The 144,179-nt window shown below is 40.6% G+C and overlaps 3 protein-coding genes and 1 long non-coding RNA gene across 5 annotated transcripts in view; 3 read left to right on the top strand and 1 right to left on the bottom strand.

The window, feature by feature from the left end:
• LOC114560511 (E3 ubiquitin-protein ligase TRIM21-like) overlaps positions 1 to 1,077 on the top strand; it is a 5,078-nt gene extending 4,001 nt beyond the window's left edge. For both annotated transcript variants that reach the window (XM_028585941.1, XM_028585940.1), the window contains exon 2: positions 1 to 1,077. This exon is cut by the window's left edge. In XM_028585941.1, coding sequence (XP_028441742.1) covers positions 1 to 980 — 980 coding nt within the window. In that variant the 3' untranslated portion in view covers positions 981 to 1,077.
• A 51,019-nt stretch (positions 1,078 to 52,096) lies between these two features.
• LOC114560711 (uncharacterized) lies at positions 52,097 to 54,312 on the top strand. Its single transcript, XR_003693220.1, has 5 exons — positions 52,097 to 52,367; positions 53,299 to 53,363; positions 53,471 to 53,649; positions 53,733 to 53,920; positions 54,032 to 54,312. It is a non-coding gene; the product is annotated as an uncharacterized LOC114560711 (long non-coding RNA).
• A 10,970-nt stretch (positions 54,313 to 65,282) lies between these two features.
• On the bottom strand, positions 65,283 to 124,334 carry LOC114560869 (protein FAM19A5). The gene is made up of 4 exons (XM_028586526.1): positions 123,590 to 124,334; positions 97,608 to 97,757; positions 76,540 to 76,667; positions 65,283 to 66,134 (listed from the first exon to the last, which is right to left on the bottom strand). Exons 1-4 carry the CDS (start codon positions 123,678 to 123,680, stop codon positions 66,126 to 66,128), a joined length of 378 nt encoding a protein of 125 aa, XP_028442327.1. The 5' UTR covers positions 123,681 to 124,334; the 3' UTR covers positions 65,283 to 66,125.
• LOC114560867 (E3 ubiquitin-protein ligase TRIM21) lies at positions 106,068 to 109,662 on the top strand. Its single transcript, XM_028586525.1, has 2 exons — positions 106,068 to 106,164; positions 107,888 to 109,662. The coding sequence occupies exon 2, from the start codon at positions 107,897 to 107,899 to the stop codon at positions 109,544 to 109,546; it is 1,650 nt and encodes a 549-aa protein (XP_028442326.1). The 5' UTR covers positions 106,068 to 106,164; positions 107,888 to 107,896; the 3' UTR covers positions 109,547 to 109,662.
• Positions 124,335 to 144,179: the final 19,845 nt, after the last annotated feature.

Raw genomic sequence — 144,179 nt, 5'->3', positions numbered from 1 at the left:
AACACTCAGTGGAGCTCAGTGAGGAAGATGCAGACAGAGAGATAGCAGATGGTGTTCAGGTCTTCACCGCTCTGAAGGAGTCTGTTGAGAGAAGCCAGGCCGAGCTCATCGACACGATCAAAGAGAAGCAGAGAAAGATGGAGAAACAGGCTGAAGGCTTCATCAAGGAGCTGGAACAGGAAATCTCTGAGCTGAAGAAGAGAAGCGCTGAGGTGGAGCAGCTCTCACAGTCTGAAGACCACTTCCACGTCCTCCAGAGCTTCACGTCCCTGAACGCTGCTCCACCTACTAAGGACTGGACACAAGTCAGCGTCCGTCCACCTTCATATGAGGGGACTGTGCTAAGAGCAGTTAATCCTCTGGAGAAGAAGCTCAGTAAACAGATGAAGAAGCTGATGGATGTTGAGCTGAAGAGGGTCCAGCAGTATGCAGTGGATGTGACTCTTGATTCTGATACAGCACATCCAAAACTCATCCTGTCCGATGACAGAAAACAAGTTAAACATGGTGATGTAAAGAAGAATCTTCCAAACAATCCAGAGAGATTTGATACTTGTCCTTGTGTCATAGCAAAGCAGAGATTCTATTCAGGAAGATTTTACTATGAGGTTCAAGTTAAAGGGAAGACCAAGTGGGATTTAGGAGTGGCCAGAGAGTCGATCAGTAGGAAGGGGAAAGTCACACTGACTCCTCAGAATGGTTACTGGACGATATGTTTGATGAATGAAAATGAGTTTGAAGCTTGTGCTGAAACTCTAGTTGATCTCTCTCTGAAGTCTCGTCCTGAGAAGGTGGGGGTGTTTGTGGATTATGAGGAGGGTCTGGTCTCCTTTTATGACATTAATGCTGCAGCTCTCATCTACTCCTTTACTGGCTGCTCCTTCACAGAGAAACTCTACCCATACTTCAGTCCCTGTACAAACAATGGTGGTAAAAACTCTGCCCCTCTGATCATTTCTTCTATTAATCACACCAAGTAGAACAACCATCTGATTTTCTACAGAAAAATTCACTTTCATTTAATGTAAAAAAAAACTAACACATGGTGATATACATGGTTGATTTTTCAGATTCTGATCAATGTGTTTTTTTTCAGTTTTTCTGATGCATCAAGTTACAATACACAGATTTTATGACACAGATTGATTTGAAGGGTTTTAAGGTTTTACATTTCAGATTAAAAAACACATTAAGGGATCTTTGTCTGGCATCTTTTCAGGGTTAAATAATTATTAATTCATATTGGTATACAATTGTTGGAACATCAACAAAATTTTATCCTAAAACCTTCAGCTGCAATGGTTTCAAACATCAGTTCATAATATGATCCATTGTTTAGCTTCAGCTACCAAAATTATGAAGCAGTTAAAATTTTACGCTCCAATGTGAGCAACCATATAAAGAACCGCTTACATATTATTACATCAATAACAATTATACTTGCATATTAATACATCAATAACATTTTAATCAGGACAGACTTCGTTTGCAGATATGCAAAATATTTATTGTACAACTGTTTAATGAAATGTACAAAGTGCAGGAGAAAGAGACCAGAGAACAGACCGAAGAGTCAACGGAGCAGTCAGCCGGGAGAAACACGATGACCATAGGCGGCAGGGGAGGAGGAGGGTTGAGTGCATTTCCTGAAACGACAGCTGACAGCACAGGGAGAGAACAGATTTAAAGCAGAGTTGCAGTGCTGTGATTGGCCCTTGAATTTCGTGGCCAAGTCTGATTGGTTTTCCTTAAAGTATTGCTTCTAAACAGCTGATTTAGTGCACATCTCAATAACTAGTCTTGCATTGCCAGACCTTCCTCCATAGCGCTGTGGAGGAGGATAATGGGAGAAAAACGTGCTCTGGTTTCTTGGCATTTCTTTAAACCAATCACAATCATCATGTGTGGCGCCAAGCTCCACAAGGTACCGCTGCAAAATAGTCTCAGGAAGGAACTTGTTTTTGGTGGAATGTGTAAAAGTTGTTTTAGTCGTGCAACAGAAAACTCTAGCTAGACTAGCTGTCTGGATTTACCCTGCAGAGATCTGAGGATCAGTTAACCATAGTAGAGGATGGATACCCGAACAGAGCCCGTCGGGACCCGACGGTACCCGACGGTACCCGACAGGCCGAGCCGGGTTCGGACAGATATTTAGAAATGATGTTTGGTGTTTGGGTCGGGCTCAGTCAAATCAGCGCGATAAGGCATTGAACATTTTAAATTAAACAGCTTTGAAATTTCCGAATGCCTTCCTACAGTTGCTTAATAAATACGGGCTTTCCACACAAACAAACGTACATGTGTCATTAGTATGAGAAAAAAAATGAGTCGGGCTCTCGTGTTGATTTTTTTTATTCAAAAGCAGTGAGTCCATACATCAAAATAGTATCATCTACAGAGAAATAAGAGTCTGCAGAACGCATTGATGTGGTTTGGTGTGCTTATGGTGTCAAATTTGCGCGACACAGAGCAGGTTATAAAAAGGGAACCGTAAGCCTCCTTCAAGAGGTTTCTTGTCCTTGTTTCTATTGGTGCCTATACGGCAGTTGGTATGCACAGAGCCAAAAGTTTAATTCTAGTGGATTCCATAATAACATGTGACCGGTACAAATTTCCCTACATTTTGACCTAAGATGAAAATTGTAGGGAACATAGCAATTTGTTTAGAAACATTTCAGAGGAATGTAAAGCTCCTCCCCACTCTCCCTTCTCAGTCTATGGGAAATTAAGGGTGTTTTTTTTGCAACTTTCATAAAACCTGCTAGGTGAATCTCTAAGAAAAGAATTAGCACACCATTTCCCATCATTTCGCACGTTTTATTTTTTGTGCATGTGTTGGCAATGCTGCGTGACTAGTAGCAAGACAAAAATGAGGCAGAAGATGAAGAATATTATTCAGTGTGCCATTGTGCTGCCATAGCAGTGTGCATCATCACAATGACTATTATTGGTCATACTTAATAATGTGAAGCAGCTATAAAAAGCTTAAAGCCAAGTGATGAGCAGAGCAGGAAATGATCTGAAGACAAAGACAGTTAACAGATAATATTATCACTTTACCTTAGAGTGGACAAGAACGTCAAGACAGAAATATGAAAAGGACAAGGGACACAATGAGTTAACATGCTGTTTAATGGAAGCTGTCTTGTCCTGACTCATCTCTGAACCAGAGAACCAAAACTGTTCTGGTCTGTCAAACTTCTGAGTGACTCCTGAACTTTTCTTCAGGGAAAAAAACAGTCAATATCAATTCAATTTTATTCAAACAAGAGTTATCTCAGGACACTTTACAGATAGAGTAGGTCTAGACCACACTCTATAATTTACAAAGACCCAACAATTTCAGTAATTCCCCAAAAAGGAAGCGTTTTTCCTCGACACTGTCGCACTGAAGTGTAAAAACTCCTTTTAGGAAGAAACCTGGAACAGACCCAGGCTCTTGATAGGCGGTGTCTGACAGTGCTGGTTGGGGGTGTGATGAACAATAATAAGAGCAATAAAAGTCACAATAAAGATACTGGAACTATGACCAGAAATTAAGCTCAGCGCAAACTCCTTCAGGAAGACTTCTATGACTGCAATCACCACTATTTCTCCATAATTCTATTCAGCTGTTAAGAGGCATGCACTCTTCAGTAATCAGAATTGGCCACGAAATCATGATCCAATCACAGAATGACATGTTGCTTTAAATGTCCCTCTCTTGCTATCAACTGTCTTCTCAGGCAAAAGTGCAACCCTCCTCCTCCCCTTCCACCTCCGGGCTTTGTCAACCTTTGCACCCCGAGTCCCTTCCTGGCAGACGGGTCCTCCTTTCGACCTCCTGGTTCCCTCTCCGCCATCACCAGTGTCTAGGCTCCATCGGGGGGGAATATGCCTGTTTCTCTGCCCCTTTAAATATTTACTATGACGAAAAAAAACGTAAGGACTCCGGGGAATAAGCTCCCCAGAGCTAAGTTAGTAACAAGCATTTCTGGGACATGAATGCACACAGATGGAAAGAGCGAGCCGAGATAAGCTCAGTGTGTCAAAGGAAGTCCCCCGGCAGTCTAAAACTATAAAGTTGGGGTTCTCAGCTCAGACGGCCTCATCCTGCCTTTAAAGTGCGGATAAATCACTCGTTCAAACTTTTGATGCCCAATCCATCTTTCTCCGGCCAGTGGACGCTAGAGTCAATAGGTGCTTATATTGCCGAATCACAGAATGTCTTATTAAGCACAGGCAGTGATGGAAACAGCTGCGGAGACATCAATACATGGATAAGACAGCAGAGAGAGAGAAAGTTGGACAGAGTTACAGGCTTCTCTTTAATACAAGATGTTCTGTGTCAAGCACAGTTCTTATGGTGGCACAAAAGAAGGACTCCCAGAAACTCCTGAATAACCACTTGATCCATTTTGTTGTTTGCCAACTGTCATTAAAGACGCAGAAAATATCTCAGTTTTCTGCTTTGTCTCAATGTTAACAGAACTTGTAGGATAAGATCTGAACATGCCAACGTGTGGAATTTTGGAGGCAGCCCGTCTCGAGAGTATTAAGAAGACAAATACGGAAGCCTGTTTGTGCCAAACCATGGAGAGAGTTTGTCAGAAGTGTTTAAGTGCACAGGTGGTTGGCGGGTTTAAAGACCTGTCAATCAATCAGTCAAAACAACAGGATCCAATCACGATTCAGTCCCTCTTGTACACCTGTAGGCCAGTTTGTGTTAAAGCCAAAGTCATCCATTTACAGAGCTGTCAATCGCACACGCAGCGTGGAGTCAAATGACTTATTGATTGGCTGATTCATAAACACAGCAGGAAAATATTCAGCTGTTCCACATTTGCATGATGAAATGAACATTGAATATCTGTCAGCCTCCACATCGACTCATTAGCATATTTCACACCTTCCATTAGCTCTGACACTTGGCTACTGAGCTTGCAAAAAATTAAATCTTTGTACAAGGTTACTGTGTGTGTGTGTGTGTGTGTGTGTGTGTGTGTGTGTGTGTGTGTGTGTGTGTGTGTGTGTGTGTGTGTGTGTGTGTGTATTTGTGTGTTTACAAACTGCAGTCTAAGCAAATAAGATGCAAAGCAGCTGATAAATGACAAACTGAGTCAAACTGAGCAGTTAAGCTGTATTTCTTTGATCATTTTAAACTCTAATTCAATAAACTTTCATGATATTACTGGAAATGGGAGGACGACACGATACAAGGTAGTTTGTAGCGATGTCATAGTAATGACAAGATGTCTAAGAACTTTCCCAAATCTTCATTAAGGGAATTCTGTCCAAAGCCAACAAATAAATCTACTCCCATCCAAATGTTAACTACAACCAACATACAACAACACCTACAGTAGCTGCATATCTACCTTCTGCTTGACGTACAGCTGTGGTGTAATTTAAGGGCCGAAGCAGGAGAAAAAAAAAGAACACACACACACACACACACACACACACAAACACACGCACATGGTCTGATAATATGTCTTGACACCTATGGGTGACATATGTCTGCGAGGCTATAAGCATGATAGCATCTCCGCCTCGCTGACCCAGCTTCGAGGCGAGGAACTTCACACACACACACACACACACACACACACACAAAACAGCACAAAACTGTCTCTGGAACTTAAAGACTGATGCAGTGTTAACCAAATGCAAGCTTAAAGCGTAATAAAGAGTAATGCCCAATCATCTTTTGCCTCATGCAACAAGGTCACTCACTGGCTTTGCCTTCCTAACAGTAACTCTGACCAGAGTACAGACTTACGAGGACCTTTACTGACAAAATATCAACCCTAACATGGCTTAATGAGAAAATGCTATATTCAGAAAAAGGCCTTGTTCGGAATATCCAAAATGTTTACATGACCTGTATCAAATTCAGTACATTGTCATACTGGAAAATAGTGGAATATTAGTGTGCAAGGCAATGTCTGGAGGTTTTTGAATTTCTTTTCCGTTTATGAATTAAACATGATACAGCGCAAGTTTTATAAATGCTTGACCAGCAGATGTAATATCACACATATTTGGTGTAGACTTCAATATTCTTAAAATGTAGGATTTGTGATTGTTTCTCAATCAAAATGTCCCACTTCACTTTCTCTCTGAAAGCATTTGGAGAGAAAAAAAAACAACCCCGTCCTCCTCCCGACCTCGAGTTCAGACCACAATCTTCCAGCAAGAACGCCGCCTGTCACTGAATAGAGCGGCGGCCGCTGTCATCTTTTCGATATTCAATCGGTGACCGGCTCACTTTATCTGCTTTCATTTCTTTCCTCCTCTGTAATGAAATGAAGAGCAAACGGGCCGCCTGTCCTGCGCGCATCAATAAGGGTGCTGACGAGAGGATAATGAAATTGTTCATTTTCAATTTTTCATTTCTTTCATTATTTAAAAAAGCGCTGTCAGCGTCTCGGCCTCAGGCTGACCTTCACCGATTATTATTTGTGCAACACTTTCTCTGTCAATTCTCCATCTCTTTCCTCCTCCTCCTCCTCCTCCTCCTCCTTTCAGCCGCCTGTCAAACCTTCATCTGGCCTCTTTACGCTGAAGAGTAAATAGCCACCATGCCATAAATCTGTTCATTAATTTACATTACATATCGTAATATAAGTTGGCATCTCAGTTCTCAGTAAGATTCATATTGTGTTTCTTTTTTTTTTTCAGTCACTGCAGCCACGCTGGCTGAAATAAACGACATGTGAACTTTGATTAAAAGTTGTTTTGTGGCTAAAGGTTTGATGAAACGAAACGTCAACACAATTGAAAGAGCACATTTAAAAACCCCAAAATGTCTGATAAGTATCGCTGGGAGATATATTGTTTGAATTCAATTCATTAAAATTATTAGAGTTATTTCATTGTTAGTCTCGCATTGCCAGACCTTCCTTCCCTCTGGCTAGTCCACACAGCATTCTGGGATGGGAGAAAAACGTGCTCTGGTTTATTGGCATTTCTTTAAACCAATCACAATCAACTTGGGCGGCGCTAAGGGCCAAGCGGACCCACGGTGCTGCTGCTGCAAAATAGCCTCGGAAAGGAAATTGTTTTGGTGGAACACGTGTACGTCCAAACGTTGTTTTAGTCGTGCTACAGGAAACTCAGATTGGACAGATAGTCTAGCTAGCTGTCTGGATTTACCCTGCAGAGATCTGAGGAGCAGTTAACCATAATCTTTTAAATAATCTGTTTAAAATTACAACACAAAGAAAGCGGAAAGGTAACGGGACATCTGACAACAGACATCCGAAAAAAGTGACATCCGGCAGAATTTCCGGCAGAATTTCCGGCAGAACGAGAGCAATCCCGGAAGTGAAACAATGTGGATTTAGACTATTTCAACATGCACAGAAAGTTTATTTTCAGATAAACGGTAACGCAGATGGTTGTTGGCTTTATTAGCGCCTCAAGTCATGGCAATCCCATAAACTCAGTGGTAAATAGTTAAACCTAAATGTGCAACTGCTGCAGTTTAAATGACCGTTGTGATTCCAGGGGCCTCATGTACTGTGCAGCTTTCATACTAAAAGATGGCATATGCAGAAAATCTGGAAAAGTACTTACAAATAGAAATTATCAGATTTTTAAAACTGGGCCTATGCCAAGTCCTGCGCACATTTCCTTTATACATCACAATCAACATGAAATTGAGCGCACGTTAACGAGCCACTGACCACGCCTTGCCTCCTCCCATAAATTACTATACAAACGACTATAAATACTCCACTGATGTCAAATTTGTCCAATCACAAGGCTAATCCTACTGCAAAACAAGCAACAACAAAAAAAACTTCATCGAGTTGGAGAAAATGTTGTGTTTGGAGAAAATATGCAGAGTGTGCAGATTTTCTGTTGTAGGTTGGTGTGTGCACCGGGAACCATGGCAGAAATAAAAAGGTCAGATATCGAAGTGGAAATCAATAGAAGAGTGGTGGCGCCACACCAGTTACAAAAACACCGTGCATGTCAATCCAAATTATGCACAATCAGCAGTTTGAAACCAATAACTAATGGCATTTATTTTCTGAGTGTATTGTGGAAACTAAGTCCAGCGCAATGGAGACCCAAACCAACCCGAACCGGGAGGAGAGGGGGGAGCCAGTGTGTCATTTAAAGAACTGGTTAAAAACGTAAATGTCAAGTCTCCTGCCACTTTCTCATATTGTGTTTGGGACATGCAAACGGTGCTGTAAAGCTGCTGCATTCGGCCCAGTGTTTGGTGGTCTAGGTCGGATTCATTTTCTACACCTTGTTCACTTACTGACACATCATCCACGGGATCAATTACGCATCACACGAGTTTGCCTACCGGACATTACATTTCTTCTTGGGGAGATGGATCTGTGACTCTCGCTTCCTGTGCGTCATAGACGTCTGTGAGACAATTGCATTGTCCCGTGTCAATCTTGTTGTTGCACAGTAAGTAAGATATTTCCATCTGTAATAAGCTGGGGTGCCCACAATGTAGCTACGTATATACAGAGGGTGGCTGAAAGTATTTTCCAAGTGGATTTTTCATACATTTGACACAGTCATGTTGAGATAAAAATGATAGGCAAAGAAAAAAATGAAAAGATCCAATAGCCGTGTCAAAGCTACATGTTTTAATGATACGAGTGAGGAGAAAGATCTAAAGCTTGATAACCAATTTCATCCTAATGGGGTTAATTACAAGATTGGCTTCTGAAATCAAGCTTACAGCCTTGCTTTGTATTAGTAATCTTTCCAGTGATGAAGTGGGTGTCATTGCCCTTTATTTTGCACTCATCCTGCCTGACGTCTGACGTTCTGTCCATCTGCTGTCAGTGATGTTTCGAGGGGAATCGTCCACGTCTTATTTCAGATGATAGAGCAACATGACAGTCGGTGTCTGCAGCCCCAAACCCTGACTGACAGATAAATGCTTTTATAACCTCCAACCCCTCCGCACCTCCACGGGCTGGTGGTGATTGAGCGGGGTGGCTGCAGAGGTCAGAGGTCAGGTGCTGGAGGAATTAAGTCCATCAGCTCCAATGGTCTGAGCAGAGAGGATTAAACCAGACATCACAGTCAAACTCCCAATGGAGACAAATCTATTAGAGGGAGAAGGATGGAAGAAGAGGAGGAGATAGTTCTACTCTCCGTCATTGTGGAAGCAGAGAAAGACCGTAATCTAAAAATGTAACCTGTACTGAAGAAATGTATTGCATTGAAATATTGTTCTTCCATACGTCTGCATTTATGTGGTTTGGATTCTATTGAAAACTTCCACAAGGTAATTTCATGTTGTGTAATAAAAAACAAACGAGACAAACTGATGGAGTATAAATTGCAACAAAAATAGTTCTCCAATATACAACAAAAGAAATTCTGAAAAATGTGTTCTTTGCTATTTTTCAGGTCAACAAATTAAAGTCAAATAAATAAATAAAATGTATATCCCAATAATCAATTATTCAATGAAACCAACAGATATCTGTCCAACAATCAAACGCACCCTGAATACTAAACCTACCCAAAGAACCAAACACACACAAACAACCAAACGCTCTACAATACCCAAACACAACCAAAAGCTCTACAAAACGACCAATTGACCCAAAAGTACGGTGGCTCTGAAGTGCAAGTCACAACAGCAAATAAAAAAAAGGCAACAGCAAATCATAAAACCTAACGGCAAATAGGAAAACAAAATGGCAAATCATAAAACACAACTGCATTATCTTCTACCGGAAAAGGTAGGGCCTATCTAGCAGAGGACGGACCCTCCTGATTGGGCAGATGGACTGTCTGTCTTTTAACAGGAAGGAGAGGTGAAAAACAAGGAAAAGCTTAACTGTCTGTCTTAACTGTAGAAGTTAATGCCGTTGTGCTTTATGATTTGCTGTCGTGTTTTCCTATTTGCCGTTGTGTTTTATGATTTGCTGTTGCGTTTTTCTATTTGCTGTTGGGATTTGCACTTAAGGGCTACCATACAACGCTCTACAAACAACCAAACGCTCCCCAAACAACCAAATGCTCCTCAAACAACCAAATGCTCCTCAAACAACCAAATGTACCACAGTTTGACTGCAGGACTTTTACTTGTTAACAGACCCTTGTTAACTGAGCCAGTTATCAGGATCAGTGAAGCAAGCCGACCGAAAGAGAGACAGAACTCCCAGAGGCCTGTACTACAAAGCAGGATCAACATGCCCTGGACTGATTTCAGTTACCCGGCTTCACCTAATCTAACAACCGCGGTCCCACAAAAACTGTGTCACGACTGTGGTTAACAACTGGTTCAATCAACCCAGGGTTTACCAATCCAGCGGCGCGCACCTTCACATAAAAGAGGCGGTGTTTGCACATCCCGACCAATCGCAAACATCTACCAGAGCCGCATATTTTACATAAGAAGAGCAAACTATAATTCTACATAAATATGAAGAACACAGACTCGATTTTACAGGCAAAACACAATACAGTCGCGGCTTCCTAAAACAGGAAGGAAAGCTGGCAAAAAAATAGCAGACGCTGTAGATGCGTAAAGCACGCGTATCAATATCACTTCCCCATCAGTCAAGGCACAATATCTGACCATAATTACACTTGTCCTTTCCATAAACTGTCGTTGCTTTAGCCTATTATTTCAGTTGCAACCCTGGCAGTGGGAAGTGATCGTGAGAGCAAATCTGCGCATTGGCAACTGTTAAGAAATGTCTAAAAGATGTGTTCATTTGATTTCTGAGGAGAAAGGAGAGGCTGGGGTCGAATTGAAAGATTAAGCGAAAGGTTTAATGAACAACACGATGAAAACGACATGACAAAAACAAATGATACACTGCAGCTGACAGACTACAAAACATGCTTCCCCTTGCGGGGGTCACAGTTTGCAGTCCTGGGATCATCTCAGGATCCGAATTATATTCCTGTCTCTCAGGATAAGGACACACCTCTGATTTCAGGTTTGCTCCGGTTCACAGACAAAGGTCATTTCTCACGGTATTGCCGATTCTATTCAAGTTTACAGAGATACACATTTTCTTTGTTCTAAACAAGTCTGGCCTAGCAGGGAGTGGCTCCCCAAAAAGAGACAACAGTTACCTTTCCTGTGGGGACAATGAGTCTCCTGCAGTATGCTAAATGACAGATATGAGCTAATTAATTCTTTAGAAACTAGGTTTGTGGTGAGGCAGTAAAATGATGATTAGGCTTAATCAGTATTTGATTAGATTTAGCTGCAGGCTAAATAAGACCAAAAGTATTGTTTTCAATATATAAGCATGGTTTTAACTTTTAACAACCTAACACAACACAAGGCTCAAGAAGCCGACAAATATATGTAAATCCCTCCGCTGAAAATCTATCTTTCATAAAAATACCCATCAAGGAATGTTACGGGGTTATCGGTCTCTAAATGTTTAAACTATAAACTTCTCTGAGCGCACCTCTCTCTCTCTCTCCGCGTACCGAGCTCCGCCTGATCTTCTATAAGAACGGTGACGCCGTTATCAATCAAGTATTGATTGGTCAGTAGGCGGGGCTTTTACACCGGTTGCTCTCTAATCTCCTACATAACCTTCTCCCGAGCAGGTTAGGCGTTCAGCATGAGTTACCACGGCGATTTAACCCTGTAACAAGTGATCCACCGTCGTGATACACGAAACCCTGGTTTGAACCTGAACTTACATCGACTTCCGGTCCGGTTTGCGTGTTGCATGTGGAGTTGTGTATATGTTGGAGGTTTTTTTTCAATTAAAAAACATAACAAAGAACAATTTTTAAGACAAAAAAGTACACTGAAGGATAATTTTGTATCCAGCTTGGTTAACGTGTCAAGGAAACATCAAATATAACCAACAATGAGTGAGAAAGGTGGAAAGACGCTGAGGAGCAACGCTGACAGAAACACGGAAGCAAGCGAGAATCAGGCTATCACACAAGAGTTACGAAAATTGAGTGAGCGTATTGCAGGAATGAATGATAACTTGGAGAAGATGCTTGATGAAAAAATCTGAAATCTACATGTATCAATAGTAAATTTGACAGTTTCCGTGACTCGATAATAAAGATTGTAAAAGACAATCAAAATGCCCTAAAAGAAGAAATTGAAAACAAAGCTAGAGAAGTGCAGAATAGCCTGGATATGGAGATTGGACTCATGGCAGCTCGCATGGAACAGATTGAGCAAAATATCAAGAAAACAGCTGCAACAGATTTCAATCCAGAAACTGGAATAATGGTTTTTGGCCTGCCATTCGAGGAGGGTGAACAGGTGACGCAGACAGTGTCCAGGCTAATGTTGGAGGGGCTGCGGTGTGATTCTGTGCCTAGCTTGGTGGCAGTGGAAAGGCTGACGCCTAGAGGTCGTGGACCGGGCCCGGTCAGGATCCAGTTGGCTTCAGTCGGGGACAAAGTTGCGCTTCTGAGAAGGAAATACACGCTAAGGGATGATGATCGATACAAGAAGGTATATATTCGATCGGCAAAATCACACACGGAGAGGCTTTTGGATTTGAACTTGCGTACCATTTTGAAGGAGATCCCATCGGGGAATGATTTTTTTGTAACTGGGAATAGACGCATTGTGAAACGTGATGAGGAGCAACAGCGACGCACGCCAGATACTGGAAGATGAACTGTTTCTCGGACCCACCATGCTCAAGATTCCATTTCTTTAGTACATTGGAACGTTAACGGATGGACTGTAGGTAACTGCAAATTAAGAATTTTTATTTTGAATACTTTAAACCCGGATATTATTTCGCTGAATGAGACGCATTTATCTGATGACAAAGTAATCGACATGGAAGGTTATATATGGTTTGGTTATGATAGAACAAAACATGTTAAAGCACCTAAAGGCTCCGGTGGGGTTGGGTTTTTTGTTAAAAATAACTTGGTGGAATTGTACAAAATTGATGTTGTAGACAAACAGGTGGATGGTATTCTAGGTTTAAGATTTGTGCATTTGAAATCAGGTTATAGTTTTGTTGTTTTTACTTGTTACCTGCCACCTGAAACGTCAGTATGGGGAAAGGATGCCTCTTTTTTCTTTAATCATGTTATGAGTCAGATTTATCTATGCTCAGAAGTTGAAGCACTTCTAGTGTGTGGAGATTTCAATAGTAGGATAGGTGCTTTTGATGACTATCTAAAAGAAATGGATGCGATGCCACCTAGAGCTTTCTTGGATGGTTCTGTAAATAAACATGGAGAATCATTGATTGAATTCTTAAAGGAATCTAAGTTATGTATTGTTAATGGGAGGATATGTCCTCTAAGTGATAACTTCACATCGGTATCTATCAAGGGTAAAGCAGTGGTTGATTATATACTTGTACCATATGACTGCTTACAAATATGTGACTCTTTTGAAGTTTTAGTTTCAAATCAATTAATTAAAATGGCAAATTGTATGGATTTGATTGGAGAAAGAAGCAGAGTCCCAGATCATGGGAGCAGCAGGACTTTACCAGTTAACTTCTTATCTTCGAGTTTACAACAATCAATCCTGTCGAAAATGAAGAATGACATACAATTATGTTTTAGAGAACAAGAAAAATTAGATAATTGGTATGTCAGCCTTTGTAAATTGATTAAAGAAGATACAGAGTTTGATTTTAAAGATGGAGACAACTATAAGGTTACAAAAAAGCCATTCAATACGAAACCTTATTGGAACAAAGAGTTGAATGAATTGTGGCAATCTATGTGTAAAATAGAAAAAAATGTTTCTGAAGTGTTTAAATAATAATATAGAAAGGAAGAAACTATTAGAAACATTTAAGAAAAGTCCGAATAGGTTTGATAAAAGATACAGATCCTATAAAAGACGTTATCAAAGAAGATTGGTATTAAACCTGAAGAGAATCCAAACGTCTGACCCTAAGAGATTTTGGTCAGAAATTGATAAACTAGGGCCAAGGCGTAGTTGTAAAATACCCATGGAAGTACTGGGGTATGACGGTAGTTTAGTGACTGGGCTGTCTGATGTAATTAATAGGTGGGAGAAAGATTTTAAAGATCTTTTCTCTTGTGAGATGTTTGATTTTGATGGAGGGTATTACGAGGATTTATGTCAGAGGAAAAATGTAATAGAGAGCTACATTTTAAAAGGGGAATATTGGATAAATAAGGATCTTAATAACAGTATTACAAAAGGAGAAGTTCAAATGGCTATTAATAAGGCTAAATTGGGAAAAGCGACAGGGGTCAAAAATATCCCAAACGAAATACTGAAATCACCCAAACTATTTGATATTTTGTGTGATTTATTTAAAGGATGTTTTGAATGTGGCAAAATACCATCTATGTGGCTTAAATCAATTATTAATCCGATACCAAAATCCCAAAATGAAAATCCAAGGGTGCCCTTAAATTATAGAGGGATTAGTCTAATGAGCACAGTTTATAAACTGTATTCTACAATACTTAATGAGAGGCTCATGTTGTATTTAGAGAAAGAAGAGCTTCTTGTGGAAGAACAAAATGGATTCCGTAAATCAAGATCATGTTTAGATCACATTTTTGTATTGTCTACAATTATAACTAATAGAATAAGTGAAAATGAGCCAACATATTTGTGCTTTATCGATTTTCACAAAGCTTTTGATATGATCAATAGGGATCTATTGGCATATAAGCTTATAGAGTATGGGGTAAATGGAAATTTTTATATGGCACTGAAGTCTGTTTATCACAAGCCCATAGCATGTGTAAGATTGAATGAACTCAATACCAACTGGTTTCCAACATCATCAGGGGTAAAACAGGGCGATGCTTTGTCTCCCACATTATTTGCAATTTATATAAATGATTTGGCAAAGGAAATTACAGCATTGAATTGTGGGATAAGATGTGGAAATGAAATGATAAGTATTCTTTTGTACGCGGATGATATAGTACTACTGTCTCCATCTGAAGATAATCTGCAGCGCATGCTCTCTTATATTGATGATTGGTGTAATAAATGGAGATTGTTCATCAATAGAAAGAAAACGGAAATAATTCACTTTAGAGAACCTTTAACTACTCGCAGCACTTATGAGTTTAAAATTGGGTCACACAAGCTGAACTTTGTAGACTCATATAAATATCTAGGTTTTTATATTGATGAACATATGAATTTTAGAAATGGTGTTAAGGTTCTTGCTGATTCAGCACGTAGAGCTTTGGGAGGAATTATTGGTAAAAGCAGGAATCTGAAAGACATAAGTTTTCAAACGTATTCTAAATTGTTTCAAGCCTGTGTGTGCCCTATACTTGATTATATTGTGGGTGTTAGAGAAATTGTGAATTAGTGCAAAATAGTGCTATAAGATATTTTCTGGGTGTGCATAAGTATAGCCCTACATTGGCGATAGTGGGAGACATGGGATGGGAATCATGTGAGGCTCGCTGGAAGATATGTATGGCCCAGTTATGGAATCGTCTATTAGATATGGACGCATATAGGTTGACAAGGAAAATATTTCTCTGGGATAAACACATTCTTGGTCTTTGGTCTAACGACATATGCAAATTGTTTTGTAATTATGGTTTTGGGGATTTGTTTCTTAATAATGAAAAGCTGAATATCGGTTTGTTTAAAGAATCTGTGTTTGCTAAAGACAAAAAGCAGTGGGCTGATGATATATGGGCTAAGCCAAAATTGCGTATTTTTGTAATGATAAAACCAGAATATGGCACTGAGAATTATGTTGTATATAATTTGTCAAAAAGGCAAAGATCCTTATGTGCTCAAGTGAGATCTGGTGTTTTGCCTTTGACTATTGAAACAGGATGATATGTTAATGTAGAAGAGGAAAAACGTATTTGTCCTATGTGCTGTTTGAATGATGTAGAAAATGAGTTCCATTTTGTTTTCTATTGTCCTTTTTATCGTGAGCAGCGTGATTTTTTGTTTTGTAGGATAAAAGGAGAGATTGATTTGGTAAATATGGATGATGCTCAAAGATTGAGATGGCTGTTCACATATGAAACATATAAATTGGCTAATTATTTAGATAAAGCCTGGGAGAAGAGGAAAAAAGCTCTTTATCGAGTGTCGATGAGAACTAGTTGTTTGTGTGTGGTATGTGTGTACGTGTATATATATGTATGTATGTGTATGTCTATATATTTGTATTCATGTATTTGTATATGCAACGGGAAGATGTTTGTTGAATAAGTGAATTTGTGGTGTCTTGTAATCCCATGTGGGATGGGCCAAGATGTTTGGCATGACACAGAAATAAAATATAACTAACTAACTACATCGATATCCCGAAATCTTGCTTCGTAGTACAGGCCTCTGGTGTTTTCATTACCTCCTCCCATCCAGTTTTAAATTCTCCTCCATGTTTTCCCCTCTGCTGCCCTAATAATTCACCGCAGTTATAAATATATGAATCAGAAGCTTATGAATTATTATCCAGCAGGCTTGTCTGAAACAGTTTGTGGCATAATTCATCTTCTGAGCTCATGATCGGGTTATGTAAGTAAATATGGGAGCAATCCATAACCGGAGACCTTGTTAGTCGCCCCCGAGGTCACCGCTAATTGGTGGTGGGAACGAGCGAGTAAGCGAGTGCCGTCCGACTGCAGGCGTCAATAAAACGATTTCCTGCTACCACACAGTGCAGCGCATACCAAACCAAAGTTCAGAGGTCAAAGGTTAAAACAAATGAAATAGATTGTTTTCTTCTCTTGCTCTCTAGCAATTTTTATTTCAGTTGCATTTGTTTCATTTTTCACCAGTTAAGGTAATAATAGTTTTACTGTGGAACTAAACATTCAGAATTAATTTAAAATAAAGACGTGTATTTGTGTCATATTGTCAAAAAGTGTATTTGTGTCATATTTTGAAATGCAGTGACACAGAAGTGCACACACACACACACACACACACACACACACACACACACACACACACACACACACACACACACACACACACACACACACACACACACACCTTATGACAACCTATTAAACACTAAATTAACAGCGTTGTTTGTTCCCCCAGAGGACGTTTTTTCTCAGAATGTTCCCCATTTCCATTCTGAGAAGCTGTTTGTTCACCTTTTCTTCCTGCCGTCAGAGCGCCGAAGAGCTCTGCGGCGCCACTTCAGAGATAAATGACCCGTCAGCACGGATGTACACGGTGCGACTCGGACAACCCAGAATGTGTTGCGTTGTCGGTGTGTGAAGAGGCCGACGGATTGGCTGTGAAAAACGAAATGTCACTTGACTGTAACTGAGTGTTTGCTGGTGATGGCATCATGCTCCGGCTGTCAGCGGCGGTCGCTTCCATGCAACTACATGACAGAGTGAAAGTTACTGCTCTGAATATTGATATATATATGAACATTACAACACAGAGACTTTAAAATAACTCCCTGATCAGTCATTGGTGCAAACAAACCTGCCGTTCATGTGATCAATAACCTTTAATTTAACTTTAACACCACTGTTGATTATTAAACTTCAGTTTTGTTTGTCTCTTTAAGCTACTCCCATACTTGAACACTATACGAACTGGACTGCACATGAGTACTTAGTCAGTATAGTGTTTTTAGTAAAAGTGGGGACATTTTTGGACAACTGGGCTATTTTTGTTAAGTGGGGACATTTTCCAAAATTGAAGAAATTAAGGGGAAGTGTGAAAGCTTGAGGATTTTTTCGCAAGCTCAAAACATTTTTGTCAACTGGGGACAATTTTGTAAGGTGGCGACATTTTCCAAAAATTGAAGAGAAGAGAGCATTTTTATTTTTATAAGCTCAAACATGTCTGCAAAGTTTTGATTAGTGAGGACATTTAGATAAAGCAAAGGTTAGTGTCTAAATGCATGATGTCATGATGAGTGTCCTCACAAGTACAGTGTACAACTGTGTGTGTTTGTTAGTTTAGTGTCCGTCCTCAGCAGGCGTCTCTTTGCTCTTCCTTATTAATCAGATTACAGACCTTTAACTCCGGTCAGGGACATTGTTTCTGGACTGTCCTGGACGCAGGAGGGCGGGGTGGGTGAGGGGGGAACTGCTTGTCAGTGTACCTGGACAGACTACCAACCAATGTCCACCATGACCCCGTCCCCCTCTCCACCCCCTGGTTGGCTGCGCACCGTGACACCAACATCCATCACCTCTGGATGCAGGTCTACATCCATCAGCAGTGGAGCTTCGGCTTCGTAACGAAAGGCCGGCCCCGCCGGGGTGTGTGTGTGTGTGTGTGTGTGTGTGTGACATATTGACCTGTCATCTGAATATCTAATGAGGACCCTGAAAGTGTGTTTCATTACAGATTCTGTTGCACTTTGACATTAAAACTGGACAGAAAATGTGACCAACGTTTTAAAAAGAGTGGAACATTTTTACAAAGTAAGGGTGCATGGAAAGTGAGGACATTTGGGGACATTTGAGGGTAAAGACATTTTGTTAAAGTGGGGACATTTTTGGAAAGTGGGGAAATATTGGAGAAACTAGTACGTTTTATTTATAAATAATATGGATATTAAGGAAAAGAGGGGAGATCCTCCTCCAGGGCAAACAGACATTTCTGAAAAATTGAAGGAAGCAAACAAAGCAAGCAACCAAAGCAAAATATAAAGCAGGTTATTACAAACAAAGTAGCCTGTCTTTCCGAATTTAAATGAGGCTTAGTTAAAGTTCAAATCAGGAAGACCGTCTGGCTTCTGCTCTGTGGGCGTTCACTCTAAGTTCCTTCTTCTAGAGGCTATTTAGCAGAGGCACCGTTATCGCTTAGCCCCACCCAAGACGATTGTGATTGGTTTAAAGAAATGCCAATAAACCATAGCACGTTTTTCTTCCATCCCAGAATGCTGTGTGGACTAGCCAGACCCTCTTCCACAGCACTGTGAAAGAAGGTCTGGCAATGCGAGACTAGTAAAGATAGAATAGATGTTTCATTTTGGACAATTAATACGACTCTTCACTTTTCCCAAGACGAGAAAGCAGCGTTTCCCCGGACACAGTTCTCTTGCTGAGCTGCACAGTGAACAAGTTAATATATTAAAATATCAAAATGTTATATTAAATATCTTTCAGGACTTTGTACCTCAACTTTGACATCATCTTAGCAGGGATGTGTCATCCTGTGGCTGTGCAGTTTTTGTTTATAGGCTCATGGGGAGCAGCGGCAGGCAGTTATTGCCGTTTGTGTGTGACTAATCTGAATGGCTTAAACATATATGGTTAAAAAACAAACCGAAACCTACTTTGGTTGGGCTGAGAGTGTGAAGGACGAATCGGATCATTAAATTAAAGCTCTATTTTTAAACGGAAAGCAATTTTTCGTCATAATTCAGAACTTTAAAAATGAAAAGTGCCACAATTTGTTTTTATTAACCAAAAAAAAAAAAAAAAAAAAAAAAAAAAATGGTACTAAGGAGTCCTTGGCTGACATTGTTGCACTGGACCTCCATTTTTTAGAAAGCTCAGACAGCCTCCCTCCCTCCCTCCCTCTGCTCCAGAACAAGTTTCCAGTGTTAAATCAAAGTGGAAAATTAATGACAGCGAACAAGCGTACCTGAGCTCCCCGTCCGCTACCTGCTGGATGTTATAAAAAAGAAGAAAAAAATAAAAAAGGAAAACTTTATTTAGGTCAGAGCGTCCCCTCTGGTAACATAGAATCTTCTGGCTGCTGTTTCTGTAACAGATTGTGTGGGGATTTCAACGGGGATGCCTCCATGGCAATAGAGATTAGGCAATTAACCTCGATGTCACTGTAATTATTAAGACACTTTAGCAAAGAATGATTTAATTTCCCAAAAGGTGCCAGAAGAAAAGGATGTACTGCCGCTCGGCCACAGAGAAACAGAGAGTGATACCATGTGGACGGGTAATAAGAGGAAATGAAGAGTGAAAGATAAAAACTGAGGGAAACCGTTACAGCGACTTCATGCAGCTCGCCATGTTCAAAAGATAAATCCTCTGAGGCCGAGCGCAGCCGGGCTGCGTTCAAAATCCGGTAACATATCACTTTCATGTTGGCAAAGGTTGACAACCTAATCCAGGATTCGGATTCGGGCTTTTTGACAGGGTTGGGTTTCTGCCAAACCGTAGAATTTTTTTCCACCGAACCGAACCCTACGCTTGCAATATGCGCGCTACGCTGGCCGACGTAAAAAATGTACAGACGGTAAATTGAACTCTGGATTCACCACAGTGTCTCTCCGCTGAAACTCACCGTTTCACACAAAATCCTCTTATCTGCTTCACATACTAGAATTGAATTGCATTTTTTTTGTGTGTGTGCATGTTCTTACTGTTTCTACCTTCACTGGACATGACAACATTTGCAGCTCCCGTTATCGCAAATAAAAAAAAAACTCCTCACCAATCACAATCGTCTTGGGCGGTGCTAAGCGCCGGACGGACGGAGCCACAGTGCCTCTGCAAAATAGCCTCGGGAAGGAACTTGTTTTGGTGGAACATGTGTACATTAAAAAGGTTAGTTGTGCAACAGAAAACTCAGATTGGACAGATAGTCTAGCTAGCTGTCTGGATTTACCCTGCAGAGATCTGAGGAGCAGTTAACCATAGTCCTCACAAATCCACCGGAGGTTAGAACGCCAACACAAAGAAAGAGGAAGGTGACGGACATCAGGCCGAAAAGAGGGACATCCGGCGGAATTTCTGGCAGCACCGGAGCAATCCCGGAAATTTAACGTCATGGATATAAACTAGAAGGAGCCATAGATTTTCATGGCAAGGACTGCTTCTCTGAATTGTGCATACAAAAATATATTTCTGGTTTTGGAAAGGCTATAAAACAAAAAAAGACACCATCCTCCAAACCCCTTTCTACTACAGCTCAATGCACAATGACGCTAGCCTGGCTCCGCCTTCCTACGTACTTCCGTACACTGTCTGGGTTTGCGGTATATTCGTGGGTTTTCTCCGGCCCAATCTTTACCAGTCCGCGAACAGAGGGAGTGGCTGAGAAAGTATAGAATAGTTTTAAACTTCTACAGAGTACACGCCTTCAAGGAAGTTAACACTGGTCAATGGAGAGAGGCCAGACTCTCTGTACAAATGAAATGTACCAGAGTCTGGTAGGACCAGGCTAATGTACCAGAGTCTGGTAGGACCAGGCTAGTGTACCAGAGTCTGGTAGGACCAGGCTAATGGACCAGAGTCTGGTAGGATCAGGCTAATGGACCAGAGTCTGGTAGGACCAGGCTAGTGGACCAGAGTCTGGTAGGACCAGGATAGTGTACCAGAGTCTGGTAGGACCAGGCTATTGGACCAGAGTCTGGTAGGGCCAGGCTAGTGGACCAGAGTCTGGTAGGACCAGGCTAATGGACCAGAGTCTGGTAGGACCAGGCTAGTGTACCAGAGTCTGGTAGGACCAGGCTAATGGACCAGAGTCTGGTAGGACCAGGCTAGTGGACCAGAGTCTGGTAGGACCAGGCTAATGGACCAGAGTCTGGTAGGACCAGGCTAGTGGACCAGAGTCTGGTAGGACCAGGCTAATGTACCAGAGTCTGGTAGGACCAGGCTAGTGTAGCAGAGTCTGGTAGGACCAGGCTAATGTACCAGAGTCTGGTAGGACCAGGCTAGTGTAACAGAGTCTGGTAGGACCAGGCTACACTGACGCTCCGAGGTCAGTCAAACTTTGGGAATATCTAATAAACAATAAATCATCCAGCTTTCTCTTCCACGGGAGTCCAAACCTGTCAGCTTCTCCACCACATTCTACCTCTTCTCGGCATGTTTTAACGTGAAATATACTGACCGATTTCGGTAAACTTTTTTTTTTACCTGCTGTTTAACCCAGTTCTCTCTTTTTTTTATTCCCCTCTCAGTATGAACACCGTTAAACATCACTGCTCTGTCATGAAACCGCGACTCTTTTTTAAATATATATTACATGAAATCACTTTCACCTCTTCTGTCATAAAACGGAACGGTGGTTAAACTCACGCATAATTAAAGTTCACGTCATGAAAAAAAAAGCTCACATTCTGTTGACAGTTCATCAGAGAGTCGGCGGATGTTTTTATTATTAACATCCCGCGCTGCTGCTCTCTCCCCGTTTGATGGACACATCTGAACATGTGGGAGGACGGAGGAGCAGCCGCCCACATCGTCGCCACTTCAGCGATTAATATTCACCTCCTGCTGCTCCGACCGGCTCGTTAGTTACATCCGAGTGCACCGAGGATTAATGAAATCAGTGTCATCACGGCAGCACCGAGGGGTCAGAGGTCAGAGGGAGACCAGAGGGAGCCGTGTTAGTGAGTGGGAGTTTGTGTGAAGATCTGTATGCTGTGGGATAGGATGGCATCTTAATTAGTATGCTAATGTCTTGCAGTGTGAATGCTTTTCAGCTCACAGGGTTTATATGAATGCTGATGAGTTAAATATGAAGGTAATGAGATGACAAAGTGTTGAAGTGAATGTTGACTTGAAGGGTTTGAACATTTTAATCTCCTTTACTGACAATTGATTTGTTAGATTTGAGATGTAAAAACATCTTTATCTAATAACAATTTACTTTTGTATTTAAAGTAGAAATCCGGCGCAAAATGAACCTAGGTGTTAATAACACAAGTGTACCGAGTCGACCGTTCTCTGGGATTTGTTTTCATGCTAATCGAATGTGACCAGTTTTAGCGCAAACCGCTAATTAGCTTAAAACGGTAGTCGTCGGGGCACGGGGAAAGTAAAAAGAAATCTCTATTTCTACACCACTAACAAGGTTCAAAATAGCACCACACTTCCCCGGTAGCATAATGAGGGTTCCTACATGTAAACCGAAGCATTGAGAACTTTGTAAGTGTACAGACAGTTTATTAAAAAGATAGTTTAGAAAGACTGTACTGTTCAATATACAGGCAGGCGCCATCTTTGGAAAATGACCAGTCAAATGACGTGCTTGAGCTATGTTACTAATGTTATCTATCTATCTATCTATCTTGTATGTTTAGTTAAAATGTTGCAGCATTTTTTTTTACACCAACAAAAGAAATCCTTTAACCCTTGTGTTGTCCTCCTTTTAACCATTTTCTGACGTTTTTCGCGCATTTTTCCTTATGCTTTCGGCGCGGTCTGTCAGTTTTTTTTAATTCATGGTCAATAAACCTACTTTATATGACATTATACTTTGATTTTTTAGTATTAAAAAAACTGAAATTATGAATTATTTTGACTAAGAGGATTTTGAGGGAATCACAGATGGGTATCTGTCAGGACACCGTTTTGAAACCATTTACATTTTTTTTTCAAATACTATAAAATGTAATAAGACAGCCAAAATTCAATTAAAGTAATCATTAACTTTACCTGCGAAGAACGTTGTGGTTCCGTACAACGTACATCCATGCATCCGTGTTATTTTCGTGCAAGAAATATTTTTTTGAAAAAAAAAAGGGTCAAATTTGACCCAAGGACAACACCAAGGTTAAGATAGTTTGTTTGCACAATTACAATAACCAAGTAAAATGGATATGTGCAGAAGATGAAAGACAAGGGGCTTATATGAAGTCTCCCTGATACACATTAATTCAATTAAACAAGATTATATGAAAAACATCTGAAACAAAACATCAAGAAAACATTATAAAGAGAAGTTGCAATCAAGACCAAAGAAATAAATTAAGTAAAGAAATGAGAAAGCAGTGAATCACTGTATTAGGTTTATCTGTCAGGCTGTAAACTGTCAAAATCAGCACAGATGAAACATGTTTGTTTTCCAGCAGGTAGTGATTTTTCCTCCTCTCTTTTTTTATATATCTCGGTGATTAGAGCTCTGTGATGGTGCTGCTCATTAAATGCGGCTATGCTAATAAGGACGGGTCTGCATTTGTCTTAACAAACACTAATTACAGCTACTCGTTAAGCTCTCAGCTCTCATGAGATTAAAATTCACAGACCTTTCGAAGCTCAGATCCTACCGGGGAGACGCTGTCGTCTTCACCCAGAGACGGTCGGGAGGACATCGGAAATCTGTACAAACAACTTTGCAAATTTGATCAGAGTCACCTCTGAAATGCAATTAGCAATATGTCCTTTGTAACAGGTGTGATCTTGCGTTGTGTTCCCAGTTGGGTTTTTATTCTAGTAATAGACAACAGGGCGCCTACTGGACTGTTCTTGAACATACATCCACGGCAATGATGATACGCTTACAAGTTATTTTTTTAAGATTATGTTTTGGGCATTTTATGCCTTTATTTTTATATAGGACAGCTGAAGACATGAATGGGGAGAGAGAGGGGGAAAGACATGCAGCAAAGGGCCGAAGGTCGTCGAGGAGTAAACCTCTATATATCGGCGCGCGCTCTGCCAGGTGAGCTACCCAGGCGCCAACGGATTACAAGTTAAACTGAGTGGATACAACTCAAACAAAATTGATGACAGCATAAATGTGTACCTAGTAATCAGAAGTGGAAGAAGTATTCAGATCCTTTACTTAAGAAAAAGTACTAGTGTATTGGGAATTATTTCCAAAATAAGGCCCTAAAGCCACTCTAATCTGACTCCAGTTAATTAATTCCCGCGTCTTTTTCAATTGGATCTACAAGGATCAATCTGAGACGAAGAGTTCAGTCAAGCAAAGTTCACTGAGTCCAGCATAAGAGTTACAACACAGCTGTGGGTTCACAAACAGAGACTAAGTTTCCCTAGCGACAGACATAAAGTCAGAGCCCGGTCCACCAAGTTGGTAGTTCTCTCTCTCTCTCTCGTCTCATTATGCTACCGTTGAAGTTTGGTAATATTTTTAACCTTTTTAGTGGTACAAAATAGCAATTTATTTTTACTTTCCCTGTGTCGCGAATACTTGCGTTGTAAGCTAATCAGTGGTCCGCGCTAGCTTCTTTCAAGCTACAAACACATTCGATTAGCATGAAAACATGTCCCAGAGAACGACAGTGGGTACACATCTGTTATTAACCCCTAGGTTCGTTTTGCGCTGGAATGTCCTTTAAAAACAACCGCGCACATATTAAAAAAAAAAAAAAAAAAAAAAAAAAAAGGGGGGCAGAACACTAAACCAAATTACACAAATATACACTTCCTGTAAATGGCAAGTGAAAGCATTAATAACCATGTTACACAAGCAACATGGCCTCAAAACCAAGCTGTCCTTGCAAACATGTCTTTACAACCAATCTGTCTTCACAAGCATCATCACAGCCAAAATGATGACACCACCAACTTGTTTTCGCAAGCAAAATGTTGTCCTGAATACAAAAAATGTCCTTAATATTTTTTTTTTAACCTGCTGAGACTGAAGGGTTAGGTTTGGGTTACACTTCAAAACGACCTACAGTTGTTGCCGATTGCTTACACACTGAAATGAAAAGTATTACACAATTATCAAAACCTTACACTCGAGGAAAACATAGGCCCAGATGTGCACCCCTATAAGCACAATGTCAGCTTCACACTTTTTGCAAAACAATACACAGTGATTTGCAAAACTCTAAACACACTTGTATACATTAGACACAAATGTATATCATGATGTCAATTCCTTGCAATTCCAAAGCACAGCCAATCTGTGAAACACAGCCATCAGGTGCGTAAACACATGATTGCTTAATTATAGACACACTAATCAGGTTAAAGCACTATAAAAATGCAGCAGGTAATTCTAGTATTTTCTGTACTGTATTTTTTTTTTTTTTTTTTTTTTTTTTTTTACTGTAATTGTAACCTGTACTGGATACAGTATTTTATGTTTGTCTGTTGTTTGCTGAGCTAAGTAGCTAAGTAGTAGAATGAAAACTGGGACATGTTTTGTTGTGATTCTCCATGTCTAAATGTTGACTGATTTGGATATATGGAGATAAATAAATTATATTTTACTCAGTCTGCAGCATTGGTCTGGTGTAGTGTTTGGTGAACTTTCTCTCTTTCTCTCTGTGTACTTAATTTATGATGCATTATAATTTATATTATGCATTATTATGCAAATTGAGTGTGGTATTTGGATAATTGTGATTATATTTTGAAAAAAATAACCCGCTTTTCAAAATTGCGTTTAAACAATTGAAAAAAACTGTAAGTCATATGTAACGTGTTTCACGAAAAGTATTTTTTTATATAAATAAGTGTATCTTTTTTTGCAAAAGGTCCTTGCACTTTTCAAAATAGTGCTTAAGCAACAACAACAACAACAAAAAAACTAAGGTTTGTTAACCTGTGAGATGATGTTCACACATTTCACAGTTTCTGGTCGACATTTAGACAGTCTTCCTCACATGTATAGATTCATGCACCTGCTTATGTTCTCTTTGGCTTTAGTTCCCATCTAAAAATGGCCTTAGTTTCACTTTGTCCTTCCCCCTCCCTTACAAACACAAAAGACATTTTCCATAGAATATACGTAAACAGATCTTTTAACACCCTATAAGCATGAATGTGGTCTTTGATTCTGGCAGCTGTGAGAAAAAAAATCCCTGACGGAGTAAAAACTGCCTCCATTAGTCTCGTCATTACCTCTTAAGTAACACTGAGAATCCATTTAATTTTGCATGATAACTGACAGAGCAGCACAGCGGGTGTGAGTGAGTGCCAAAAGAACTTTTACTTTATAAAAATACAACACAAAAAGACTCCAGTACAAGTTAAGGTCCTGCATTCAAACTCTGACTCAGCTATTTTCTTGCATTTAATGTGGAGGACTTGTGCATTTTGCCTCTTTGACTTTGCGGCCCAAATTTACTGCAGATGTGCATCAAAACACAACTTTTATGAGTCTCGCCAGTAACGTCATCCACATCTCACTGAGCATAGCCAACATGTCAGAACTGATATTCTGTTAAACTCATAGATTGTTGTATCTTTTATTTAAATATCTGCAGTCACACAGCCGCAAGAGTTTCATCCATTGTTTGATTTGAGAGAGGGGCTGTCCACTTTTTGTGCATGGATGGTGGAGCAGCTGTAAATTATTGAGTATTGAAATGTCCTGATACGGCCGCAAATTTGTTCAGGATGTAACCATAAATTGTTTCTACACAAACAGATAAGCAGTGACACATACTGCATCCCGAGTTCAACAATTAAAATCATTTAGAGTCAGGATAATACCCGAGCTCCATTAAAGTCCATTAAAGCTGTCGAGACATTTTTATTATACGTCCAAACTTTATTGTCTCTAGAGAATCCTATTATTTTTGTTACTGCAAGTTTAACGTATTGCCTCCTGCAATCGCGTCTCAAAATACTTTCACTAGTGACTAAATTCTATAATTGAGTTATACAATCTCTACTTGCTTAAGCAAACAAGCTACAACTGGTTGGTGCTGTTGGTCCCCTCAAAATTTCTAAAATGTGTTGCCAGGTTTATGTGTCTTGTGTGTCTTAAAATGAACATATTCAAGTACCAATGGACTTGAGGTCTGTGGCTGCCAGCAAGCTTCCTGCAGAAACACTTGACCTTCTTTTTATTTATAAAGTCGTTTTGTTTTGTGTTCTTTCTCGCTGTCTGGCGGTGAACAGATTCATATTTTCCCGTCAGGACAAATCTTTACTTCATCATTTGTTCCCGTTAGCAGACTCACAGCTCTGCTTCCAGCCACTCATTTACACTCTCATTTGTCTTTTCTTTCTTTTGTGAATTATTGGCAGCGATGGCTACATTTATTATAACGGGGAGTTATGTTTCCTGGAAGCCATTTCCAGGGGAGTGGTTAGTTCCTGTTGATGAATGTTAGCTAATCGCAGGTGTCAGACGCAACGTTCGCGATCATTTATCATATCTTTAAAGGACGTCCCTCCGGGAATATTAACCAGCTTGCTGCCCGCCGCTCCGCTCTTTAAGAAAGTCTTTAGTAATATTACAGCAGCTCTGGGCTGACTTCATATCAGGTGATGGAAGGAGAGGACGAGACAAAGTTCATCAAATTATTTGGTTTAGGTACTGAGTATTTGTGAGACTAACATAAGTTCAAATTTATAAGTCAAAACCAGTCAAACATGTGACGCTGCTGTTGAGGTTTGTCAGACTACAAAGACTAAAAAGGTCTAACTAGTTTGTATGACATGATGTCCACACCATTTGTACAGCTACAAAAATTGATGCACTGCGGTTCGTATGTATTCCATGTATTTATTGCTGTATGCCCCCCATCGACTGCCGCTGTATGAGAGCGCGGAGATCCCTTTAGGGAAGGAGGAGGTTGGGGTGGATGTGTGGGTCCTAAAACACAAGACTTTCACCCAGGAAAAGAGTGTTTGTCCCATCAGTACTTCTTCTGTAGTAGTCTATACACTTCCGGGATTGTTCTGGTGCTGCCGGAAATTCCGCCGGATGTCCCTCACCTTTGTGTTGGCCTTCTAAACTCTGGTGGATTTGTGAGGACTATGGTTAACTGCTCCTCAGATCTCTGCAGGGTAAATCCAGACAGCTAGCGAGGCTATCTGTCCAATCTGAGTTTTCTGTTGCACGACTAAAACAACCTTTGAACCTACACATTCCACCAAAACAAGTTCCTTCCAGAAGCTATTTTGCAGAGGCACCGTCATTGTGTTCAGGGCTTAGCACTGCCCAAGACGATTGTGATTGGTTTAAAGAAATGCCAATAAACCAGAGCATATTTTTCTCCCATCCCGGAATGCTGTGTGGACTAGCCAGACCCTCCTCCGCAGCGCTGTGGAGGAAGGTCTGGCAATGCGAGACTACTTGTGTAGCGTCGCAAAACACAAACTTTCTTCCAATCTGAAATAGTAGTTTTGGTGTCTATACTTAACTGCCGTCGACGCATAACGACTGGATGGCTAAACTCTGTGACATGAGCGGTTGGCGGAAATTTTGTAAGATATCGTACAATTGTTGTGCATAAGTTGTCATACAATGTCATACAAACCCGGTCATGAGAATGCATTAAATAGGGATATTCTACTCTATTATTTAGATGGGTAAGACAGAGGTAAGACATTTGGGTCATTTTCAGTAAGACCTGTTCTCAGGCTGTTTTGATGTTGCAGAAGTCTTGGAAATCAATGGGGCTGCTTGGTTGAAGAAAAGGCACATTGAAACTGAAAGTGTTTATTCATCTGGCAATAAGAAGTCTCAATATTCTGACCGATTTGGGTGTTTCCTGGATTAAACTCCAGCAAGTTAAAGCAACAGTATGTAACTTTTAGCCCTATAGGTTGTCTCATTGGAACTACAACTTGCGTCGGGTAGCGCGAGTTGTAGTTCCAATGAGACAACCTGTAGGGCTAAAAGTTACATACTGTTGCTTTAAATAGTATGATGAATATAAGGGCCATTTTGCAAGATAGAGACATACTTTCACAAGAAATAAAGTAAATATTTCAAGAATAAAGTTGTATTGTGCAGAGGAAAGATGATTCCTTAGTATTCAACAGGTGAGAGCCATCTGTCAGATGAACTGAGGTCAATAAGCACCACATCAAATATTTTAGAATATTTAAATAAACTTAAACCAGTTACATGTTTGAATCCAATTTGACGTGTTTTTAAGCTATTGAAACACCCAATCTGTTCTAGAATAACTCAGACATACTGAACTTTGCAGCAGCAGCTTCATCAAGGCAAATTTATTTAAGGACACCTTCTCATACACAGAGGTCATTTAAAGTGCTTTACAGGCAAAAAACAAAACAATATACAATGAGATACATGAAAAGACACATTTTACACATTTTACACACATTTTATAAAAAAGGTACAACAAAGTTTAAAACACAAATAAAAGTAATTAAAAGTACCATCAAAAGAGACTAATTAAAAGTTCTGGAAATGAGAACAGTCTCATTCACAGCCCATTTCCAAAGGGCTGTCACCAACGGACGCCGTTCAAATGCCTGTGGCCGCAATTGTATAGTCCTTCAACCAATCAGAGCGATGAAGAATACGACGCTTCAACATCACTATTACTACTACGTTGCACTATTGTCATTGTGTAAATCCCGCCTCAACGGTTGTGATTGGTGCCTCGATTTGGAAAAATTGGAAATGGGTTTGAATGGGCTCTTGGCCAGACTGACTTGCACAGCAAATCTCAAATTTGCCGGAAGTTCGTCAGGGTTTTCCCAGGCTAGTTGGTGCTTGCCTTAGATCTAGCGGAAGCTGATTCCAGCAGTGGGCAACATAACGACTAAAGGCCATTTCACCACTCACTCAAAACTCTGGGCACCACCAACCGACCAGTACCTGCTAGACCTACCAGGCTCATACTCAATAAACATATCCGAAATATATTTAGGGCCCAGACCATTGAAAGATTTATAGGCAATAAGAAACGGCTTGAAATCATTTCTATATTTAACCAGAAGCAAGTGCAGGGATTTCAGAATTGGAGTAATGTGCTCTCTCCTCTTGGTGGTAGTCAGAATTCTAGCAGCAGCATTTTGAATGCGTTGCAATGGTTTTATGGTCTTCTTTGGAACACTAGTAAGAAGCACATTACAGTAGTCTACCCTACAAGAAATAAAAGCGTAAATGAGCTTTTCTAGATCTTGTTTGGACACCAAGTTTCTGATTCTCGCTATGTTTTTGAGATGCCAGGAAGATCACTTGGTTACAGCTTTAATGCGATGACTAACATTTTGATCTTCCTCAATGATTACGCCAAGATACGCCACTGTGATCTCCGTGGAGAAAACTCTGTTTTTTGGATCTCTTTGTTCTCCAGCTGTCTCACCGAAGACTGACCATCCCCTGCTACATCTGCACAACATCAAACTCACGCTGCTTTTTAAACTTCTTGTTATCAAAAGTATTTTTATTGTCCATTCATTTCAGTTTTCGTTGCATGGTGAAGACACAAGCAACGTTTGAATTTTCCACTTTGCTTGTCGGAAAGTGACTTTTTTTTATACCTTCACTACATGTGTTATACCAGACGAAAGGGAAATAAAATGATTTGGGTAATAAAGTGAAGCTTTCTTATTTAAACAAACTGCTATTAGCAAGCTGCTGAGGTTGTTCAGAAGACAGATTCCTCAACAGACTTCCTTTTTTCAGGATTAGACAGAGCAGAAGAATCCTCTTTAAAACCTGTGCGCTCCCTGTCCTTTCCCGGCTCGGCTTGGCTTGGCTCTCCTTGTCAGCTCATGATTTGTGGGTCTCACAGGAGAGGAACAGAAGGAACTCCTCTAGGTTAAAATCTGCAAACAATGAGTCTTCTGTGGGTGTGATGGATGGTGAACATCCCGGTCCATTTGTCTGTGCTTTGCACTCGCCGGTATCAATTGTTAAAGAAACTTTGCTTAACATGCAGTCCTGAATGTTGGCTGGTCACAGCAGAGCAGAGAGGAAGAAGAAGGAGGAGACAAAGAAAGAACGTAGATAAGATTGATGTTCGTTCGGATCGGGGAGATATTAGGAACGCTGGTTTCTAGTCTTTGTAGTAGTTTTAATTTAAATTCTGTTTAGAAAACTGTTCTGATACTGATCAGAGTAGCTCAGTCACAAAGGGTGTCACAGTGCAAGATAACAATGGCCTATATGGCAACCAATATCTTCCTAAGTTTTTTCTTAAATTTTAAAAGAAAAGTCTGTCTGATTCATGACGTGTTCTTAAACAGCAGAATTGTTCGCAGGTGTGTTCTTAGAATGATGAATGTCTTTGTAAATTGAAAGCTTGTGCCCGTTGCTCCTATTTAGCATAAGTAAACACCCTGTTAATTCCCATAAAAAGGGCATAAGATGTTGGGGCCGTGTGCACACTTAGAGAAATGTTGAAAAGACGTGTTAAAGATGGTGGAGGCCTCGACTCCAAAAGAAAGTAAAACTTTAGTAATTCTGAAGTGGAGGTACTACTGCAAGAAGTTAGCGAAAAATGAGACATTTAGTAGTGTCAGCAATGGATACAAAGCAGCAAATAAACAGACAGATGCATGAAATGCAATTACTCATGCAGTGAATGCTGTATCCAGAAAAGGGCGCAGAACTGATGAAGAAAAAAAAGAAATATTTGATCTGAAATCTGAGGCAAAAAAATAATATTTAAAAACATAGAAGACAGATGTTGACCACTGGAGGGGGGAAGGCTGGCCCAGAGGTATCTGAGCTGAACCAGCGCATCGGGGCCTTGATTGGCCAATGATTTAGATACAGACCTGGGCCCAGTGTCTCTTCGGTTTCATCTCCTAGGCCATCTCCTATCTCAGAATTGGAAGGTACACAATAGCAATTCAAAGTGCTTTACAAATGAGCAATTCTTCTTGATCTCGTGAGAATCCAGCTGTCGTGGAGTAAACATTAGCAGCTATAGAGACAGATATTTTCCTCAGAATTTGGTAGGGACCAAAAACAGAGCTGAAAGAGAAAGAATATTGGACCAATTAACCAGGTGGCCAGAAAAAAAACACGACTCCAGATGAATCATCATGTTGCTCCCCAACTGTTCAACATATCTACTTAACAGCTGATAATGATCAATGATCAGTTCCACTTTTTCTGCTCATACATTGTTTTTGTACTTGGCATGACAGAAGAAGGAAATTAATAAATACATACAGTAGATAAAATAAAAAATATGTGACATGTGACCAATTTGTGTTGTGTAATTTCCCCTCTAATGGTCATTGGGGGTACAAAAACCCCTCCAACACATTAAAGAGCAATATTACAACAGGCTGGACAGCGGTGCTTCACTGCCCTCTCTGGTTGAATGTTTCAAGTCTGTTTCACCGGCTAACAGTGATGTCACAGTGTACTGAGTACACTTCTACATCACTGCAGCAAGATGACAAGTTAAATCACTAGAGGTCAGCAAAACCAAGATTTTCAGCTGTTGTTAGGTACTCTCTTCTTCATGGATGTAGCTAGGTATGGAAGACGATCTCTATTCGATTGTCGGGCGGACGTAGAGAGAATCATTTAAGCTTTACATAAACAATGAAAATGCCCTGTATTTCACATTGTACGCCATACAGTATATTGCCTTTTATTAAAAATGTTTGTGTGAATGGTTATTATTTTTTTTTTTTTACTTGCGTTTTCATTTCTTCTTGTTAACTTTCCGTTAGCTTACATGCCCAATATGAGGTTGTATTACATGACCATACTGAAGCATATTGGAAATAATCTGCCGTTTGTTGTTTGGCCGTCTGTCTGAAATGACAGAACTGCTTTCAGTCATTTGCTTAAACAACAGACGCTGTGTTGTTTTTAGCATGTTAATCCACTTTTTTGTCCCTTAAAAAGAATTGTCGCATCCGTTTGCCAGCGTCATAACAATTAAAAGTTTACCAAGAGAAAACTAAAACTTTTGCACTTGATTTAACCATACAGTTGGCTCTGAATTTGCATGTGCAATATAAAGCAGTGTAATTTTAGCATCTTTTGTACCCAGTTCAGACAGCCAATCCATCGGCTCCTTGCTGAACTTGCAATTTGCTTCATGTCCAGCCACCGTCGGGCTAATTGGACCTCTAGAGGAATAATTAGTTGACTCGATGAAAGCGATGGGGCTGTTTGGCTTCACCAACAAACGTCACTTCATTCCCTTTTGTACCTCGGATCATGGCGCTTTGCCGTCGCCGCAGGAGGAGGAACCTCCTACACAGGGAACGGCTAACAAAACTCCTGTTTGGTGAAACCAAATTGCTCAAATCTTTTAGTTTTTAAACTTTTTTTCCAAACAAAGTTAAGGCAGAACGTGTTGCAAATGGAGGCCACAACAGTTAAGCAGTCTTTGTCAGTTTGCTTCTCTGAGCTTTGGACCATAAAACAATCTTGACATAATGCACTTCATACTTCCCATTCACCGAACTGCTGCTACACACATAGGCGCGGGAAGTAGGGGTGCTGGGGTAGCTGCAGCACCCCCTGTTGGTGGCAGCACCCCTTGTTGGTGGCAGCACCCCTTGTTGGCAAACTGCGATCAAGCCCGTATTACCCAATGGGCATTAATCGTTATGGTGATAATTATCCAATCAGAGGCATAGGTAAAGTCGTTCTGCGCACCCCCCATCCCCCCCTCCCCGACAGCACCCCGCACCCCCTGCTGAAAATGACTTCCCGCGCCTCTGGCTACACAACATTTTGAAAACTGGATATCAGTTTCATCTCCAGCTGGATATCAGTTCCAGCTTAGCACAAGCACCGGAAGTCCATAAGAAAAAAATTAAACTTTATTCTGTTTAGCTGCTAAAAAAAGCAGTTTGGCAGTCAACTCAGGTTTGCTGTGCAACATCTTAGCATGATTTCAGATTAGCAGAGGAAACAGTTAGCTAACCCTAAACCAAAAAGGTTTTGGCAGATCAGTCAACTAATGTTTAGCAATTCAGTTTGGTATAGCTAGCATAGTTGCTCAAAGTGCGGCCCAATGGGCCCTCAGAAACATCTTGTGCCGCATTTGTTCGTGACATGAAATGCATTCATTTTAAATCAACTGCAGTCAATTTCACTTTCAATAGCACACATTGAATACACTACTACTGCGTGAAATTGCACCCACAAACAAGCGTCTGTGTCAGGTTATGGATGACAACTTGTAGAAGCTATAGACGCGAGTGTTGCATGAATTACGCTCCATCATCAATGCTAGTGCGGTTAGCTAAAGTTAGCGTTTTCAGGGGACAACTCAACATTTTAATGTGGAAATGAGATGGAAAAGCCAACCAGGAAAAATGGATCAACTCGTGGGGAACCCTTAGGGGAAAAAAGCAAACAGGTTAACAGGTGAATTCAGTGCAAAAAGAAGTTAAAGGTGCCCTGCCATACAAAACCGTTTTTACTTGCATTTTTTGAAATATGTTAGGTCCATATGTGTTAGTGTTATGTGGTGAATGTGAAAATGAACTGCTACCTCATCTGTCAGCTCTAGCCACTGAAAAGAAATAAGCAGAGAAATCAGGCCAATAACAAAAGCTGGTCAGTCTGACATCATATTGCCTGAGCTCATTACTATTCATTAGCTCGCCCAGTTGGTCTGGGTAAAGGATTCTGACAGCCAGGCTATCATTGGCCAGCTGTTAGCCAATCAGATTCAAACAGCTTAGCTTGTTGAATATTAATGAGAACTGGCAGAAATCGAGCCAAGTCTTTCTGCCGGCTTTCTATACCACGCTAGAATGGCTTGAAACAAAGTAACCAAGGCATTTTTTCCACAAAAAAATGTTACAGAGTCCATGGTAGAACTTCAGACATCACCACAAAGTAATGAAATATGTGTGGCAGGGCACCTTTAATGTAAAAGGCGACATATCGTCAAAAACGCAACTGTTCAGAAAAATTCAACGAGCCATTCACATTTGGCTCCCCTTCCTACGTCATGTACAGGCTCTTTACCGCCCCTAATCTCGGTATCTACATCCACAGCTTGATAACTACTATTGCAAAGGTACGCTAAATTTTTATCATCAGCCAATCAGAGGAGAGTTGGCATTTTGGGAGGGGGCCTTGAAGAGACCCGTGAAAATACAGATATATTCAAAAAGACTATGAGAAAAAGAACGTTTTTTTAAACATCCAAGTGTGTAAACTAGTAGAAACCTAAAATACAAGCATGAGCCTGAAAATGAGTCAGTTTCCTTTCATTGCCATTATCAAACCAATCAACAATCCTACGAAGTCGTGTTTGAAGAGCACAAACCTAAGCAGTTTCAAAAGTCTTATTTGCCCAACTGTCAAGTCAGTTATGCAGTCTTCACAAATCTTGTCTAACACAGGGAAGCCATGTGGTATCTGACAAAATTGCTAAGCGCTGTTAGCCGTTCAATGAATCTGTGCGGCCCTCAATAATATCCGTGTTCCCTAAATGTGCACACAGTCATCAGAACTCCCGGTTTACAGTTCAGTTTAGCAATACACTTTGTTGAGGTTAAGTAACATACTAAATGTATGTTTAACACAATTTATTAAGAAAACAACCCCTTGAATAGGTTCACAAAGAAATAATTGTAATGTCCATAAGTTTAGTCCAAGTCAAAAAAGTCTTCCTTGAAGAGCACAGGTAGTCCAAAAGAAATGTCCATAAACAAAAACTTCCTCCATTCAAAATGCAAAAATATAACTCAATGAACTGCAATGCATTGTAAAAAAAAAAAAAAAACTCAAAATGAATCAAACTCACCAGATGTAGTACTGGGAACAGGTAGTCCTGCCTAGAGTGGATCTCCGGTTCTCGTTATGGTCTCAAATCTCACAAACCTCACACCTTTTTTCTTCACATGGACGAGGTATCAGCATTACAAACTGCTCAATCCCTTTTTCCCTCTCCACTGTAGGCAGCCAGGATCTGTTGGACCTCTTCTGTCTACCTCTAAATGTTTCTTTCCTCCTCCTGAACAATTCTCGTCCCTTTGTTCTCCAGGCCACGCCCCCTCACACCTGTGATCCTGATCTGTGTCAGCTACAGGAAACTATACATGGCATGGCAACTATAAATACATAATAGTATAACAGGGGACATGTTTATACTTTTAATACTTTAAGTACATTTTTCTGATTATACGTACATACTGTAACATTTTCAATACAGGACTTTAACAGAGCTGTAACAGAGGATTTTTACAGTGTGGTATTAATACTTTTACTTCAGGATGTAAATTCTTCCTCCACCTCTGGTTTATGCTCTCATTTTATTTCACTTAATGTCAGACACCTGGACTGTTTGAATCTGTCTCCACAGTTTGTTAACTTGTTTGCAGATGTGTGTGTCCAGGAAAGCACATTTATACCATGCTGTAGATACAACTCCCTGTGTATATATATATATATATATATATATATATATATATATATATATATATATATATATAGACAGTATATATCTATGTATGTGTGTGTGTGTGTGTGTGTGTGTGTGTGTGTGTTTGTGTCGGCCCCCTCTGATGATCTACTAATGACAAATGGATGGAACGAGCCTGAGGAGCCCTCGATGGGGAGCCAGCCGTGTGAAGTCAAGTGCAAAATTGATATTTGAGGACAGCTGATGCATTGTGGGAGCCAGGTCTGCTTGGTGTCATTGGCTCAGTGTCACCGTGATGCTACACTGACTCTGTTTCTATCACAGCTTCATCCAGAGAGGGTTTCTTTCCCATCGCCCTGCCTCCTCACCGTGAGAGGAAGGTGTCTTTAGAAAATACTCTCTCAGCCGCAGGGAGGATGTTCTCAGCATGGTCAAGAGTTTAGACTTGTGTAAAAATGACTCTAAATTACTGAAGCGACTCAAATTAATGTTAATGTTAGCATATAGATGACTTGGAAAAAAAGAAGACTGTAAAACTGAGGAAAGCAGGACTTTGGTTAAAAATAGACACTTTCCACCCAAGAAGAATAGAAACATATTCCTCACTCTTCTTGTTTTTTCAACGTTTAAATATTATTTTCAGGACAATTTGACTGTTTTTGTGTTTTTTTCCAAGCTGCACGATTTCAATCAGATGGTAATGTTCTCGATCTCTGCTGCATAATTTTACACACACACATTTACCCCAACATTTAGAACAGGCATCGAGATTGGTCACCTGGTATACGCCTGGCTGTATCATATAACTCAATCACCATACATCAATCGTTTTCATTTTGGCCACAGACACAATGTCACTGAGCACTTTGTGCTATGAGTTCTTCAGGACAAGTGATCAAGTTCAAGAATGGAAACATTTCCATTTTATATTTTAAGTAAATAATATGATCTAATTTGATCCTATAGTGTGTGCCTCTCCACTTGCTTTTTGATTATTACAAATAATAAAGCAAAAATGATCATCTTAAAGTAGAAGATATACTGTACTGTCTCTAACTTCACATGAATTATAAAGAGGTGAGTAAACGCTCTTAAAGAGGATTCTTTTTTTTTCTGTCTCTGAATCGACTGAATTGACGTGTATTTATGTCCGTATGGGAATGTGCTCCCGTCTGTGTATACATCTTTGCATGAATAAATAAAAATCAGTAATAGCGAGTTTTTTTCCTCTGACGTGATCGATGGCACTAAATTGAACCTGGGCTTTAGAATAAGAAGGTTTTGACCGTGTTCTTGCGTCACTGAGCGATGAAACACAAAACGTTTTATTTATCGCAGGAGCTGCCGTCCTTCTGCTCCGTGTGGATTTAAAACAGGAACCTGCAGCGCCGGAAGCTTTCCTCTCGGGACCAAAACGGCAAACTTGACGCCTCCCTCGGGCGGCCGTGATGGATGTTGTAGGAGAGGAAGGGGAAAACGTTTTCCCAGGATGCCGAGTGTCTCCCTGCAGGTTAAACAGCGCTCAATACAGAGCTGCTTCACAGACATCGTTTCTGACAGTCTAGAGCAATGTCTGAAACTGTTTGCACAATATGAATAACACAGCAACAAATGCTAAAACATATTTAAAAAAAAAGAAGAAATTAAGAAGCATAAAGTGTTATAATGATGAAATGAATGAATGAAAAACACGCCAGGTCGTTATATAGTCACGTTATTGTAATCTATTAAGTCGTGGACAGGTTACGTAAATGCCGTTTTTTTTCGTGTATATGCAACGACTTTTGAACGTGTACAGGTCACGCTTTTCGAACCTGCTGCTCTGGGGGACGCGACAACGGGGAAATGAGGCGCCACACGCCGGCCAAAACAACGGAACGGGCCGCCACTCGCGACCCGCGCGGGGGCACACAACAACGGGGAAATGAAACACCAAAACGGGGAAATGAAACGCCACAATAACAAGACGGTTGGGGTTAGGAAAAAAAAAGAACGGGGAAAGGAACCGTCACACACGGGACACGCCGACAAAGGAACTGCCACCGAGGGGCGCAATCCCCGGTCTCCGGGGGGAAAGTCCTGTGTTTTGTGACCCATCCACCACCCAGACCAACCTCCCTTCGCGGACTTTCGCCTTATCAACTACTCGCTACTCGCTTTCGTTCTGGGATCACAAAATATGCTTCCCATTAAAATGCATTGCTTTCAATTTCGTAATGGCCACGCGAAAAAAACGGCATTTACGTAACCTGTCCACGACTTAATAGATTACAATAACGTGACTATATAACGACGTGGCATGAGACTGGGCTGGAAAAACACCCTTTAATACATACAATACAATACATTAATACATATTTTCCGGAATCTCTTCATTCTTTCATTGTATTCTGACAAATCAACAGTGGGGAAATATGCATATATTGTAAATATACTGTAAAGGATATAAGTAGCTGTTTAATTATGACATTTTAACAAAGTTGCACAGACTTTGAAAAACAATAATAATAATTGTCACGTTTGATTTTATGAACATTATGTTCAGCATCATGTGCGTAGTCTATATCCACAACGTTCCACTTCCGGGATTTCTCTGGTGCAGCCGTAAATTCTGCCGGATGTCCCTCTTTTTCGGCCAGATATCTCTCACCTTCTCCTTCCTCTGTGTTGGCGTTCTAACCTCTGGTGGATTTGTGAGGACTATGGTTAACTGCTCCTCAGATCTCTGCAGGGTAAATCCAGACAGCTAGCTAGACTATCTGTCCAATCTGAGTTTTCTGTTGCACGACTAAAACTACTTTTAAACGTACACGTTTCACCAAAACAAGTTCCTTCTAGAGGCTATTTTGCAGAGGCACAGTTGCTCCGTCCGACGCTTAGCACCGCCAAAGATGATTGCGATTGGCTTAAAGAAATGCCAATAAACCAGAGCACGTTTTTCTACCATCCCGGAATGCTGTTCGGACTAGCCAGTGGAGGAAGGTCTGGCAAAGAGAGACTATCACGTGCATAACCAGAAGTGAAGTAAAGTCTGATTTGAACCCAAACCATGATCTTTGTCTAATATTAACTGAGTCGTTTTTGTGCCTAAACCGAACCAAACTGCGAACATTTCACAATGTTAAAGTCGTGTTTAAAAGTGCAACCGTTACGATTTGGGGTTAAGTTATGAGGACAGAAAACGCTCCTGTGGTTCATACTAGAGCAGGGGTTTTCAATGTTTTTTTAAGCCAAGGACCCCTTAACTGAGAGATACGGATCAGGGACCCCTACTACATAGGTTGTATAAAATGCATAACTAGGCCGACAATAACTTGTAGGGTAGCTTAAAGCTTTTATACATATCTTTATAGTGCATAATACTAAGCTATTAAAATAGGCAAATGATTTTATAAATCATGTTTTCATTTTAAAACATACATGTGGCAGAGTGAAATCTTAGGATGAACTGTATCTGTGGCTAACTTACTTATAGGTCAGTAAGCCTATCCTTAGTATGGATTTATATTTGCTAATAATATGTTGGATTCATTGAAAAAGCTTTAAAAAATTAACAATAATTAACTGCATTAACTCTGAGGACCCCCTAGGGGTTGCGACCCCCCTGTTGAAGATCTCTGTATTAGAGGGAATAACAACCTAGATCACCGTATGGCTTGGAGGAATTGTTGCCATTAGCTCAAAGCACTGTTGTGCCTAGGATTGGGCATCGAGAGCCTGTTCCAACTTGGAATCATTTAAAAAAAATTATGATTCCAATGGAATCATTTTATTATTATATTCCATTAGGAAAATTTGGTTTTTGAATCCGATCATCAGTTCCAAATTTAACACAAGCAAGTTTCGATTTTCCTAGAGGCCACCTACCTACCTCCAGGCGCCTGTTGTGTTGCAGCCATGGAGCACAGTAAGCGGCGCTCTAGTGTGGCTTTATTTTTATGTTGAAAAAGGCCGGTAATACTGTAAATCTCCATTGAATCGGAATAACATTTTCCTCTTATCTGTGAAATAAGCATGTGACCCGTTTCAACTCCACCCCTCAAAGAACCGGTATCAAGAAACGGTAAGAGCCGGAATCAAGAAACGGTAAGAACCGGAATCAAGAAACGGTAAGAACCGGAAATCGATGAGAAAAGAATTGCAATTGGAATCAGAATCAGAATTGTTAAAATCAGAACGATGGCCAACCCCAGTTGTGCCCAAGTACATGTTGCACACAGCTATTGCATGACTTTAGATGTCTGTAGTTATATTTATTTTTATTGATCCATTGTCTCTTTTTCTTTTGTGTCATCTGTGAAACCACGTGTGTCCTTTGTGATAATTATAATAAAACAGATGGAAATAAAAGACTTATTCACACGTTTAATCAAGAGAATATACTGAAATGAATCACCCGACAGAGCAGGACTTTGTTGATCTCAGAGCAGCTGAAATAAAAAATAAAAATGAACAGCTGGCGTTAGGTTTCCCCTTCATCCCGTTTCTTGATTGTGATTGGACGACCAGCAGCTCAGCCACACTTTGTTTACTGATGTGGATTATTTCCATACGTGACGTGACATCGGTTCACGTTACCGTACGGTCCGATGAAAGAAACATATTTTCCCTTTTAAAGCTCGCCGCTCGTTGGACGGATGCTGCGCTCCCTGCTGACCGCCTGTGAAGACGAGCAGTGAATCATTTATGTTGATTTCGGGTCCGCCTGCTTGTTTCCTTTTTTTACCACGTTGATCCTGAAAGAGAGGGATCAACATAGGGAGAGAAAGAGAAGGAGGAAGAAAACAGCTGTTCAGGAAACATCAGTGTCTAAATGTTACTTGGCTTATTTCATTTTATCTTTCACAGGCACACGCTCCATTTCTTCCAACCCGTCCTACTTCCCTTTTCCCCTTCTAAGCATTCTTTCTACCTTCATTCCCCCTTTTTTACATTTTTTACATTTCTTGCAGTCCTTCCTTCCTTCCTTCCTTCCTTCCTTCCTGTTCTTGCATTTCTTACTTGATTTAATTTCTTTCCCTTTTTCCATTCTTTGCATGCTTTTTCTTCCTGCCCTCTTTACTTCCATTTGTTCTTCCCTCCCTCCCTTCCTCCTTCACTTCTTTTCTTTATTCTTCCTTTATTTTTTTCCTCTTCTTTCTCTTCTTGGCGGTCCTTTCTCCCTGCCTTCATCCCTTCTTTCCTTCAGTGTGGGTTTGTTTCCTTTCCTCCTTTTTCCTTCCATCCTTTAATGTCTTTCTCCCTTCCTTCCCATTTCTGTCCCGCTTTTTCCCTCTTTTCTTTTTCCTTCTTGTCTTCCTTCTTACGTCTATGACTCCTTGCCCTCCGTTCCTTCCTTTCTTTAATTTCTCCCACCACTGTTTCCCCTGTGTCGTTGCCTGACAAGAAACTAAAATATGCATTCTCTCATCATATATTGAAAGCAGCTATGGAGAATAAATGTTTTCGTGGAAACACAAGAAGCGTCAACAATCTGAAATGGTCTTGTAAGTAGCCGGCTGGCTGCTGGCTGTAGCCTTTAGACGTGACAGTGGTGTTGGTTTTCTTATCTACAGTACAGGCCAAAAGTTTGGACACACCTTCTCATTCAATTTGTTTCTTTATTTTCATGACTATTTACATTGTAGATTCTCACTGAAGGCATCAAAACTATGAATGAACACATTATGTACTTAACAAAAAAGTGTGAAATAACTGAAAACATGTCTTATATTTTAGATTCTTCAAAGTAGCCACCCTTTGCTTTTTTTGATAACTCTGCAAACCCTTGGTGTTCTCTCAATGAGCTTCATGAGGTAGTCACCTGAAATGGTTTTACCTTCACAGGTGTGCCTTGTCAGGGTTAATTAGTGGAAGGGTGGCTACTTTGAAGAATCTAAAATATAAGACATGTTTTCGCATGTATACGGCTACAGCCAGCAGCTGGTTAGCTGAGCTTAAGCCGTTTCAGATTGTTGTCACTGAATTATTTTCATTTTTTCCACGACACATATAAGGCCCTATTTTAACGATCTAAGCGCACGCTGTGAAGCGCCTGGCGCAGGTGCGTTTAGGGCGTGTCCAAATCAGCTAATTAGACTATCTGTCCAATCTGAGTTTTCTGTTGCACGACTAAAACAACCTTTGAACGTACACATGTTCCACCAAAACAAGTTCCTTCCAGAGGCTATTTTGCAGAGGCACCGCGGCTCCGCCCAAGACGATTGTGATTGGTTTAAAGAAATGCCAATAAACCAGAGCACGTTTTTCTCCTATCCAGGAATGCTGTGTGGACTAGCCAGACCCTCCTCTACAGCGCTTTGGAGGAAGGTCTGGCAATGCAAGACTAAGAAGTACGTTGCTCATTTGTCCTGTTTGATTTTTGTCGGTCAGCTTTAACTCTTTCACTGTTTCCTAAATAAAAGGACATTCGTCTGATTTTCCTCATTTGTGAAGTTGCTGAGCTGCAGCTCGTTCAAGTCCTTCATGGTGAAAAAAATCTGAAAGAAACATGAGGCGATGAGACGCTGGAGCTCATCCAGCAGCATGTTAAATAACTCACACGCTCACATCTGAGAGGAGGAAATCATTCCAGATGTTTAATGAAGTCATATATCTGCGGTGCACTCGTCTTCAAACTGGCCGCAGCATTTTTTTCTTCTAAATCCAGTGATGTCAGAGTAGGCTTAATTAGGTTAAACAAGACATTTTACATTTTCAGATGATAAATGTCTCTAGGATGTAATTTCGCACGCGGAGGAAAAACTGAGGCCGGGGATATGGGGGAGCTCATGGGAGACGAGCAAAGCTTCATCTGCGGCCTGCTGGGAGTCCTTCCAGAGAATCCCCCCCCGCCTTACCTGTCCTGTCCGCAGGTGTCGTGACGGCGAGCTGGGACTGGCGCCTCGGCCCTCACCTGCCTCATCTACCCTTCAACAAACCGCTCTGACCCAACATTAATCATCGGCAGGCAGCACCGTCTCTCTGCTCCCCCGACACGTTGTACCCGTCTTACCTCTCGTACCTGTCGTACCTCTCGTACCTGTCGTACCTCTCGTACCTGTCGTACCTCTCGTACCTGTCGTACCTCTCCTTTTCCTCCAGGGAGCTCGCCTCATTTGCCTTTTAACGCCGTCGCTCCTCGTCCTTCTTCAGTACTCCATGATGTCTCCCGTCCGCGTGACCTCACCTGTCCTGGCTCTCTTTTTTTCATTAAGATGATTTTTTTGGGCATTTTAGGCCTTTATCATGCAGGACAGCTGAAGATGTGAAAGGGGACAGAGAGGGGGAACGACATGTGAGACGTTGGCTGCTTAAAACACAGATAAACGCGAATTTTACAGACTACAGGTGTTTACTTTTAATACCAATGCATTTGGGAAAAGGCTGGAATTACACTGCAGCCAGTATATTACTGTAAATCCATATAATACAGTTAGAAACTGTATGTCTATTTACAATAAAATACCTTAAACTTTAAAAACAGTATGCATGCTGTAAATAAACACTTGTTTACCGGCAAAGCTGCTGCCAGTTTATTACTGTAAATTTACGATGACATGATGATCTTATAGAATGCATGTGTCAAACTCAAGGCCTGCGGGCCAAATCCGGCCCTTGGATTACGATCCGGCCCGCATAGCAATTTAGGTTCACAATACATTTTGGCCCACTTAGTTTTTGTCACTTTTTCTGATGTTGTTGTCTTTTTTTTTGATGACTTTAAGTTTTGCCAATGTTTTTGTCACTTTTTCTGATGTTTTTGGGTGCTTTTTTTCTATGATGGCTGAGGAACTTTTTCTTGACTTCTTTAAGACTTTATGTCGACCAAACTGTAAGTGAGAAGACTATATAACACATGCAATAATACAGTCAAAGATATTTGACTTTTTTGATTAAATAAAAGCCTATCAATAAAGTAAACATGTCTGGCCCTTGATGTGGTTCTTATTTTCCAGTGTGGCCCTCTAGGAAGTTGAGTTTGACATCCCTGTTTTAGAATATGATGCATGGCTGTAGATTAGCCAACAGTACATAAAGGAGTTAAAATGAGAACAACCTTACACATCTGCAGCAGTAAGATGAAACATATACATTACTGCAGCAGGAATATTAATCCAGAACCATCAGATAGAAGAGGAAAACTCTGACAGGGAACATTTACTTTAAGTACAGTACAGGCCAAAAGTTGGGACACACCTTCTCATGCAATGCGTTTCCTTTTTATTTTCATGACTGTTTACATTGTAGATTCTCACTGAAGGCATCAAAACTATGAATGAACACATATAGAATTATGCACTTAACAAAAAAGTGTGAAATAACTGAAAACATGTCTTATATTTTAGATTCTTCAAAGTAGCCACCCTTTGTTTTTTTTTATTAATAAAGGAAAAAATTCCACTAATTGACCCTGACAAGGCACACCTGTGAAGTGAAAACCATTTCAGGTGACTACCTCATGAAGCTCATTGAGAGAACACCAAGGGTTTGCAGAGTTATCAAAAAAAGCAAAGGGTGGCTACTTTGAAGAATCTAAAATATAAGACATGTTTTCAGTTATTTCACACTTTTTTGTTAAATATGTAATATTTGTACTGTAATAAATCCAAAAATGACACCAATGCCTCATCAGATATTAAGGAAACATGTTAAACTGAAATACTATCTTTTCTGACAACAATGCTAATGTCAGTATTTTTTCTTTTTGAAATTTACATTCCGTGACGGAATTTATGTTTATGTTTTGATCTGTGTGTGTGTGTGTGTGTGTGTGTGTGTGTGTGTGTGTGTGTGTGTGTGTGTGTTGTTATCAACGGCCCAGTTTGACAGGCAGGCCGGGTTGCCAGATATATACCTGTAAAAACGTAGATAGATTATACATGACATAAAAAAAGAAAACAGCATGTTTCTAACAGTTGCGTGACCAGAGACGTAACAACCCCCTGGTAAATATTGGAGATGTATTTGAAAGATGGAGACAGCTTAGATCCCAAAAGGACGCGGAGTTGGCTTATTTTCTCCTGAACAGGTAAGCATTAGCTTCAGGCTAATTTATCACAGCTACTAGGGATGGGCATTTTTTGTCATTTCAACATTTGTGTACTCACATTGAATTATATAGCTAGAGTACCCGAGTTGGTTACTCGCAAAAACAATTGAGACATAGCCAGTAAAGTGATCCTGACTGGTCCTGGCTAACGCCGCCATGCTAACCCTGCTAACGTTACCGGAGGAAGCAGCCCATGGCTGTTTACAACGTGTAGTTCAGCGGCTCGAGCCGACAACGGTGAGTTATTTTATGCCACGAGAGGGGGGCTGTAAATCGGAAAGAGAGGACCGTGAGTTTGCAGTGTGTTTAGCGATTGTTGCAGTAATTCTAAGCCAATGAAGTGTGTTCTGTCAGCAAGGTAGCTAGTGGTATTTTTAGCGTTTCGTATTGCAATTCTAAGCCGAGGAAGTGTGCCTGACTGGCGTGTGGAAAGGACGGTAAGGTTGTTGTGTTTTTAGCAGTTCATACTGTAATTTTAAGCCGAAAAAGTGTGTCTGTCAGTTGGTTACAGAGCTCCGCGTGAGCACAGGCTTTTATGACTGTCAATATAGCCAGCATCTAACGTTAGCTACTCCGCTGTGCTGTGGAGTAACGTCTGGCTATGTGAGACTAGCATCTGACGTTAGCTACTCCACTGTGCTGTGGAGTAATGTCTGGCTATGTGAGACTAGCATCTAACATTAGCTACTCCGCTGTGCTGTGGAGTAATGTCTGGCTATGTGAGAAAAGCGTCTAGCAACGTTGTTGTGAATGCTGCGGTCTCAGCCTGGCAACCCCCGTGAACTTCGAGTCTGGGAAGGAGGGGGTGGGGGAAACGACTCTCCAGTATTTTGAATTGGTAGTGCAGTAACTATTTTAACCGCTAGTTGCCAGTATTACACACAATATTACATATTGCACCTTTAAGTACGTAATTCCATATGTGTTCATTTTTTGATGCCTTCAGTGAGAATCTACAATGTAAATAGTCATGAAAATAAAGAAACACATTGAATGAGAAGGTGTGTCCAAACTTTTGGCCTGTACTGTATATTAAGTAGCTGATAATACTTACACATTACTTACACGAGTATTTTCACAGTGAAGTATTAGATATGCAGGTGATAGTTCATCTTGTCGTGAATAAGAAAAGTCTCCGTGACCTTCCATCCTGCATGTTGGATTGGAACCCCCCCCCTCCCCCCTCCACCCCCAGGTGATGGAGGGATGGGTGCAGCGGAGGTGTAGTAACAGGATTACAGGAGGCAGGAAGCAGAGGTCTTTTGTTGTGAGCCGGCTGGTTGTTCCAGAGCGTTCCAGAGAGCAAAACTGATTGATTCCCAACCCCGAGTGGAGACTCCTGAATGTCCCCTTACTGTCTGCTTCACTGGACGTCAGAGAAACCGACAGTGTTGGGAATATGTTACATTTACTTCCGTGAGATCTTTGAAGAAAGCCTTTCTCATCTGTTTTATTTGTATCTATATAGGCACTCCAAACATATTCTTCTTAAGTAATGCTACGTTTACATGTGGCCGGCTATTTCCATAAACGGACATTTCAACCTCTCCGTTTTCAAAAATAACATTGTGCACAGCTCTCAGTTTTCAGAATAGTGTTTGTTTACATGTACACATGTATATATGTGCCGTCAATGCAGCCAAGAGCACGCCAAACCTGTATGTGGCAGTGTAACGAGAAGCTCAAGCCCACGTTAGCCAATCAGAATCCCGAAAATAGCAACAACAGCAGCGAATCACTTCCTCTTTCTCTCTCTCGGCTTCCTAAACCTCCGTTTGTCTCAGTTTACATGCAATTTAAAAAATCTCCACTCTGGCCGGAGTTTTTAGAAAGACTCGGTTTCAGAGGCGAATTTTCCGTTTGCGTGTAAACGAAGGGAAATGTCTCCGTTTGTAAAAATAACCATGTACGTGTAAACAGGGTCTCAGAGTACTATTACTTTGATGAACATTTACTGAAGTACAAAAATTACCGGTATAAAAATCTACTCAAGTAAAAAGTAGCTAATTTAAAATTTACTCAGAGTATGAGTTACTTATGTTACTTTTTAACAAATGGGGGACATTCTTATTTATACTATTTTATATGTATACGTATTTAATATCTAATTCATATTATACTTATTTAATTAAATTGCAGTCTTTTCCAATATGATAAGGGCACAAAGACATTCGATTTTAGTTTGTTGACAGATGCTTTGCCAAAGCAACGGCACAAATCGTTAGAGAGCTTTTTTATTTACTTTTTTTCTAAGTAACGACTGTGATTTTAAACGTAAGCAAAGCAAAATACTTTAAACAAAACATACTTGAGTAAAATTAAAATTACAGATTTTAAAAACTACTTAAAAAAGTAAAAGTACACAAAATGACTATTCACTTACAACAACGTGAGTAATTGTAATTCATTATTTTCCACCACACTTGACGCATAAATAATCCCAGAAGCATAATACAATTTCCATTTGTGCCACTAGTCATGTTTCCACCTAATAGTCAAGCAAATTTTAAGCGAACTTTTAAAATGTCGCTAAATCAAAAAGTTTAGAAGCTAAGTCCTTCGGCTAAATGGAGAGAGGTAGCATTGTACAAGTTGGCCACCTGTGCAGAATACAGGGTTGTGGCAGAGACATTTGGTGTCAGCGAGACAACCGTTCACCGCTGTGTATACGCCATAGACAGTATATAAACTGGACCAACAGACCCCGTTGCTCTGGACGGAGACCAGTGAAGGATAGTAGAAGCACTTCTCCGGTGATGGCCAGCTTTACTGCGCAGCCTCCAACTGAGAGAGACAACGTAAATGTGACGTGAGCAACGTGTCTGAAAGTTGTAAGTCTTCTGGTAGCTGTGACAAGAGAAATCTCAATCATTCCCAATCTTATAGAGACGGAGAGTGTAGGTGTATGTAAGGAGATAACATGGGCACAGGCTAATTATTGCTAACTAAAATGCTAGTTAACATTAGTAATTAATCCTAAACATTTAATGTAAGTCGAAACTGCCTGCAAGCTTATCCTGTACTATATGGTAATTCCTCTACTATGTGACACAATCGTTAGCCTATTTTTACAAAAGCGTCTGCTACGGAGCCATCATGGAGCCTTTTATACATTGTCGTGTTTCTTTAGAACTAAACAATAAACAAATAAAGTCTTTAGATGTAAAGTTATTCGCTGTCAAGTGGCGCCAAAATGAATGCTAGTCAGTGGAATGCTAACGGGAGGTGATGGCCAGGTAGCAACAAAATGGCGCCATAGGAGGTTCGAGTTCTGAAGCGAAGCTCACCCCCTTGGTATACGCGGTGTGCAGGGCAGTACGATTCAAGCTATTGAACCAATTCGCCAATTTACCCGACGTGGCTGAGGCACAGGCAATGGCGCACCGCAACTACAGTACGTAGGCTATTTGGATTGTGCGTTATATCAGTGCATTGTGTCATTCGTGCAATACGTAGGCTATTGGGGTTGGGCAATATGTTAGTTGTGCAATATCTCATTGTGCAAGGGCTGTGCTACACTTATTGCGGAGAATGCAGCCGACAGGGTTGTTCAATAAAAAAATGCCAAAAAAATACATTGATGGAAACACGACTAGTACTACTGTCTCCATATCTGAGACGGACAACGAACTGTACTGAATCTGATGCATATGACCAAAAAACAAATCGTCACTCCCATTGCGTAAAATACGGACTCTGCTAAAACTCTCAGGCAGCAGCTTCTCATTTTTACAAACGGATCGTATAAGCTGTCGCTAATTAACACTAATTCTGTGAGTAACTTGACGTCAGGGCTTTGGGGCGGAGGATGGAGTTCACATGCTGTCACAGATTACAATTAAAAGTTTGTACTAACTACAATTTTTTTTATATCCTTTAAAATCAGAAATACTTGATGATCCCCGGGGGGAAAATGGGTAAAGCATACTTTAATTATCATGCACAGATATTGTTGAAAGAAAAAATAATGTTACAAAACCTGGTTGCTGTAAACCACAAATTTCATTTGGGATTAAGTACAGCACCTTTAAATACATAAGCATAACATTAACATAAATAACATAAATACATATCCATTAAATCAGTTTTGTACGGGGTTGAGAATCAAAAGTACAGGATATATTTGATTACTGGATATATATATATATGTACATATGTGTATGTGTGTATGAAAATATAAAAACATTATGCATCATATCTTGCAAACATGAATCTCCTGAGCTTCAATTATTTAAACTGAAAACACATACACACACACACACACACAGGCTTCTCACAGCAGCTTGATGTCATTATTTTGAATGATGTTATATGTGCAACACAGTACATCTGTATGTTGTATGCGTGTGCGTGTGTATCCCATCATGCTAATGTTACACGTAGGATGAGGAGTTTTAGGGGGAAACTGCTGCATTTTTTATGCCTCCTGCTTCTTCCATTACAGCTCTCCACTCTAAGGCAACCAATTTTTTTCCACACCAGTTTTTTTGTGTTTTACAGATTTACCAACACAGATATGTATTCACATTGTTTTAACATGGATTAAATAGAAATGGAATAAATAAAGAGATCCAGAAGAAAAATTGTCTTTTTTCGCTCTCTTTCTGTTAACTTTTATTGACCTTCTTCCATTATGATCAGCCTACAGGATATTTATTCACTGCAATGATAGAGTCATACGTTCTTGCCGTGACTCACCCACTGCTTTCCCTGTAACACACGACACACAGGAGCAAAACCAGCAACGCTAGCTGAAGCTCAGTCTAATGTTTGAACTGGTTTCACCTCAGTTTCAACTTCGGCCCTCAAACAATCTTGATCTCTTTATGATTCCAGCGCAGCCTTTTCAAGGTTCTCAAGGACACAAAGTTACTGTATACTACATGTGTTTGTGTTTATGCAGATGATATGCACATGTACGCGGATATGTATATGACATTTACATTCGAAAAGATTTTTGTTTTTCTGAACACTTCAAGGGAAAAGAAAAGAAAAGCAAACTTTTTTCACGATGATGATGAATTTGAAAGTCACTCTGACAAAAGTCATTTTGGGGTGGTATGCAATCATGTTACCTTCACATCGGGGTCCTACATCTCCCTGTTGGGGTTCTAACTCACAATCATGACTGGCTCGCTCTACATTATCTCTTACTTATCGCCGCTTTTGGGCAGAAACCTTGTAACTCCATATTTCATAATTTTAGTTTTTCTTCATAAATCTATGCTATTGGTCGACCTTTACATCTTTTTGTGGATTTTACAAGTATTTATAGTGACTATGTGTAACTTTTGAATGTTTCTGAAACTGTAACTAGTCACTACACTTTGCACTAACCTTCATCCTGGACTATACATCTGCCCATTGCACTTACTATATTTCTTGCATTCTGCACTAAACCCATTCAGCCTATTTTTGTTATGCTAAAAAGTTATTTTCTATATCTGTTTCTGTATTTCTTGTTTATTTCTTATTTCTGTTTATTATGTTTGTTTGTTTGTGTATGTATGCAGCATTTGCTAATAAGGCAAATTCCACCTAGGTGTAACTTACTGTGGCAATAAGTCCTTTTCTGTTTCTGAAACACAAGGGTCAGATGAGTGTAGCTCATGGTTTTTTTCATTATCAATTCATCTACTGGACATTTCCTCGGTTGAACACACAGACACACACCCGCATGCACACACACACACACACACACACACACACACACACACACACACACACACACACGCACACACACACACACACACACACACACACACACACACACACACACACACACACACACACACACAGAGAGAGAGAGAGACACTGCTGCAAGTTTTTCAATAGACAGTAATGAAACATTATTAGATAATCAGCCTCATTCAGCTAAACAGACAATGACAGGGAACTAGAAGGTAAAGAGCTGCTCTTTTAAAATCAACAAATCTTGAATGAGGTTTGGTTGGTGCGATGAGGATGCTCCATGAAGGGACACACACACACACACACACACACACACACACACACACACACAGACACACAGACACACAAAGTCCCGGCAACAGAGGTGTAATAGAAGATGTTAAATGGAGCCTGCAGCTGGCTGACATCAGCTCAACTCCCTGCAGCCATGACGACAGAGGTTACTGATGGATGTTACTGTTATGTTTCATCAGATATTGTTATTAACACAGTATATTGACACCAAATGATAGTGCGTGATGTCAAGAAACCCTTCAAAAAAGGTGTGACTTTTTACACGTCACTTGGTAAAAATGTAGGAAAATCAGCAAATCCTCACATTGGAGAAGCTGCAAACAGAAATGAATTCATGATACATTTTCTGTGGATCATCTAAATAGAATAATTGTTTCTAATTATCTCTCGCTGGTTTCTGAAAAAGAAGCACAGATTCAATCTAAATGTTGATCCTCCGGAGTTGTAGACGGTAGACGGGGGGGCTTGAACCGGCAACTCTTACACCCTAAAAAATGCTGGGTTATTTCATCTACCCAACCGCTGGGTTATGAAATGTTTTACCCATTATGGGTTATTTATATGGAAGTTGGGTTATTTTGTGCAACTCATGTGTTGAGTCAAAATCCATCAACCCAACATACATCGGTTGACCCAGCACTTGGGTTGTTTGTGCTTCGAACGTCATTGGGTTGCATCAGATCATCAGCAGAGTCCACACACCGAGCGCTTGTCACAGCAGAGAACCAGTCTGGTCATCCAACGAGGCAAATACATAATAAAAGGTTTGTGTACACTAGCTACATGTCTAATTCACATTGTCTGTGTTGCGTTACCTACTAAAGTACTATCTTTATATTGTGAGGCTAGTTGGTTAGTTTGGCTAACAACGTAGCTAGCTAACGTTAGCCATTTAGCCGTTATCATGGAAGCATGTATAACCTACAGCTTATCCGTTTGGTCTGAATTATATTAATGAATTAATGAAACAAGTTCATAATGCCCATGGGCATATGGTCATGTTTATTGAGTTCACCAGGCTAATTTGCCAGCTAGTTTCAAGCTAGCCAGGTAATTCGGCAGTTAACAAACTATCTAGCTAGCTAGCTAGCTAGATAGTTTACTAGCCAACTGGCTGTCAGTTAGTTGCTTTGCTAGCTATATTATTTTAACTGGCTGTAAATGAACGCGCTTGTTTTTCCTTGAAGCTTTTAATGTGAAATGTGAAGGCATAACAGTGTATGACTGATTAAAGTATGTAAAAACAGTGAGATAACCTGATATGTCTGACTAAATGCATGTATGTGCATTTATTTAAGTAATGTGGTGACCCACAATAGATAAGAACAAATGCTTATTTAAAATGGCGGCCTGGCAAACGACAAGGGCCACTTGAGTTAAGGGTTAAGAAATATATAATAAAAAGTTTGGGAACCACTGCTGTACTGTTGTACTGACACTCGTGCCCTGAAGGCTATGCTTTGAGCAGCCACAAATATTCTTGTAAAAAGGTAAAAACAATTTACATGCATGCAATTTGTCATATGAATTGTATAGGTAGAGAGGGAGGATTGTGATGCTAAATAAAATGGCTGTTATCTTCACATTGGATTACATTCTACTGTTAGTCTGCATTGCTTTTACATGGTGATATCTGAATAGTTAATACAATAGCAATTGTATCTTTGCTTAAGCTCTTTTTGTGTTTCTTTTCAGATCAATGGATAGCTTTGTCATTAACACTATGACAGAGTGCCAGACCTTGTCGAAAGATTTAAAAGGTAAGAAATATGTTTTCCCATCCACAGCATATCAAGTCTGCATTGCTACTAAAGCCCTTTTCAGACATGAATTCTTATGAAACATAATTTCCTCTTTTTTTCAATAGCTTCCACGTAATATGTCAAAGTGACTCCAATAGATGAATAGAGCCGGCCACTGGATTCCTGGAGGAAAAGCTGCGGAACGTCAGGAAGCGGCTGAGATCAACCAGCAGGTTGCAGAGCACGGCACAGACACCACCACAAACGCCAGATGATGGCGCTCTAGCAAGGGCTCTCATACCAGGTAATTATTAAACTGAAAAATTATTTGATGAAGCAAAACATCCATATTTCAGTGAATGACAACTTTCTTGTTCTTTTTTACAGACTGTACCATATCAGACGAACGTGGGTCACAGCTTAAAGAATCGTTGAGAAATAATTCTCAGCCCCTCAGCCAGATAGAGAACTACATGCAGAACACAGCAGTCTACAGGGCCAAGTGAATTAGGGACAACAATTGGACCATCGATCAGATCCTCGAAGAGTTCCCTCACCTAATGACCAAAGGCATGGTAGGTATAGGGAAATATGATCTTACATACTGTATAAGGATGCATTGTTTATAATGTTTTATTAGTGTGCCACATTGAATTGGTTTTAAAAATGTGTTTTCCATTTTATAGATTGCACAGGCTTGTCCTGCATGGGGATGCTGCATCAAAGTTGTTTGAAACTTGGTCACGTGAAATGCCAGGAGGGGAGTCTAAAATGGTAAAGTTTATTCAAAGTAGAATACTTGCTTGCAAGTAGAGCTAATGGCTCTTAATAGCAGCTTTTTAATAGGAATTTGAATTTGTTCAGTATATACCTGTTGAATGTTCAGCCAGTTCATTCGTAATTGTTGTTTTGCTCTGAATGTTTTCCTACCTGAGTGATATGAACTGCACCAGTTCCACTATATTGTTGATATAATGCATTTTTTTCAAAGATTCCATTATGTTGTTTTGTTTTTGTATTGTTTAAGTGTTTATTAAATAATATATGCATACATCTAGCATGTATTCTGTTCTAGGTTTGTAGTTTAACAGTTTTATTGCAATTTATTTTCTTAAATTGTACTGTAATGTGTTAGAATTAATCTGGCATATAGGTTAATTTTGCCCAGCATTCGGGTACACTATATAACAAATATGTAGTTGAATCAACCCAGAATTGTAATTAATTTGACCCAGCATTTGGGTACACTATATAACAAATATGTAGTTGAATCAACCCAAAATTGTAATTAATTTGACCCAGCATTTGGGTACACTATATAACAAATATGTAGTTGAATCAACCCAAAATTGTAATTAATTTGACCCAGCATTTGGGTACACTATATAACAAATATGTAGTTGAATCAACCCAGAATTATAATTAATTTGACCCAGCATTTGGGTACACTATATAACAAATGTATGTAGTTGAATCAACCCAGAATTATAATTAATTTGACCCAGCATTTGGGTAGAATATTTAACTCATCTGTTGGGTTAAAAATCACCAACCCATCTTGCTGGGTCAAATTAACTACTGTTGGTCCGGTGCAATAGTGATCCAGCGGTTGGGTTATAAAACAACCCAAGTTGGGTTATTTTTAACCCATCATTTTTAAGTGTGTAGGTTTCCAAGCCTCGTCCCCACAGACTGAGCAAGGGCCTCCCCAAAATAAGCACAATGTCAATGGAAAGAAGCAATCAAAAGCGGCGCAACTGGATTCAAAGATGCATCTGTGTGAGTAGAAAATGTTTCAACTTGAGCTAAAAAAAATTGTGCTTACCCCAGGCTTTTTCAAAACACACACACATTCACATCAGGGACTGAGCTGAACACACACAGATAGCTGTACAGCTGGTACAGTAAGACTGTGAAGTCCGTGTACGTTATGTGCTGGCGCTACCCGAGCTGGCTATGTACTCCGGTAAGAGAGTCGCTGCAACCTTTGGTTTTAGTTCAACAGATTTATTGACATCCAATCCCAGCATGTGAATACAGTGCTTGTTGCTTGTGATAGTATGTGTTTGTGTGGTTTTCTGTAAAATAGAGAAATACAGAATATGTAAATATAACCTGTACATAACGAATACACATATATACAGATTACAGGTCAATAAGCAACAACTGCAATATACACAATTATATGCAATATACATAATTGCTATGCAATAAATAGTTGCTGTGCAAACAACCAAATAATACTGGATAGTACTGGAAACCAATAAATTGCAATGTGAATACGCTGCGGGCCTCATTGTACAGTTACATCTATTGGCCACTAGATGGCGCTCTAAGACCACAAATGAACATAACAGCTACGTACGGGTGCAATAGTCATGTGATACACCAGCTGCGCAAATGGCACGGTGAAATGCGCTTCAACAATTAAACCAGCAACACCATCGCGAGTGCAGCAGCTGAACTAATCCTCAGCAGGATTGTAATTAACGAATGTACAACACTGTGCTAACATGCATCCATGAATCAAGGTATTAACTATTGTTTCTGAATGACATATTTGCAGTAAGCTCCTAGCATTACAGTAAACATAAGCATGCAATCCTGAACTATAGTAAAGAAAATACTGTTATGTTAGCTACGCCAACAAAGATACATGCAACACCAGCATGGACATAAAATTGTGCACTTACGTTCTCAATAACGCACACGGCAACACAACAGAATGCTATATAAGTAACGTGCAACTTTAGGAGCAGCTGTACTCGTGTCTGCAGCGAACTACAAAAAGGAAATGGCGAAATTGCGCATGTGCGCAAATGCGTGAGTCCAAGGAGTGACGTCGGCTCATCAGTCCCGCAGGGAGTTTTCAACAAAGACAATGATCTGAATGCTCAAGGTGTTTTACACAGCTTTATGGCAGCAGAAACTCACCAACATGCAACCACGACAATAAAAGGATGCAGTCGCCTCTGGTCCTCATCTTTTTACCATCCGTGCACCGAGCTCAGTGTTGGTTTCAGTTCATTAAGGCTCACAAATGGACAGAAACTACACCAAAATGCTTCAGGGATGATGGTTATGATTCAGTGTCCAACAAGCAACAAAAAGACTTCCTCGCTATCATCTCTCCCCTCTACCTTCCTCCATCTCCCAGGTGACTTCTCTCTGAACGTCTCATGTTAACAACCAGACCTTGTGGTTGTGAGACCATGTAATGTGTGTATTTGCAGCATGTTTGCTAAATGCTGCGCATGGTTTGTCAAATTAATGAAGATGTTTTCTTAATTTGCTTGTGTTTTGTCTATTTGCATGTTTTCTGAAGTTGCGGTGTGTTTGACCCTTTAGGCCACCGTACGTTGCAGTTGAGTCTGTCCTGCGGCGACGAGAGCTAAATTAAGACATCAAAACGACTAGTTAGGATTAGAAAAAAGATTGTGGTTTGGATTGAAACACCGGCCCCCCTTAAGTAGTACTCCTGGGGAAACGAACACGCGTTTCCTGGGTGAAAGTCTTGTGTTTTTACTGGGACAAAAACTCCACTCCTCAGCGTGAAAGCCCTGGGATTTAGGACTCAACCATCCACCAAACCTCCTTCCTATGACGATTCAGGACGCTCTTAGGCTACATTTACATCACTATGTTTAGGTTTAAAAAAACGAATGTCTTTTGCTACATTTACACCTCACATTCACGCTGCTCTGGCATTTCCGAGTCCCTAAACGGGAGGAATTTGAAAACCCTTCTGACACCCCGATTTGGTTTGGAATCTGCGGGGTTGTGTTGCAGTGTCAACGGCCTCAAACGGAGACCTTTGGCAACACCGACACTGACACCAATGTTTCGCCGCCTGATTGGGTCATAATGTCTCGTGTTTAATGCCTCCTGTCTACCCCCAGCACACACATGCCCAGTATACAAGAACGTCCATACTATTTTAGAGGTCCCATGGCATGAAAACTTCACTTTATGAGGTCTTTTTAACATTAATATGCATTCCCCCAGCCTGCCCATGGTCCCCCAGTGGCTAGAAATGGTGATAGGTGTAAACCGTATCCTGCTCTGCCTTTTAGAAAATGAAAGCTCAGATGGAGCAATCAGGAATCTTCTCCTTATGAGGTCATAAGGAGCAAGGTTACCTCCCCTTTCTCTGCTTTGCCCGCCCAGAGAATTTGGCCCACCCATGAGAAAGCGCGAGATATCATGGCTTTCAAACAAGCAAAGTGGCAGTTGGTCAAGGCCACCCCCCCCCCCCCCCCCCCCCCCCCCTCTCTCCTCCTCAATAGCTACAGACACAGAAAAGGACCATCCTAAGGAAAGCTCATTGTGGGACTGGCTCTAGTGGCTGTAATTCTGCACCAAGGCTGAATTTTGGGAAAGAGACTTTATTATTATTAGAGAGTATTAGGAGACCACTAAGGTCTATATAAAAGAGACTTCAGATACAGTATTAGGGGGCCACTAAGGCCTATATAAAAGAGACTTCAGATACAGTATTAGGGGACCACTAAGGCCTATATAAAAGAGACTTCAGATACAGTATTAGGGGACCACTAAGGTCTATATAAAAGAGACTTTAGATACAGTATTAGGGGACCACTAAGGCCTATATAAAAGAGACTTCAGATACAGTATTAGGGGACCACTAAGGTCTATATAAAAGAGACTTCAGATACATTATTAGGGGACCACTAAGGTCTATATAAAAGAGACTTCAGATACAGTAATAGGGGACCACTAAGGTCTATATAAAAGAGACTTCAGATACAGTATTAGGGGACCACTAAGGTCTATATAAAAGAGTCTTCAGATACAGTATTAGGGGACCACTAAGGCCTATATAAAAGCATCCAAAGAGCACCATGTAATGGGACCTTTAGAACTTCTAAATGTAGCAATGTAAATGTAGCTCTATACAGCAGTGAATACAGCAATAATAAATACGTGGAATACATACGGATTGCAATGCATTACTTTTCGTAGCTATTTGTACAATTGGTTCATGACAGCAGCCTGCTGGAAGTCTGCAGAAAGTGGTCTTGAGGCTCCTTGTGGACTTAATGAGGCGGTATAGATTGCGAGTCTGCAGGTGCGGGGAAGTCCGGACATTGGACATTTGGTTTCACAAATTTCCTATAAAGGACAAGACACGGTTCAGCTGCTGCTCTAACTGAACCTTAAAGCCACAGTGATGACTTCCTTTCCTGTTCTGTGTGTAAAAGTGGGCTAATAGTGCTGAGGGGGAAAGAAGTAGGCCAGAATATAAAGTTAATAAATAAAAAAGGATAATGTAAGAGCAGTGAAGCCTCAGAGAGCTCAGCCTACATTCTGCTCAGTATTTTTTAGTTCATCTGAGGCCTGGAAACGGACACATTCAGTCGCTGAATTCATCAATAAAAAAAACGTCTGAAGGTTTCTGATTGACAGGGAGACGACAGAATCTGTAACACCTGTCAGTCTGAGGAACCAGCTGTGTGTATAAATCACCTGTTTACAGACATGTACCAGAGTGTGTTTATGCAAAAACAACATGAATAATCATTATTTTTGTGTGCTTATCTAAAGGTAGGTAATTCATGCATGACTTCATGCATGAAAAAGCATGCATTCATTTATGTAGTACTTCATGAATCAGTAATGTACCATGATTAATCGTCTCTCATTCATGACTTAATGCAGGAACAATATGCTAATTAATGCATCAATTAAGGTATTTGAATCATCATGACATCTGATTTATTATTAATGTTAATGTGTTCTTCATAGGTAAATCAGTAGTTAAAGTGACAGGCTAAAGAAACTGAATTGTAGTGTTGTAATCATGATTAACTACACATTATTTCATCATGTTTGTGGCCCTTCAAATAAAGTGCTGTCCTGGTCCATCTTTAACATCGATAAATAAGATATGATTAATGGTGGCATATGTCCCCTCAAATGCATCTGTATTTTGGTTCTCTCTGCTTCTCAGGTGCTGCAAGCATATCACCCCGCCCAAGTAGCAGAAGTAGCACTGCTTCGCCTTTCGGAGAATATAGTTCCCAGTTTATATACGTTGCCTTGTTCCTTTTCCATAAAAATGTTAACTTAAACTTCACCAATTTCCAAGGTGCATAAGAAAGTTCAAGGCCTGAAAAGGCCAAAACTGCAGCAACACTTGTAGCATACAGGACATCTTTATTTTCAGACCTACTGTAACAATAAAGCACTAACAATTGCTGCAGATTTACCTCTCTAAAAATAGTAAATTGTAAAAATTGTGAACTTAGCGTGATCAAATCTTCCAATTAACAACATCTTGATTAATATGTTGAGCTCATGAATGCAGTAAACACATTCTCACCCTCCCATTGCGTAAAATACGGAGGCTTGGTCATGTGCCTTCGGCGTTTGTTATTCACGCTAAAAGTCTCCTTTAGCGTCAGGACGGTTGACTTCCTTTTTGATGCTCTGGGTTGGGACGTACTGACTGACATGCAGCACAAGAACGGGACAGTTAGGTTTCCACATAAACTGTTTAATTTGTTAGAAGAAAACCTTTGAGATGAAACACAGATGAACTTATGTTCTCTTTTAATGAAAAATATGGATCATACTGGCAGAGAAAATAAAGACGGTTGGTGAGTTTATCTCCTCCGGCTGATGGAGACTGAGATGAAATAAGGCAATGACTTACAGACACAATGCATTCTGGGATTTTGTGTACATAAAAATACAATAAATGAAGGAAAATTCAACGCCACTTTCTCATAAAAAAAAGATTTATAAGTTGTAACTAATGACTCTATCGTTGTTTCTTAATGCTAATCCACCATGGCACTTGATGAGTCTTTTTGTTTTTAGCTCTTTTATTCAGCTATGTGACATTCTGATTATTAATAATTAGTCTCACATTGCCAGAGCTCCACAGCGCTGCGGAGGAGAGTCTGGCGAGTCCACACAGCATTCCGGGATGGGAGAAAAACGTGGTCTGGTTTATTGGCATCTCTTTAAACCAGTGTTTCTCAACGGGGGCGGTACCGCCCCCCAGGGGGCGTTCAGAAGATGATGGGGGGCGTTGGAAGCAATATTTTGGAAAGGGGGGCGTTGAGGAGGCCTTGGGGGGCGTTTGTTTGAAAGCTAGTTTAAACCAAAGATTCACAATAACAATACATGTTTACACTTAAACTACTAAAGAATAAGTAGTCTGTATCATTATAAGCTGCCAGTTTACAGCACTGCGACTGGACGAGACGGGTATCCTAATGGTGCGTTCTTTTTGTCCACCGAAGTCGATCTACGAGTCGTTTTCCGGAGTTACGAACCGGAAGTTGCAAATATAACGCCACCGAGGTCGTATATATACGACTCGTCAAGTCGTCTGAACTCAGAGGACCCCGAGTTCACTTTCAAAGATGGCTACGTCGTGCATCACACGTAGTAAACATTGTGGTTTTCTACAATTTTAAGCACTTTTGTCTTTATTGTAACCAAATGAAGAAGTCGTACACATAGCACTGTATACTACTACCTAATAGGCATGTCTCTACAGTCTTATTAGGAGTTAAATACCGCCTGATTAGTTATTTTGTAGCTTGTGCAGCTGAAATTGGCTAGAGACGCTCGGTTACTATATGACAACAACGGCTTTAAGCCGAGTCTAGAGCAGAAAGCAGAGCAGTAGCCTAACTTTAACGTTAATCAAAACATAATTTTCATGTATCAAACTGTGAAATATATTTGTGTAATATGTCAATAACTGGGTGAATAGAATCCTAAATGTTACTAAAATGTTACAAAAATCCATCTTTTCTCAGACTCGTAGTATCGTGTGACAAAAAGAACGCAACAACCCCGCAGGTTATTCGTTTTTCGACATGGATGTGACGTCACACTCGAGCTACTAGTCGCGATTACAAGACAAAAATAACGCACTATAACTTTTCTGTGCTTCTGTCAGCTTTGTTTGGTGCAGCTCCGTGCTGCCTTCATTGAAACGGGACGTCAGAGCATCGTCTTAAATTAGCTCTGTAGCTAGGCTACTACATGAAGCTGCGTTTAGATAAGAAAAAAAAAGCAATCGCCGCAATGTCCTGTTGTATTCTTTAACCCCCCCAATGTAGCTCAAGTAGACTATATTTCAAAGTAACAGTTTTTCGTCAGATGGTTTATTAAACACAACGTTTCCTACTGTACATGAATGCAGCTTCATTTCACGGAGAAAGAGAGAAAGAAAAGAGACGTGCGAGAGATATTGACGGTTCTTTGGTGTTTGTCAAACATTTAGCTGTTCCATTAACTCCAGTACAAGCCATTTCAGGGCTTGTGTTTGGTGTTTTAAAACTTTCTTATGGAAGCGATAGAGGAAGTGATGTCACTGTTTACTGTACGGGACTCTCACACCTCCACAAAACACAGCGCGATGTGGGCTTGCGTTTTCTCCAAACGTTTTTTTCTGCTATTTACTCCCAAGACAGGCAATAGCAAACATAGCTAGACTCTTCTAAGCATTAAAAACGTCTCTCACTAACTTTCAAAGGTTGTAAACTTATTTCCATTCGGCAGTAGGTGTCGTTCTTCAAGTCGTTTGTCATCACCAAAATACTTGTCTGTGTGTGTGTGTGTGTGTGTGTGTGTGTGTGTGTGTGTGTGTGTGTGTGTGTGTGTGTGTGTGTGTGTGTGTGTGTGTGTTTGTGTTTGTACCTGTTTTACTATATACATGGGGTCCAAAAACCGGGGACTACAGTATCCTTGTGGGGTCTGCACAGCCTCGTGCGTGCTGGTCCCTACGAGTTTAAAGGGCAGTTTGAGGGTTAAGACTTGGTTTTAGGATCAGGGTTAGAATTAGGTTATGGTTAGGGTGAGGGTAAGGGTTAAGGTTAGGCATTTAGTTGTGATGGTTAAGGTTAGGGTAAGGGGCTAGGGAATGCATTATGTCAATGACAAGTCCCCACAAAGATAGTGATACAGACTTGTCTGTGTGTGTGTGTGTGTGTGTGTGTGTGTGTGTGTGTGTGTGTGTGTGTGTGTGTGTGTGTAATCCTTCTGCTTTTACCCCTTGATAAGTGCCAGCTTGTTTTCCGTTGGAACAATTCAATTTTAGATTTGAATAAAAAATAGATTTGAATGTTACATTGCTAGCGGTTTCTGATTGGCTACTGTTAGTGTTTGTAATAATAATAATAATAATAATAATAATAAGCATAATACATTTTATTTAAAGCGCATTTCATGACACCCAAGGTCACTTCACAAACAAAAAAGGACATTCAAATTATAGTCATCTTATAAAGGTGCTGAGGTTCACACCATGCAGCAGGCCTTTTGATAATACCTATATATTAGTTTGAATGTTACATATCTAGTCGTTCCGATTGGCTGCTGTTATTTAATTTGAATGTCCAATGGTTGCATTTTTTTTAAAACCTGTAAATATATATAATTTCTATTCACATGGCTTTTTTGATACCTGGGAAACTAATACATGTGTTGTTTGTCATTCAATGATTTGAGTTTTTGATTTTTTTTATAACAATAATAGGCCTATATTAGGGCGTAATCATTAATATTCAGGGCATTTAGCCTACATAATATTTGAGGGGGGGCGTTAGGGACCTGGATAATGGATAGGGGGGCGCTGGCACAAAATAACACTGCTTTAAACCAATCACAATCGTCTTGGGCGGACGGAGCAACGGTGCCTCTGCAAAATATCCCCGGGAAGGAACTTGTTTTGGTGGAACATGTGTACGTTCAAAAGTTGTTTTAGTCGTGCGACATAAAACTCAGATTGGACAGATAGTCTAGCTAACTGTCTGGATTTACCCTGAAGAGATCAAACGGAGCAATCCCGGAAGTGGAACGTTGTAGATATGGACTAATTAATAATAAACATTTAAAGCTGCAGACGTGAGGGATTCTTGTAAGAAACCTTTAGTAATTTTTAATTGCATAAATAACCAGCCAAAGGATTTGTTTCACTATCTAGCAAACCAAAAGTTTAGCAATTATTAGTACATTATTCATTAACAAGTAATGACACCGTTAGTTACAACTTATAAATGCTTTATAAAGGATGAATTATGAGTAAGTGGTGTAAAAAAGCTTTGAACAGCAGCAATGCGTTAAATAAAGGTTTTCTACAAAGATACAACATATAAAAATTGTTAAATATAGAACTTTAGGCTTTTCAAAATACATTTAATGCTCCTACCCCCAAACAGACATGACAGCTTAGCTTCTAGTGTGGAATGGTTTGCCGGTTGTTTCATTAAAACCTAACATGACTGCATGTTGTCCACATGTGGCACCAGAGAATGTAAAATCTGACTGAATGCATAATGTAGTCCGGTGGAGAAGAGCCACAGATCATTCAGAATCCTGCAGCTTTTATGATGAAAACGTGGAAACTTTGCTCACTGAAATCTAACATCTTGGAAAATATCCAGTGAGCATCAAGAGAAAACTTTTAGAAAAAGGTAAAATGCCTTTATTACATCTGGCACATTCTAACAAATCTAGAATGTGCCAGATGTAATAAAGGTATTTGACCTTTGTTGTAGACGAGTGCCTTGAATTTTTTCTTGTTGCACACTGGATTTATTCATGCCCTCCTACCAAAGAACAATGTCTTATTTTCACAAAAAAACAATTCCAATATTAAAGTCAGCCCTGTCTCCTAAAAATGTACCTCCCGTACAACAAAACTGCTTTGTCAGTTGCGTTTTGAGGGAAACGTATCTCGTCCAGGATTACATTTGTTTTGGACGTATCAAAGAAAACAAAAACTCCGGCTCTCACAGATAAGTAATCTTCTCATTTAATGTGGGTTTATTTTACGAGATTTTGCCCACATTAAATAAGAAGATTCCTGTGACTGCCATAGCTTTTCTTTTCTTCGATCTTTGTCACTGATGTGCACCTGAAACACCGTCTAAGATTTGGAGCTGTACCGGCTACTTTTTGTTATATTTTTGACGTATCACAAATAGGTTTCTAATCAATGTTACCGTAGACAGCAGGTCAGGGTGAATGGATGTGTCAAAAAAAAAACATTTCACCCAGGAGACCGTGTGAAACCAGGAGTCAAGGTTGACTTTTTTACGTAACGTAATTGACTTTACCTATGTATACATTCCTAAATGATCTTAAAAACATACAGATTTTAACCTAGTCTCGCATTGCCAGACCTTCCTCCGCAGCGTCACGGAGGAGGAAGGTCTGGCTAGTCCCAACAGCATTCCGGGATGGGAGAAAAACGTGCTCTGGTTTATTGGCATTTCTTTAAACCAATCACAATCGTCTTGGGCGGTGCTAAGCGTCGGACGGAGTAACGGTGCCTCTGCAAAATAGCCTCGGGAAGGAACTTGTTTTGGTGGAACACGTGTACGTTCAAAGGTTGTTTTAGTCGTGCGACAGAAAACTGATTGAACAGATAGTCTAGCTAGCTGTCTGGATTTACCCTGCAGAGATCTGAGGAGCAGTTAACCACAGTCCTCATAAATCCACCGGAGTTTGAAATGCCAACACAAAGGAAGCCCAAGGCAATGGATATCCGGCCTAAATGGGTGAAATCTGGTGGAATTCCCGTCGGCAACTGAGCAATACCGGAAGTGGAACGTCGAGGATATAGACACATTTTTAACCCAAACCATCATCTTTTTCTAAACCTAACCAAATTGTTTTGTTTCAATTCACAATTTTAACCACTTCAAATGACAGCGACTGTTTCAACACGTGCGCCGGCCTTTGGAAAATACGTTTCCCTCGAAACGTAATTGAGAATGCAGTTTCGTTGTATGTGGACATAATCTTCTCGGAGACAGGGATGATTTTTGTTGGACGTGGACATAGCATACTACCTCTAGGAGGCGCTGTATTTCATTTTCTGTCGATCAATTAGTCAACTAATCATTTCAGCTATACTTTTACCTTTTTTGATGTTTTGTGTGCAAACATCTTAATTTGTAAGGTAATTACAGGTGTCAAATAAATGTAGTGAAGTAAAAAGTACAATATTGTGGGATAATAAGTGGGATATACTCTAAAGTGGCATGAAAAGAAAATAGTTAAGTACCACTACTCTAAAAATGTTACTTAGGTACAGTACTTGAGTAAAAGTAAAGTAACATTCCACCACTGATTTTTTTTTCCTGCCCTGGTTGACTCCAAACTTGAAAATGTGTCTTCAGTTTCTGATAAAAATGCACAATGTTTAATGTTCTCATCATAAAAATGCCTCATTAGTTTTTTTCACCTTCTCCACCCGACTGATGTTTGGCACGTGAACATCTGAACTGTCCCGACAGAAACATCGACAGCTCTCCTCACACTGATACATGTTTTTATCATTAAGTCATGTACAATTTAACTTTGCTCAGTTAAGTCACTTACTGTGTAATATCACAATGTGTTTGTTTCTTTACAGAGATATGTTTTTTTTTTTTTTTTTTTTAAACGTCTCATCGTCGGCTCTGTTCATCTTTGGTCTGTAAAAAGAAACAGAGTTTGTTGCCAAACGAAAAACAAATCCATACAGCAGCTCGTCATAATATTCCTCTTTTTTTTCTAAATCTCCTGGAAAATAAACACGGTTGTTTTTCCTCCAGAAAGAAGAAGAACTTCAGGCTGGAGTTTGCACAGTTCGCCCAAGCATGAGGCAGGAAGTGACGACTCCCCGGCCCCGGCCCTTGGCTCTGTTAGCGGCTGATGATTGGTGCGCTTGGTGATGACGGATGGGCGATGGACGATGGGAACCAGTCTCTCTCTCTCTCTGCGGAGTGTGTGTCCTTGCCGCCGCTGTCAGGAGACCTGGAGGACACAATGCGTCATAACAAATCAGCTACACGAGCCTGATGACGTCATGTTTCAGTACGAAAGAAGTTGCTCAAATAAAATAAACAATTTTAATACGAGTGAGAAAATCCATCAAAATGTACTTTTTTTCTTGCTAAACATCATCAATACATTGATTTTGACAGAACTAAGACTCAAAATGTCCAATAAACACTAGTCTTGCATTGCCAAACCTTCCTCCTAAGCGCTGCAGAGGAGGATCTGGCTAGTCCACACAGCATTCCGGGATGGGAGAAAAACGTGATCTGGTTCATTGGAATTTCTTTAAACCAATCACAATCGTCTTGGGTGGCACTGAGGTCCGAGCCACGGTGCCTCTGCAAAATAGCCTCAGGAAGGAACTTGTTTTGGTGGAACATGTGTACGTTCAAAAGTTGTTTTAGTCGTGCAACAGAAAAACTCAGATTGGACAGATGGTCTAGCTAGCTGTCTGGATTTACCCTGCAGAGATCTGTCCAATAAACAATGCCAATAAACCAGAGCCCTTTTTTCTCCCATGCCAATATGCTATGGGGAGTAGCCAGACCCTCCTCCGCCCCGCAGCGTGTGGATGGTCTGGCAAAGCGAGACTACCCGAAAACAGGTGACTTTGAGCCGGGAACAAAGCACCGCAAGCTGCCGGTCGTTTAAATTTAGTCCACAAAATATGACCATTTTGCCCCGACGAAAGTTAAGACTAGACACCAAAACGACTAGTTAATATTAGGAAAAAGATCGTGGTTTGTATTAAAACACTCATAAGGAACAAGCCTTTCCTGGGAGAAAGGCTTTAGTTTTCCCCAGGAAGGGAACTCCGCTCTCTGGCTTTCAAGTCCGGTATGTTAACGCCCACCCATCCACCCAGACCTCCTCCCTACGCGGCCAGCCACGTTCTTATACAGCGGCCGTCAATGTGGTGAATACAGCAACAAAAAAACGTGGAATGGTTACAAATTACAGTGCTTAACTTTTTGTAGCTTTTTGAACAAATGGGAGCGAACAGGAAGCCCATTAAGGTACTGCCCCAGTGACAAAGCCATTTTGTACCTTTAAGTGGAAAAAAGTTCCTTTCTTCCTTTAGTGAAAGACATAAAAGACAAACAACTTAAAATTGAATTTTAGAGTCAACAATTTGTACCTTAGGGAACAAAAATGGACCTGCGTTGTACCTCTTTTTCTGACAGTGTCGAGTTAATGTAGTGAAGTGAAGTGAATGGAAAACTAAAATATGTACCGTTGACTTTTTTCAAGTTTCAGTCAAACTGAGAGTTTCTATCTGAGCAGAAAACAAGGTGAAAACAAGCAGCTGCAATCTTTTTTGTTCTAAAAAACGGTTACAGGACATTTGGTCTCTGAATTTGCATCGCGCCGTGTTCACGTTCAAAGTAAATAGGTGTCCTTCTCTCCAAGGAGAATTGGATTTCTTTCTGATTGAGCAGACTGTGATTTGTTCCTCTGTCTTTTGCTCTCCCGGTGTGACCGTACAAATAAATTCAAAGTACCTCGGCAGGTTTCAACCAGCTAGAGAGGAGGCTTCAACACACACACACACACACACACACACACACACACACACACACACACACACACACACCAACATACAGAAACATGCAGACAGGTAAAGTCACACACTCTGTTCAAGGACGGTTATGTTGAGAAAAAAAAACAGAAAGAACTCCAGGCGAGCCGATGCAGCGAGACACAAATGAGTTCTGCTTGCTGCTGCAACGTCTGATTACACCTTTGCAACGGCAAATTACACACTCGCTCCGCAGACTGTAATGATAATGTATGAATGTGAGAAATTAAACATCCAACGCTTTCAGCTAAAAAGCTGAAAAAAAAAAGAACAGCAGGGTGCCGGTTTAACCTCTTCAACTCCAACCTAAAAGCTACTGCGGCTCCGTCAAACTCTCACAACTTTATTTTAAATCCTGGTGAAGATCACAAAGTGTCCAAACATACCAAATCTGCCGAAAGACTTTTCATTAAGTTCATTACTCCTCAGGAAATTGCCATGACGAGGGCTAAACTTTGAGTTCAACGTCGGGGGGGGGGGATGTTGAGATCTCCAACTATCCAGGCATGTCCCAGGACAGGTCTGCATGTATTGTGAAAAGAAAAAAAAAAAAAAAAAAAAAATAACAATGTCAAAAGGCGACAAATGTCGGAAAAAGCGACAAAATCGTTGAAAAAAAAAAATTTCAAAAAGATGACAAAAACATTTAAAAAAAAGTCACACACAAAAAACCTACCAGAAAGGTGACAAAAACGTTCAATTTATCAAAAATAAGCACAAAAAAAAAAAAAACATCCAAAAGAGCAACAACAACTTTGGATGAAGGCCAGTTTTTATTATTGGGGGGTTAGATTAGATCATCATCTTGTTGTTAGTCACATTACTGCTTTACAACAGCCTTCAGATATCAGTGTGTGTGTCTCTGTGTGTGTGTGTGTGTCTGTGTGTGTGTAGGTGTGTGTGTTTTATCTGCTGTGCCCATGATAAATACTGCAGCTGGGAGTAAACTGGAAAGCAGGCGGCCTTGTTTCCGACATAATTGCTTCATGATGAATTGTGGCTGGTGAAGGGAAACAATGAGCTGTGTTACTATTTATTTCACTTCCAAAGCAAAAAAAAAAAAAAAAAAAAAAAAAAAAAAGCCAGAAATCGTCTCATTAATATTCCAAAGCTTCTTAAAATATTAAATCAAGCTATAAATTCATTTTTAAGATTTCCGGAGCCAACAGATGTTTAAAAGTTCTCCTGAAAAGTTACAGGCTCTGAAACACACAGGTGAGTTTTTAGCAGTCAGTCTGACTGGCGGTGAGATGTTTCTGTCCGTAACGTCAGATTTAGTTTATCAAAGCACAGCAAGATAGTACAGAAAACAAGCACAGCAGTCTATAACTATATATCTTTATATACAATTATGGCTGAAAATTCCTCTCTGACGCACGGCAATGCAAGTGCAGATCAGCCAACAGGAACGCTCTCTCTCTGAAATGACCTGGGATTCGCCAAAGTCTCCCGTCACGGCTATATTATCTTAGGGAGTTGTCACACCTACAGTTTGTTTGCTTTGGTCCGAATCAGTTGATGAGTTTGTAAACTCTGAGCGATTCCCCATTGGTTCGGTTTCTTTTCACACCTGGAAAAATCCAAGCGAACCAAAATGCGTCATTACAAATCACGCAAGAACGTTCACTCCTCTTATTGGTCGGATGTGTCTGGGGGCGGCAGCAAGAAAGTAAATACAGGAAGAAAGTTCCTGTGTTCTGAAGTAGTGCATATTTCTTGCATCTCCACAGTCAAACCAGCTCATTTCATCTAAATGATCACACATTGTTTCGCGAGCGACGTTACTACGTCTGCTCTGGTCACCGAGACTTCGCTCTGCTCTGCCAGTATTTGCGGCGGCTGGTTTGAGAGATACGAGTGACGGACAGCGAGCTTGACCGCAGTCTATATTTATGTGAGAGAAGCACTGCAAGCTGCTACAGTTTGCGTATTCTGTTTGGTCCGCTTTTGGTGCGCACCCGAGTGCGATTGCCCGCGTTCTCACCTTCTCAAACGAGCCGCAGCGGGACAAACAAACTCTAGTGAGATTCAACCGACCTAAACAACGCTGGTGTGAAAGTGCCCTAAAGCCTGAAAACAGAGCCGAGAGGAGATACAGAAGTCTATTTTTTGCTCAGACCAATTGAATTATAACATGCTGAAAGATTGTTTCAACGTCACCAAAAATAAAGTGCATACCATAGCTTTATTTTGACGGTGAAATGGAAATAGGACCTATTTTGGTACGTAAAGGAGTGGCTTTCATCAGACCATGAAGGTCTTTAAAAAGCCTCTCCATCCATCAGGCTGTAGACATCAGACTGTGTGAAGGAGCATCACCCAGACTCATACACCAAAACGATTAAAGAAGTTTAGGAAAAACATGGCTAGCGTTTCCTCGGTGAAAGTATTTAGTTTTTGCCGCGAAATGAACTCTCCGATTTGAAAGCGCTGTGTTTCATGTTGACACCACGTTGAGCTATTTCATTGTGAGATTACTTTCCATTGAATATCGAAGTGCGTAAATAAGTGTTTTGGCATGCCACAACTAATCCTTGTTATTGAAAGGGTAATTCAATTTTTGCATGTTTTGTTTTGTTGTGCATGATCTAAAAAACACTCTGCTTTTTCACAAATCTCACCCTGAACGTATGGATTTTGGTACGTAAAGGGAGCAGGAATAAATCTTGAGAGAAAGGACAACTGGCATTTGTTTAAAAAAGCCTCTCCACCCATCAAGGTGTAGACATCAGACTGTGTGAAGGAGCATCGCCCAGACTCATTATATACATCTCTAATTAAATCCTCTGCACTTTCTGTACGTCATTGTAAGCCTGTAAAACCTCCTCGGGACTAATTTGAACGTCATATGTTCCTCTGATCCTTCTTTCTGAGCTTTAATGAACGCTCACTGCTCTGCTCGTGTAAACACAGCGGCGTTTCGCGTCGGTCCACCCACTTGGCGCTGCGTCTCTGTAATTTAATTTGCCTCACAGCAAAGCAATCACATCTGCTGTCCTTCATTAGCAGATTGGCTTGGGTGTGTGAAGATCACTTTAAAAAAAAAAAAAATGTTAAGATTTTCTCGAGCCGGAGGCGGCAGACGCAATAACTCGCCGCCATCCACCCACCAAATGAAGATGAGAGTTGAGAGAGTTTCAGTGTGTCAGAGATGTTCATCAGCTAAAGCTCAGAGGATCAAACATCTTCTCCCAGCATCCTCTGCTTCCCGGTTGAGTCCATCATGCTGTTATTTAGCTGAAATGTTCTCAATATCAGCATTAAAATAAAGATTAATGATGTATTTAACGTCAGTGAAATGTACAGGTGGATTGAATACCTGCTAGGCATTGCTGCCAGTGCTGATGTGCACTCTTTCCTACCTTGTCCTGCAGCTGCTGCACAACAATTTCCCCTCAGGATAAATAAAGTTCAATCTACAAACAGTTATAAAGAAGGAATTAATGCATGGGTGCATAAAGCATGGGGGCTCTGTTAATTAAGGCTGTTTTTCTGTTGCCTTTAGTGTCTGGTTCACAGAATTATTAAAACGTGAAAATGCACATTAGATGTAGCCAAAGTCCATCATATAACCCCAAACTGATCAGTCTTTAATTGCTGCCTTTACAACCCGTCAAATACTGCAGTTTGGTCAGTGGCCCTCAGTGTCTGATACCAATCAGGCACACCGCAAGGCTTGTTTCAAGTAACTCCAATACTCCAATAGTCCAATACTCCATGGCAAAATGAGATGCTCAGAGCAACCGCTTGACTGCGGTGTTGTGAGATGAAGGAGGTCGTGGTGGATGGATGGATGAGTCAATCAAACGCAGACTTTCACCCCGGAGACCGCTGTTTGTGTCCCGTGTGAACAGTGGTGTAGTTTAATGTATTGTAGTGGGTATACTGTACTGTATATGTATATATATGGGGCAGAATGGGACTTGGTGGGGGGGTGGGGTCATATCATATTGGGGGGTCTGGGTGAAATTTTGAGCGACAAAGACTTCACAAGACATTCAGATGCACTTTTATGAACCCAATTTGGATTTGGGTGGACATATTCAAATTGCTCGTTTTATCCGAACAACCTAAAATACCCAAAACCTAAAATATTGAGTTTACTATTGAAGAAGACTAAGAAAACCAACAAATAATTACCTTTTAGAAGCTGGGATCAACTAATCAAGTAATCAACAACGCTTTTGGAGATGGCGGAGTGGACGCGGAGTATGGCAGGTGCTGCTGGAGTTTGCTCGGCCAAAACCAAATATAAGTACATTCAAACCCGGGACCATTTTGCAAAGTTGAACGAAAGCCATTTCTGCCGGATAACGTTACACCTCAGCTTGTAAACACCACTGAACTGCATCAAGGAAGTGACAATCGATCTGTAAGTCCGATCGCAACTCCACAAAACACTATTCTTAACCTGAATGGTTGTATACATAAAGAACATTTAAATAGAATGACGACTAAAAGGAAGTTTGAACTCTTTCAACCAGTAAACCAGTCTAAAGTATTGTGGGATAAAAGACTAAAACCCAAAGGCCTGCTCGGAGGACATCTGAATATAAGAAGTATTGTGTATACCGAAAGATAATTGTTGATAATTGTCCGTTCAAGGCTCTAAAAGTAAGGACCAGATTTTAAAATGAATTCTAAAATGAACTGGTAACCAGTGAAGTGATGCTGAAACAGGTGTGATGTGCGCTCTTTTGCTTGTGCGAGTTAAAGGCCTCACGGCGCTTTCAGGCCGGAGAGCGGAGTTCCCCTCGCGGCACTTTCATGAAAACACAGCGCTTTAAAATGGAAAATTTTAAATCCCATTGTGCAGATGTCCTGAAGTGTTGCAGCAGTGCGCGTGTTTCCTCAGGAGGCCGAGAGGCGACGATGCAACGCTCCACCTCTGACTTGCATGGCGGTGAGCAGCTCCTCGCTCTGCTATCCATTTTTCCCACCGGAGGAGAAGCTCCTCAGACAGGGCAGAGAGGAGGAAGCTTTTTGTGAAAGTCAGCGGCGGTTTGACAGCCTTCATTATTCAGAGAGTGGACCAACTCGTCTCGAACCGACCAACCAGAACGCAGGACAGGAGGAGAGAGCGGAAGGGTTCGGTGTTGTTGATGCAGGACGCTGCCCGTCAGCTTTGAGAGGAAAAATCTCAGCTCTGACGTCCAGACAACAGTTACAGTTGGCTTCCTGCAGCGATCGGATTTTTTAAAAATCATGTAAACTTATCCCTGGTTTCTGTAATCAAAGTTAGGGATTAAAGAAATCAGATTTTATTTTATCTTCCCATTAAGTGGATCTTTGGGTGGAAATTGTTATTGTCAAACGCTGTTCCCAAATTCAAAGTAGGTGTGCAAATCACACGTTTCATCACGATACAATACCATATTGATTCTTTGGACAACAATACAATATTTACTGATATTAGAAAGTCGGCCACAATACGATTTCTATTTGATTCAATTCAGGGGCATGCAACCGATAGGATACATACGTAGGCCCCTTTAACACAATCAGTTACATTTATATACACTACCGGTCAAAAGTTTGGGGTCACTTAGAAATTTCCATTCCAGACACAATACCAGCTGAGATCAGTTAAATTGTTTTTTTTAACCAGGGCAGCAGTTTTCAGATTACATTACGTGCTTGCATAATTGCAAAATGGTTCTCGACTGTTGTAGAAAGAAGTGGCTGAAGAAATGCTTGAAATTCATGCTTTTTGGTCTAAACGTCATACCCAAATTAAAAGTGGTACAGCTCCCATATACTTTGACACTCAGGGGTGTGCCTGATATCATTGGAAAGGTGATTGATGTGGGTTTGTTTGTGTATTTGAGAAGTGTTGTATTTTGTAGTTTTTTGGCTTTTTTATTTGCACTTTTCAAATAGACATAAAAAAACGCACAGACATATTTGTAGAAAAGAATTCATATAAAATCCATTTTTGAGTCTTTTAGCTTCTGAATTTTTGATCTGTAGTAAGCTGAGACGTGGCTAATGCTGTGTTGTCTGTCACCTGTCAGATGTGTTTACAGCAGTGTATTTTAATAATTTTACAGATTTATAACTTGGACAGAAATAAAAAATCTCCATTCTAGCCTCTGTAACTCTGTGTCAGTAAGGCCTAGAATCGCCCTGACACTTGTAACAAAAACTTGAGAATGTTTCCTTTCCAATGATATCAGGCACACCCCTGAGTGTCAAAGTATATGGGAGCTGTACTACTTTTAATTTGAGTATGACTTTTAGACCAAAAAGCATGGATTTCAAGTGTTTCTTCAGCCACTTCTTTCTACAACAGTCGAGAACCCTTTTGCAATTATGTAAGCAAATAATGTAATCTGAAAACTGCTGCCCTAGTTAAAAAAAACAATACAACTGATCTCAGCAGGTATTGTGTCTGGAATGGAGTGGAATGGAAATTTCTAAGTGACCCCAAACTTTTGACCGGTAGTGTATATTTACAAAAAGCAACTAAAATATTACTATTAGTAAGCTCTTCCTGACATTTTCAATGAAAAGCAAACTACTCTATATACTACTTTATATTTATAAGAGAAAGAATAAAATAAAGTGGGAATTTCAAAATAAAGGCGCATCTTAAAGATGATATGCAGCCTATCAATTTCACTTTGATGATATTAGATCATTGAGGATTGTATCAATATATCGATCCAGATCAATCTATCGCTACGCCCCTAGTTATTTAATGTATATTGTTTCCTATTATTTAATGTATACTCTGTATGTGTGCTGTGTGTCTGATATTTTTGCTGCTGCAACACCATTATTTTCCCATTTTTTTGGGATCAATAAAAAAAATCTATCTATCTATCTATCTATCTATCTATCTATCTATCTATCTATCTATCTAGTTCAAAGATGAAGTTTCAAGCTCAGTTAAACATGTAAACTAGCAGGCGAAGTGCCACAGCACAGTTTACAGGTGAGTTATGATCGGAGTGCAGGTTGCTGCAGAATCACAAAGCAGAAACCAGGAACTCTCACAAACTGAAAACTGAAACATAATCAGATAATCAGCCTCAATAAGAGCTAAACAGACATTGACGTGGAAGTGAAAGAAGATAAAGAGCTGCGTTTTAAAAATCAGAAAATCGTGAATGAGGCTTGGTTGGTGCGATGAGGATGTCTGCTCCGTGAAGAGGCTTTTGAAACTACTCCAGTTAATCAGCCGCTGTGAAGAGTGACGACAGACGGAGAGGAGAGGGCTCATGGGTAGCAATTATTCAATCAACGTGCGCACACACGCGCACACACACACACACACACACACACACACACACACACACACACACACACACGCTGTGATTTTAATAACGGCCAGCAGCATCCTCGTTAGATGTTATTATGTTATTCAGAAGCCAATGTTAAAATCAGATTCTTGATTGAAATTAAACACACAGAGGGAGTAAAACACACCAACTCTAGAACCAGTTTTTTTTTTTGGCATTTCTGCCTTTCTTAGATAGGAAAGCTGAGAGAGAGAGGGGGGGGAAGACATGCAGGAAAACCGTCGGAGGTTGGACTCGAACCCTGGACCTTCTCTGTCGAGGAATAAACCTCTGCATATGTGTGCCCGCTCTACCAACTGAGCTAACCGGCCACCTCTAGAGTAAGTTTTATTCTAATTTTGTAACAGTTCCCTTTAGTAATATTAACATTAATATTTCTGACTGTGTGAACTATAAAAACATTGTGTGTGTGTGTGTGTGTGTGTGTGTGTGTGTGTGTGTGTGTGTGTGTGTGTGTGTGTGTGTGTGTGTGTGTGTGTGTGTGTGTGCTGTAATAAAGAGTCACAGCACAGAGGAAAGTAATATATCTATGTCTGTGGGAGCGATGTGGAGAGGCGGATGATAAAAATAAAATCCAACAGTGTGTATCTGCACACCTGCCTTCCTCACAGGGACCTCGCACCAACTTTACTCGGCCTGGAAATCTTTAATTTAAATCTAAAACTGGTCTTTCTGTTAAGTTAGTAAAAAGGTTCACCTTAAATTTTGCCTGTTTAAAAAACGCATTGGATTAAGTATTCAAAACCCTAATTAAATAAAAGTATACAGTTATTATCAGTAAAAGGTACTTAAAGTATGAAAAGTAAAAGTGCTCATTATGCAGTATAATGTAAAATCTACAACATATTCCTCTGAGATCAGTGGCGGCTGCTGGTCTTTTAAAAAGGGGAAGCTCATTTTCGGCCTACATCATAAAAATTGTCCAAACAACACATCCGTGAGATGGTTTCATCAAGACGCATGGCCGGCAGTACATTTTCTTTGTCACAGCACTTCCAGTCAGCCAGCTCATTTTGTCATACCAGGAGAGCTGTTACTGTGCCCTATCTTTTAAACTAAATCAATCTTAGGTGTTGATCTAACCCTGCTGTTTAATTCTAAGTTTCTCCTCGTAAGGAAGACTTTATATATGGCTTCGCCAAAATCAGGTCGACAATATTAGCATTGTTTGCCATTGTGTGCAGTTTGCAAGCTGGCTAGTTCACCTCTACAACACTAACCTAGCCTACTGTATGAATGAATGAACGAAAGTATGAACGAACGATCTAATGAAACGAGACGAAACCGTCATTGTGTCCGGTGCTTAGCGCCGCCCAAGACGATTGTGATTGGCTTCAAGAAATGCCAATAAACCATCCAGGAATGCTGTGTGGACTAGCCAGACCGTCCTCTGCAGCGCAGTGGAGGAAGATCTGGCAATGCGAGACTATGTGTAAACCAACAGGATATCATTCACAGGTTCAGGTTCAGGTTCAGTCTGGTCGGGTTGTGCTCTCACCGTGGTGGTCTTGACTCGGCCTCCTGGTTGCGTGCAGGTCCAGCCTGACTGATTGACCAGGAGACCGCAGCCTTCATCGTCCAAACACGGAGACATCTCGCACCACTGTCGAGTCCACACGATACCAACTGAGGAGGAAGAGGAGGAGAGACAGAGGAGTTTATTGGTTTCATCTTCATTTAATTATGTTTGCATTATTTGTTTACATCTCTCAATGACTCAGTGTTGTCGAACTTTCACTTCATCATACATAAATTATGATTTCATTTTAAAGACCTCATATTATGCTCATCTTCAGGTTCATAATTGTATTTAGAGGTTGTACCAGAATAGATTTACATGGTTTAATTTTCAAAAAACACCATATTTATGTTGTACTGCACTTTGCTGCAGCTCCTCTTTTTACCCTGTGAGTTGAGCTCTCTGTTTTAGATACAGGTTTTGTACCTAGGTAAGGACTACTAGCCAGTCAGAAGCAGAGTATGAGGGCGTGTCCTGACAGTAACTAGGTAAGGACTACTAGCCAGTCAGAAGCAGAGTATGAGGGCATGCCCTGACAGTACCTAGGTAAGGACTACTAGCCAGTCAGAAGCAGAGTATGAGGGCGTGCCCTGACAGTACCTAGGTAAGGACTACTAGCCAGTCAGAAGCAGAGTATGAGGGTGTGCCCTGACAGTACCTAGGTAAGGACTACTAGCCAGTCAGAAGCAGAGTATGAGGGCATGCCCTGACAGTACCTAGATAAAGACTACTAGCCAGTCAGAAGCAGAGTGTGAGGGTGTACCATGCTAGCAGCTAGGTGAGCATTATAACGTGTGTTACAAAGTGACCACGTTGGTCTCTGAAGTAAAGGCTGGACTACAATAGAGCTGTTTGGAGCAGTTGGTGAACAGTGGTTTTTGTTGGAGATGGTAAGTCCCTTTGGGGGGGACTTTGGGCTTTTTCACTTTGGAAACCTATAACGTGCACAAAAAAGATATTTAACACAATAAAGGAAAGGGGAACAGCCAAAAAGCCTAATATGCACACATTGAGGTATCACAGAGTATTGTAGGGTGGCTGTTTGGAAGAAAACATTAATGAGACTGAACTATTTAAAAAAAAAGTTGTAATATTTAGTAGTTGCAATGATTCTCTCTAAAAATTAAGAGTGTTTAATAGTCCATTTTCTTTCTAGTAAACATTTATAGTATTCTTGAAAAAGTATAACTTCATGTTCACTGTTTTTTTGTAAAAATACAACTTAAGATCTTACTTCTTTTATAATTACAATGTTATGACTTAGTGTTCTTAAATGATACAACTTTAGAAGTAATTTTTACAGAATGAGAAAAAAGGGTTCTCATAAAAATACGCCTATGTAATATGGAATATGGAACGCAAAATACATATCCACAAATACGAAACTCTGCATCTTCAACTCCAATGTTAAATCAGTTTTATTACATGGGGCAGAAACTTGGAGAACTACAAAAGCATCATCAAATAAGCTCCAAACATTCATTAACAGATGCTTACGACACATCCTGGAAATTTACTGGCCTAACACAATTACAAATGAAGGGCTCTGGAAAACCACACAACAAGAACAAATTGAAACCCAAATCAAAACGCAGGAAATGGGGCGGATTGGGCACACCTTAAGAAAACCACCCTCCAACACGACCAGACAGACCTTAACCTGGAACCCTCAAGGAAAAAGAAAGCCAGGAAGACAATGAAACAGTCTGTGAAAAAGTCTGTCGAAGCAGAACTCAAGAAAGCAGCAACATCGTGGAAGGAAGCAGAGAAGATCGCCCAACACCGAACCAGCTGGAGGAAGTTCATGAATGACCTATGCTCCCAAAGAGCAAAATGGTCTAAGTCAAGTATCACTTAAAATAACATTTTGCTTAAAATTACTATTCTAATTATATTACCTTCATGACTTTTTCTTGAAAACCAGACTTTATTCTCAAAAATGTATGACTTTCTCTATTAGTTTTATTCTCTTCAGATTGTGACTCTTTTCCTAAAAATATGATTTTTCTTTGGTTAAAATATTCCATCTCTATTCTTTAAATCTACAAAGGAAATGGAGATGAGTGAACTCACAAATCAAAAAACCAAACCCAACATCAGAGGAATGATCCTGTTTACTGTACACACCTCCTGTTCATCGCACTCAGCTATTTATAAAGAAATAGGACATTCACACAACCACATTTGCATTTTGTGGCACCCTGATTGGCCCACAGAGAGAAAGGAGGGGTGATGAAGAGGAGGAGGAGGAGGAGTGTTTTGAGGAGTTTAATTGAGCAGGAAACAGCTAACAAGAAATGAACAGAATCACAGGACGTTCAGTGGGGTCAGAGATATCCTGACTTTTAGGCTACTTTACATTGCTACGTTTTGGTTTTTATCTCCAGTAGAAGAACTAATCTCTGTTTAAACTAACACGCCCAAACCGCATATCTCATCAACATTCTCATATACTGGGCATGCGCTTGCCGGGGTAAACAGGAGCCAGCACGTATACTCCACCTGTTGCTGGTAGTTTACGAAACATTTGAAGCTTATGGTGTGTTTCCATTACATGGTACCTGCTCGACTCTACGCTACTCGGCTCGACCGCGGTGCCCCGTCCTCCATTTTCCATTGCAGATTTCGTACCGCCTCATCCTGAGGCAAGCGTGGCTGGTCGTCATAGCGATGCCGCAGGAAACTGCGGTGGCTTGATAGCGTTGCATTTCCCCCCCGACTCATTTCCTGGTTCTCCTTATCCATTATCAACATGAAATGAAGGAGAGGGTTAACTTTTCCTGCTACAGATTTCCCACCATGGTCAGAAAGAACAGAGGAGACACTTGGTTTCTCTCACTATGACTCTAGTCGCTATTCGCTCCGAATCACCTTCACTCTCTCACTTCTCCCTCGCTTCATCACACACTCTCCACACACAAAACACACACACACACACACACATGCCGACTCAATGCACACACCAGCGCACAAGTATACACATCAGTCCACTTGCGTAGGCTACGGCTACTCTTGTTTCAAAAGAAGCTGGAAGCAGCAAAAAAAAACACTACTGGCTAAATTACTTAAAAATGGGGGGGGTTTGTTCAGGACACCCCCGTCTGTTGCTAGCAATGATGACGCAGTGATTAGTGACCAATCAGTAGTCTGCAGGTTTTCCTGTCACCTTTTGGTATCTCCTCAGCTCGCTTGAAACCTCGACGGAGCTGGTACTAAAAAAAGTACCTGTTAGCTAGTACCAAAAAGGCGAGTAGAGTTGAGGCGAGTCGAGCAGGTACCATGTAATGGAAAAACGCCAATAGTCTCAGACAACAAGACATCATGACCCAATCAGGCGGCAAAACATTGGCGTCAGTGATGGTGTCGAGGGTCTCCGTTTGCAGCCGTTGAGACTACAACACAACCCTGCAGATTCTAAAACAAAACGAGGTCAGAAGTGTTTCCAAATGTCTCCGGTTTTTAAGGACTCTGAAATGCCAGAGCAGTGTGAATGCGAGGTGTAAACGTAGCCAAAAATATTCGTTTGTATACCAAAATGTAGGACTGTAAATGTAGCCTAAGGCTATGGCAACTACCAGCAATGTAGCAAGCATTGCAGCTGCCTGCTGTTTACCCCGGCACACGCATACCCGGTATACAAGAGTGTTAATGAAATATGCGGTTTGGGTGTTTTAGTTTAAACAAAGATTGGTTCTTCTACTGTAGCTAAACACACTTGTGTGCACGTAGATCGCCTTTGGCTCAAAACTCTTGCTTAAAAACCAAAACGTAGCAATGTAAATGTAGCCTCAGTTCCAAGCTCTAAAAAGAATGGATCCTACATTTCCCATAATGCAACATGTCTCTTCCTTTGACCATCATCAGTTAGCCATATGTCAAATTGTACTGTAAAGTATACTGTTATGTATTCCACAGAATATGGAACAAACATCTGTCAGCATTAACAATATGTGCATCTCATTAAAGATGGCCGCCGGTCCCTGGGGGGGGGGAAACCCACCAGGGAGAACAGAAAGTGATGTTCCTCATTACAGAGAGAAAATCTAGGAGGAGTAAGCTTCAAACAAAATAACATAAATCAGAGACGCATTTCCTGAAACTAATTCTCGTGATAAATGAAGATACTAAGGTCTTCTCATAACAGTATCATGATTGACATTATAATGATATGATAACTCACTGCCCTCAACAGTATCATTATGCTTTGTAACATTTATAACATTTAATGCATTAAGTAACTCACAATAACTGATAATAAATGACCATTGCACAGAACAGACTGTGTACTGTATATAATGAGATATAAATACAATTAGTGTCTATGCGATTGATTTTAAATATAATCGACTCAAACAGTAATTAGTTATCTAAAGGAAAAGTCTTAAAGCCTTTGTAAAAGATTTCCACACATTTGACATGAATCCTTGTTGTACCGTGAAAGCTGCAGGAAGAGATGCCAAGTATTTTTCAGGAATATGTCATTAAAGCTTTAGTGCGTAACTTTAATATTAGTGACCGTCCGTTACATTCAAGCCATTGCCAAATGAGTTGCTACAGAGCTAATGAAGACCATCAGCTCCACACAACTCTCTCTGGATTTCTCAGTATGACTATGTTCAGAAGATTGTGCGTCCGGTGACTCGAGTGAAGATAATGACCTCTTCTGAAGAGCCCATCATGTTTTTTTAATCCTCCGTGTCCTCCTCGGCTACTAGCAACTGCGTGGGGCACGTGCGCGATGACGGAAAGCTTGTATCATGTGGATGCACCGACAGTGTTGTTGTCAATACTTAGAATTCCTCATGGCGGAGACACAAACTACGCACTATAGCTGTAAATATTCAAATGCAATCATATTTTACATGATGCAACATAACGCAACACAACGTAGCATAGTATAGCACAGCATGACACAATGCAGTGGTAATAGGTAATGAATGTAACACAATACATAACACATCGTAACGAAACGTACCATGATGCTACGCAATGTAACATAGCCTGACGTGACGAAACACCATGCAAGCTAAGGCGATTTAACACAAAGCAACGAACACATCTCATTACAAGGCATCATAACACATTGCAACTCAAAGCAACCACGGAGTTGCCCCCTGCTGGCCATTAGAAAGAATACAGGTTCAAGACACTTTTCAGACTGCAATTGCAACCTATATTTAAAGTGTTTGTAGTGATGGCGCCTTCTAGTGGCTGTAGTAATTATGACAGTTAGCCAAGCAGGAAGAAAGGTGACGAAGTAAAAGAGCTCAAAATTTCAAACACAAGACTTCCAGAGGAGACCGAGGTTTTCATTATTGTTTTAACTGTATGTTCATGTTTTATACACAGGGCAAGACAATGCACTTTACGTTAAGTAACAATACAATTACAGTGGAATCACAATACAATCAGACAATTGCAGAACAAATATGCGCATCAACTGATGCAGTTAAGTGCAGTTAACCTATAAAGATGGTTTTAATGTGTATTTAATGTTTTTGTACTTTTAAAAGTGTTCATGGCGTGACATAACGTGATGACATAATGTAAATAAAACTAATTATATATTTGTTGTGTTTTCTTTTTACCCAAAGTATCCACAGCAGGCATCCTCTGTGGAAAAGCTGAGCACACACACACACACACACACACACACACACACACACACACACACACACACACACACACACACAGATTCAGCTGATCTTGTGTCTCGCCTCTCTCTTTCATTTGGAAATGAATTCTTCACTCGGCGATACTTTACTGACCCAATCATTCCCACCAGTCGCGCCTCGCTCTCATTCCCGGCACTAAATTACACTCTGTGAGCCCGGGGAACAATGAAGAAAATGAGGGTCTGTACAGACCTGTAATACATAACCAGGTAATCAGTACTCCCTTTGGAGCAGCAGCGCAGCGGTGTGATTGTGATAGCCCGTTAGCCCCCAATTATCAAACCAATTTCCTATCGAACAGCAGCAGTTCCTCTCAGCCGTGGCACTTGATTAAATCCTCACATTGCTCACACCTCTGTCATGATGGAGGGAGATAGATCCTCCGGGGCGAGGAAATACTTCAACTGCTCAGTTTTTGTGTAAAGGTTATTTTTTTTTTAGAAATTAGGTTGTAAGATTTGAAATTACAAATAACACAAAGGTTGTGTTAAAGGAAAATTCCAACATTGAGGTAAATCTTCTTGTGCAGTCGTTGATGGAGATCAGTTTCATCTCAGTGTGTTCAGTACAGCCATAAGTCCAGGGCATGTTTAGCCTAGCTTAGCACAAAGACTGGAGCTAGTCTCACTCCATCAAAAGAGAAAGAAATGTACTTTTCAACAACTTCAAGTCTGTCTCTACGACATGCTGTACAATATAAGCTGACAAGCTTGTCACCAATCCAGCCTGTTGACCCGAGGAGCTAACTCTAAGCTGACTGGACCAGTGTTGACAATTCTTTTGTCAAAAGTAACCAGCTAGCACTAGCTCACGCAACACTTTGTCCAACTGGTTGTAAAATGTGAAAGTTATAGAGCATTTGGCACACTGTCACCAAAACAACCCATCAACGACACATCCTGCATTAATGATGTATTTTCCGGTTACAGTCTAATCGGGAACAAGTCAGGACGCATTAGCATTTACACTACAAAAGATACGTGGTCAAATGCATTTCTGACCAACTCAGCAAGTGGTTTCAGGATCAGATCACAATGCATATTGGTGGTCGTTTTGGGGTTGCACAATATTGACAAAATGGGATATTGCGATATCGATTATGAATATTGCGATCGATATTAATTTCGATATTTTTAAGCATATGTAAAATTACAAAAGTTATGGGAAAACGCATCAAAATAGATTCACAACAAATATAAAGGTTTATTTCAACTGACAGTCATATTGGACTGGTACAAATATGAATAAATAAATAAGGACCATGTCTACAGAACAGGACATGTTCTACTGGTTGGACAGTATAAAATATATAAATAAAGAGAACAGGACACAACTTTTCTTTAGCTTCTCTGATTCATTCCGTTTAGTTGTCTCTATCCATTTCTTCACTTACACTGTCACTCTGTCAAAATATGCACACACTTGGTACGCTCCATAGGGTTTGTCACGTAGTGGACCCGTGCGCTGATGTGCACGTGGCGGTAACTGGCCAATAAAATGATGACCATTATAGCGTTTCAAGCTCTAAATCAAACACAACCAAGCTACACAGCCAATGGACACAACAGTGCTCCACAAAATGAATAAAATATTGCATACTTATCGCCACACTTTCGATATAATATTGCGCGACATGATACCGCGATAACTATATTGAGTCGATATATCATGCACCCCTACCAAGACGATGAGCAGCTGTTAAAATGAACAACATGGATTTGAGTTGGGGTCGAAGAGCCCAACATAACAGCACCGCTGTGTGGCATGAAACTAACAGAAAAACACAACTAAATCACAATTAAAAATCTGTCATGCTGATAAGCCCGCTAATGTTTCTCCTGCTCAGAGTCGTGCTCTGACTTGTATGGAAACACCTCAGCGGTGCAGCACCGAGTGCGCTCAGATTCCCCCCCGAGACACAAAGAAAGGTGTCGGGAGAGCGGAGCGACAGGAAACAGCAGCGCCCCGTTTGTTTCTGGGTAATCACAGCTCCTCTGATTTCCCACTGTGGACGAGGATGGAGGCTGACAGCACTTGATTTTGTCTCTGTTTTTTTCCGGCCTCCCAGGACACCACACGCTTCCCTCCATAACGCCTCCACAGTGTTGGGGAGTAACGGAATACATGTAACGGCGTTACGTATTCAGAATACAAATTATGAGTAACTGTATTCCGTTACAGTTACAATTTAAATAGTTGGTATTTAGAATATAGTTACATTGTTGAAATCAATGGATTACCTGACGATACTTCTCTGTTTCACAAGTTTATTCACTCTGAATAAATTAAGGCAACTTAATGCATTTTCCAGAAGCCCCGATATGAAATAGAAAAAATAGCTATTCGCGTGATCAGTCACAATGGAGTCGGAACCGGCACGACAGAGCCAGGGCAGCAATACGTTTCTATCTTGGAAATTCAAACAGCATTTCACATTAAAGAACGAACAGGGAGAATGAAATACAGCTAACTGTGCCGTGCAGCCTCTGCCTGCCAGCAACCAGCCTCCTTTCAGCGTCCAAATTACTCCACCTCCAACCTGAAGAAGCATCTTAAAGTAAGTTATTTTTTTAATTAGCCAAGGGTATTCGTCTGCTGTAGTTTTACTGGTCACCTTGCTATTTTAACATTGACGTGGGACTTTACATTCTCCTAGGTGCTGATTTACTAGCTCCAGAGCCGTTTAAAGACTATAGCTCCGTTTGACATGCTAACTAACGTTAGCTAAAATTAGCTCGTGGTAGCTTAGACCGCGGTTAGATTTTTGTAGTATGCAGTTCGGGACTACCAATACAATAATCTATCTGCTCACAAAGTGCATGTCCACTGCTCACATAGTGCATGTCCACTATGTCGTAGTGGACATGCACCTACGATGACAATTTCAGACCCCTCCATGATTTCCAAGTGGGAGAACTTGCAAAATAGTAGGGTGTTCAAATATATAGATAGATAGATAGATAGATAGATAGATAGATAGATAGATAGATAGATAGATAGATAGATAGATAGATATTGCAGATTTATATGAAAAAATTATATTTTTGCTGAAGGTTATCACACCATCAGAATGTTATACTGGCCCATGCCTTATGCTCATGTGCTTAATGTGCTGGTTTAATTGTAAAGTGTCTTTGAGTACCATGTAAAGTGCTATATACAATGTATGAATATTAATTATTAATTATTATTATTATTATTATTATTATCTGATGAGTCCACACAGCATTCTGGGATGGGATAAAAACATGCTCTGGTTTATTGTCATTTCTTTAAACCAATCACAATCGTCAAGGATGGAGTGCCGGATGGAGCAACAGTGCCTCTGCAAAATAGTCTCGGGAAAGAACTTGTTTTGGTGGAACATGTGTACCTATCAAAAGTTGTTTAAGTCGTGTGAGAGAAAACTCAGATAGGACAGATAGTCTAGCTAGCTGTCTGGATTCACCCTGCAGAGATCTGAGAAGCAGTTAACCACAGTCCTCATAAACCGGCATCTGGAACGACAACACAAAGAAAGAGGAAGGTGACGGACATCCGGACGAAAATGTTCTGGCGGAACCGGAGCAATCCCAGAAGGGGAACGTCGTGGATATAGACTAAGTAGAGTGCAGAGGGCCCAAAGAAACAATCAATATTTACACATCGAACTGATGGGCTTCAGTTATGATCGAGGGTCACTGATGCTTTTCTGGACTGGAAAACTAATTCAACATCCAAGTTTCAACAGGATTCTCCCATCATGCAACACTGTGGGGACACCGACTATATGGAAGCTTGAATCATTTAATTTCTCAAAAACAATTTCAGATGTAAATAAAACATTTGGTGTCTAAATTATATATATATATTTTTTTTTTTTATCTCTGTTGAAGTAGTTAATATTGAGGGTAAGAAGAAAAACAGTTTTTTCTGTTTGTAAGATCCATGAAAAATCTAAACAACAAGGTGTTAAATATAGAAACCAGTCAGAAACGTTCACATTAACGGTGTGTAATAGAGACGCAGTGGATTAATCTCCGGTATCAGTGAACACCTGAACACCTGCGCGCGCCGCATCACAGCGTTGATGAATGAACGCCCGCGGGCGCAGATCCGTCGGCCGCCGTTGCCCACTCAGCGCTGTTCATTTATCCGAAAAGAGAGAGGCGGCCATTTTGTAATCGCTTCATTCATCAAAGACGTCGTCCAGAAGGAGGGGCGCTGCCTTGTCCCCCCGAGGACGAGAGGAACGAGCGAAAAGGAAACGAGGCGAAGGACAAACAGATGGGAGACAATAAAGAACGGCGCTACAGTCTGAACAGGAAGTGGGTACAGAAACCATTCATCCTCTTTTAAAAAAACAGACAGATGAGAAAAAACAAACTAATTTTGTTCTTTTCTTATCTCTACTTTTGTTTTCTTGCTCACTCCCCTTTTTTTTTTCCTTCCCTCCTTTTAATCCATTTTTTTTTCACTTTTACTTTGATGTTTTCGTCTTTTACTTGTCCTATTTTTCTCCATCTTTACATTTCCTTTCCTTATGGGACTGTTTTACCTGCTTTGGTTTCTGCAGAAGTGCACTTCATTCAACAGAGGAAAAGAAAAGAAATGTTTTCTCTTGATTATAAAATACAGACTTTATAATCAACGCGATAAAGATCTCAGAAATATGAACTCTATAGAAAGAGCCTGGGTCTGTCCCAGGTTTCTCCCTAAAAGGAGTTTTTCCTCGCCACTGTCACACTAAATGCTTGCTCTTGGGGGAATTACTAGTATTGTTGGGTCTTTGTAAATTATAGAGTGTGGTCTAGACCTCCTCTATCTGTAAAGTGTCTTAAGATAACTCCTGTAGTGATTTGATACTATAAATAAAATGTAATTGAATTTATGGGATCATGTTCTCATAATTCCTAAATAGTAATTTAGTAATTACAAGACACAGATTTTACTATTACAAAATAAAAGCTCATGTAGGCCTAATTATGTGACACAGATGCCATGACAATGAAATAGTTTTCATACAGATACCATTTGTCTTTTAATTATAATATCATAATTATGAAGTCAAAAATACAAAATAAATGTTTTTTGTTTTCTGCTTCTGTAACATTCATTTCCTTCTTCACATTATTTTATTTCCTTTTCACCTTATTTTCTTTTCCTCTCTTCTGTCTGAGGTCAGACCAGGCATCCCCCTTTAATGCCTCAGAGTCCCTGAACACACCACCGCCTCTCTACCCTTTTCAGTCTGTCTCCACCTGATGAGAAACGTAAAGGTCTCATCTCTCGTTAGTTTGTCTGTTTGTTGCAGACAGACTCAGAGCCATGCGGCCTTGTTCATTTATCGCCGTCTATCTGCAATATTATCTAAAACTTAACAGCAGCAGGTCATATTCTGACTTCTTTTCATTTTACTGCTCAAGGAATGGGTTAAAAAAAAACAAAAAAAAACATCTGCGGTCATTTTGGCAGGATTTCAATTATTCTGAATGAGTCATGTGGGTAGTCTCACTTTGCCAGGCCTTCCTCCACAGCGCGGCGAAGGAGGGTCTGGCTAGTCCAGCAGATGGGACAAAAACGTGCTCTGGTGTATTGACATTTCTTTAAACCAATCACAATCGCCATTGGGCGGTGCTAAGCGCTGCACGGAGCAACAGAGCAGCTGCAAAATAGCCTCGGGGAAGGAACTTGTTTTGGTGGAACATGTTTTGGTGGAACACTTTTATGTTAAGTACATAATTCCATATGTGTTCATTCATAGTTTTGATGCCTTCAGTGAGAATCTACAATGTAAATAGTCATGAAAATAAAGAAACACACTGAATGAGAAGGTGTGTCCAAACTTTTGGCCTGTACTGTAGACCAATGTTTCTCAAATAGGGGTATGTGTAGCAAAAATGCTAATTCAGAAATATGTAATGCATAATTCCTAAAGTAATTATGCTATAATAATGAATTAATTAAGTTATTATGGATTCTAAACATTTGAAATGTAGCATTTAAATGTTTTTGTTTAAAAAAAGGTTGTTGTTGTTACCGGCGCTGTACTGTATTGCTTTTTTTTTTCTATCAAAAATGTTTTGCGCTGGCTTAAAAAAGCAAATCAAAGGGGGTAAAATATTAAAAAAAGTTTGAGAAACACTGATATATGAACATCAGCAGCTTCAGAGTCTTTATTAATCAAACGTTGCCATTTTTCTATATCAGAGTCAACAGGACGTTTGCCATCCTGGTGAAGTTCCTGGATATGTTAACATGTTGGATTCCTCTCGGTGTGACCTCCGGTGATGCATGCTGGGATTATCCCTTTACACAAAGAACCAGGGCTCAGACTAGCAGGTTTAAGTCAGCCGAGGTATTCGAGCCGGGGATTTGAGATGTGAGAGGACGGATGAGAGCTGACTGCAGTCTCGTCCTGCTGGATTTCAGCAGCAGAACAACAACAAAAAGCAGAGCGGCCGTCTCAGATACAATCTGACATAAATACCAACACGACGCTGAAAGGTCACTGAGATCCAAACAGAGCTGCTGCTCGGGTCTGACTTTCTGAACTCGCACACTTCAAGAATATCTCAAGAGCTGTTTTTTCCTTCCGCCAAGAAGGTCATGTTTTCAGCTCGGTTTGTCCGTTTGTCTGAATTACGGAAAAACTACTGGCCCGATTTTCATGAAACGCGATGGAAACCTACTCAATTTTTCGCGCGGATCGGACTCGCGGGGCAGATATTAAAATTGAAAATAATTTGTGTAACATTTCGAGATAGATGTTCTGCAATCATCTGGTGTCAGAATCTGAAAAATAAGTTCTCGTCTGGAAAGTTTCACGTGAACGTTAAAATTGCGAGATAGGGCATGCCTTGAGGTCTGCGGTCTATGAGTGCCCTTCTAGTCAGAAATGTTTAATCTACTTTCACAGACACTTGTTTTTTTTACATCCATTGGGTTGAATACGGTTTTTGTTTTATCTAAACTAGGGACAGACCGATCATCGGCCCTGGCTTATTACAGGGCTGTTTTTTTGCAGATTATCTGTATTGGCGTTTTATTTGCCTGGTAACCGATGAAGTTAATTAAAAAGTGCGCGTACAGCTCTGTGTGTGTCCCTCTGCTTTGGTTTCTCTCACCACTGAGTCTGAGTTAATGTCCCGCCCACAACACTGTCTGACTCTCTGTTACTGGGTATTATGTTGAACATTTCTGATTTATTAAATAATTGTTCAAAGCATTTTAACGTTTTGTGTTGGAGTTTGTAGCATTCAAAACTCATAATTTTGACTGAAGATTTTCATTTTCACTGTAATATGCAGATTAAGTAATAATAATCGTTATTGGTATTGGCCTTGAAAAACCAGTATCGGTCGATTCCTAATCTGAACTACACCAGTTTTCTCGTGCAAACACTGAAGAGACTTTAGAGTTAATGTTACCTGAGATTACAACAGAAAAACACAAACTGACAAATACCAACACGCACACCCAGTAAAAGGTCACAGAGACTCGGGTGAAGGCTGAAGTTTGCGCTGAAATAAAACTCTTTCTGCTGGATAGTTGCATTTGGTGAAGAGCAGAGGGACCAAACCATGAAACCAATCTGCCTTTTGCACAAACACTTGCAGTCCGTTCAGTACTTTAACCCTCTGAGGTCTAAGGGCATTTTCACATACAGTATCTTCTTAAATTCCCCTTTTTAGGGTATTTGCATTAAAAATGATCCCCATGCGTTTCATATCAAAATATTCTGAACAAACTCAGCTTTCTGTATAGTGAGCCCCAAATCTGTCCAAGGCAAGGCAGCTTTATTTGTATAGCACATTTCAGCAACAGGGAAATTCAAAGTGCTTTACATAAAAATGATTACAAAAATTAAAAACAGATAAATACAAGAATAAATATTACGGTGCAGTATAAGAAATTAAACATTAAAGAGCAGTTAAATTAATATAAAAGCAGATAAAATACGAGAATGTAGGCTGCCAGAATGGGGCAATGTATAAGCCAGTGCTCTATACACCTAATCCACCAATCCAATCCTTGCCGTTCCCAGAACGGGCCGGTCCCACCGGTCTTACTTTTGAATTATCTTTATATGCTTGAATAGATTGTCATACAGTTTCAGCAATGCAACTTCAGTATAAGATATGAACAATTATTTAAAGAAAGGCAACGTGAAAAAGAAAGGTCTTCAGCCTTGATTTAAAAGAACTGAGAGCTGTGGCGGACCTGCAGTTTTCTGGGAGTTTGTTCCAGATATGTGGAGCATAAAAAGAGCAATGTGTAAAGAGATAATTTGGAGCTAAAGCTGAATACGAATTGTTTTGGTGCTTGAAATGAGTTTACCAAAGTATTTAGATTCACAAAGTAGTGTAATAAATTATAAAAAAAAATAGTAGATAAATATCTGAAATTAAATTTTTTAACATCGCTTCTTGAGAGTTTTGTCAAACATCGTTTGAACGTGCCGTTGTGTCTTTCATCATCAGAGGGTTCATGTTTATCAGTTATTAGTTTATTTAAATAATTAACTGATTTTTATCACTGACTAAAAGCAGCAGCAAGCCTGCCTGGCATCAGTGCATCATAGCATATCACTGCAAAGAAAAGAAAATATGAATAAATCACAAGCGCGGCAGATTCCCAGCTCAGCTAGAGCGGGTAACGCCAGCGAACCGCAGGGACCGAGGTCACAGGGCTGGTGGCTAGCTGCTAGCTAGCTGCAGCAGCAGCTAATATTAGGATATTAGACCCAGCACCGGAGGTCTGATCCCCATGATCTGATCCCGAACCCCCGGTGACTCTCTGCCAGATCAGCAAGTTTAACGGCAGCAACAGAAAGTTTGCTGGGATTGTTAACGGTGGCGTAACGGTACCGTTTCCTCAGTCAGCTGGTTCGACTCTCTTTGGGCGAAGTTGTCTGCGGCAAGTAGAGACAGAGAGTCAGAGGGAGGCAGGGAGAGAGGGTAATAAATACATGTGACATTATGAAATAAAATTCCCCCCAAGCATTATCAAGAGTATAGGTTTCCAAAGTAATTTTAGCCTGGGCTGAAAGCAACACTGGTAGGCTAGGCTGGCGCTGTTGCCTTGGAAATGACAACATCCGGTCTCTGAATATGAAAAAACAGGCCTTTTTTCATTTCTATTTGAGTGTTTTTTTTATTTTTTTTATATGAAATAGAAAATGAAAATCACAGTATATTTTAAATTTCTCCCATCCCCTTTTGACCATGAAAAGGAAAAAAACGCCTTGTATTTCAATTTCAAATTTCGTATTTTAAAACGAAAATCAAATAACCATTTGTTTTTTGTTTTATAATACCCGTTTATGAAATGAAAATCGAATGAACGAAAAAGTACAAGAACCTAGTCTGTTAAGTACAATTTCACCATTATAATAAAACAGATTGAGAAATGATATGCTTTATTTGCAACTTAAATGTTATTTTTTTTAATTAATACAAAGCAAACTGAGCAGAAAAGAACAAGTGTTTTGTTTGTTTCTCTTCTTCTAGGTGTGACTGAAGTACCCCTGTTGTAATATAATAGTAAAATCATGTTACATACACTTATCATTTATGTTTCTTGCTTAAATTCACAGGGTGCACAACCAGGCCTGGGAGAGAAAATTACTGATATCCACAAAACCAAATCAGATAAGGTGTGTGTGTATATATATATATATATATATATATATATATATATATATATATATATATATATATATATATATATATATATATATATATGTTAAAGAAAGCTATGTACACCTAATATCTTATGTGTTGATGTCTTTAATAGGAGCATACTATACAAAGACAACAGTGGAGAGTTGCTGGATCTTTCTGTCCTCAAAGTGCCAGAGATCTACAAGGACTTCACGCCTCTTTCTGCACCATCACCTGCATAATCAAAGTGATAAAAGAGAGAACAAACTATTGTTTTCTCTGTTGACATGAATAGGTGCCTGTAATGTCTGCCAATATATTCAATCAATTCAATAAATGTTGATAGTATCACTGATATTTCTTAAATCATTGTAGTTTTTCAGAGCAATAAGATACAGATTATTAAAACCATGTTCATATTTGCAACAAATTAAAACCCTGATCAAGGCAAATTGTTTTTTTTCATTTTCCATAACATTTATAAAAACAGTACAATTAAATTGACCAGAGCTGATACTTGGTAAATAGCTTTAATTTACCTTGTCAAAACAATGAGTAATTCATAACAAATTGCACAATATTTGACACAAAACCTTAAAAGTGTATTGTTCATACTACGGTAAAAGCAGAACAATTTGCCTATAGGATTTACTGTAGCAGGAACATTGATATTGGCAAACAGATGACCCAGGTTAAGGTGAGTTTGTGAGCAGGGTTATGAATAAAGATAAGCCTAGTGTTCATAAGAGGGATGATTCAGGTATTGCAACACAAATTAAGAATAATTCAATTAAATAGGAGGTATATACAACTAGTAGAAGATAAATGAACTATACAAGAGCAATTAAGGTTAAGTTATGAGGTAGTGGTAAGCTAAAGTGATGTATAATCAATAGCATGGAGTCAAGTCAACAATGTACACCAGAATAATATATACTGTGGTTAAGTAATGATACTTAGTGTTGTTTATACTAATATAACAAAATCAAAAATATACTAATATAATATAGTGTGTGATGCAGTATGGAGAACAACCAAGTCCCATATGAACCCAAGAGACTTTTAGTGCAGCTGTTGATGTTCACTACAAACAAAACTTGCAGATGATTGTAGTCTGTAGTTAGCCATACAGTAGGTAGATCTGGAGCAGATGGTTGTAGTCTGTAGTCAGCCATACAGTAGGTAGATCTGGAGCAGATGGTTGTAGTCTGTAGTCAGCCATACAGTAGGTAGATCTGGAGCAGATGGTTGTAGTCTGTAGTCAGCCATACAGTAGGTAGATCTGGACCAGATGGTTGTAGTCTGTAGTCAGTCATACAGTAGGTAGATCTGGACCAGATGGTTGTAGTCTGTAGTCAGCCATACAGTAGGTAGATCTGGAGCAGCAGGGTGAATTCTAGCTATCATGGGTTGGTGATATGACACACACAGATCAACAGGGGTCGAGCCCCTCAGCCCCACCTGGATGAAAAGAACGTGAAACAAAATACTTGTTTTTTTCAGTTCAGTTTGCTTTGTATTAATTAAACAAATAACTGCTATTTAAGGAGCAAATAAGAAAGCATATCATTTCTAGATTTGTTTTTATTATAGTGGTGAAATTGTACTTAATGTTACAACTTTTTAAACAGACTAATGCTATATGAAGGAATGAAGACTAAATTCTGATGAACACCACAACCGTGATGCAAAAACTGACAAACAATCCAGTTTCTGGTGTTCTTTCAGTAATATTACAGTTTAGGTTTTACTACTGGCTCTAACATGAAATCAGCCAAATCCCAGGAACATGGTTAACCAAACGAGGAAAAAATACAAAGTGAGGTCATCACATATACACATACAGTCCGTCATATGTCGTTCAATCTAGCTATACAATAAAGAAAATCTATTTGTTTATGGACATCAAGCTAGGCTATATGCTAGCGCCATATGTTAGCTAGCTAGCTAGGTGCTTAAGTTATGTTACTCACCCCATATGTCCCACTTCAAAGCTTTCTCCCGTTTTCTGATGGGTGCAGATGAAAGTGCGTCGACCATTCTGTGCACATTGTTGACATATACTTTAAATAAAGCAATGAACGGCGCGGGGATATATAAACTTGGTTACAGTTATCGGTTACAGTGCAGCCACCCTCAACAGACGTTCTAACGTAAAGTGAACGCACCCTCAACGGGGCAGGGATCATTTCATTGGTCAACACTACAGCTGGCATTCTATTGGTTGTTGACTTTTGGCATTGTTATAACACAAAAAAATCCAAGCGCACAGGAGAGATCCGAGAGCAGAAAATTTGCAAGCGAGCAGAATCAGCCTGAGTGCGAGGAGAAGGTTCAAAGCTGAGAGCAGGAAATCTGTCCAAACAACAACATATCTGAGTCCAAGCAGAACGTTTGAGCACAAGCAGAGCAAATCTAAGCACGAGCAGTGAATATTTGAGTGTGAGAGCAAGAAATCTGAACGTAATATCTGTGAGAAATGCTCTCAAATTGAAATAATGCGCTCTTGACTAATGGCAGTAATATAACTCCATATTTTGACAGCTCTTCTGTGTATTGGATGATCAGATGAGATGAAAAATGAAAGGGGCTTTGTGTGTGCCTGTCGTTTGTTTGTTTTCCTCACTCTTGTTTCCAAGCTAAACAGCTAATCCGATAAATTGGCTGTTCAGCCGACGCCGATTCAACATGTCGGCCAACATGCCCCCAAAACAGGCCGACGAAGGCCGAAGGTGCGGGACACAAGGCACAGACGGCGTCGGCTCGGTGTGTCAGGGCCTTTAGCACCATTCATGACAATTGTGATTGGTTTAAAGAAATGGCAATAAACCAAAGCATGTTTTTCTTCCATCCCGGAATGCTCTGTGGACTAGCCAGACCCTCCTCCGCAGTGCTGTGGAGGAAGGTCTGGCAATACAACCTACTCTCTAATACGACCCACAGGAGCGTTTCATAAAGTAACACCCCAAGTGGTGGCGGGAATTATGACCTCATATCTAAACCAGAGAACGTTGGTTGCAGTTTTGAACGTAAAGGTTGCGATTTTAAACATGTCTTTGACGTTGTGGACTGGTTGCAGTTTGTTTAGGCACAAAAATGACTTGGTTAAGTTTAGAAGAAGTTAAATGGTAAGGGTTAAAATCAGACTTTATTCCCTTCCGGAAACGCGTGTGACGCTAAAAGTGACGTTCATGAAAATTAAAAAAAACTCGCCACGGTGGCAAGTTTGGCGGCGGTTTGGTTATGTTTAGGCACAGAAAAACAAGTTTAGAAAATCAGACTTGTGACGCTGTACATTTGACTTGATATATATACACACAATAAATATAGGTCGTAAGGGCTGCTCGAACAAATTCTGAGGGAGGACAGTCTCCAGCAGATCCATCACTAAATTATATGAAAATCAAAGTGTTTCTCTTCAAACTGTTAGGACGTTTTAGGAAATCATCTTCTTTGAGTCAGTTGAGAACAAGACAGGTTGAAAATGTCTGGACTGTGCGTGGCGTGCATTAGCTGAGGAATGAGCCGCAGTCGAAGAGTGGATTCGCTGTAACTAAGGCCAGAAACATGGTCCCCACAAGAGTATGCAAACGCCAATGACTGAATGTACTTAACTTGCATTCTTATGCACCGCTGGAGGTAGCAAACAGTCCTCGAGGGTGCATTTAGTTTTTCCGCTGATCAGGTGAAAAGAACCTTTGTAGAATCGTTTTGTCCTAATTGTAATAGTCCTGAAGGAAATGCTGATGTGAGGCAAAACAATATTCTGAAGACATATGGAGGAGGAATTCTCTGAAGTTCTATTCAACTGAAGGTTTGAAAAGGGAGAAGGCAGCAGGAGAGACTGCAGCGGTTCTTTAACTCAGCTAAACAACTGTCCTCTAAAAATCACCAGGAGAGCCTGTAAACTCCCTGCAGAGCAGAACCAGTCCCTCCAGCTGTTGTCACCCTCACCAGATGGCAGAAAGAGAAAGAGAAAAGGAGGAGACACCCGGTGATGAAATGCCATGCAACTCTGGGCTACGTTCCCATGTGGGCTTTGACTTTCTGAACCTCGCGCTCCAGATGAGGAGATGTGGAGCACTGAGAGGGAAAGCTGCAGATATCTGTGAGTTTGTATCCTTCATAAACAGAACGTTTAGCCTCAAACCGTGGACTGACCTTCATCCTCAGAAGATTCTGCACGCTGGCGACATCTTAACACAGTAATAACTCTTAAAATACCCTTAACTCATTCCTTTTTCCCCCAATTCCCCTGTTTAAACTGGCTTTTGTCTTTCTTTGTCTCTGCACTTTTGTGTTTTTAAGTCTTTTGTTATTCCTAATGGTATTTTACTTCTTTATTACTCGTTCATGTAATAGTTATTGGGTATTATTTAAAAAATATCATGTGACACAAACTAGAACATATTCACAAGAAGCTGGAATCAAAGAATCTTTAAAAAATGACAAACTGATTAATCTATTATCAAAATAGTGATTATTTCAATAGTTGACAACTAATAGATTAATCTTTGCAGCTCTAGTTCCTGCTGATAGGGTCGTGAGATCATAAAACACTTCGCCATACTTAAGGGCATGGACAGTAGGGATAGACCGATTATCGCCCCTGGCCGATTAACATGATGTTTTTGGGGCAGTTAGCAGATTGTCTTATTATCTTTATTTGCCTGATAACCGATGAAGTTAATTAAAAAGTGCTCTACTTTGGCTCGGCTACAGCTCTGTGTGTGTCCCTGCTTCGGTTTCACTCACCACTGAGTCTGACTTAATGTCCCGTCCACAACACTGACTATCTCTTACTAGGTATTATGTTTAAAGTTTCTAAATTATTACTGTAAATAATTGCTTAAAACATTTAGGACCCTATTGTAAAAATCTAAGCGCAAAGCATGAAGGTCAATTGGTCAATGGTGAAAATCACTGGCGCAGGTGCGTTTAGGGCGTGTCCAAATCCACTTTTGGGGTCTGTGTGCCGGGTGCATGGTTCTAAAGGGTTGTACTTAGTGTCTTCATTAATTCAGAGGTGTGTTTTGGGTGTAACATGCAACAAACCAATCAGAGATCATCTCCCATTCCCTTTAAAAGCCAGGCGCGTTTGGACCTTGGAGCATTGCTAATATGATGGTGGATTTGCATCGTAATATTTTGTGTGTGTAACAAGCATAGTGTGCGCGCACTGTGCACGAGCCTAGGCACATTTTACTTGTTTTGCTGTTGCGGTTTGCCGAAATAACAATGAAATGCTGCACTATTGACTTTAGACCAGGTTTTTGTTGGTCAATGGTGAAAATCACTTCTCGCTGCCTTAAGATAGCAATACGCCCAGAATGCACCTGAACACACCTGAACACCTCCCTGTAAGACCAGCACGCCCCATGTGGGCAAAGATGGGCGCAGGTGCCTTTGCCATTTAAACGACGTGGGTGCTGGACGGGAAACTAACAACGGCGTCGGTCTTAAACTAGCAAAGAAACTTGCGTCGGGATTTGCCCCTCGCTGCGCTGGGTGCAAGATAGGGCCCCTAGTGTTGGAGTTTATAACATTCCAAAACCTTAATTTTGACTTAAAGATTACAATTTTCACTGTAAATGCATATTGCTTAAAAACTTGTCTTTATGTTTCATTACCTACTAATAATCGGGATCTTTATGGGCCTTTTAAACCCAGTGTGAGTCGTTATTTTAGAGGACTTGTTGTTGCCGGCAGAGGACGGCGAGCATCTTACCGTCGACGCAGGCCGGTCTGGCTCGGGTCGTCCCGGCGATCTGTCCCTTCCTGCAGGCGCAGCGGGCCGTCTGTCGGGCGATGGTCCTCCTCGGCTGGCTGCTGTCCCGGTCCAGAGTGACGACTTCACAGGTCCCCGCCGCCAGCTGACCTGAGGAACCAACGAAAGAAAATCATGTAATCAACAAAAAGTTTAATTTTTTTTATTCTCACAGAAACCATTTTGTGAATTTGCTAGTTTCTCTTGTTATTTATTTTTCTGTTGAATTCACTTTGATTTGGACTCACTTGAGACTTGATAAATAGTTACAGGTGGTGATTAATACAGGCTGTAGATGAGGATCTCTGGGATGTATCAACTTTCAAACCAGCTGAATCCAGTGTTTCCACTCACTTGGATTTATTTTCTACCAATGAATGAATTTACAAAATAAAAAAAGGCATATCTTCCCAGTGACGGGTGTGTGAAAGAAACTGTTTTCATGTCGGAGGCAAAGTCTTTTATTTAGTTATTTCTCTCATTAGAAATTTTGTTCAATTTATTCTGAAAAGGCAGAATCAGATTCAGTTTCCACAATGGTTACTGATGAGAGTGGTCGATTCTGAGTTTGGGTAAATTAATAAACACAGGTTTTTTTTTTTTTTTTTCCTGTCTTTAATCTCAGCTTCCACCGAAACATGACCCCTAAAGGCTACAGCTCTCCTGTGATTAAACACATAGGATCAGGTTTCTCTTCACTCTGCAACGCTGTACCAACTTTAAAATAACAGATCAGTGTTGTGACTGACGGCTGCTCAACGTCTGGACTGACTTGCGGCTAAATGTTTCCTGTCAGTCAGCTGACCCCATCTATTTACCTCCAACACTTTACAGAAATGATAGCACAGTAACCATAGAAACAGAACGTTGCTCTCCGATTGGCTGACAGGTGTCATTCGTTACTGTATGTTCACCTCAAACACGCAACATAATATTCCGGTTTTTGCCATTATTCTGAAAAAGTCCCCTGTGCCGGCAGCACTCATGCAGCCCCAGACCGTGACACTCCCACCACCGCGCTTGACTGTAGGCGAGAGACAAACTGAAATGACATATTACACAGTTGTAGGTAACAAAGAGTGATAAATAAATAAATAAATAAATAAATAAATAAATAAATAAATGGTGCATAGTGCAGAATATTGTCCAGTGATGGCTCATATTGCAGAAACAGCTAGCAGTGCTACATCATGATGTTGCATTAAAGAATCTGACTGCTGCTGGAATGAAGGATGATGCACGAGGAAAGCCCGCCAACAGTTTGCTGAAGACACGCAGACTAAGGACATGGATTACTGGAACCATGTCCTGTGGTCTGACCGAGACCAAGATCAACTTATTTGGCTCAGATGGTGTCAAGGGTGTGTGGCGGCAACCGGGTGAGGAATACAAAGACAAGTATTCATATGTATATCTGTGTTTATATACTGTCTGTTTATATAAGGGTGTTGATTGTGTAAATGTTTGTTTTATTACTATTATTATTATAACTAATTATATTTCTTCTATTTCTTATACTTTATGTATATTTTTCTCCTACGTCTACTCAATGTTATTCTGATGTGTGTAAAAAAAAAAAAATCTTTTGAGCTGCTGCAGCACAGGAATTTCCCCAGTGTGGGATTAATAAAGTCTATCTCATCTTATCTTATCTTCTTTAGAAGAGGCTTCCTTCTGGGACGACAGCCATGTAGACCAATTTGATGCGGTGTGCGGCGTATGGTCTGAGCACTGACAGGCTGACCCCCACCCCCCCACCCCTACAACCTCGGCAGCAATGCTGGCAGCACTCGTATGTCTATTTCCCAAAGACGACCTCTGGATATGACGCTGAACACGCGCACTCACCTTCTCTGGTCGACCATGGCGAGGCCTGTTCTGACTGGAACCTGTCCTGTTAAACCACCGTACGGTCTTGGCCACCGTGCTGCAGCTCAGTTTCAGGGTGTTGGCAATCTTCTTATAGCCTGGGCCATCTTTATGTTGAGTAACAATTGTTTTTTTTCAGATCCTCAGAGAGTTCTTTGCCATGTGTCGCCATGTTAAACTTCCAGTGACCAGTATGAGAGAGTGTGAGAGCAAAAACACCAAATTTAACACACCTGCTCCCCATTCACACCTGAGACCTTGTAACACTAACGACAGGAGGGAAAATGGCTAATTGGGCCCAATTTGGACATTTTCACTTGGGGGTGTACTCCCTTTTGTCGCCAGGGATTTAGACATTAATGGCTGTGTGTTGAGTTATGTTGAGGGGAGAGCACATTTACACTGTTATCCAACTGCACACTCACTACTTTACATTGTAGCAATGTGTCCTTTCTTCATTGTTGTCCCATGAAAAGATTTAATGAAATATTTACAAAAATGTGAGGGGGTGTACTCACTTTTGTGAGATACTGTAGCTGGGTTTCTCTTTCTTATCGTGTCTGCAGCCCTGCAAATCGTTGGCTGGTTGATTTGTGTACAGCAACCATAGAGACGCACAGAGCGGACCATAAAGCCTGGTTCACACGGGACGATTTTAAAATTGTCGGCCAATTTTCCAAATCCTGAGACCCCACACACGGCAATGAAGAATCATGGGTCTAACAGTTTTGGTCGTACAGTGTGTGGTGCGCAGCACACGGCAAAATCAACACATCACACACAAACCGATTTGACTCCCAAGCATTCCCAGGTGCTTTCCTCGCCGCCTCGTCACCTTGCTTTCTGATTGGCTACACGCCACAGTCCACCGGCTGCCTGCTCGTTTGTCCCCAGGGGGACACCACACACGAGGAGAAATCGGGCCCAAAAAATCCAACATGTTGGATATCCCCGATTTGAGATCGGAGCGTTCCCGATGTCCTTCCGAGCAGACGAGAGCAGTCTTAACACACCATACACGGCAGGAATATCTGATCAGATTATTTTACGATAATCGGAGAATCCTTAAGATTGTCGGGAGGGGTGAATCGGGGCGAAAATCGGCTTATTTATCCTGCCGTGTGAACCATGCTGAAGCCGTAAACAGGCAAGAGGCCGTAAACTGCAGTGAAAACCCCGATTGAGATGCATATTCCAAATGCGCTGTATACATGTCCAAAGAATGCTTCTAAAGCCTGAATAATACCGGAATATCCCACGTCTCAATTGGAAAATGCTATATTCGGAAAAAATTGTTGGATATTTTCTGAATATCCAACCGGAATGTGCTGTTTACATGACCTGTATCAAACTTGGAATAGTGTCATATTCTGAATTAATGGACTATTGGTGTGCATGTACTCACTGTTCTCAACATCAGTGCTCAGGTTTGATTAAACTGCAGGTAGCCATAGCAACAGTAGAGAAACAGACACAGACCCCGTTGCTCTGGACGGAGACCAGTGAAGGCTATTAGAAGCACTTTTCCGGTGATCTCTTGCTTTACTGCGCAGCCTCCAACTGACAGAGACAACGTAAATGTGACGTGAGCAACCTGTCTGAAAGTTGTAAGTCTTCTGGTAGCTGTGCCAAGAGAAATCTCAATCATTCCCAATCTTACAGAGACGGAGAGTGTAGGTATATGTAAGGAGATAACATAGTCACAGGCTAATTATTGCTAACTAACATGCTAGTTAACATTAGTAATTAAACCTAAACAGCTAATGTAAGTCAAAACTGCCTGTGAGCTATACGTATACGTATATACTATACGGTAATTCCTCTACTGTGTGACACAATCTTTAGCCTATTTTTATAAAAGCGTCTGCTACGGAGCCATAACGTGAGGTACAAGGTAATGGAGCCTTTTATACATTGTTGTGTTTCTTTAGAAATAAACAATGGACAAATAAAGTCTTTAAACACTTCAGATGTAAAGTTATTCGCTGTCAAGTGACGTCAAAATGAATGCTATTCAGTGGAATGCTAACGGGAGGTGATACCTTTGTAGCATCAAAATGGCCCCATAGGAGGTTCGAGTTTTGAAGCAAAGCTTACCCCCTTGGAGATTACACTGAATGCACACATAAACTCCTCTGAAACCTCCTCAATTACCTCTACATCCTCTTCAAGGACACCTGGAACATCCTCAAGGACCTCTTCAAAAACAGCTTCATTGTTTTTCAATGAACTCTAATACCTCCTCAAGAACCTCTTGAACCTTTTTAAGGACCCCTGCGATCTTTTCAAGACTCCTTAAAACTCCTCAACAACAGCCAAAACCTCCTTAGGGACATCTACAACCTCCCCAAGATCACCTTGGAAAATTGGATGAAAACCTTGGATCACTTAAAGTGATGGTTCGGAGTAATTTCACACTAGGGTCCTTTGCACCATGACCTCGAGCCAAACACCCCCCCAGAAGCTTTTTTCACCTGGGTCTAACATTGGACGAGTTAGCGTTATCAGCTGAATAGCTTAGCGCAGGGGCTAATGGACCCACGTTTGTATCTCGTAAATGACTCCACTAATAATGCCCGAAATGATACCAAACTTCTACACTAGTACAAATAGGTTATGCACTCATAAAACGACGGATTGGAAAGTTTGTAAGTACACCAGAAGTTTATGAACACTTGCCTGCTCTCTTCTGCTCTCTGTTGCTGCTGCTGCTGCTACCTGCAGTTAGACGAGTTCTTAGGGCCGTCTACAAATTCCAACACCGAAAAGAGATACAACAAAAATATTTATTAATTTAATGATTAAATAAGATAATGTCTCCAAACTTACCTCAATTATTACTTGTCTCCTGCTAGTTATATTACAGCACTTACTTTAAAAAATAAGTTAAATAAAAATTTTTTTTGTTGCATCTCTTTTCGGTGTAGTAATTTGTAGACGTCCCTAAGCACTTGTCTCACAGCAGCAACAACAACAGCAGAGAGCAGAAGCCAGCAGGCAAGTGTTATTTACATAAACTTCTGGTGTACTTACAAACTTTCCAATCCATTGTTTTATGAGTGCATAACCTATATGTACTAGTGTAGACCTTTGGTATCATTTCGGGCATTATTAGTGGGGTCATTTAAGAGATACAAACGTGGGTCCATTAGCCCCTGCGCTAAGCTATTCAGCGGCTAACGCTACTCTACGCTAACTCGCCCAATGTTAGACCCAGGTGAAAAAAGCTTCTGGGGGGGTGTTTGGCTCGAGCTCATGGTGCAAAGGACCCTAGGGTAAATTACTCCGAACCATCACTTTAACCCTTATGTTGTCTTCCCGTGGACCATGAACTTGTTGTCCTTCCCGGTCAAAATTGAAAATGAACCTTTTTCCACATTTTTCAATGCTTTTTTTAATATTCATGGTCAATAAACCATTAAATGAATTTATGCCTCATTTTTGAGTTTGAAAAAAAGCAGAAACTATTAATTATTTTGACAAATAGTTAAGATCAGAAGATGTTGAGTGAATCACAGACTGGTTTATGTCAAAGTTCGGTCAGGATATTGTTTTAAAACCATTCAAACATTTTTTTTTTTTTCCAATGCTATTAAATTGAAAAAACACCCAAAATTCATTGGAAGTAATCATTCATTTTACCTGCAAAGAACGTTGTATGGGTTCCATACAATGTACATGCATGCATCCAAATTATTTCAGGGCAATTTGGTTGTAAGAAACCCATATTTCTCATAAAAGAAAACTTTGGAAAAAGTTAGGGGCTCCTCAGAGTTACTGTGGGGGGCCACCAAATTATTGTAAATTTTTTGAAAAGTTAAAAAAAATTAATGGCCTATAAGTAAGGTAGCCATCCACAGATACAGTTCATCCTAAGGATTCACTGTGCCACATGTTTAACATTAAAACATGATTTATAAAATCATGCCAACAGTCATTATTTTAATAGCTTAGTATTCAATGCACTTTAAAGGTATGCATGAAGGATTTAGGCCACCCACGTTATTGTGTGCGATCACGCACACAAACTACGCACTATAGCTTTAAAAAATGTGGCATTGACTGTATAAGTGAAGCTAAAACATCTTGACCCCCCCTGCCCCCAAACTTTTTTTTTTTTTTTTTTCAAAAGATGGTTTCTGTAATTTTAGGAAGTTCTGATCACGCTGATGTTTGTTCAAGTGTTTATTATTCTGATCAGTTTGGTTTTTATTTGAAGCTATAAAAACGGGGTAAAACGTCATGATTGACAGTTGTGATTGTTTTTTCGTGATTGGTTGGGCGGAGGTATTGGTGGGACTGCAATACAGTGGCTCCGCCCCCCCAATTGCTACTGCGCAGACTCTGGCTCCAAAATTACAAGACAGCACCCGGCAGCACCCGTTTCCGGGATATTTTGGCTTCACTTTTCTACAGTGGGAGGGAGTGGAGACGTGTCGTCCATCTTCAAATACAGTCTATGATGTGAACCTTATGATGACGATGGATGAAAAGTCAGGGGATTACCAAAATTGGATTCATCCTCTTGGGGCCATACATGTCTGTACATAATGTCAAATCAATTGATTCAATAGCTGTTGAGTTATTTTAATGTGGGCCAAAGTGTTGGACCGGACCGACAGACCAATACATCGGAAGAATTGAAAAAACTAAAATATTCTAAAAGATAGAAGTCTGTTTATCAACTAAAACATGTATTAAATTAATGGAATGAATAACTTAAGTCCAGATGTATATAAATAATACAAATCCTTACTGAGCTCAGTGCTCAGTGAGGCTAGATGATGGAGGGATGAATGTTTGGGTGAATCAGAGGGGACAGAAGCTGCATTTGGTCGCTGTGGCGACGGCAGAGGCCCCCCCTGCATGCTGATGAACTGTCATCAATAGAGCCATGGACCGTCCCGCTCTCAGAAAATACCAGGACCTCAGAGTAAGGAGGACAGAGTGAACAGTTCTTCAGAAAGACGGAGGGCAGCGGGGTCAGAGCGGGATTAATGACAACATCATCATCATCAACAGCAGGAGCAGCAGCAGCTCATTTAGTCTTTCTGAGAAGGTTCAACAGGCTAGGGCTGCCCCCTCCCAGTCGATCAGTCAAGTAATCGGTTGTTTCTTTAGTCGATTAGTCACTTTTTCATAATTTTATCATGTTGACTATTTTATTTCAAAATACAAAACACCATCTAAAATGTAAAGATTGAAAATGATGCTTTTGCATGATTCTTTGTGAAAAACGTATGTGCTAATTAAATCAACTAATCCATTAGTAGAAAAATCGTATGAGAATTTCTTGAATCGAGGACAGTCCTATAACAGACTGAGACTCCCATGAAGCAGTGATGTGGATACCGACTCTCTATGGACCTTTTATGACCTGCACGGTGAGGGTCACATGAACAGCGGAGGCAGCCGATGGATTTACTACCGTCACTTTCAAAACAAACAGCTATGTATTCATTGGAGAAACAGCAGACAACTGTCCTAAAAACCAGGCAACTCTCTTTTCTCGTTTACCTCTAATTAGGTTTTATGTTCAAAGCAAAACCTTTAAATGTGATTCAGATATCATCAATTTGACACGGTAAACACAGAACCTCCTCAAGTTTATTTGAATAACATATCAGCAGAGTTTAGCCTAGGTTACTACTGCCAGTTAAGCTTGAGCTTTCCTGTAGGGCCACCGTCAGGACAATATGTCACCTTTGAAACCCAACTGGGTAAAGCAGGCAACTTTCACGAGACACTGGGGGCTCCAAAAAGCCCCCAAGTTCTAAGTAATTTCACTAATGTCCTGCTAATCAAGCGTGACACAGTTTGAGTCCAAAATAAATCAGACATGTTTTTCATGGAGTCTACAGTGAAATCTGAACACACAGACACAACACACATATTTTTAGATCCAGTGTGACTTACTCTTTATAAGGATACCTATATCCCCCGATGTCCAACACAAATAAATGCCCATAAATCCGCTTTGAAATCAGAGAAAAAAGACGCTCCATATATACATTTATATATAAACGGTTTAGGGCCAAAATGTATTTCTGATCTGCTGCTACACTATGAACCACCCAGACCTCTAAGGTGGTCTGGGGACAGGTCTGCTTCCTGTCCCCAGAGTCAGAACTAAACATGGAGGAGCAGCGTTCAGTTTCTATGCTCCACATATCTGGAACAAACTCCCAGAAAACAGCAGGTCCGCCGCAACTCTCACTTCTTTTAAATCAAGGCTGAAGACCTTTCTTTTTTATAATAATTGTATAATAATAATAATTGTTCATTTCTTATACTGCACTTTAACTTTTATTCTCGTTTTTAATTTTGTAATTGTTTTCAACTGCTCTTTATGTAAAGCACTTTGAATTGTCCTGTTGCTGAAATGTGCTTTACAAATGATGCTGCCTTGCCTTGCCTTGCTTTACTCTTCTACATCTCACCTCTCCCTCTTGGCGATGGACCACTTAGAGGTGGAGCATCACTGAAAGAGGAGAACTGCAACATCACATTTCCTGAATTGAAAGTGAAAGTTCATCTGAGTCACAGCTGAGCTGCAGTCGAGTTAAGTGTCTCTGTTTCTCTCTAAAGAAACATTCAACTGAATCCAGCAGCGTTTTCTCAATAACAGCAGGAGTTTTGGCAAACACTGGTGAGTACCCTGCCCTACAAAGGCAAAATGGAAAAACCAAACCACAGTGACTGAACCCTGGCTAGGTAGGGTTAGACAGAATAGAGTCACATTAGCATAAGCTAATTTACAGGACTTTTGAGTATATACAGTTTCCTGTATATAGGCAAGGCAAGGCAAGGCAGCTTTATTTATATAGCACATTTCAGCAACAGGGCAATTCAAAGTGCTTTACATAAAACATTAAAGAGCAGTTAGAAAACAATTAAAAAACAATAATAAACAAATTAAAAACATTAAAAGACAAGAATAAAATTGATAGTGCAGTATAAGAATAAAAGTTACAGTGCAGTATAAGAAATTAAAGTTAATAAAATAGATTATTTAAAGAAAAGCAACATCAAAAAGATAGGTCTTAATATACTCAAAATCAGAGCAGGAAGTTCCTCTCAGGACAAATGTTTAGCTTTTTATTGTTTCTTCTGCACATTTAATGTTTCTGACCCTCAACTCTCTGTATATCTTTTACTATTATTTGAATAACTATCTAGAAGCTAATGGCTAAGGAAGTGACTAGCAGCAGGCAGCCTTCAGAAATGATGTCAAACCACATTGAAAACAAACAGTCTGATCTTTAGAAATAGTCTCAAACGGTGGCATTGACAGGAAGAGTGCTCATTAACATACTATTCTGTCTTCAGCTGAACTCAATGAAAGGTTATCTGTGAAACAACACTAGCTAAGCCTCTACACTGCAGACCAGTCAGAGAGATTTCCCTACAGGTTTCATTAATCAAGACAAAAGATGACAGAGACAAAATGCACTCACTAAATATTTGGTCAAGGTTTAGTTCAAACCAGATTCCAGAGGCAGCCTTCAGAAATGATGTTACGACACAGAGAAAAGAAGGCAGAGTGATCCAGCTCAGAATCCACTAATACTCCAGTTTGAATTTTTTTAAACAAATAATGAAAAAATATATAGAATTACAGTTGGGTCAGTGTGTCTGATGAAAAAAAAAGCTTTAAAGAAATTATCCTGGAAAAACCTGTGCCAGCAGTTTAACAGAGGACATTTTGTTTTGAGGAACCTCACTTCCCATGGTAAGTGCTGAACACAAGAGAGATTTTTCTGACAATGTTTGCTAATTTATTGATAATAAGATTTATAGATTATTAAATGCTTTTTCAAGTAACTTTTCAAGAAATTGTATTTTTTCAGGCAGCCAAAGTAAATGTTTTGTAATAAACATCTCATTGTGCACTTATTTTCTGAGATTACTGATTTCACAGAAAGACCACCACTGAACTGCACATCTGAGCTCTCCTTTGCTCGTAGCAAACTCATAATATAACATAATTCATCTCTCATTCTTTTATATTCCACTAATTAGGGGTCCAAGCCCACGACGGCTGGGTGGCTGGGAAATGCGTCATGCAAGGCATGTGGACCACCAGGTGGCGCAATAATTAGGATAGATGCATTTTGGCCTATAACTTTACATTACATATTGCACATTTGAAAATATCACATGTTCAACTTCCTTGAATGAAGCTGGATCACTGCATCATGACATGACAACAAAATATATCAAGAGTTTTGATCGAATCAAAAATTTGCAAATTATAAAAGACAACAATATTTGTTGTGCTTTTCTGCTTGCATTTCTTGTTTGATTTTATTAAACTTAATAAAGATATGTAATTACAGTTTGTTTTTTTGTTTTTTGTTTTTTGTCCTCAGTGTCTAGATATGTCTGCTGCCAGCTGTCTGCTGACTGAAGATCAGTTTCTGTGCTCCATCTGTCTGGATGTGTTCACTGATCCAGTCACCATACCATGTGGACACAACTTCTGTAAAACCTGCATCACTGATCACTATAATATTAATGTCAAGTGTCAGTGTCCCAACTGTAATAAGGTTTTCAGAACCAGACCTGAGCTGCGTGTCAATACTTTCATCTCTGAGATGGCTGCTCAGTTCAGACAGTCAGCTCAGCAGAAAGCCAGCAGCAGCAGCAGCAGCTCAGAGCAACAAGTGTCCAAACCAGGAGAAGTTCCCTGTGACGTCTGCACTGGAACCAAACTGATGGCCCTGAAGTCCTGCCTGGTGTGTCTGGACTCCTACTGTGAGACTCACCTGGAGCCTCATCTGACAAGATCAGGCCTGAAAAGACATCAGCTGATCGACCCTGTGGAGAACCTGGAAGGCAGGATGTGTAGCAAGCACGATAAACTGCTGGAGCTGTTCTGTAAGACCGACCTGATGTGCGTCTGTATGCTGTGCACCATTTTAGACCATAAGCCACACGATGTTGTTCCTCTGAAAGAAGAATATGAAGAAAAGAAGGCCGAGCTGGGGAAGACAGAGGCTAAAATTCAGCAGATGATCCAGAAGAGACAACTGAAGATTCAGGAGATCAAACACTCAGTGGAGCTCAGTGAGGAAGATGCAGACAGAGAGATAGCAGATGGTGTTCAGGTCTTCACCGCTCTGAAGGAGTCTGTTGAGAGAAGCCAGGCCGAGCTCATCGACACAATCAAAGAGAAGCAGAGAAAGATGGAGAAACAGGCTGAAGGCTTCATCAAGGAGCTGGAACAGGAAATCTCTGAGCTGAAGAAGAGAAGCACTGAGGTGGAGCAGCTCTCACAGTCTGAAGACCACTTCCACGTCCTCCAGAGCTTCACGTCCCTGAACGCTGCTCCACCCACTAAGGACTGGACACAAGTCAGGGTCGGTCCACCTTCATATGAGGGGACTGTGGTCAGAGCTGTCAATCAGCTGGACCAGACGCTCAGTAAACAGATGAAGAAGCTGATGGATGTTGAGCTGAAGAGGGTCCAGCAGTATGCAGTGGATGTGACTCTTGATCCTGATACAGCAAATCCCTGGCTCATCCTGTCTGATGATGGAAAAGTAGGTAAATATGGTGATGTAGGGAATGATCTCCCAGATAACCCAGAGCGATTTGATGCTTGTGCTAATGTCTTAGCAAAGCAGAGTTTCTCTTCAGGAAGATTTTACTACGAGGTTCAGGTTAAAGGGAAGACTGACTGGGATTTTGGAGTGGCCAGAGAGTCGATCAGTAGGAAGGGAGAGATCACACTGAATCCTCACAATGGTTACTGGACGATATGTTTGATGAATGAAAATGAGTTTGAAGCTTGTGCTGAAACTCTAGTTGATCTCTCTCTGAAGTCTCGTCCTGAGAAGGTGGGGGTGTTTGTGGATTATGAGGAGGGTCTGGTCTCCTTTTATGACGTTGATGCTGCAGCTCTTATCTACTCCTTTACTGGCTGCACCTTCACAGAAAAACTCTACCCATACTTTGGTCCATGTCCTAACTATGGTGGTAAAAACTCTGCCCCTCTGATCATCTCTCCTGTCATTCTCACTGAGTAGAACAACCATTTGACTTTCTACAGAAATATTTACTCATTTAATGTAATAGTGTTTCAAATTCTGATCAATGTGTCTTATTTCCATGTTTTTCTTCAATATCTCACATTGCAACTACAACACACATATTATACGACACTAATTGATATTATCTACCAAATTAAAATGTATACAAATATTACACGATAGGGTTTGATTTAACGTCATTATTTGTATGAAGCACCAAGGTCCGTAAGCATCACTGAAGTGCCAATAGTATGATGTTAAATCAAACCTTCGAGTCAACTTGAGCTAACGTTAGCGTTGTAGAGATCGTGGGATTCCCAAACTGAATAACTACAACACACCTAACACTAAACTGCTTTGCTAGCTCAATCTTGTTAGAACTAAGATATCTGCTGAAAAAAATAAATGTTTCCATTGACAGATTTAGACCTTGTACTGTCCGCGAAATTCACATGTAGCAGCTTTTTACATAGCACCAAGTCACAGGCACAGCTGATCCAAACATTTCCAGTTTAAGTTAACTTCAGAGCATTGCAAAAAATAAGTCATTTAATCCAGTGAATTACTTTATATTACGGCTGTCAGCATTAACGTGTTAATCGCGATGCGATTAAGGGCTGAGCATAACGCGTACATTTTTTTAATCGCATTAATCGCATGCCGCCATTTATTAATTTATTTTCACTATTTTGACCCTTTGCCGCACTTTGCCATACTTCCTCGTAACACAGAATAGCAACGCGGATTTCGGTGCCTCATTCCAGTTCCACTGATATGCCTGCACTTCTCTCTGATGCTTTGAAACAGACGTTACAGGCAACACAAACATCGCTGCACGCGACGCTAGTTAACACTACACTCGACAGCAGCTAACGTTAGCCTACCGCTAGCTAGTAGATGGATTAAACACGTTTAACTTTTTTATTACTGTTAGTACTTTTACTTCAGTGGATGATCTGAATACTTCTTCCACCATTGCTCTTAAAAACACTAACAGTGTTCAGATCTGCCTGTTGAGACTCTCTGCAGTTTAAATGAAGCTCATAATACCATCTGACAGCATGCATCAACACGACTTCTGCTTTCTGTGTGATGTGTTCCCCCCCCTGCTGTTAGCCTCGAGGCTACAGGAGAGCAAATGAACTATCTCATCTCTGTCTGAGAGCTGCTGATGATGACGGTTATCTCCTCCTCGTCTCTGGGGGAATGACAGTCAGACCGCTGGGAGCTCAGCACGTCATGTTTAAAGGGTCAAAGGTCACAGTGGAGGTGTTGGAGCTTCATATATGAGGGCCAGAGACGCAAAACATACAGAGGAGAGAACCATTTCATCTGAATTCCATTTCATCATCTCTGACTCAAAGGTCAAACGTCAGAAGCAAGGCAAGGCAAGGCAAGCTTATTTGTAAAGCACAATTCAAACACAAGGCAACTCAAAGTGCTTTACAGAGGCATATAAATCCATTGTAAACATAAACAATCAAAATACATTAGTGATGCACCAATGTGAAAATTGTGGCCGATACCGATAACCGATATTAATATTGCTGTTATGGCCGATACCGATATTTACCGATGTCGATATCTCTGTATAGAACACATTTTTTATGATAATCAAATAAGGAACTATTTTCCAAAAGGCATCTTTTTTACTTTTGTGATTTATTTTCAGAAATCACTGATATTGGGCACCTTTACCTGTGTGCAAAATATGACTGTCATCAGATTTTCAGAAGAAAAAATAAATATTTATATAAAAATACATTTTTAAAAGCATACAAGTGTGTCCTGAATTCACACTATGAATAAGCCAACCCTGAGTATTCACAATAAACATCTAACTCACTTGAGACCAAGTCACTGTATTCTGTGAACATTGTAGAACAGTTCAAAACTTTAAAGTACAGCAGTAGGCCTTAAATGGCCAAAGCCAAAAGTATTGAAAGAGGTAAAATGTGAAAATGGAGCCAGAACAAACTGGACTGAACAGACACTGGCTTTTGCAGTCTGAACTGGAAGTACAGTAACTGCCAAGTACTTAAAGGTTAGGCCTAACCCTTGAAATGATAGAAATTGGTGCCTTCTAGGCCGAGATAAGCCAGAAAATGTGTTTTTTGCTCATATGGATGAAAGACACCAAATCCCAGAATGCAATTGCTTCGCTGCTTAGACTCTACTCCCAAGCCACATCCACCTACAGACCGACAGTGAACCGAAATGTGTTTTATTGTCATTTCAACCATATACACGAAACAACATTTCACCGTGGCTGTAATGGTTACACATTTAAAATATATAAAAACGACATACGAAACAGGTGTTTACAGTCAACCAAGCGCTAATGCTAGTATGTATTAGCTGAACTTTACGTGTGTGTGCAATAGCTACATGTAGCAGATTATAAACACAGTTGTAAATTTGCGTGAAATGTAGAACGGCATTTACTGGTCACAAACTTCCCCAGCAGTTAGCATTTAGTTGGATACAAGCAGCTAATTTCTGCACAAGTCTGTGTTAACAAAATCTCCACTGTTACCCGGCGACATGTTTCCACAACAAGAAAAACACAGCAGTCTCTGAACTCGCGATGGGAGTTTGGTTTAAGTTGGATGTACTCCTGTTTGTTGTCTAATGAGCAGACACTTGCAACCAGGATTGATGAAACAGGTGGCTGGCTAGCGTTAGCTTTCCACCTAGCTAGGTTAGCTATACTCCAGCCCGCCGCTGCTGCCCGCTGGTCAAACTAACCTGTACGGCGGCCCGCAGCAACCGAACAGCAACCTCTTATTTCCAAACATTCATCTCTCCCCCACCCACCGAGAGCCGGTGGTCTACTAAAGTTTCCAGTGTCCCACTTCGCCGCAGATTCCGTCTGCAAACACCAACATCCCCGCCCACACTTTTTCTTCTTCTTCTTCTGATTTCAGCAGTATAGACGCTGTTAAGCGCTGTTAAGCGCTGTTAAGCGTCTATACTAGATTTAAATCTAAATTCTCACACACTCACATCTAAGCCTACACACGTCAAATACACAGGAATGATTCACATCGGCCCTATTTTGACATCGGAACGATACTGATAAAAAAATACACCGGGCCTTTGAACTGAAGTTAGAGTGATGATTAAAATCAGAGAAAGATAAAAGTTCAAATAAAAAGGATCAGTTTCACAGGTCGTCTTTTCTTTATCAAAGATCATGAACCGTCGGAGCTGCTTAGGGCCTAGAAGCCCCGGAGCTTTCTGCAGTAATTGGGATTCAATCGGCATGATGTAACAGGTCTCCAATGGTAACCACAGACAGCGGCGGCAGGTCTCTGTTTGCTCGTTGGCAGCAGCTCATCGCCAACATTTCTTAGTTCTCATTCTGTTGCAGCACACCAGGAGGAAACAGTTATTATTGTGTCTGGTCTGCGTGTGACTGAGCGAGGATGCTGTAAGAATCTGTCATTGCTGATAGATTCGCGAACAAATCATTATTTTTGACTGAATCTTAAAGAGGAACAAGTGAACTCCGGAGCAGTCTATATCAACGACGTTTCATTTCTGGGATGGTTCAGGTGCCACCGAAAAATTCGGCGGATGTCCGTCACCTTCTGCTTTCTTTGTGTTGGCGTTCTAAACTCTGGTGGATTTCTGAGGACTATGGTTAACTGCTCCTGAGATCTCTACAGGGTAAATCCAGACAGCTAGCTAGACTATCTGTCCAATCTGAGTTTTCTGTCACACGACTAAAACTACTTTTGAACGTACACATGTTCCACCAAAACAAGTTCCTTCCCATCATTGCTTTTGGCGCATAGATGATTGTGATTGGTGTAAAGAAATGCCAATAAACCAGAGCGCGTTTTTCTCCCATCCCTGGAATGTTGTTTGGACTAGCCAGACCCTCCTCAGCAGCGCTGTGGAGGAAGGTCTGGCAATGCGAGACTAACTCTGGAGTTGCTCCAGACTCTCGTTCAGACTTAAAAAGTTCACAGGATCACAGCTGACTTTCAGATTTCTTTCAGCATCAGTTTCAAGCCCGTTTGATTTGTCTGCATAACAGAGATTTTCAGTCTGTCCTCGACACACCCTGGCTTTCTGTGGAGCCCTATTTTTCAAGGGTGGGGGTTTTGAGGGTACTGTATGTATGCATGAATGCACCGGCCAACTTGCAGGAAACATACTTTCAATTCAAGCCTGGGACTACAAACACATTGAAACATTAGATATTATTGATCGGTGCAAGTTGTTTTTTCAATTGGTCTCCTCAGAGGAACAATAAAAATGCCAACGAACAGCGGACAGGTGATGGTTTGTGTTAATTTGTTAAACAGACCAAAACGAGGCTGCATCCCATGATAATTATGAACCACAGCTGCAAATGTTGTCAGTGTACGGGTAGTGACGTGCATTGAGTGCACGCCCGTATGGAGTGCAGGAATAGACAGCATTAGACAAATCATCGGAAATTGTTTTGCTCGAAAAACTTCAAACTTGTTGACAAGTGCTTTACTATTATCCTACTATCTATCTCAGGAACCTAAATATACAGGATATCATAAATGTATACAGAATAACAACCAGTGGCACCAAAAATTATGATATTTTAGAGCTCTCACTAAATTTCTCAATGAGGCTGCACAAATGTGTAGTTGAGTGTAATGAATGTGACAAAAATGTTTTAGCTATGTTCAGTTCGATGTGTTTTCAACTGGACTTGAACTGAAGCTCACATTGTTCTGCACCTCAGTGTGTTCTGTGCTTAGTTTACTGTTCATGTAATATAAATCCAGTGGCATCGCAGTTAGCTTTGAGCTCATTTGCAGCCAAAGTCCCTGAACAGGATGCGCAGCACATAAAAAATAAAAAGGTGTAATAAAAAGTAATGTGATGTATCGAGCAGCACTTAAAATTTTATGATTGTACTGAAGGTTGTGAGGACATAAATGTGTCATGAGTCATGAACGTCAAACTTTTCTTAAAAATGAACTTGTTCTATCTTCTGCTTCTGTAAAACTCCTCTGAACAGAACAAATACAGAATTCTAGCACATGCTGCATTTACTTAAACTTTCTTGCACAGCCCTAATTCCTACATTGCTATTTCAAATTCAACTTGGTCTACCGTGAGTTTCTACTTCCATGGTTTGTTTCTCATTTACATGTGAGCCACATTAGACGAGTTTTCAGATTTTGATATGAAGATCCGCTTATGGCGCTTACCCACTGCTAGTACTAGCTCTACTCGACTCGGCTCTACTCGACCGCAGTGCCCCGTCCTCCTTTATCCATTGCAGATTCATAGTAGCGCCTCATGCCTGAGGCGAGCGTGGCTGGTCGCCATAGCGACGCCACAGGAAACTGCCGTGACCTAACGCGACACACGCACAGAACGACGAAGTCGTGTTGTTTTTGATTCTCGGCATATGGCTGTTTGCCACTAGCCTGGCTCCGCCCTCCTGCGTACTTACGCTCAATTTTCATTTCCCTTCAGTACTAGGTCTGGGTTTGCGGTATAGTCTTGGGATTTCTCCTTCAAAATTTGGCTGAGAACGTTGACGTTGAGGTCGTGCGCTAGAGTTGCGGCGGAGAAAGATGCGAGCGAAGCCATTCGGTCCGTTGTGGCAACGCTGCCGAATATCCAGAAGTTAAAGCCCGAGCGAGAACAATCTTTGCTGAGTTGTGTTGGGGGCCATGAGGTTGTGGCCCTCCTCCCCACGGGGTTCGAGAAAAGTTTGATTTTCCAGCTCGCTCCGTTAGTGGTGAAGGAGTTTGCTAAGGCTAACGCTAGCGATACTAATGCTAATAGCCTTGACGGTCTCAAGGCTTACACTTCGTGTTTTTGTTGGCTTACTCGTTTCTTTTCCCTTGTCCTCCTGTAACATTATTCGTGTTAAGCGTCCGTGGGTTTCATGAAATGTACTATATTAATCTAGGTACTACTTTTGTTGCTACAACAAACTCTTAATGCTTTGGCTGGTGACACAGTGACAATGCTACCCAGTTTAGCTCACAAGACATCCAAAGTAGGCTAAGTTACCGTCTGCAACACTGAAATGCAACGATGCATCTGTAACCTATTCTCTTATTGTAAATGAATGATTTTCTGTCTGAGCAAAATATTCATCGCGACTATATGACCTCCTGGTAATGCTAACTCGGTAATACAGCACCGGAAAGAAAAGAGCTTTACGACAGCAGGTGTGGTAAAAACTCCACCACTTTCGTCCACAGCGGCCGCTAGAATCAACACAAACTGAAAGTTACATATAGCCACTTTAAATTAAAAATGCTTCTAAACATGTTCCAACGGTCTGATTTAGTATTAAAAAAAGGGAAGCTATTTCATATTGTTTGACTAAAACTCATTTGCTCGGCTTCGTAAACGACAGTTTGGAAAATGCAGGACAGTTTCATTTATATTAATTATTTAATTTCATTGTTATCATTCTAGTTTCTTTTTGACAGCAGTGAACTAGCTGTGATGACTTCCTCCCTGCAGGCATTGATCCCTGCAGTAAAACTCTTGAACATATTTTGGACTCTGTGACTCGGCTAAATGAATCACAGATGAAACAGCTCGACTCCTGTCTCGGCAGAATAATGAAACGACAGTGCGTTGTTTTCTCTGCTCGTATCACAGCTGACGTGTAATCTATTCCAGAATGAGAGGAAGGAAGATAAACTGACATCTGGTTGAGATGAGCTTTTATTACGCGTCATCTATATTTTAAATCCTCTGCAAATTGAAAATCAGAATAACAATCACAGAGCAGGGAAACTGCAGTTTGTCCTGAGAGTGAAGACAGGGGAAGAATGATGAGGCGGGAATTTGTTTTGACACGACGCGGCGGCTGTTTGCTGATCCTTTGGTGACTTGTAATGAGTCTCTGCAGCAGGAGACAAATCCAACACAAAGTCTCTGAAGCTGTTTGGAAACAGAAACCGTCGCCGAGGACTTTAACACGTTTGCTCGTTACTGTTATGGGTGCGTTTTACAGGATGACTGAGAACAGCTTTCACACGGGAAGTGACGGCGAAAAAACATCAAAGTTCAAAGATCAGACTGTGGCTGTATTCCAAATAATTCTGATTCCTCCATGGCAAATGTACTTTATTGTCACATACATGTAGCAAAATTCATGCTCTGCATTTAACCCATCCCTCAAGGGAGCAGTGGGCAGCCAATCACAGCGCCCAGGGACCTACTACATGTTTTTGATGGTGGGGGAAACCAGAGCTCCCGGAGGAATCCCACACAAACATGGGGAGAACATGCAAACTCCACACAGAAAGGCCCCAGAACTGGATTCAAACCCAGAACCTTCTTGCTGTGAGGCCACAGTGCTAACCATTGGTCCACCATGCTGCTCAATAAATGGCTTGTAATGATGCACGAAATCATACGAACCTGCTCATGAGAATGCATTGAATTATTAAAGTGATTCTAACATACGAAAATATAAAGTTTGGTCTCCAACTGGAGGACAAGAAAGTTTGGGAACAACAATTCAAATTATTTTGGCAAAAAAAAAAAAAAAGGATTCTATACACAAATGTTTTAAAAAAAAAAAAACTCTCTTTCCACTTTTTAATTTTCAAACCGGACACAAAAACGGTCTCCCGGGTGAAAGTCCTGTGTTTGTTTGACCTGTCCACCACCCCATCCTGCCTCTTTATGCGGAATTTGGCTCTCTTATATTTCGTCACCTTACTTCCTGTTTTGCTCCCATCATAATAACTCCTGCCACGAGAGGGCGCCGCCACCAGAAACGTAGATATAAGTCGTAATTGCTGCTTGAACAAACAAGTTATGTGTGGGCGCTTTTCGGGGGGGCGGGAGGACAGCCTCTGTTGATCATCTTGTCTTTGTCTCAAGGGGACGGTGTGATTTAAATTTTAAAAAGAACTTCAGCTTCATGCTCCCCATTGAATCGCTCGCTGACGTTCCTCCAGATGAATTTATTCAAATCCAATTACACCCTCTGCAGCTTTTTGCTCCGTTAATTTCTGTTTGTGTTTTGTTTTTTCCTTCTCGGCTGCTGATTTTCCCTTTCATTCAGTGTGTTCATAATTCCCATGAATATATGCTCGACTTAATGGAGCATTGAGAATTAATTTGGACTCTGAAGGCTCCTTAGGTAAGCTTTCCACACCGCAGGCACGACAGTGTATCTGCTGCATAATAGGCTTGTTTCCAGGATCTAAATGAGCTTTATGAGCAGGCAGAGAAAAAAGAATAGAGAAAGTCAGTTAACAGAGAGCGGGGAGGGAATTTAATTCAGGCTGCAGTTTGTGCTCATTAAAGCTTTTCACACTGAGATGATCAATGAAGAAAAGACGACAGCAGACACCCCCTCCTAAGACTGATTCTTTACGTTCTTTAAAAGGGACTTCAATTGTATCTCAGTGCAAATGTTAGCATGTCAGTGTGTGTAACATTAACAGAAACATGATAAACAACTAATCCGCTTTAAGAAATAGAGAAAACGTCTACATACTATGATATTTCACCTGACAGACCTCATTTCTCTTCAAAATAAGAGTCTTTGCAGCGTGGCAGGAAACCTTAAAACTGCTCAGCAGAGTCTGTTCGAGCTCCGAGACTTTTGGATTTCAATGAGCAGCTGTTGGATGTCGTGATTTCCCTTTTTCTGCAGCATCACTGATGATCTGAAACATCTGCATATGAGGAGGAGGAGGAGGAGGAGGAGGAGGAGGAGGAGGAGAAGCAGCTGTTGGACAAAATTTGCAGAGTTTCTGTTTCAGACTCTTGAAGGACAATCACTGTTGAAAAAAAAACTTTTTATGATGTGACAAAAACTGCCAAACTTTTGAAATCTTTTAACCTAGACGCAGTTTCCCCATGTTTGTTTTGACTAACTGGCAAATGGGCACAATCATTTTTGAAATTGGTTCAGCATTAGTGCAGCGAGAGCCTTGTAGCCGGGAGTCGTGACGCGGGCCGGAAATTTTATCCAATGGTGCAATGACGCACCGCCAATGCACGTGCACTAAAAGTGCTTGTTTAAGCCACTGACGTGCTTAGATTGTTATTATAAGTGTCTCCCTCCAGACATGTTTTAAAGTATTAGAAAAACTGTTGTATTGTAAGTATTGTTTTCACCTTGTGAGCCTGTGTCTCATCATGGCAAAATGTGATTCTGGAGACACCGACTGGAACTGGAACTGGAACTACAACAGAGGCTGTATCAAGAAAAATATTACGATTTGTTCAGGTCCCCTTACCAAAGATCAACAGCTTCTTTCAACAAAGACTCAAACAAACAAGCTCTCCTGCTTTTCATTCAAATTACTATTCATTACTCCGGTTCTAGTCAGAATAGGAGTCTGATGCTGCTCCATTGGGCTGTGATTACGGGGCGTGTTTCAACCAAACCCGGGAAGAAAATGCCTCTGCACTCAATTGGATATACCTACAAACAATCAGGCTCTCTGTTCCTCTTTTAAAATGAATGCGCTGTCGATATCTTCTATAACAGACGCGATGGCAGCCATCTTTGTTGTAAACCAATTCAACCCAAGCGCTCTTTGGTGGCGTGGTTGATTACGTTACTGTTGGTCATCTGTCCATCATCGTATAAATCCCGCCGTACTGAAACGTACATTTTGTAAACCCACCCACCATCTTTTCCTAAACCTTCCTGTCGCGTTCTTGTGCCGCATGTCAGTTAAACGTACGTCCCGACCCAGAGCGTCAAAAAGTGACGCCATGAGTCCCGACAAAGCCCGTCTAAATATGGCTAGACGCTAAAGGAGACATTTTTTAAGTCGATAAACGCCAAAGGCACCTGCGCGATGGGAGTGAGAATGTGTTGAAATTGAGGATGGTTCGAGCAAAGGTGGCAAAAGTAGAGGGGTGGGAAGTAGGGAATGACAAGACGGTACAGAGACAGCGAGAGCACAGATGTGATAGACCCGGAAACGCTGACCAATCAGAGCAGAGTGGGCTTTTTTAGCACTCTTCTTTAAAGAGACAGGAGCTCCAACAGAGCGTCTCAGACAGAGGGTGAATACAGGTGCAGCAGCCATGGGCAGTATAAGAACAATTTTTTTTAAACATTTAAGCATGTAAAAAATGTTGTAGTAGAAAACACAGAATACAAGTATTAACCTGAAAATGACCATAATAGATCCCCTTTAACCAATTGGGCTGTTCAGACGAAACTCTGTGGCTGGCTCCCGTTCTGCAGCGATAGTTTGGGCGTCCTGTCTGAACCCGGCGACAGTAAGGCTCCTTGTGCACCAAAATCTTTAGTATGCCAGGAAAAGATTTAATGTCCCAAAACATGTTATGTCAATTGCAGTATGCCAAAAGTACCACAATGTCCTACTGCATCCCGTTGCATTTTGCAGTATGTAACCCTGCATGCTTCCCTGACTATTCTGACCCACAATCCTCTGTCTGTGCTCTCTCAGGCAGCTCAGTCCTCCACTGCACAGACGACAGCTCATTGACAGAAGCCTGCGACTGATATATGTGCAAGAGGGTCAAAGTTCAAAGTGCAGTGTTATAAAGAATAAGTAGTATGTCACAGTTGTAAGGTAAAGGTACTTTATTTGTCACATACACGTACATGTAGCGAAATTCATTCTCTGCATTTAACCCATCCCTCAAGGGAGCAGTGGGCAGCCAATGACAGCGCCCGGGGACCAACTCCAGATCTGAGCCAGTGCCTTGATCAAGGGCACTGCCTGGAGAACCTAGTACAAGTTTTTGATGGTGGGGGAAACCGGAGCACCCGGAGGAAACCCACGCAAACATGGGGAGAACATGCAAACTCCACACAGAAAGGATTCGAACACAGAACCTTCTTGCCACAGTGCTAACCATTGGGCCACCATGCCACTGCATACTGCATGCAACACTTTGTAAGGGCAGCAGCAGTGCGTAAAGTAAAAAGATAAAGTATGCAATTTGGAACAGAGTGAGAGTTGCTGTGACGTCAGAGCGTGCGCCTTTATCTCCTTTGTGAGGCGTTACAAAAAGAGGCGACATTTCATGCAATGGCAAACGCAGCCAAAATAGTGCTGGTTAACAAGACTTTTTTACACGTTTGCATATAAATAGTTTTTATTACAGTTACTCTTGCACTGTAGTGAGGAGCAGCCATAGACAGTGAAATAAATGGACATAGACTTCGACGGAGACCAGTGAAGTGAATTAGAAGCACTTTTCCGGTGCTGGCTGAGCGTTACTGAGCAGCCTCAAACCGAGCTTGACGACGTAGATGTGACGTGAGCAACCTGTCTGAAATTTGTAAGTCTTCTGGTAGCTGTGCCAAGAGAAATCTGTTCGTGGATAAATGTTACTTCATATGAATTCACTTGCCACGTACCGAAGTATTTCCAATCCATTAAAACGTTGCTGAAATATTTTGTTCCGATGATTTCATGAACTATCTATGGGCTTCTCCCTTGACTGTATGTCTCCACGTCCCCCCGATTGCTTGCAAGCTTCTCCTGACTATACAGTAATTTCTCTACTGTGCAACAGAAAGTCGCGTCGTTATGACACAATCGTTAGCCTATTTTTACAAAAACTGCTGCTACGTGGGCCATAACGTGAGATACAAGGTAATGGAGCCTTTTATACATTGTCGTGTTTATTTAGAAATAAACAATGGACAAATAGAGTCTTTAAACACTTCAGATGTAAAGTTATTCGCAGTCAAAGTGACTCCAAAATGAATGGCAGTCAATGGAATGCTAGCAGGAGTTGATGGCTTGTTAGCCTATAATTCTCCCCATAGGAGGTACGCTTTCCGGATGCTCGCTTACCCCCTTGGGAACAGAGGATAGCCTTCTGAGAAATAGCTTTAATTCAGGCTTCTGATTGGCCAATGTCTTTTTCTTTGCGTGATTGGCCAACATGGCTTAGGGTTATATCTCCACCTATTGTTTTGGCATGCTTTTGACAGCGCTTGAATTTGATTTTGCTTCATTTGGACAGAGATCTTTTTGCTGGTGTGGATGGGATTTTTTGAGAAGGGAGCAGAGAAATACGTTTTTAAAAATGCCTGTGTACATGTGGACAAGGAGTTAGTGTGGGGCTTTCATGAATTGTTAGAGATGCACCGATTGACCGGCTGGTGACCGGAATTGGCCGATTTTCACGTGATTGGCCATGACCGGCGACTGGCCGACTGGAATATGCCGATTTTATACCGGTCAAATGCGCTCGGGCGCCACACGATTAACATTGCGCAACATCAGCTATATGCATGTCACAGCAGCGCACCTCAGCTCCATCAGCTGTTTATGAAACGTCATAAAGTCGTTAATATACAAGGCTCTGCAGAGCTGTCTGCTCTACTGATCTCAGGCGAACGGTCAGCCTCTCTCTCTCTCCGCTCGGAGGCTGAACAACTGGAACGTAAAAACCATAAAAACCGCACTGACACGGGTCCCGTCAAATATGACAGCTAGACCTACAGTTTATCTGAAATTAGCATTGGGCACACTGACTTTGACGAATCTACTGTTTATCAGACCCCAGACGAGACAAGAAGCTAACGTTAGGGAACACTGCAAGAGACGCTGTATTCCTCCGACATGCTGTATTAACATTACTGTTTAAAACGCTATCCAGGTTAGTGGGGGTGCATACCGCTCAAAACCAACAGTAAAAATGTAGTAATCTTCCCTCAGCATTTAGTTTTGCTGGTAAACTGTGTAAAATGAGCAGTGACGTTAAATCATCTCTTTCAGGTAACAGCACCCTAGGGTACCGTCTATTTGCTGGATTGTTCTGAGGTAACCGTCGGTAGCTAACCTTAGCAGATAAGCCCGTTGACAGCGACAGTCAGTATTGTTCATATTTATGTACAATGACAAATAAAGCAAACTTGCTAAAAAAGGACACTATACGCATTTTTTTAGTTGGATATTGGATGTGAAAAGAAGGAAATGGTTCTTCCATAACATTGCACTTTAGATGTGGGTGAATTTCCCACACCAGGAGTAATTTATATAGTTCTATTTTATAGCGATCAATTATTTTGTTCAAAAAATTTTCTATGTTCTGTGCAAAATGTAAAATATTCTATTAAAGAAAAGATAGAAAATAAATTTGTGCGTGTGTTGTAAATCGGAATCGGCTAAAATCTGTATCAGCTGGTCAAACTCAATGAAAAATTGGAAATCGGAATTGGCCTAGAACATGTAATTGATGCATCCAATTATCAGGTCGGTTCGAGACTGTTTTGCCTTTTAGTTGAAACAATTAGTTGACTAATGGATTCATTAATTTACAGAAAAGGAATAACCAAGTGTTTTGAAAAATGATTAACTGTGTACATTTTTTTCTCTGGTGTCAACAACTCCTCGACGTTTTGTATGGTTGTAAAAACAGCCAATAGCCTTCATCTGAAGACTGAGGTGGATATTTTTCACTGCTGTCTGAAATTTTATACAATAAACAATTGATTGATTGATTGACAGAAAATATCTATGTATTAATCTTATCTAATGAAATGATCACTATTTGCAGCCCCACTTTTATTTATATTCAAATGGTCTGGAAACAGAAATGCATCAAGTGTCAGTCAAGTTTCAAATCTATGCAATAGGCCTACATTATAATTAATTTGCAGTGTGTGCGTGCGTGTGTGTGTGTGTGTGTGTGTGTGTGTGTGTGTGTGTGTGTGTGTGGGTGGGTGGGTGGCACTGTGAGAGAGAGAGTTAGGTAGAGAGAGGAAGAGTCACTTTGTTTTCTCTCTCTCCAACATCTGTCTCTGTTTCTGGATTCTTCCAGAACAACAAAAACAAAGAGCGGATCTATGGAGCTCGGCACGGTCCGGCACGGTCCGAACCAAGCCTGGTACTCTTGTTACTGCTGCCGCTGCTGCTACAAGTGCGCAAAACCATACGAGTGCGCGCACACGTTCAGATTTTAACCCTGTATGTCCACAAAACACCATAATCACCTGAATAATAACTGATCACACACACAGAAAGACACACAGAAAGACACACACACACACACACACACAAACACGCGCGCGCGCGAACACACACGCGCACACACGCACACTACCTTCTCTCAGGATGTGGTTGTGGAGGATCAGGAGGAGCAGGAAGCAGACCGCAGCGGCAGTCAGAGCCCAGGCCAGCCGGAGGAGCTGCATGAGGGAGAGCCGCGAGCCGCACGCGGGGGAACCAAAAAGTCCAAACTGTGATTATCCGCAGGCTGGTGCCTCCTCACTGCGCCACATCCATCCCGATCCGATCCACAGGAGGACGGAGACCAGAGACGGCTGGCATCTCCGGGATAGGCTATGAAATCACGCACGAGCCTGAAGTGACAAATCCACCGTGGAGAAGATTTTAAAGGCAGCAGCAGCTAAGATGTTTTGTTTTCCCTTCCCGGCACTCTCCGGGTGAAGCTGCCGGGGTCCTCGCCGCGCTCCCCTGCGGGTCACGGTCCGCAGCTGCGGCCGGCAGGAGCAGCAGCAGATGCCCGGGGTGATTCCCTCCGCCACAGCATGTTCATCAAAATACAGAAATCTGTTCCGGAGAAGAAGTTTTCCAGTTTTCCCGCCTCCAACTTACAGCTCTCTGCGCTTCGGATCCATCGGGAGTCTCCGTCCGCTTGACCACCTAAATCCCGCCAGAAGTGGAAAAACCGACACCGGGCCCGGCTGGAGCTGCTCAGCGGGCATGTTGCACGTTTCCCCGCCGGGTATGTCGCCCTGCGGACCGGCTAGTCGGTGTTGAAGAGTGAGGAGGAGGAAGAGGATGAGACGCAGCTGCTGCCTCCGGGTCTGAGGATCCGCGGCGATCTGCAGCATCCACACAAGACAGACAAACTTCTCTCTCTCTCTCTCTCTCTCTCTCTCTCTCTCATCACGAACTGACGTCACACCGGTTACAATAACGCGTGTCAAATCCATCCACATGCTACCGGTATTATGCTACTGCAGGGGAGGAAACCCAAAATCTGAGGGTCATTAAAAGGGGCACCCGGCATGTGTGTGTGTCTTTTCAGTACCTCTTTTTTTAAAGTGACTATGAGCTGTATTTAATAGGCTATAGTCATCATAAATGATTTGCAAATGCTTTATGAATCAGTTGTGAAAGGTTGTGAAAGGACCTGACATGTAAGATTGTTTCAAAAACAATTCATCATTGACCTGAATTAGCATTTTACATGCAGGACCTTTACTTGTAACAAAGTTGTATGTTTTTTGCTGCTTAAGGTTTGGATCCAAAATGCAGAGCAGGAGACAAGGAGGTAATGGAATTTAGGCTGCATCTCATGGCCCTTATTTGACAGCTCCTCGACTCCTCGGTCCAGGGCTGAACCGGAAGTGGTTCCCTCCTCTGTGAAGGCCGTCTCCAAGCTCTTATTTCTGCCCCGAGGAGCGAGGAGGGATCATCAAGGAGCTGTAGGCGAGCCACACTAAACGCTACACCCACCAGACTCCAAACAAACTCCAAACAAACATCAACGTCATTTTTTTCATCGTAAAACACACTACATTCAAAGTCGACAGAAACAAAATAAAAGTGTGAAAAGCCGTTGAGGGTCGTCTTTCCACTTTTCCAACCATCACAACTCTAGTTTGGTTGAAATAAACACACAGTTTACTGATTTACATGTGGAAATAAGTTGGCTCTGTACACGCTAAAAGTATTGTTTTTTTAAATGGAGTCTGGTAGGTTTAGCTAGCGGCTACCTAACGTTGACATTAGCTAGCGCTAGCTAATACTAGCAATTTCTAGTCAGCGACATATTTTGGGCTTCATTTAATAAACATAACCTGTAGTAGTAGTACATGAATGTGTATTGTTTTAATTACAATGTGCGGAATTACTTTACGTTGCCTCTTTATGTCTATTCATCAGCAGTCGCCATTGTTGTTTATGTGTGTGTGACGTCAAAAACTGGAACAACCATCTGGTACTAGTTCACGAGTAGTAAGTTAGGGGTTTGACTGCCGTTCCAGGGAGCTTTCATGGGTAGAAGGTCGTGAGAACAAGAGTTACGGGTTGCCTGGAACGCAGCATAAAGCTAGGAAAACAAAACGAGAACACAGAATAAAAGAATACGGGCAAAACATAACCAACAAGAACAATAGACCAACACAGGAAACGGTGAGCAAAGAGGAAAACGGCAAAAAAACATCATCACACAGCGAATAAATTAACAAAATAAAACAGGACCAACACTGATGTGTGTGTGTGTGTGTGTGTGTGTGTGTGTGTGTGTGTGTGTGTGAACGTTCTTATCTTAAAGTAAAAAAAAAAAAACATCCTCAGGAGCTCTGTATGAAAATATGAACTCGCTTCATGTCACTTTTATTAACTTGTAGACTCGGCCGTCTTGCTGCTTCTTCCATCATGAGCGTCTGGATTGAAGCCAGAGGAGTATTGTCAGATATAATCCTTCATAAGAAAGGTTACTGTTCACAATAGTCTGTTGTTATTGAAAGACACTATAGATCCTCAGTTGTTGGCGAACAGCCAATGGCAACATGAATTATTGCGGTAATCCACCAGCCAACGACTATTTTTGTTTTCCCTGAACGAAAGACGTTGCCGTGATCCAACTCTGCAATCTGCTGCTCTTTACATTCTGCTGTAATTACTGATTTTCCCATAAAGGAATACATTATTCAGAGTTTCTATAACAACTGAAGCTGCACAGACAGTCTATAATGATCCACTTGTCATAACACTAACATTAATCATTAGTTAATAGTTCAAAATGAGCTCCACCTCAACCAGCAGAAATAATAGTAATAATCTAATGATATCATTTATAATAGTATAGCATATAGTATGTACATTTACTCAAGTACTGTACTCAAGTTCAAATGTGAGGTATTTGTACTTTACTTGAGTCTTTTCTTTTCATGCCACTTTCTACTTCTACTCCGTTACATTTCAGTGAGAAATATTGCACTTTTTACTCCACTATACATTAATCTGACAGCTTTAGTTACTAGTTACTGTACACATTCAGATTTTTGCACACAGAACACATGTAGGTTATAAAATCTGATGTTTTATTATGAATTAACTACCCAACAATATAACTGCCTACAAGTGAAGCTGAAATGATCAGACGATTGAACAGTGAGTATTTCGATCGTTTCCATGATGATTCTTAAATGCTTTCACTTAAGTAACATTTTCAACGCAGGACTTTTACTTGTAACAAAGTGTTTTTACAGTGTGGTATTAGTACTTTCACTTGAGTAAAGGATCTGAATACTTCTTCCACCATTGCCATTATTAAAGAAGCCCCTCTGGTCCTTCGGCAAGAGTATTTTTCCTTCTTTTCTTTTTTTTAAGATTATTTTTTGGGCATTTTCAGCCTTTATTTTGATAAAACAGCAGAAGCCATTAAAGGGGAGAGAGAGGGGGAATGACATGCAGCAAAGGGCCGCAGGTCGGAGTTGAACCTGGGCCCGCTAGCGTCGAGGAGTACATTTTCTTCGTAAATAACTTGTACTTGTTTTCTACGGTGTAAATTCTACATTAGTATGTTTAGCTTACTTAACCCTCGGATTGTCTTCCCCTCCACCAATGCACTTCTTGTCCTCCGGTTTGGTTTGCATGTTTATCAATCAATCAATCAAATTTTATTTATAGAAATGTAGCACAAAGTGCTTTACAATTAAAAACAATTGACCCCCCCATCACATAAATACATCCCCAGACACCTACAGACACACACCCACCAACAACATCCACAGACACCGTCTCATACACACAATAAAACTAACATGTCACTGGGCACGGAAAAGCTAAGTTATGAAGCATAAAGTTGCCAATAAATGATCACCCAACTCTGTGTTACATCTTCTTAGCCAATTTCATAACTTACTACTACTAGTTTTACACCTAACACTGATTTTTTTAACTTTTTGGGAATTGATGGTGAATAAGCATCACAAACTCATTTACATGAAATGATGCTTAATTTTTGAGTAAAATAAGCAGAAACTATGAATTATCTTGACCGATAGTTAAGATCAGAGAAACATGTTTATGGATGATCACAGATTTTCACCCGGGTAGACCATGAAATTAGTGATCGTTCATGGAACTATCCATGTTATTTTTGGATGATTTGGTTGAAAAGAAAGCCATATTTCTGATAGAGATACTTTGAAAAAGAGCCAAATTTCACCCGAGGACAACATGAGGGTTAAGTAAAGGATCTTGATACTTCCCTACAACTGGCTATGTATAATATATTGTTTACCTTATCAGTATAAAGAATGTTTTGTATAAACTTTAAAGCAAGAAACATTCATTTCATTTACCAAATCATTTTCAACACAGTACTTCTTTTTTTCTCAGGCAGCAACGTTTTTGTCCTTCCTGTTTATAGATGAAACAGTCGGTTGTTGATGAAGACGGTTGATGAAGAGTGTCTCTCCTCTCTGAATGAATCCATCCAGCCGATTGATGGTTGAGGTTACGCTGAGACTCTTATCGGAGCTCTCAGCAGCTCTCGTCTGTCAGACGGACTCCATCACCGCTGCCCTCGTGCTCTGACAGAGATCAGTCTCCTTCAGGTCGCGGCCTATGGGTCCTCTGGCGGCGGTGATTATTGCTGATGTTTCCCCCCATTGATTAGCTTTCCACCGAGCCGTCAGTCAGGCGTCGGTATGAGGCGAGTCTGTAGAGAGACATCAACGCAAACGCTGTCAGGACTCGTGTCGTGTCGGTAACAGGAAATGAAATCTGTCTGTTTGACACGGTCTGAAACGAAATGAACACCTGACACATAACTGTGACTCTGTGGCGGAAAGTAAAGTACATTTACTCAAGCACTGTTCTTAAAGGACCCATGACATGGTGCTCTTTGGATGCTTTTATATAGGCCTTAGTGGTCCCCTAATACTGTATCTGAAGTCTCTTTTATATAGACCTTAGTGGTCCCCTAATACTGTATCTGAAGTCTCTTTTATATAGACCTTAGTGGTCCCCTAATACTGTATCTGAAGTCTCTTTTATATAGACCTTAGTGGTCCCCTAATACTGTATCTGAAGTCTCTTTTATATAGGCCTTAGTGGTCCCCTAATACTGTATCTGAAGTCTTTTATATAGACCTTAGTGGTCCCCTAATACTGTATCTGAAGTCTCTTTTATATAGACCTTAGTGGTCCCCTAATACTGTATCTTAAGTCTCTTTTATATAGACCTTAGTGGTCCCCTAATACTGTATCTGAAGTCTCTTTTATATAGGCCTTAGTGGTCCCCTAATTCTGTATCTGAAGTCTCTTTTATATAGACCTTAGTGGTCCCCTAATACTGTATCTGAAGTCTCTTTTATATAGACCTTAGTGGTCCTCTAATACTGTATCTGAAGTCTCTTTTATATAGACCTTAGTGGTCCCCTAATACTGTATCTGAAGTCTCTTTTATATAGATCTTAGTGGTCCCCTAATACTGTATCTGAAGTCTCTTTTATATAGACCTTAGTGGTCCCCTAATACTGTATCTGAAGTCTCTTTTATATAGATCTTAGTGGTCCCCTAATACTGTATCTGAAGTCTCTTTTATATAGACCTTAGTGGTCCTCTAATACTGTATCTGAAGTCTCTTTTATATAGACCTTAGTGGTCCTCTAATACTGTATCTGAAGTCTCTTTTATATAGACCTTAGTGGTCCCCTAATACTGTATCTGAAGTCTCTTTTACATAGACCTTAGTGGTCCCCTAATACTGTATCTGAAGTCTCTTTTATATAGATCTTAGTGGTCCCCTAATACTGTATCTGAAGTCTCTTTTATTTAGACCTTAGTGGTCCCCTAATACTGTATCTGAAGTCTCTTTTATATAGATCTTAGTGGTCCCCTAATACTGTATCTGAAGTCTCTTTTATTTAGACCTTAGTGGTCCCCTAATACTGTATCTGAAGTCTCTTTTATATAGGCCTTAGTGGTCCCCTAATACTGTATCTGAAGTCTCTTTCCCAAAATTCAGCCTTGGTGCAGAATTACAGCCACTAGAGCCAGTCCCACAATGAGCTTTCCTTAGGATGTGCCATTTCTGTGTCTGTAGCTATTGAGGAGGAGAGAGGGGGGGCAAGGTGGAGGGTGGGGGTGTGGCCTTGATCAACTGCCACTTTGCTTGTTTGAAAGCCATGATGTCTCTTTCTCATTGGTGGGCCAAATTCTCTGGGTGGGCAAATCAGAGAAAGGGGAGGTAACCTTGTTCCTTTTGACCTCATAAGGAGAAGATTCCAGATCGGCCCATCTGAGCTTTCATTTTCTCAAAGGCAGAGCAGGATACCCAGGGCTCAGTTTACACCTATCACCATTTCTAGCCACTGGGGCACCATAGGCAGGCAGTAATATTAATGTTAAAAAACCTCATAAAGTGACATTTTCATGCCATGGGTCCTTTAAAGGGGCGTTGTTTTCCCCCAACCTGGACCACATTTCCCCATGCATTCGAGTTTAACAAAAATCTTTGAAATTGGTCCAGTATTGAGCAAAACGCAGTGACGGGCCACCAGGGTAGGAGGTCCCAAAAAGATGCTAGAATGAATAGCTGTGGATGCGGGGAGGTACCCATAGAGAATGACTTTCTACAGGGTTAAGGATTCTGGGCTACGCACGACTTGCCGCCGCAAACCTTTCTGTTGAGATAATTATTTATCAAAGAATGGACAAAAACCACTGGAGTTCTCTGAAAGTTCGTTTTTACTTGCAAGTAGAGTCCGTTTTACAGCACTTCAGAGCAAGCACAGAAAAATGATCTGTTCACAGCAGTGTCTTTTTATAACAATCAGGGAGTACAGCACATTAAAGAGATACTGTCTTTATCGCTGGTCAGGCCCGGCGTCTCCGCCACATGCGTTCTGCCCTCAGGGCCATTCTGTGCTTTTCACAAGGTCAGTGGCTCTCACGATATCTCATTTGAGGCAGAAATAGTTTGCACACAGACTTCATGCAAATAGTAAAAGAACTAAAAGAAAAGTAAGCATAACTTTTCTAACACTTACCCACTGCTAGTACCAGCTCTGCTCGGCCACAGTGCCTCGTCCTCCTTTTTCCAAGCTGGAGGCAGCAAAAAAAACCACTGCTGGCTAAACTATTTAAAAATGTGGGGTTTGTTCAGGACACCCCCCGTTTGTCCCTCGCAAGTGTGATTAGTGACGATTCTCACCGACCAATTAGTAGTCTGCAGGTTTTCACGTCACCTTTTGGTATCGCCTCAGCTCGCTTGGAACCTCGACGGAGGTGAGACTAAAAAAAGTACCAGGGACTTTTAATAATGGAAAACCAAAAAAGCCAAGTACAGTAATAATGTATAGGGATAATGTAGAGCCAGGCTGACCAATCTACTTCACACTTGGTTTCCTGATTACCCAATGAACTTGGGGTTTGGATTTTGGAGCATTTGGAGCAGTTTGGCCAACGGATTTTCGTTTTGAAAAGGAAAAAAACAAAAACGAAAAACGACCCATTATTCGTTTTTTGTTTCGATATTAAAAAACTGAAAAAGAAAAACTATCTCGTTATCCGATTGTCTTTGATGTGTTTGTAGATGGAACTCGGAAATTAAAATGTGTGCATAAATCTTATTCCTCATTCAATTTTTTTCGTGACCCGGAAGTGATCGTAAGTAGTAAGCGGCTGCATACCCGGAAATCATTTGGACATCAATGAGACCATGGACAGTTAGAATGATACGGACGTAAAAATGTTTTTAGACGAATATGCTAGTTTCATATTAGAAAACCGAAAGAATGGGACGTCTTGTGGGGATATAGCAGCTGCGTTGGGTTCACAGTTTGGAACGATACGGGGGTTTTCTGAGAGGAGTGTGCGGAGGTGGTGTGGTCAGCAGGGACTTGTGGCGAAAAACAAGTTGACTTTTATTATGAAGTGGTCACAGGAGATTAGCGCTGACCGCTCTCATTCATCAAAAATGAGTCTACACAACAAGACAACCATCATAGTCATAAATCATCATAGACGCCCCACAATAACGGGATGGCGGAGGTTGGGTTTAGGTAAAACTTACGGGGAAAGGGCGCCTTAAACGCCGGGAGACGGGCCACAGTAACACGCGGGACAAAACGCCACACGCAGGGACGCCATCCCCGGGAAACAAAGCGCCAAATGCGGGACGCGATCCCCGCTCGCCCAGGTGAAAGTCCTGTGTTGTTTGACCCATCCACCACCCCGACCAACCTCCCTGCGCGGACTTTCGGCTTTTTATATTACTCCCTACCATTTTCGCGCTGTGGCCACAAAATATGCTTCCCATTGAAATACATTACTTTACATTTTCGTGTTGTCCGCCACGTAAAAACCGACAAAAACGTCTCCGTGAACACGAATCAATAGATTCAAATAACACATTTACACGAACTTCCATGAGACCGGGCTGAATGGTTGAGGAGAAAATTGACGTAAAAAACAACTTCAGACGCAGCACGCAGCAGGCTGTTGACAACAATGCGTGGGGGGTGTTTACAGACTGTGACTGCGGTACAAGTCAGTGGTAGGCTATACACTGGAGTTGTATGTTAAGTGGTTTGGGGTCCTTCTGTAAGTCATTTTGGGGTACAATTTGGTTCTGGCGAATGCTACATGCAGCAATACCGCAGGCCAAGCAACTGGCCTGTTCCAAACAGGCTCATTTTGAAAGGTCACTGTGCTAGTATGAGCATTACACGTTTCATGGATGTTTGCATGAACGGGGAGAAGAGTAATTGTCATTCTTTCGTGAAGAACGGGGAGAAGTGTAATTGTCATTCTTTCGTGAAGAATAAAGTGTAAACCCCTTTAAAAAGCCTCGCGGGGCGTTCTTTCATGGCAATCAGCTCCATGTGTGCTTCGCCGTCAAAACTCCCCCAGACTGTGTTACAGGGATTTACAGCAGGCATGAAGGGAAGCAGAGGAAACACTTCCGTCGGCATGAAACAAATGCAAATTCACAAAAGAAACTGCACACAATCAAGGAGAGCAACGCAGCTGGCTTCAACACGAGAAGTGTTTCTGCTGATAAATCCTTTGGGATGGAGCATCTTCTTCTGTAATTTAGAGCCGCGTATCAATTTCTTTGTTTCTTTAGAGTTTTATTTTGTTCCTCCAGGAGAAAAATTAACTCAGCAGAAAGTATGTAGAGCCAGCAGAGAGATATTACCTGCAACAAATGAATGCAAAATTGTTGAAATAAAAATTGTTGCATTTCATCCCCGTTTTTAATTGTTAAGATGTTTTGAGCTTCATTTTGTTAGAGAAGTTAAAGTCTGGTTTCTGATTATTGTGCCATCAGGACATTATTGAGCCTGATCTAATACAAGTTTCAGAATAAGAAATATTATATATTTTTTAATACTTTCGTATTATATACGAAAGTAAATAGCAAGTTTTTTTTTTTTTTTTACTTTTACGGAACAAATGGAGCTAAGTCACAGTCAGCGTCCGTTAGGGAACATAACAGATGATTTGAACCCAAACCACAATCTTTTTCTAAACTTTACTGAGTACTTTTGGTGCTTATCCAAACTGCGATCCTTTCCCAACGTTAATATGTTTAAACCCATAAGATTTGAGGACAGAAAACGCTCCTGTGGGTCAAATTTCCTGCCACCGCTAGGGGCGCTAATTTACGGAACATTCCTGTGGATAATTTAGAGGGTAAGGAATATATCGTCGTATGGTTTGAAGGACTTGTTATATTTATAGTTTCTTTGCAGAAGTTTATTAAGTATTTGCAGATTACATTTCATCTGAGCATTGCACATGATCAGTGTTCTGTAAGTCTCAGGCCGCTGTGGTTCACTAACTCAAACGGTGATAAAAATGTGTCGTGTTTAATCACTGGTAGTCGTGTTTTTATCGCTGCAGTTTGAAACCAGGCTGCTCCTGTCGGAGACTCATATTTCAAACACACAGAAACACACAGAAACATGCACACAAAGAGAAACACACACAAATATACACACTCACACACACACACATAAAAGGGACTTACCATCTCTAACAGAAACCACTGTTCACCAACTGCTCCAAACAGCTCTATTGTAGTCCAGCCTTTACTTCAGAGACAAAATACAACACAAGGGTTAAAGGTTTTATTTTTAACACACGTTATAATGCTTGCCTAGCTGCTAGCATGGTACTCCCTCATACTCTGCTTCTGACTGGCTAGTAGTCCTTACCTAGGTACTGTCAGGGCATGCCCTCATACTCTGCTTCTGTCTGGCTAGTAGTCCTTACCTAGGTACTGTCAGGGCACGCCCTCATACTCTGCTTCTGACTGGCTAGTAGTCCTTACCTAGGTACTGTCAGGGCACGCCCTCATACTCTGCTTCTGACTGGCTAGTAGTCCTTACCTAGGTACTGTCAGGGCCCACCCTCATACTCTGCTTCTGACTGGCTAGTAGTCCTTACCTAGCTACTGTCAGGGCACGCCCTCATACTCTGCTTCTGTCTGGCTAGTAGTCATTACCTAGCTACTGTCAGGGCACGCCCTCATATCCTGCTTCTGACTGGCTAGTAGTCCTTACCTAGCTACTGCACATGTGCGACTCCCAACAAAGATGGAACAGAAGTGCAATGTCTCACTCTGTAGCTAAAACAGAGAGCTCAACACACAGGGTGAAAAGAGGAGCTGCAGCAATGTGCAGTACAACAAAAATATGGTGTTTTTTGAAAATTAAACCATGTAAACCTATTCTGGTATAACCTCTTAATACAATTATGAAACTGAAAATGAGCATAATATGAGCACTTTAAAAACTGTGCTTAAAGCAACACTATGTAACTTTTCCCACTTCGGTCCTCCTACAGGTTGGAAGCTGAATTGTCCATTACATTACATTATGCAAGTTTGCCAGATCGGGTGGCGGATCTGTAGTTTGAATGAACTGGACAATGTGATGTAATGGACAGTTCTGCTTCCAACCTGTAGGGAGACCGAAGCGGGAAAAGTTACCTAGTGTTGCTTTAACTACAATTTTGAGGTATTTTGAGATGTTTTTCTACTTTACCTATTTTCATTTTCTACTTCTTTATACTCCACCACAATTCAGAGGGAAATACGGTACTTTTTACTTTTTTTAAATTAACAATTGTTTTGTCATTCTATCATTCTTTGTATCTATTGAAGATGTAATAAACCGACAAAGTAAAAAATAAAATGCCTTTAAGCCTTTTCATTCTCCTGACCTTTCTGTTTCCTGTACAGCTTCGTATTTGCAGAGAAACGTAACTGTGCGTGAAATGATAGAAAAAGACGGGTTATTCAGCCGCTGGGGGGGGGAGCTGAAATCAGTTTAATGTTGCCATAAAAAGACGAGGAATGGAGTGAATGAAACTGGCCTCAGGTCAGCAGTGAGCACATTCCATCCAAATTCAATCTGAAATTTACATCCTGCTTTGTGTCATTGCTATGCAGAGCACACCGTTTCTAAGGCAACGTGTGAAGATAAGAGAATATGTGAGAGAACTGGACTAAATATGAACTTTCTTCATCTCTGTGTTTCTCTGCAGAAGTTCATAGGGAAAATGTACAGCAATCAAAAGTGTAATCTCTTTTGTTGGTTATTAGCAAACATTTGCACTTCAAGACTAAGTAAATTCCTCCAGCAGTGATGTAATATTTCAGCACCTGATAGATGAGCCGTAGAATAGATTCTCTTTATGATATCAGGAATGTGGGAAAACACTACATATAATAATCTGAGCTTGTCAGTGGCAAAACGGCACTTTATGTGGACATAAATTGAAGGTGCGCAAGTGCCCGTTAACGTTACATTGCAGCTTGTTTCGCTGCTGCAGACTGCAGCGATCTCACGTTGAAAAAATAAATGAAGTTACCCTTTGATTGATGACATCACTGATCTATCAAAAAGGTAGGTAGAATTTTGTTGTTGTTGCCAGGAATATTTTATTATTATCTAATATTCCTGAGAGGTTATGTCCAGTTTCCCCCTGGCTTTCACTGATTATGACCGGCTTGTGATGAAGCATTCAGAGCAGATCAGCTTAAAAATAAAACCTTTAACCCTTGTGTTGTCTTCCCGCCGACTATGCGACTTCTTGTTTTTCTGGGTCCAAATTTAAATCAAAACTTATTTTTCAACATTTTGGGTGTCTTTTTCGAAACGTCCCTTTTCCCCCAACCCTTTTGTCACAACAAAAACCTGGTCTAAAGTCTATAACGCAGCGTTTCATTGTTATTTTAACAACAAATTAGTAAAATGTGCCTATATGCACAGTGCCGAACACTATGATTGTTACACACACAGTGAAGCGCCGCTGCACACACACATGCAAAAGATTACAGATAAAAATATTACGGTGAAAATCCTCCATCATAATAGCAAAGGTCCAAACACGCCTGGCTTTTAAAGGGAATGAGAGATGATCTCTGATTGGTTTATTGCGTGTTACACCCAAAATACACCTCTGATTAATGAAGACACTAAGTACAACCCTTGTGAACCATGCGCCCGGCGCACAGACCCTGCCGTCAAACAAGCAAAAGTGGATTCGGACACGCCCTAAACGCGCCTGCGCCAGGCGCTTCACACCGTGCGCTTAGATCGTTAAAATAGGGCCCTCAATGTTTTTGTTGTGCTGGCTGGCAGCAGATCATTTTGTGTGAAAAGTGCCTCCCATCCTTCCATCAGTTATTTTTACATCAATGGCTACTCTCTGATTCATAGGGTCATAACAGGAACCATCCACATTATTTTTCTTTTGAAAATTTGGATGATAGACACCCAAAGTTCTGATATAGAAACTTAAACAATGGGTCAAAAGTTGACCCGAGGGCAACAGGAGGGTTAAGAAATGGATGTGAATACTTCCTCCACCACTGCAGACATCTAGCTCTAGAAATCTGCCGTAGCGTGATTCTGTGGAGACATTTGAGGAACATATGTTCCCCCGAGAGGTCGCCGGCTGTATTTCAGGTGAGTTTATTCTCTCGCAGGTAGACCTCAGAGCTGAGAGGAAGCCCCCCCCCCCGCCACCCCCACCCCGCCCCCCTACTGCGTCCCTCCTTATCATCTAATGGCCACATTATTCAGCCGGCGTCTCTAAAGGCTCTTCTGGATTTATGGTCCGGCTTTAAGTCAGAGGTAGAGCAGCACATTAGGCAGATCAGAGCAGCCTGTGTGGAATTATTACGCTCACTTTACTGCACAGGAGGAGGATTAATTAAAGGAAACACAGCGGTGATACATCGCGAGGTCGTCACTGCATTGCTCACTGCGGACGCACTCACACACACACACACACACACACACACACACACACACACACACACACACTGTGTGTGAGGCTGCTGTACTGAGTATCAGCAGTACATAAAGTATAACAAAGAGTCATCTTCACTGCAGTACAACAAGCTTTTAAAGATCGGGTTTCCTATTTGGATGCTGTCCTGATGCCTTTGTGACATATATTAGACAGGATTTATACTTTCATGCACACAGAGTTGGAAATAAGCTACTTAATAAAATGATACACTTAAGTAGAATTTCCTATTAGCGTCAGGCTAAAACAATAGTATCAGAAACCATGTTGATGTCAGAGAGTTCATGTTATATAGCCCGCAATGTCACAACTAAAGCTGTAACCAACAATTATTATCATTATCGATTATTTTTGTTGATTATTTTCTCAATTGAGCCCTTGAATGTTTTTAAAACAAAGCCAATACGAATCTACCAAATCCTAAATTTGAATATTTTTAGTCTTTATTTTGCCAGACCAACAGCCCAAAAACATATTCAGTTCATAATCACATAAGATCAAGAAGAGCATCAAATATTCAGATTCAGAAGATGCTGGAACCGACAAATCTTTTACATTTTTGATAGATCAGTGATGGTAAAAAAACATCAAAAACTATGAAAAAGCACTAAAAATGTTGGAAAAAAAACACAAATGTAATTACAGTAAAAAAACAAACAAAAAAAGTTGATGGGAAGACAACACAAGGGTTAAATATCACACACACACACATCAAAATCACACTTGGTTACCTTAGTGTGTCCCAGTCGGGGATTCGATCCCACATCTCCAGTTGGTGTTCTTAACTGCTGGACCATCTTCAGCGCTGATGAGCCCGACCAACCAGAGAAAGATCAGACTGATGGGGGGGATCTGCCGGAAATTCACTTTCATGAATCAGCAGAGGAAAAAAACTCAACAAACTTCACCAGAAATTCAAACTGACACTAAACTGATGTTCACAAACTCATGTTGTAGCTCAGCTGGTTAATTAACTGCTTTGAAGCTCAGAAGTTGTAAATTCCAATCCCTTTTGTAGTTTTCTCTTTCACAAAACCTTTTTTTTTTTTAGATGTATTTATTAGTAGGATAACCCCTTGAAATGAATTATCTCATTTTCGAGGGGGTCCTTAAAACAATTAAACAGTCAATACAAAAGACAAAATACATTCACAAAAACATACATCACTCCCGAGCCTAACTGCTCCAACAACAACTGATCCCCCTCCCGCATATACAGACAATTGAAAACACAGTAAATTTGCATACATCCCAAATATGATGCTATTTTAGTAGATGCACAACAGGAGCCAACTCATAAAATAAATAAATCAACAAAAATCATAATATGTCAAGTTAGAAACAAGAGCAGGTTAATTGTAGATAATTAAAGACATATGCCTTAAACAAAACAAATGAAGTAATTGATCTAAGTGAAGTGGGCAAGGTATTCCAATCAGATGGTGCTTTAAATTTAAAGGCACGTCATCCAATTTCTTTGGAGATTCCGGGAACAAAGAAAAAAGGGTACACAGTATGTCTCAGATTATATGTTGATCTATATGGGATTAAATGTTGTTTCAAATAAGTAGGATAGTTAAAGAAAATTGATTTAAAAATAAAATGCAGCCAGTGAGAATGCCTTCTAGATTTGGGTGTTAACCAATGAAGCGACTCATACATCAGGCAATGATGGGTTCTATAAGGACACCTCAGAACAAATCAACAAAGACTATTATAGGCTACATTGAGAGCGATAAGATTTGTTTCAGAGGTATTCTGATAAATAACATCTGCATAATCTAATATTGGTGATAGGAACTGTGAAATTATCCATTTCCTAACAAAACACTTGATAGAAAGATATAATATTCTCAGACTACAATTTATTTACAACAACTGAATTAATATGAGGTTTAAAAGAAAGTTGAGAGTCATGCAAGAGACCAAGATATTTAAATTCCTCCACTTTCTCAAGTGTCGTTCCATCCAAGAAGCGAATTGAACAATTATTAACTGGGTGAAGAGAATTAAATTTAGTGCCGAACAACATGGTCTATGATTTCTTCTTATTAAGTAAAAGTTTGTTATGTGAAAACCATTTTTGAACGGCATCAAAGTCAGCCTGTAGTGAATGCTCAACATGTAAAATATCTGGTTTGGAGGAATAGATCATTGTATCATCTGCATATAAATGAATATGACAAGTATTGCAGAATTGCGGAAGATCATTAATAAAAATAGAGAATAACAAAGGCCCAAGAGATGAGCCTTGAGGTACACTTTAATCAATAGTTATAAATTTAGACTGACAACCATTATAAGAAACACACTGACGTCTATTGTGAAGGTATGAGTTAAACCATAGTAAAGAATGTCTAGAGAAGCCAATAGCAAAAAGTTTGTCAAGAAGAAGTGATCAACCATGTCAAAAGCCTTTGTCAAAACAATGAAAATTGCACCAGTAGGCATGTTATTATCTAAAGAAGAAAATATATCATTAGTGAGATTCATAAGAGCAGTGGTTGTAGAAAAATTAGGTCTGAATCCAGATTGGTGTGGAGATAGAATATGAAAGTCATTTACATATTGAGATATCTGATTAAAAATTAACTTTTCAAACACCTTTGCTACGCTATTAATGATGGAAATGGGTCTGTAATTATTGAGGTTAGAAGAGTCGCCACCTTTATGCAAAAGGGTAACTTTGGCACATTTCCAGATTGATGGAATTGTGCATGTAGATAAGGAAAGGTTAAACAAGTCAGATATAGGATAAGCAAGAACATGAGAGGCAATTTTATTAAACTTAATCTCCAAACCATCTGGGCCAGCACCACTACCTGAACTCAATCCACAAATAACCTGCTCAACATCAGCCGGATGAATTCTGCTAAACGAAAAAGATCTATAACATATAGGGTTATCTGGTAAGATTTCCAGATAGGGAAAATCTGAGTATTTTGAGCTGCTAATAGAAGAAAAGTATTCACTGAAAGCATTGGCAATTAGAGGAATCAGTGAGATTTTCATTATTATTTCTGCATTTGAGTTCAACCAAGAAAGACGTATATATCCCATTATTGAGGGTTCATTTGATGAGAGAATATAGTTATAGTTAAAAGTGCTCTACACAGGAAAACATAAATGGAGCAACACAATTGAATAATATCCAGCAAATAAAGCTACAAAGATTTGATTATGTTTTAACCCTTGTGTTGTCTTCCTGTCGACCATGCAACTTTTGGGGGTTTTTTTGGGTAAAAAACAATTTTTTTCAACATTTTGGTCGTCTTTTTCGACCCTTTTGTCGCAATTGCCCGGCATTTTTATCAATTTTTTCAAATATGTTTTCACTTTTTTAATATTTGTTGTTGATTTTTTTCCCCGCCTTTTTCAACGTTCTTTTCTCAATTTTATTTTCGAATATAAAATTGAATAAAACACCCAAATTCAATTAAAGTAGTGAACTGATCATTTATTTTACTTGACTAAAGAAGAGCGTTGTATGGAACCATCCACGTTATTTTTTCGACATGGTTTTAAGAAATCAAAATTTCCCGATATAGAAACTTTTTTGACCCGAGGAAAACAGTGTTAAGTTATTGTTGCATTTGCTTCCATACTTTCACAGCTGCTGGAGGCAGTTCAATGGTTAGTGCCTTGCTCAGAGGCTGACAGAAGACACAAAAGAAAGGATAAAATGTAAACTTCGGTGGTGACCTCTAGCTCACCCTGTAAGAGCGTTTGCCCCATGTAGGCTGAGTCCTCTGCAGTGGCTAGAGTTCAAGTCCAACCTACAGCTCTTTACTGTGTGTCTTTCCCACCTTTCCTGTCTACCCACTGTCACTGTCAAATAAAGGGAAAAAGCCCCAAAAAATAAACATAGCTTTGTTTTGAACAGAGACGAGTTAATCCACGCTGACATTTATCCTGATATCTTATTACAGCAGGAATCGGAGTTCGGGGAGAAAGTTTGGAGGAAACTTTTCTTTTATTTAGTTAATCCACTTCCCTCCGAGCAGAGCACGTTTCAGCAGAGACAGCTCCCCTGGATCAGATTCACACAGAGACAACCTCCATGAAATACTACACCACGGCCATTTTATTGGGGGGGGGGGTGGTTTGTTTAACAGTCTGTGGTTTAACCCTTGTGTTGTCCTCCCGGATCAAAACAGAAAATCAACACTTTTTTCACATTTTTCTATGCTTTGTTTTTTTTACGTTTTTGTCGCTTTTTAAAACATTGTTAGTGCCTTGTTTGACGCTTTTTTTCAAAGCTTTATTCCGCTGTTTTCTAGGCTTTCAATGCCTTTAGTCGTTTTTTTGTTTTTGGCGCTTTTGTCACTTTTATGTCATTTTAGTCAACATTCTTTGACGTTTTTGATGTGACGAAGTATAAGAGCACCTTGTAAAGAGGTAGGTTGGGGTGGTGAATAAGTCAAACAAACACAGGACTGCAACCCAGCAGACTGGGGTTCAAGTCCTGAAAATTCTCTAGCTTTTTTTTTACTTTACGGAAGAAATGGAGCGATGTCACGTCAGTGTCACGTGCGTTACCGGAACTGAAGTAGCGTCTGACTTTAACTCAAAACCACAATCTTTTTCTAAACTTAACTAATAACTGTTGGAGCCTAAACCTAATCAAACTACGACCTGTTTTCACTTTTGTATCTTGTTATCTCCAAAATGACCAGACAAGCCAGACCCACATCCAGATGTTGGGTCTGGGAACTCACCATTGGCAGGGCTCAGTCCGAGGGGCGGGATAAACGGTTGTCTTTCAGATTCCATCTGCACCCAATAGGATAGCGCTACAACCAGGCAGAGCTACAAAGAAGGTAGCAGAGCTAGTTGATAGATTAAACTTTTGCCGGCAAAACTCCGAACACATCTAACTTTTTTAAGAATGACTTCAGTGCCATTCTTTCTTTTCTCAAAGAAAAGATTAACTCCAAGTCTTCCAGAGTTGCGGCCAAAGCCGATTCCAAAGACCGCTGTTTGCCAGCAGCAGCAGCCATGAGCCCGCCCACCGACTCTATACACAATGTGATTGGCCAGGCCAGAGTTTGGTTTTTACAGCTCGCAAGCCAATGGAGAGTTGCGAGATGATTACATTTGCTGCCGCTAGGGTGCGTCTAGATTTCTAGGTTACAAACTGTCCTTCTAAAAGCAGAATCAGTTTTACTTCAGTGTCTCTGTCAGGTTTTTAATTTCCAGGAGCCCTGCTGGGTCTGATGCTTTTTTTAAATGGGTAACTCCATTTAGAAATAAGAAAGTAAACCCAATTTGTAACCGTCCCATGAATTAATTTGTGTAATGAGCCGCTGCTACAGTTTCTCTGCTGGAGAAATATGAAGCTGCAGCTGATTAAATTAAAGAGATGAGTCTCTGCTGAGCAGGTTCATATACAGTCAGGCCACTGTTGTGATCAGCTCTATGCTGCTGAATGTGGACCAAGACACTGGCTTCAGCCCCAAGTGTGCTTCAACGCCGTCTTTTTTCTCATCATCATCATCCTCATCATCATCATCATCATCATCATCATCTTCCTAACTTCATTCGTTGAGGAACGTCTATTGCCGACCAAACACAAAATGACTTTTGAAGCAATTCCATTGTCGCAGATGTTTTTTTTTTCCAATATCAGATTGAGATCATGAGCATCTTGCTAGAGTTTGTGCTCGGTCATGTCGTCTCAATCGCTTGGTGTAAGATGGTCATAAAACTCAGTCTTTTTTTTTATCCATCTTGACGTTCCAACATCAAACGTGTTTTATACTATCGTAAGTTTGAAGTCTTGTTAGTAAAATAAAAGCATGTGAACATTGTTAACCGATGGGTGCGCTCCCTCCAGCACCAAACAGGAAGCAGCAAAAGCTAGAGCCAGTGTTATTCATGGTTGCTATTGAGCCGCACTAAACTAAACGCTAAAGAGGGAAAGTTGTAGAATTTCAACCGTTCTGAAACGTGTCATTCAACGGGAGTTTTACCGGCGGATAAACACAGACCTCTGCGTGTACGGCAGAACAGAAAACCTGCAAACTGTCCCTTAAGTTACCAGCTAACGCAAGCTAGCTAGCTTGGTTACATTTTGCAATTTGTGACTTGTAAAAGCAAAAGCAATGTAAAAAATATGTGTCTAAAAGTGTTTAAAGGTTTGTGTATTTTCTTTACTTTCTTTCACAATCAAAGATTTGATTATGATTTGATTCATTATCTAGATTGATCAAGTTGGAGGCCCTACAAGACATTTTGCCATTATCTCACCAATCTGTTGTTTGTTTACGTCCTGCATGCAGCAGGTGTGATGTCATTTCAAAGTGTATGTTTTTGTGTCTTGAATTTGCCCAGATATCAGCCTGCCTTGTATGAAAACCCTTCTGATAAATGGCGGTGGAGAAAAGCTCGGTGTTCCGGTGGAAATAAGACCTGCAGGTGAATCTGAGAAGAAGGTGATAAAAGAACAGGATGAATCAAAGTCTTATCGGAGAAGAGCTCTTATTGCGCTTCTGTTTACTGCTCATCCTTGGACGAATGAGGTGCCGGCGAGTGTCATCAAACATCCTGCAGAGGAACCGCCACTACAGGCGGAAAATAAAACCCTACGGCCTAAGGTTATATGTGTGTTAAGTAAGGAATATGTTGTAATATGTGGAATATGCTTGAGTCTGATTACACCAGCCTGTCCTCACCCAGAAAACGACCATTTAGGTTGATTATGCAAGCAGCTCATAACGACCCACAATTACGCTTTTTGTTTAGCAGCGAGAGCAAACGAGAAAGTGAGGTGGCAAAGTATGAGAGTGCCAAATTAGAATTCAAATGTGTGGAGCTAGGCTGGCGTGGTGGTGGACGGGTGAAACAAACACACGACTTTCACTCAGGAGACCAGGGTTTGTCTCTCATGTAAAACTAAAAGTCAATTGGCATTTTGAGTTTTTCAGACCTTAGTCCGTGATACAATGACAACACATTACATCCTCATTTTAGTAGTTTTAGTGAGCCAATCCCTGATGTCTAACTAACCCTAACTAAGTATTTTGTTGCCTAAATTTAAATAGTTCTGTTTCACAACATTTACTCGATGGTTAAAAGTGCGCCAAAGAGAACAGAGACATGATTACGGTCACATAATTAAACCGCCGCCGTTCGGCAGTTAGTAGAACGTATGTTTATGTGTTCTGGGAGTCAGAGAGAATAGAAATCAACCTATAATGTTGTTTGGGTGAGGATGTGTTGGATTATAGAGAAGAGGTGGAAATCTGTAAGAAAGTAAATAAAAATTTGACAAAAGAAAATTATGTTCTGGTGAAAAATGCTTTTTTTAAATGGTTGGAGGCTGATGTGTCTTTTTTGTTTAAAAACAAAAAATATATTTAAAATTTCACGACAGG

The sequence above is a fragment of the Perca flavescens genome, chromosome 8 (assembly GCF_004354835.1).
Source record: "Perca flavescens isolate YP-PL-M2 chromosome 8, PFLA_1.0, whole genome shotgun sequence".
Taxonomy (NCBI): domain Eukaryota; kingdom Metazoa; phylum Chordata; class Actinopteri; order Perciformes; family Percidae; genus Perca; species Perca flavescens.
The sequence above is the reverse complement of the archived record's forward strand: the minus strand, read 5'-3'. Positions and strand labels throughout refer to the sequence as shown.

What these genes read in the sequence shown, in the direction of transcription:
- LOC114560867 (XM_028586525.1), top strand. Translation starts at nt 107,897, where the DNA reads ATGTCTGCTGCCAGCTGTCTGCTGACTGAAGATCAGTTTCTGTGCTCC.
- LOC114560869 (XM_028586526.1), bottom strand. Translation starts at nt 123,680, where the DNA reads ATGCAGCTCCTCCGGCTGGCCTGGGCTCTGACTGCCGCTGCGGTCTGC. An exon ending in CAACCACATCCTGAGAGAAG is followed by an intron (nt 97,758 to 123,589) that starts GTAGTGTGCGTG and finishes TTGGTTCCTCAG; the next exon opens with GTCAGCTGGCGGCGGGGACC. An exon ending in CAGACCGGCCTGCGTCGACG is followed by an intron (nt 76,668 to 97,607) that starts GTAAGATGCTCG and finishes CTTCCTCCTCAG; the next exon opens with TTGGTATCGTGTGGACTCGA.